The 144,179-nt window shown below is 40.0% G+C and overlaps 1 protein-coding gene across 1 annotated transcript; it reads left to right on the forward strand.

Annotated features, from left to right (window-relative positions):
• The first annotated feature begins 6,403 nt into the window (after nucleotides 1-6,403).
• On the forward strand, nucleotides 6,404-77,227 carry dtwd2 (DTW domain containing 2). The gene is made up of 6 exons (XM_052020652.1): nucleotides 6,404-6,411; nucleotides 7,202-7,292; nucleotides 10,841-10,935; nucleotides 40,302-40,494; nucleotides 73,189-73,317; nucleotides 75,104-77,227. The coding sequence occupies exons 1-6, from the start codon at nucleotides 6,404-6,406 to the stop codon at nucleotides 75,263-75,265; spliced, it is 678 nt and encodes a 225-aa protein (XP_051876612.1). The 3' UTR covers nucleotides 75,266-77,227.
• Nucleotides 77,228-144,179: the final 66,952 nt, after the last annotated feature.

The following is a 144,179-nucleotide window of genomic DNA, read 5'->3' on the forward strand; positions in this document are numbered from 1 at the left end:
GCCTGGGTTTCCTCCGGGTGCTCCGGTTTCCTCCCATATTCCAAAGACATACGGATTAGGAAGTTATGGGCATGCTATGTTGGCGCCGGAAGCGTGGCAACACTTGCGGGCTGCCCCCAGAACACTCTACGCAAAAAGAACTATTTCACTGTGTGTTTCGATGTACATGTGACTAATAAAGAAATCTTATCTTAACGATTTTAAAGAAAGCTGTGTCTGGTCAACGTATAGAAATGGATAAACCAAATTTTATTTCATTTAAAATTTGGAGGGAAGAAGAATTCCACAATGCACAACTTCTGTTGTAAGCAAGCAACACTCTTGGGTCGAGATGCTTCATCAAAATCAACAATAGATATGGGCGACTACTCTTAAGATGCTTGTGATTCTAAGTTTGCTACCTAGAGCCTTATTCTAGAATGTGTTATGAATAAACAATGTTAGTTTCTATTCTTTGACAACATGTAGAAACAGATCTGTGGAAAAGCTACTGCAGATTCCATATGGATTGAGATGTAAAATACTCAGATCAGTTGACAATTAGTGACGTTTTTGAAATAATAAACTGTGAACTCTGTAGTCACAGAAGTCAGATTTCCCTTGAACAGGTTTGGTTTAACGGTAATTGATTGTACATAGGTACAAGCCTCCTCCATTTGTAGTTCAGCCTGATCTGTTTAAGTGCTGTGTAGCAGCTCCTCTGATTACAGGGCTATGCTCACTGGGTCATTTCACATATGAAGTAAGCATATCGGTAGAAGGAAAAATACATTAAATAACTGACAACCTCACAGTGATCTGAAAATATGCCTACATCAAACCTATCCCTTCTGTCTTTGAATAAAATGTAATGTTTGCAGATTTTGCAATATATTTGGGAAATATTTATTATCAGTAAAGTTTTAGAGCATAATAGATTTAATTTGGCCTACATTTCTTGCATCTTATGAAGTACACAGTAATTTACAGCATACTGAGGTTTAGTATATGATTCAACCATGCAAGATGCTTCTAAGGTTGTAAAAGTGCTGTTAAACTGAATTCTAAATGGTTCTATGTGATGACCAGATGTACGCTTTGGTTAGGGAGCAAATTGTTCTTTTTTTTACATTTATACATTACTGGATTTCAATAAAGTATTAAAACTAGAAATTGCTTTTGGAACATTTAAATTTCTTGTTGTTTGGAAATAATGGCAAAAGATAATGAGATGGAAAAAGAACAAGAGTAGTAAAATTAGACCTGGTTTAACACCAGCTTGACCAAGAATAAATCTATTTAAGGTTTGTTTGTTGAACCCAAACAATTCACTTTCCCTGCAGTGTAGCACATAGTATGTCTACAGATGGTAACAATATTATTTTAGTCCTGATGTCACTGGGCTGTAGAGACCAGAATTGCCCGTAACTTTGAGTGGGCTTTGGTAGAAATGCTTTTTCATCTGCCTCAGCAGTCCCTCAGAATCAAGGAAGACTTGCTCCTGTACTGGTTCTGTGGGTTCTGAAGTGACTCTGAGGCCAGTGTGGGAACTGCAGACTCTTCTCCAGATGGGACAAGAGGTACCTGAGAGGGTGGGTGGTGGAAGATGGTTTGTGAGGTGGTGCACACTTTTTTCATGGAGTATGTCCTTGAATTGTTTCCTCTATGTACCTGATAATCTCTTCCCATGACAGAGCTTGGAACAGACTGTCTGTTTCTGGAATCTGGTGTCAGGCATGAGAACAACATGGGCTGCTTAGTTGAACGGACTGAGTGTATTTAGGACCAGTGCTAGGAATGTTGGTCTGGGATTGGATGCTGACTTTGGTTTGCTTATCCTTCCAGTGAATTTCCCTTCAAAATATGAAGTTTGAGATCTGGAAGGTCAGGACCCTCATGGACAGTCCCAGTAATAACATATCTGAGCACTGTTCTGCCATCATAGCATATGAAATCAAAGATGCTTTGACATCATCATGAGGCAGGGGATGGACTGTTTAAAGAACAAGACAGATATGCCTTCTTTTGGAGGGGCAAACTGACAGAGGAATGTCATCTTCACAGAGCTTCACGAATAAGAATGAGCTCGCCTGGCATATCAGCAGATCCCTTTATGGAATTAGTGCATGTCTCATAATCCTTTGGCTCACTTTAACATAGAACCAGCACGCAATGGTCATCAGTAGTTATGTCTCAACCCTGGAAGCTACAGATGAGGTAAAAGAAGGACTTCTACTCCAATCCTGAAAAACTCCTGATCTGCTTCCCAGAGGTAGGTAGACTGATCCTCCTGGGTGGGAAAAGATGCAACTCTTCTGCAAAGCATGATCAGTAAGGAAGGAGTAGGGAAGTAAAACTTCAGCAAGGTTGTTTTCCTGACAAAATGCTTGGAGCTCAGTCCTGTCATAACCAACATCATGTTATGAGACAGTCCCAAGACCTCATTGGCAACAACCCCAGTCCAGGCACTGGTGTTTGTTGGTCTGTTAGATGATGTTGTCATTCAAGTGATGGACCACCAAGTTGTCGGCATCATCTATGTTATGAGAGGCAGGGATGACAGCTGGAGTGATCACAGCAAATCTTCAATGTTATCTTCATCAAAACATTAGTGTCAACAGAAATGTTGTTGCAAGGAAGTCAGTGTAGAAGCTCTCAAGAACCCCAGAAAGATAGCTCTTCTCTGACAGTGCCTCACGGGCAATCTGTTGACTCCCAATTTACAGAAGCTGCATGGTTTATCCAGCATGTGGACTGCCCCAGTTCCACAATAATTGACATGCATGAATAACTTGGCTTCTCTACCAAGAAGAACCAGTACTGCTTTGATGAGAATGACATGAGATTGAGGTGTTCCTGAAATGGAACTTCCACCATTCCTCAAGGGAAAAGAAACAACTCCATGTTCACCTGAAGGCAGAGATTCATCAGAAAGACCATGATTAGAGAAGCAGATAGTGGGCGGAAAGAGTGCAGGAGTTGAAGTGCAGAGGTCAGATGAAGACTGACACATGGAATCCAATAACAGCTAATCTGAACCCATCTTTTATTTATTTTAATTTCATGTGATTCATTTCCCTTGTGTTCCATTCCTACCTCCCCTCCTCTTGCTTAAAGCCTGTTACCTTTGTAACTTTTTTCAGTTTTGATGAAAAGTTCTTTACCTGAGGACAACATAAGAAATAGCAGCAGGAGTGGGCCATATGACGCCTTGTGCTTGCTCTGTCATTAAAAAACATCAGCAAGACCAAGGAATGTGGACTTCAGGAAGGGGAAGTCAGGAGAATGCACACCAGCCCTCATTGAGGGGTCAGCGGTGGAAAGGGTGAGCAGCTTCAAGTTCCTGGGCGTCAACATCTCAGAGGATCTACCTTGGCCCAATACATTCATGCAATCACGAAGAAGGCACGCCAGCGGCTCTACTTCATTAGGAGTTTGAGGAGGTTTGGTATGTCACCAAAGACTCTTCAAATTTCTACAGATGTACGGTGGAGAGCATTCTGACAGGTTGCATCACCACTTGGTATGGAGGCTCCAATGTGCAGGATCGATAGAGGCTGCAGAGGTTTGTAGACTCAGCTAGCTCCATCACGGGCACAACCCTTCCCCCCATCACAGTGCCTCAAGAAGGCGGTATTCATCATTAAGGACCCTCACCATCCGGGACATGCCCTCTTCATGTTGCTACCATCAGGGAGGAGGTACAGGAGCCTGAAGATCCACACAAAACGATTCAAGAACAGCTTCTTCCCCTCCGCCATCAGATTTCTGAACAGTCCATGACCCCTGAACACTAACATGTTATTCCTCTTCTGCACTATTTATTTATTTTTGTAACTTACAGTAACTTTCATGTCTTGCATTGTGTACTGCTGCCGCAAAACAACAAATTTCACGACTTAAGTCAGTGATGATAAATCTGATTCAGAATTGAGATCAAAGCTAATCAGTTCTTGGCCTGTTCCCAATGACTCCCCAATGGGCCAAAATGCTGTGAATTGCAGCATTGAATATATTCAATGATTCTGCCTTCACAGCTGTCAGCAATTTTTAAAAATTCACAATCCATTGAGAGGAAATAAAAGTTCTCCTCATCTCTACCTTAAATGGCTGACCTCTTATTTGGAGACTGTGCCCCCCTAGTTCTATATTTCCCTACAATGGAAACGTCCTCTCAGTATCTTCTGTGTCCACTCAGAAACTTATCTGTTTTAATAAGATCCCCCCTCGTTCTTTTAAGCTCCACTGAGTATAAGTCCATCCTACTCAACTATATTTCATAAAACAACCCCTTTATCCCTGGAATAAATATGGTAAATCTGAAATGCTTACCTTAAATGCTTATCTGAAATTACATTGATGATGCTTAATGCAGTAGGTGGGAGAGGGGAAAGAAGCTGGGTGATAGGGAGCTCAGGGTGTGTGGTGGGCTTGGAAAGAAGATTGTGTGAAAAAGGACCTGGGTAGACCAGGGACAGAGGGGGAGCAGGATAACTGAAATTGGAGAATTCAATTTTGTGCTGTCAGGTCGTAGACTACCTGGATGGAATGTGAGGTGCTGTTCCTCTAGTTTGCATTTGGCCTCGCATTGGCAATGGAGGAGGCTGAGGGCAGACCAGTTGGTGTGGGATGGGGAGGGGAATTAAAATGGCTTGTAACTATTTTCCATCAACTGTTTTCATTCATCATCCGTTTGCTCAAACATGGCCCAGGAATATCCTGTAGTTGGTAAGAGGTTCCTTGAAGCATTTCCTCTGTCTTCTTAATAATCCCATACCATGGTAGAGTTTGGAATATAGTGTCTGTTTCCGAAGTCTAGCATTAGACACACAAATAAATATCAGAGTTGACTAAATATAATTAGAGCCTCGATGCTGGGCATGTTGGCCTAGGAAATGATGCTGACAGTGGTGTGCTAGTCTTTCCAGTGCATGTGAGGATTTTGCAGAGACAGCACTAACATTGGTGTGCTTATCCTGCCAATGAATAAACACCATTTGTATCAACACCAGTGTGGGCTGAACAGCCAAGTGGCCTCTCTCCATGTTATAATTTTTTGTCAAGCGATATCTACAATTCTGGATGCTGGTTTAAGAAGATGAGAAGGGAATTTTTTAAACAAGTTTAAAGTCTCAAGCAATTTATTTTAACAAGATAAGTTTAGAAAATATTGACTTCCCATGTTTTCAAATATTAATACGAATAATGAAACTTAGTGTCGTAATTCTATAAACAATAATTGTAGCTAGCATGCATTTTGATCTTGCATATATACACACTTCAACTTATTTTAATTAATTTGCCAAATCCTTACTACAAACTGACCTTTGCTGTTTATGCTGAAGCTAACTTGTTGATAATGTTTATTTGGAACAACTTTTCATTGTGTTCGTTTCCTCTTTTGTTTCATATTTCTGTTTAAAAATAAATTGAAATAATTTATTTGGTTGGAGAGAACTAGTTGAGATAACAGTTTTTAAATGAGCTTATGTTATGTGAAAATTATCAATAATGATGCTGCATTAAATGAAATTTTGCTTCTATGCTGATCACCAGTGTAAGTGGATAGTTTGTGTTATTTTATCTGAATCACACAACATATGATTTGTACTTGGCTATTATTCTTGAGGAATAAAATTGTTACACCCCCAGAGGGGGTTCTGGGAAAACAATTATATGGGCATTGTTCAGTAAAATCACCCCCTACCTGGAACTCCCAGAATGGGCTACTCAGTTGACCAGTTGCACTAAATATCTCAGTGGAGCTGGCATACTTGATAGTGGGGCAGTGTGTCAACACAAAAGCCAGGAGATTCAATTTTCCATTGGTGTGGCCAGGGACAGGCTTTGTCTGCGAGCAGGCAGTTAGAAGGTGCTCAGGTGGCCATCAGTAAGTTATTTTGCCAATCTGGCCACCTTCTGATGAGAAACAAAGGTAAGTTTCTCCATTTACTGCTTGACTGCAGCCCAGTGTTACAGAATGGTCCTTGCTTTTATGTGTTACTTTCCAACGGATTAACGGTATATCAATCAATGAGATGAGCCACTACTGAGAAAATTCTGTCACTCTTTTTCCTTGACTTTTCAAATAGCAAAATTCTCACTTGTCTATCTTAGATTAATAATAATATTCATGTCTCTGTTAAGCACATAATGTTTGCTGAAACTGCAGGGATGGGCTGTACTTTCAGGTGGGATATTAAAACCAAGATTCTGCTCATGTGTCGTGGAAGACAGCACAAAATTGATGAAGAAGAATATATGAACTCTCCAAGAATCCTAGTCAATATTATGCCTCACTCAGTGCCACCAAGATCAATGCGGCAGCAGAGTGATGAGGTAGTAGAGTCACTATCTCACAGCTCCAACGACCTGGGTTTGATCCTGATCTCAGGTGCTCTGTGTGTGGATTTTGGACGTTGGTATGGCTTGGTAGGTTAATTGCCTGTTGTAAACTGCTCCTGGTATAGGTGAGTGGTAGAATCGGGGAAGTTGACGGAAGTGTGGAAGAATAGGTTACAAGGAAAATTCGTGGAGAATGGGATTGCTCTGTGGTCTGGCATAGACTCCAATGTTTATGCCAAAATGTCCTCCTCCTCTGTCATATGTAATATGAAATCTATCTGCGTACCCCTTTGCTGTACCTTGCATCTTTAGAATTCCCAATTCACCTGGACCCCTCTCTAGATCTCTTCATTGCTAACTGCTGCTGGGATATTGACCACCTTGATTTTTCCATTACGCTCACTCACTCTCACCCTCTGAACTTGCAGTACTCCACTCGCTAAGAACTAGTCCTGTAATAAAAAAGGTTTTGACAAAGGTGTTCTGACTTGAAACATTAACTCTATTTCTCTTTCCACAGATGCTGCCTGACATGCAGAGTGTATCCAACATTTTCTGTTTCTGACTCAGATTTTTTGATCTTGATTGCCACATTTCCTGCATTCAATACCAGTTGCACTTCAAATATATTGTCATTTTCTTTGAAGTGCCCTGAGGCATCTTGAGTATGTGAAAGTCACGATATATTTCATTATAAGATTATATAAAATGCTAAGCCACAGTTCAACAAAGTGTGTAATCTGGATGTGATGAGTGCTTTGAAAATGTTATGTAAGTAAATAGCTGTAATGCTTCTGCGGCCTGGTGTTAAGGGTTACCTCTCTCGGTTGAGTGTTATTTTATACACTTTGACTAACATATGTCATCCTCATTACAGCCGTCCTCAGAAGGTTTGCCTTTGCCCATTCCTACCGGTTCATCCATTGAATGTCTCCACATGCCTGTACATAGTTCAGCATCCAGCAGAGGTGAGTAAAGTTGTGTGAAGAGACATAAGTCAGCAGAAATAGGACTATGGGAAAGGGCAAGAGGAAACCATGAATCAGTTCAGTCTCTCCAAGCTGTACATTGGGTGTAGTTACTACAAAATGTGTGCACATGTTAATAACTGGTTTCCCTATCCGTTGCCAGTTATGTTTGATCATACTCATAATAAAGTGTGGTTATCTCTGCTGCTAAGAAACCTGCTGCAATGATTTACAATATCATTAACCCCTTCCAGACATTTGACATTGTTTAACTATTTTGAGGCAAATTTTAGGGACTGAATGTGTTATCGGTGGCAAGGTGAAAAGTTTAGCAAGCCTTTAAAGGCAAAGCACAATTTAAATGAAAACAAATTAATCATGTGTTTTGGACATTTTGAAAAAAATCAGGGCAGTTATTGTTCAGGAATAACTATAGGATTTGCCAATACACCGGTATCCCCTTAATGAATTAAAAGAAAGTATTTGAGTGCAGATAAAAATCAACCTGAAATTATCCTGGGCTATGGTAGTAAGCTATTTATGTTTGACATTGCTCATATGTCATTGAAGAAAAATTATTTGGTCTTCAAGGAACAGGCAACACCTTTATTGAAGAATCATCAAACCTCATTCTCCTTTTTCTTGCATTAGCTAAATTTCTAGTCGAGAAATATCAGTCCAGTTTTTTTTTTCTTTTGAAATTTTTTTTTAGTTTGTTTCGTTTTATTACTTATAATTTTTTTTTGATTTGGGTTTTTTTATATAATAAATCTTTTTCTTTTTTTTTGTAATATATTTATTTACTAAGAAACTGTGGGGCCTAGGATATATTTTTTTATTCTTTATAACTATATATGTCATGATTGTCCTCCCGATCTCTTTGTACCGATGTTATATCAATGTTATTACTGATGTTATATGTATTCATCTGTATTAATTTGAAAATTAATAAAAAGATTGAAAAAGAAAGTGTAGTCAAGGAGAGAGAGCCGGGGGAGAGTCGTCAGCCAGATGACCTTGTAAGGTCTGTCACTACTCCTCTTCAAAAGGACAATATGTGTTCCTCCATGGTCAAATGTTGCTGAAGGGACAGCCAGGTCACCTGCAGGTGAACTTCTGCCAATAATGCTCTTTACAGAAAGTGAGCAAAAGCATTTTGAGGTGACCCAGCTTCTGACTTTTCTCCCTCTGCTCCTTTCTAAGGAACATGCGATGAATATTAATGCACTCGCTGCAACCTTCTGGCACGACACACAAGAGCACCAGCAAACTTTTCAGATTATCCTCCCATTATAATGCAAGCAACAATGGGCCTTTGTGCAATTTTTTTTTCCTCGCTCCTTCAACAACAAGGAATCAGAAATAACTGCAGAAGCTTGAAATCTGGCAACGATCATGCTGTTGAATATCAAGGAGATTCTCACTTTCTCAAGATAATCTTTCCTGACAATTGTTTGACAAGAACATTACTTGCCACTTAGTAACTTAGTCTTTAATACTGCCCTAGTCTTACTGTGTGCCGTACAGAATGTGGAAATTGTGAATGGAACTGAACACTGCATTTATCAGGAAACAACACCACATCTGACCTGGTGTAAGGTGTGACTCAGCTGGTAACTGTGCCACTTGAGAGAAGTAAACACAAAAATCTAGTCTGATGCTTCAGTGCTGCTCTGAGAGGATGCTGCACATTCAGCAATGCTGTCTTTCAAAAAAAATATTGTACTATCTCCTCTCCTTGCCCTCTCTCACCTTCTACTTCGACCAACTTGTTTTCTTTCTTTCTTTCTCATTTCTGATGAGGGATCTTTGACCTGAAATATTAACCGGGTTCTCTTCCCACAAATACTGCTTGATTGGCTGAGTTCTTCTAGAATTTCTGTTTCAGTTTCAGCCAAATGTTGATGTCGGGTTACTCTCAACTATTCTTTGGAATTCAGTTCTTTTATCTCAATTTGCAAGATGGTAGCAAATACGTCAGCCTTGTCTTTTGCACTGACATGCCATGCTCCACCGTCATTGTATATGGGACTATTCATGGAATAATCTCATCTTGATAGTGTTTTACTAGTTTGCTACAGTTCAAGAACAGTCACGTCAGGTCTGAAAATGTAATCTGTTGGTTGTGCGTCTGTTCAGCATACATATGGTCCAATATTGTAACCTCAACAGCTTAGCATCCCACTTTTAGGTGTATTTGGTGCTTCTCCTGAGATCCTTTTCTGCAGTCCTTTTGAGTCAATGTTAGTCTTCTGTCTTGATGGCAACAATAGAGGAATATAGAAAGCTGAGTAGAAATAAACTGATACCGTACAGATTGGTGCTTGGGCCCAGCCATTCACAATCTGTATCAACAATATGGACAATGGAACAAGATGTCACATTTCTAAGTTTGCTGACAGTGTCAAACTAAATGGGATTATGAGTACAGAGGGAGATGTAAAGAGAATGTGGACAAATTGAGTGAGTGGGTGAGAACATGACAAACGGAATATAATGTGGGAAAGAATGTCAGGTCGTTCATTTTGGTACACAACAGAAATTCAGAGGCATTGTAACTTGCTTAGAAATGGGGTAGTGTTGATGTCGAAAGGGACAAAAGTGTGTTTGTACACAAGTCCCTGAAAGTCAACATGCAGATACAGCAAGCAATTAGAAGGTCAAATGGTCTGTTAGCCTTTATGATCATAGGGTTTGATTACAGGAGTAATAAAATCTTATTGCAATTGTGTTGATCACACCTGGCGTATTGTGTACAGTTTTGGTCTTTTTCTCTAAGAAAGGAACTTCTTGCCAGAGAAGGAATGCAGTAAAGATTATCTAGACTAGTTCCAGGGATGGTGATTTTGTTGTATAGAGATTGAGTAGACAGGAACTGTATTCTCTGCTGTTTAGAAGAATGAAAGGAAATCTCATTGAAACTTGCAAAATTCATAAAGGCCTTGACAGGCTGGATGCAGGGAGGGTGAGTCTTGGATTAGATTGAGAATTAAGAGCAGATTATATAGGATCAAGATGAGGAGAAATTTATTCACGAAGGGGATGGTGAATCCTTTTAATTCTATGCCCCAGAGGACCATGAAAGCTCAATCACTATGTTCATACAAAACACAGGTCGAATAAAGGGATATTAGAAAAGTGTAGGGAAATGGTTGTGTTGAATGGCAGATCAGGTTTAAAGGACTCATGGATTATCAACTGAGTTGGTGGATCGATTCTGAATCTATCCAAATGGACAAGGTAGCAACAGGATGGAATGTGACCTCAATGTGATGATGGATCTTGCAGATAAGGCCAAATGGTGGTGTCTTCTACTGATATTCTTGTGAACAGTTGAATTTGCAACAAATTGATTGAGAAGAATGTCTTCCTCATCTTCACATTGAATAGGAAATACTTGATGTTCAAAGGCTCAAATATATTTCATATGAATATCAGAACATCATTCTCCAGTTTTGGGGAATGGGTTTGTGGATTGGAATTTCAGAATGAAGCTGTCAAATTTAAAGGCCCAAAGCTCCTAACGCAATTTTGTTTTCTTAACTCAGGAGAGTCGAGTGCTGCGGACTGTGCCTCTGCTGGCTGCCTGCCTTCCAGCTGACAAGTGTAAAGTCTTTATTGGACGGCGTTTTAATGAGGACAGGTAAAGATAGAATCTATTTTGTATTATGCATTCATAAATTGTAACATTTGCTGCACATTGAAGTACTATATTGACTGTAAAGTTCTTTTGGACATCTCAATTTTATGTAAAACTCTCTGTAAATTCATGGGTTTTCTTTTTTGGATACTGAAGAGATCAATAAAAGGATGAAGAGTGCAAGTAACATAAATATCAGGAAACTAGATAATCTGCACAACTTCAAAATGTGGATACCATTTGTGACTTTCTAGAATATTGGGAAATCTATTTATTTTTATTGAATGAATACTCACACAAGATAGCTGTTGAAATAGTATAGACATAGAGTACTTTTTTTGAATAAAGGAAATCTTGTCACACAAATTACTCACACATTGCGAGCAGCTGGAACCTGTTGAATGTGCTAACTAGAAATCCTTAATGATTGTAACTGTATTAATGCTAAATCATCTATTAGTTCATATACCTATAGATGTCACGGATATCCAAAAGGAATCATAAGGATGAAACAAGATTCTTGTGTAGGGAGTTTTTCTACTTTACTGATAGCTGCAACTTGGATCAGCAGAAACATAGTGATAGCCTATACCTCCTGCAGGTCTCTCTGGTGTAGCTGAATGGTTTCATCAACTTTCAGTTTGTTAGACAAGAATGATTTTCTCTTTGTTATATTTGTTCCACATGAACATTTTACAGTTGTACTGAAAAGAACTCCATTCTCCACTTTTTGTAACAGGAAATTATGTCAGAAAAAGAAAAAATGTTTACAGATAACATACTTCTTTGTAAATAGCCAGGCCCATTTGAATCCAGTTTATTTTCCTGAATCACTCCAAAAAAAGACTTAATTTATAATTATTCATTCTAATTTTTAATATTTCTTGTAGTATTGCCAAAGGGAGCTAGCATAATCAAAGACCCCACCCACCCGGGACATTCTGTCTTCTCTACTCTTCCATCGGGTAGAAGATACAGGTGCCTGAGGGCACGTACCACCAGACTTAAGGACAGCTTCTACCCCACTGTGATAAGACTATTGAACAGTTCCCTTATACAATGAGATGGACTATGACCTATGACCTCATGACCTCACGATCTACCTTGTTGTGACCTTGCACCTTATTGCACTGCACTTTTTCTGTAGCTGTGACACTTTACTCTGTACTGTTATTTTTTTTTACCTGTACTACATCAATGCACTCTGTACTAACTTGAAGTAACTGCACTGTGTAATGAATTGACCTGTACGATCAGTTTGTAAGACAAGTTTTTCACTGTACCTCAGTACAAGTGGCAATAATAAACCAATACCAATACCAATACTGGTGAAGTGATCAACAATTATATATCAGCAATAAAAGTCTTTAGAAACGGCAGTGTGAGATCTCTTCTGAGAGACAATGCACCAGATTTTTTGCTTTCAAACTAAATTAACTAATTCCCATACAAAAACTTTTACTGTGTGCATTAATAATTAGTTTTACATTCTCAGTATAAACAAATTAAAGCATAGCTACTCAAAATAAATTCAACGCCTTTCTTAGCTCTTTCAGCCAACACATTTCTCAAGTAAAAGAATGAAGACATGGAAATGGTTTTCCTTTGATTGTGTACTTCAAAAAGATTTCCAAACTTCAATTTTGTGTTCAAATTTTTGTAAAACAGAATTCAGGTAAAATTACAATCTGAGAAAGACAAGGTTGAGCTTTGCAATGAGATGTATAAATAAATCTTTACATAAGCATATTCTGCCAATGTTGGAATTCTCATTATAAATAATAAGGCACATCTGCTGTAATCAATCTCTCAATAGCTTCTCTCTTTGAAGTAAAAAAAAATGAAATGTAATTTTAACAAGCTTCTAAATTTAACACCCAAGTCATTTTCAAATCATTTGGAAATGCAGACAGCTCCTTAATAGTGTCCTGAGGAAAAAGACACTTCCAGTTTCACTCAACATACTGATTCATTTTTTGAAATTACCCATATTTTATATGATAATAAACAGGCATGAACACACTGGAGTGCTTGTTAGTTTACTGATCTCCCACTCCCAGCAACACTACCTTCCCTGCCCCCACCCCCACCCACCACCACCACCATTCCTGTCTGGTTTTCGCATGCGAAAGTAAGCTAGGGGTTAATGGGAATGAGATGGTTTAAATGTGGAAATGGCTGCAGTTATGCACTACGACAATGAATGGTAGTGGTTATACTCCTTGACCAATGGTCCAAAAACCAGTGAGCTGGAAATTTGATCAGAGCCACTGGGCAATTTAAATTTGATTAAATAAGTATGAAATAGAAAGCTAAAATCAGTAATGGTGACCTTGAAACTACTGGATTGTTGTATAACACACCTGATTCGTTACTATACCCTGTGGATGTAATCTGCCATTATTGTCTTGTAGCTTGTTTGTGACCCCAGATCCAGAGCTAAGTCATTGACTTTTAACTGTCCTCTGGAATGTCTTAATGGACCACTACTAGGAATAGGCGGGTTGGAGAGGGGAAGCTTGTATCAAAGGGAGTTAATTGAAGCACGTAATATTCTAAGAGATATTAACAGGGTGGATGTGGAGATGTTTCCTTTCGTTGGAGAATGAACTAGAGGCCACCGTTTAAAAATAAGGGTCACCCATTTCAGAAAGGAATGAGATGTTATTTTTCCTTTCAGAAAGCCACGAGTCCTTCCAACTCTCTTCCTCAAAGGGCAGTGGAAGCAGAGTCCTTAAATATTTTGATGGCAGAGACAGTTAGACATTTGATAAGTAAGGGGGTGAAAGCTTACTGCAGATAGATAGGAATGTGTAGAGTTGAGGGTACATTAAGATTAACCGCAATCATATTAAGTGGCGGAGCAGACTAGAGGGGCCGAATGGATGACTCCTAGTTCTAATTCACGTGTGCATACATTAGCAAGCAACTTGATTCAAGAACAGTTAAGGATGGGTAATAAATGCTAATCCTGCCTTGATACCAATATCCTGTAAATGCATAAAGTTGCATTGTACGGTAGCATGAAGAAGTGTTTCTCTTTAAATGGGGAAGATGAATTTATTAGAGTATTCCATCATCTCTTGATAGTGTGTAGCTCTACTGTGCTACCATAATGTATATGCTTTTAAAACTCATATTCCCATGACTAGAACTTCCAAAAATAAAGCTCAGATGGATTAAAGAAAACAAAATGCTTAATACTGAAGATCTGAAAAAAAAACAAAATGATGGAAACTTGCATGAAAATCAAAAAAAACTGTGGATGTTTTAAGGAAAGACATTTTAAGAAACCAAATGTAGATTGACCATTTATCCACAGGGGTGACTCAGAGCTCCCTGTTGCCTGCCACTTTAATTCTCTACTTTGGCCTATCTGCCCGTGGTCCCCTGCTTAAAGAAAACTTGAGGAACAACACCTCATCTGAAATCTGGGGATATTCTGTATTTAATATCAAATTGTACAACTCACTTCCTCTGTATCAGGACTGGTCATTTCTGCTGTTAGCCATCCGTCTGTGATATTGACTCACTTTTTCTTCCTTCAGTCGCACAGCTGATCTGCTGGACATGTCCTACAGACCCACATTTCGCAACTTTATGTGCTCATTTGTATTCTTATTGTGATTGGCCTCATCTCATCGCTTTTATTCATTTTGCCTCTCTCTTCAACTGCCCCTATTACCAATGCCCAAATGATCTCCACAATTTATCCCTACAACAATCCTGGTCTCACCCTATCAGAGATATTCCCTATGCCCTATCCATCCCAACTTCTCTTCAACTTCGAACTAATCTATTTTCACATTTTCCCAGTTTTGATAAGGGGTCCTTGACCTGAAATGTTAACTCTGTTTCACTTTCCATGGATGCTGCCTGATCTGCTGAGCATTTCCAGTGTCTTCTGCCTTTATTTCAGATTTCCACCATCTGCTGTTTTTTTTCACCTTTGTCCCTTCCTCGCCCTTTCTGTACTTCACTGCTCAGGAGTTGTGAAAGCCACCCTGGGACTGTAGCTAGCCATGTACTTGGAGAGACTAAGATAAGCCCCTCCAATCACTGCAAGGAGCCTCTCTGAGGCAGCATCTTGGGCCATGCTTGAAGAAGCAGCACGGTCAAAGGACAGATGAGGGGCTTGGATGGGCACATGAATGAGAGGAAAATAGAGGGATACAGACATTCTGTAGGTAGAAGGGATTAGCTATGTCAGCACAACATTGTGGGCCGAAGGGCCTGTTCTGTGCTGTACTGTTCTGTGTTCTGTGACTGGGGGGCTCAGACTACTTGCCAGTCATGAAAAGATCTAGTCCTTTATATTTCTGTAAGGACAAGAACAGAACCACAATGGAACTTAATCCAGACAAGGGCGAGGTAGTGTACTTTGGGAAGTCAAATTCTGGTAGGACATATAGAATAGATGGAAGGGCCCTGAGGAGCATTGATGTACAGAGACACCTTAGGGTACAAGTCCATAGCTCCCTAAAAATGGAGACAGATGGATAGGGTAGTGAAGAAGGTATTTGGTGTGCTTGCCTTCATAGGCCGAGGCATTGAATATGAGTTGGGCATGTTGCAGTTGTACATAATATTGGTGAGATCACACTTGGAGTGTTGTATACAGTTCTGGTCACTGCACTGCAGGAAGGATATGATAGCAATAGAAAGAGTGCAGAAGAGATTCGCCTAGCTGTTGCCTGCAATGGAGGGCTTCAGTTATAAGGAGAAATTGGATAGGTTAGGTTTATTCTCACTGGAATGTAGGAAGCTAAGGGATGACCTTATGGAAGTTTATAAAATTATAAGAGGCTTAGATAGGATAGATAGCATCTTTTTCTAGGATGGGGGAATCTAGAACTGAAGGACACCCAAGTTAAGGTGAGAGGAGTTTAAAGGAAATCTAAGGAGTAAGTTTTTCACACGGAGACTGGTGGTTATCAGGAAGGAGCTGCCAGAGCATGTGGTAGAGGCAGAACAATTACAATGTCTAAATGACATTTGGATAGGTATTTGGATAGGAAAGGCTTAGAGGGATATAGGATTAGTGTAGATGGGCATCATGGTCAGCATGGACGAGATGGGTCAAAAGGGCCTGTTTCTGTGTTGTGAGATTCCATTATACCCTTTTGTTGAAAAAAGTTAGGCATCATTATTATCAAAACATGAAAGGGTGTTACAATCTGGATGAAACAGAAATCTGGAAATCAAACAAAACCCCAAATTGTTGGAAATACAGCAGTTCAGGCAGCATCTCTGGAAAAACAGTTAACATTTCAGATCTTAGGCTCTGAACTCTGTTTCACTTCCACAGATACCGCTGACTTGCTGAATTTTCTGTTTTTGTTTCTGCAGTTTTATTTTTATTTTCACTTTTTGTGAAGAAAGCCGTGGAAAGGAGTTTTGCATGTTATTTCAGACTCTCAAGACTGAAATTTATGGATTGGATTTATGTGTGTTTCCTATTCATGCAACAATGATTTAGTGTGTATTTTCACTCTGACCAAATTAACCTAAGCACATTTGACATTCAACATTTCTTTTCTTAGAGGGCAGTGAATCTCTGGAATTTTCTGCCCCAGAGAATGGTGGGGACCAGATCACTAGAAATATTTAAGGTGGAGATAGATAAGTATTTGAAAGATTGAGGAATTCAGGGCTATGGGGAACTGCTACAGAAGAGGAGGGACAGATGAGCCATGATGATTTGAACGGCAGGGACAGGCTTGAGGAGCCTGGTGACTGGATTGTATCTCTATTTGTGTTCTGTGAGGGAATTTAACCATAAATCTTACTGTTCCTTTCTTGTAGCATGCTAAACTGGTTGCACATCCTCAATGCACTTGGAATATTATGGATGGAGTCATCTGAACATGTGTTTTGGTGTCAAATTGCACCTAAAAATCATTCGTACATGAGAATGGGCCCCAGCAACCAATCATGGCCCTGAACCTTTTGTCCTGCTGATCACTATTAATTTGCCACCACACACAAAGCTCTGCCTCACCTTTGAGATTCTGATGTTCTTTTCCTTTCTCTTCCTTACCTCTTGACCCCAAATGAATCTCAGGGCTGCCTTTTCCTTCCCAGTCCTCTCTCAACCCATGACTCATGACCTCCCTAAACTTTTCCTCCCTGAGGCTGTGCCAGGGAGGAAAAGCTTTTGTTTACATTTAGTCTTATGAGACCCACCCAACTCAATATTGCTGCACACAGCCTGGACCACCCTCCTTCACTGGTTGACTGTGTAGAATAATTGCTAGACCATGAAAACAGCAAATCTGAAGTCTTTCCAAATGGATCTATTCAAAGTTTATTAGCTTTATATTATTTTGTTGAATTATAATTGTAATTATTTTGGCAGATTCTTAGAAAGTTGAGGTTAGTTTTCTTCAAAGTGTTAAAGATAGTTATCACCACTGTTGCATGTTCCTGGTACTTGATATTCAGTGCTTAGTGTATAATCAGTTTTATGCCAGTATTCTTGTCATACAACTAATGAGTGTGGCTTGCTGTTAATGATCAGATAGAAAAAAAGTCACTTAGTACATCTTAATAGAGAAAAACTGTTCACAGACAGGGTGTATTTTCATCAGAAAATTAAATAATTTTTTTTGCTGTGACATTGAGAAAAAATGTACCCGAGTTTCTTTAGCCTACAAATAAAAAGCCAGGGAAAAGACAAGTTTTCCCCATGTTAAAATGATGTAACATACGGGCACTTTCAACTGCCATTCCTTCATTGCCCTCTTTGTCTTCGGAGGAGGGAGTTTGGAGATAAGTACTATAGATTATAATTCTAAGGAATTTTTATTTCATGGATAATCAAACACTCACCAGGAGACTAATGAGTGATATCACTCACCATCTATAAGCATAAGAGGTCTTACATACGATGGAACTTGTCCCACTTCTTAAAGGCTTGCAGAAAGCCACCCTTACTGCACATTTTGGCAACCTGTCACACAGGCAGATGGCTCTGCCAAAGTACTTTCCAGCACATAATTCAACTGTTTTTTGCAACTTTATGAAAGCCTTCAATCCGTCCATACCTACCTTCGTCCACTTGAACAGAATTTATTGATTGTTTAAAAGATCTCAATCATATCTCTTTAATGTAACTTTTCACTGGGAGTATGGGATCACAATATTGCCATTCACATTGTCTGAATAAAAGGAAATCCACCAAGATAAGGGTTCTCAATGGCTTTATCGTACAGCTCAAAAATATATTTTGCATGATAATTTTTTTGTCTTCAGATGACCTTAGAAGATCTGTATGAGCAGTAAAAGAAACAAGGAATTGTGTAATGTTCAGATTCTGGCGAAGAATGACTTGGAACTGACCAGAACACAACAATATGATAAGAGTAGTGGTGAGATGGGGATGATGATGAATATGCAGGATTTGGAGTGTATTTGGAGCTTAGAGAGAATGAAGAAAAGATTTGATGATCGCTGACCATCAATAAAATAGGGAAAGGCAGGAATAATTGAAAAACCGAGTTTGAAGGCTTAAAAAAGGACATTAATGTACTGAAATGTATGAGCTTTAGGGCCAATTACATACTTTTGAATTGTAGAAAATCCAGCTGTCAGTTTGCACACAGCAATGTGACAATGATCGGATCAGATACTTGAGTGAAGTTGGTTGAAGCAAGAAACTGACGAAAACTTCTTGGAATAGGAATATAGATTCTGAGAGGGTTAATGGAATCTTGGTTTAACGTATCATCTGAAAAGGTCACATTTCTGCTTGTGGATCACTCCTTCAGTGCTGTACTAAGGTGGTGGCCTAGATTTTGTCTTCAAATCCTGGGATTCAGATTTGAACTCAGGACCTTCTGAACCAGAGGCCAGAAAGCCATTCTCTGAACTACTGTCTGCAGTCATTAGAAGATAGAATGAGAAATCACCTGTCACGTAACAGTTTTCAACCTTTATCTTATAGTCATTTTCCACAAATTTGGAGGCAGCATGTGAATATTGGTCATGGTTGATAATGGAATAATAAGTGTTAGCCTTCCAGGAACAAAATTTCTCCTCCATTACCTTTCTGATTTTATCCATGTCTAACTTTACTTCCTCCATTATAAGTTTTGTCTATTTACTTAATATATATATTGGTAGTGGAACATGCAGAGTTAGATCAATTCCACACAATATTATCCATGGAGAGCTTTTAGCAAAACATTAAGTGATACACTTTTTGGTTGTTTTTTTCATTTTTCTTTGCAGCCCCCAACCACCACACGGGCTGCAAAGATGTCTCTGAGTCACTTCATCCGTCACCCTCCATGACTATCTCAGCACATCCCCAGCAGCTCCCCCTCTTTTCCTCACCCCTATTCCTCCCTCAGTCATCACAGTGCAGAGTTTTACACTGGGGATTATGTAAGCAACACAAGGATGACTCATGCCTGGTTGCGCTGGGTCGAATTTCCAGAAGAATGCAAAATGATTTAGAATTGCTTTTCACTGCAAAAAAAAGTTTGAAGTTCACTTTTACAAAAACAGTCCAAAAAATTTTTTATTAAAACTTTCCAGTAACAATCTGATATTTCTTGTAGAGGCACCCAGGAGACACAGTTGAATGCAAGTTAATTGGCTGAGTGTTGCTGTGCATGAGATCCTGATTTGTAACTCCCAGTAATCAAACACTCCTCCAGACTCACAGATTGAAAGACTTGTTTTTTTTTAAGTTGTTTATTAAAGGCTTTTGTATTCTCCTTTGTACTCAAATTCAAATATCAGATTTATTTTTGTAAAGTTGTCCAACAGATAGAGATAACAATAACAATTCTAAAATTACCCCAAGTCATATTCCAAGCTCAGCCAGCAGTCCTTTTAAACTGCAAATCTAAATGTAATATTCCGGAACATCTTGCAGTAAAACATCATGGTTACTCAAAATTAATAAAGAGAAAGTAAAAAATTAAAAACACTGTCATATGGTGTACTACTAATTTGCATTTCTCTATTACACTTCTTATTGAAATTTTAAACTTGTTTATGCAGTGATAGAAAATACAGAATGGGTAAGAAAAGCAGAGAGAGATGCATGAGGCAAGGGTTTAGCACAGGTTGTTGTTTTTGGTCCAGTGTCAACATAGGTACATTTTGGTACAGCTATCTAATCACAATCCTCTGCTCTTTTCCAGGAACTCTGTAGTTTTTTTTTCCAATTCTGTTTTGAATTTATTTTCATCTCCTTTTCAATCACCACAATCCAAAGTACCCTGATTTTTTAGAAAAAAAGTTTCCCCAAGTCGCTGTTGATTCTTTTGCAACACATCTTGCAAATTAAGTCCGCAGGTTAATACCTCTTCTACTATTAAAAACAGTGTCTTCTTACATACGGTATTAAAACATTTACTATTTTTAACTTCATCATTTTTCTGTTCAAGGAGAGCAACCCTAGTCCCTCCACATAACAGAAATCCCTCAACCTTAACACTATTCTGGTAAATGTCTCCTGTGTACTCAACAAGAAAAGGACCTATTTCCTGAACCTGGGGACCAGAAATAATTACAATACACCAGCAGAGTGTTAACCACTGTTTAATAAAGGTTTAGTACGACTTGTTTTTGATAATAAAGCCAAAGATTCCATATGCTTTTTCTTTCTTTTTCAATCTTTTTATTAGTTTTCAAATTAATACAGATTAATATTTCAATGTTTATACATGTAATACAAAGAGATCAAGAGAACAATCATGACATGGATAATCATAAAGAACAATAGAGTATAAAAAACATCTGTAGATCTAATGATCCGTTAGTGAATGAATATAATATAAAAGAAGATTTATTATAAAATATAAAAAAAGAAAAAAAAACAAAACAATAAGAAAAATTATAAACAATATATCAAACCAAACTAAGCTAAAGAAAAAAAAATCGGAAAAAAAAACTGGACTAAAATTTCTCAATAGAAACAGAGTAATATTATGTCATCAACTCCGTTCCTCTAAATTGAAAGGTTATTATAAGGGGATCTGTATCATGTGAAAATATTGAATAAATGGACTCCAAACTTCCTCAAATTTAAGCGAAGGATCAACAGTACCACCCGGAATTTTTTCCAAGTTTAAACATGATATAGTTTGAGAGAACCATTGAAAAGTAGTAGGGGGTATTGGATCCTTCCATTTAAGCAAAATGGATCGTTTGGCCATTAATGTAACAAAGGCAATCATACAGTTAGCAGAGGCAAATAAATGGCCAGAATCTATCCTTGGTAAACCAAAAATTGCAGTAATAGGATGAGGTTGTAAATCAATCTTAAATACATTTGAAATAATGTTAAAGATATCTTTCCAATATTTTTCCAAAAGAGGACAGGACCAAAACATATGTGTCAAAGAAGCCACATTTGATTTACATCTGTCACACCATATGCTTTCTGGCAGTCTTCTCACTTTGTCCCATCATCATGAAAGGTTTGTGTACATGCAGCTCCGATCTCACTGCTTTTGCACTCTTCAAACCATTTAATTTGCATTTCCTCATTTCAGAGTGTCACATGGCGATTCATACCTGCAGCTCTTCAGTCTTACTTACCACTCTCCATGTAAGGTGCAGTTTTCAGTCTTATGTTGGACCTCATAACTGTGCAGGAGGTCACAGACAGATGGACCAGAGTGGGAGACAGATAGAGAATTAACCTGGTAGGCAACTTGAAGTGTCTGTGGACTGAATGTAGGCACTCCACAAAGTGGTCTCCCAGTCTGTGTGTTGGTTTCTCTGATGTCGAGGAGACCACATTGTCAGCATCAAATGTAGTACACTAGTGTATTGTAATTATTTCTGGTCCCACACTGGATTAAATGAAATGCAAATGAATCTCTGCTTCATCTGGAAGGGATGTTTGGGCCCTGAGAAGGGAAGAGGTAAAAGGACAAGTGTTTCTTTTCCTGAAATTGCATAGGGAAATGCCATAAGAAAAGTAGTGGTTGTTGGGCACAGAAGGGCTGCCAGACCAGGGAGTCAAAAAGGGAATAGTCCCTTCAGTATACTGAAAGAGGAGGGAAGGGGAAGATGTGAATAATGGTGGAATCTTATTGAAAGTGGTAGGATTTGCAAAGGATGATCCATTGGAAGTGGTGACTGGTGGGGTGAAATGTAAAGACTAGTGGAACTCTGTGCAGGAGGTGAAGGGGGAGGAACAGAGATGTGGTAAATAGATGTGGTCAGGGGCTCTGTCTATTATGATAGAGGACATTATTGTTTAGGGACCAGGAACCTTTGTGGAATGTCTTTTTATTGGCGCAGGTACAAAAGAGGCGAGGGAGAAAGGAATCTCATGCAGGATGTAAGGTGAGAGAAAGTAAAATTGAGATAGCTATGAAATTCTGTGGTGTTGTAATGGATGACAAGGAAAAATGGAAGGAAAGGGAAGAGTCAGAAATAGGCCATGTGAAAGGGAGAGTTGGGAGGAAATTGTCAACAAAAGTAATGAATTTTTTCAGTTGTATTCGAGGCAGTACCAATACAGTCATCAATGCATCAGAAAAAGAGTTGAAGGAGGGGATCAGGATAGGACTGAAATAAGGACTTCCAAATATCCCGCAAAAAGATAGGACCATGCAAGTTTCCTTTGATCTGGAGAAAGTGAGTGGAGTTGAAATAGAAATTGTTCAATGTGAAAATGATTTTAGCCAAGTGAATGAGTGTGATGGTGGGGTGGAACTGGGGCCATTAATTAGACAGCTTTATATTTTCCATCTGGCTGACTTCTCCTTGGTTGAAGAAAAGTATCTTTTAAAGACTATTGAACATGGGAAGAAAACTGACCATAATAAGGTTGGGAGTGAGTTCCAGAGTTGAGCTGTCCCTGTGTTTTTTTTATATAAATGGGAATGAGGATTTAGGGTTATATAACTACAGCTAATAAAAAACAAAGTACATAATTTTTCCGGTCTTGTTCATTCTGGCTGGAGTATTGTGTATAAATGAAGCATTGGTGACTGTTTTCAATATCACTTTCCATTAAGTCTCGATAAATCTGTTGTGTATACCACAGAAGCACTTTTGCACTGAGCCTAATGAGCTGAGCTGAGCTGAGTCTTTCTTTCATTAACTACAGGCACTATTACTGTTGTCTGACAAACAGCATTTTCTGAAATGCAGCAAGTTCTTTTGCACATAGCAGAGCTGCACGTGAGTGCTGCATCAGCTGCAAGTAATATAATCGCTTTTAGTAGTGTCAAATCCCAGATGTTGTTTGATGATGAAATATTAAATTTCTGCATACTAATATGAGTTTGAAACATATTTGATATTCTTTCACTCATCATGCAAATTTCCATCAACCATTTATCCCATGATGTTTACAGACTGCATGAAGCCGGACCCACTCATAAGCAAAGCATTATGTAGTGAATGAGAAGCAGCAATAATCTGCATGCTCCCTATTTGTGAGGTTGCAAAAGGGGGCACAGAATTACCTGATCACATCAGCACTACTCTGTACCAGTCTCTGCCGGTCACGCAAGGGTAGCAGAGCAGAGTAAGGCAAGCAATCTTCTGGCTTACATTTTAATTGTGGTTACTTTAAAATTATTTAATGTCAAACCATAGTTTGAAATAATGAATAACAATAAATGTATTTATTTTAGATGCCTCTTCCTAAATGTGTAGGTTTGTTTAATTACAAATTGTTTTCCCTTCTTGTTATAAAAATAGAAAATTCTGGAAATATTCAGCAAATCAGGTAGTATCTGTGGAGAGAAACAGAGTTCATGCTTCATGTCGATGTAAAGTCAGTTTCAGTCTCCACAGATGTTGCCTGATCTGTTGAGTACTTCCAGCATTCTCTGGTTATATTTCAGATTTCCAGCAACTGCAGTTTTTTTGCTTTTTATTGCCCCCTTGTTATAAAGGCCTGTAGGTCACACTTTGTCAGAACTTGTGCTTCATCAGTTGTCTATACCAAAGTTTGGTATCCATTGATGTGTTCCACAATGAAGAGAAAAGAAATAAATTTAGTCTTCAGAATTCTTTAGTTATTGATACTTCAGCAGATTTTAAGAAACTTGGAGAATTTTTGTCTCCTTTACAAAATTTCATTGACTGGAAGGAGATTTATCTGCTGCATATTGTACACAGTACATAAGTTGTGGCAGGGACACACATTTGTTGTGGTTTTTTCTGGTCCAGTAGCTGACATGCAGCAACCCTGCTGTTTGAACTCATTTCTTCCGGTTGAAGAGCACCAGCTGTTGACATGGCATTGCATTCAAGTCCAGACCTGTTCACAATTAGTGTGTCAGAATGAGCTTTCACAGACATGTGTGCCAGCTTTGTTAGCTGGGATTAAAATCAAGTGCTGGAAAAACCCTGCTGGTGATTCACTTTCACTGGTGGCTCCTGCACATTGCATTTTTTCATTTGAAACTTATTTATTGCTTGTTATTAGAGAATTTCCAATTTTTTAATCAATGTATGTTTGAAATAGTTTAATTAAAAACATAGACTTTGCTTTGTTCAGTTATCCATAGATAGAAGACCAATTTCTGTCAGTCACAGAAAAGATTTTTAAGTGGGAATTATCCAGCAGTATAAACTGTCCTCTATCTATACAAAAAAATGATTCTTTAATATAAAGACTGATGAAAAATGTCATCTTTATTTTGTTGGGTGAATTTATAGCACCAGAGTCATAAAGTACTTTAGTATTGTGCAAAACCTGTGCTTGTTTTGCCAGATTCTCCATGAAAGTCTCACACAGCTCACTCTAGGCCAGATGTAAACCTAACGTTGTTTGTTAACCAGGCTGTTCATTTTTTTGTGTGGTAATGCCTCTTCTAACAAAACAGTGCTGGTGCTAAAGTGAGAGCTGTTTTTGACAGCAATGCTGATGATTAGCATAGCACAACATTGCAGATGGCCCTAAACTGCTAGTGAAGATTTCAGGCTGTTGTACTTGTTGGGTTTCTCATGCACCTGCTTTATTTAAGGTACTTTTTGATTCATGGTGGATTAAAAACTCAGGAAAATCAAAATGGAAAACAAGTTTGAGAATTTTCTGATACTACTATTTCTACTATGTATCTTTTTAAAAACTGGTAATTTGAAATGGTGGAAAATTATTTCATTGAGCATTAACTCTCTGTAACCAATATCAGTGTTATAATATAAATTCTTAAATTAATGAAGTGACTTAGAATGCAGGGAAATTCAATTTAACTGATAAAATTAAATGCATTATTTAATATACTATTTAATTAAATGACTTGCAAATCTTCTTAGATATTCCATGCTACTCTGCAAAGTAATGGCAAAGTACAGCAACAAGTAAGCCTAATCTTCACTTTTCTCTTTATCCTGTTCCGCCTAATTTTCTGTCAGTTTCTGCCTGGGAGAGTCACAAGCAAGGGGACATAAAGGGGCCAGTCATTTAAAACTGAGATGCATAGAAATGTCTTCTCTCAGAGGCTAGTGAATTTCTTGAATTCTCTGCCTCATAGGGTGGTGGAGGCCAGCTCATTAGATTTACTTCAGGTGGAGATAGATAAATATTTGAAAGATCAAGGAATTGAGGGTTATGGGGAACTGACATAGAAGAGGAGTTGAGGACAGCATAGGTCAGCCTTGATTATATTGAATGGCAGGGCAGGCTTGAGGGTCCTGGTGGCCTACTCTGGTTCCTATTTTCTTGTGTTCTTTTGTGTACAGACCATCGAACAACCTTGCAATCAAAACCCGGTGCAGAGCTTCTTTTCATGAACCCGGGCAAGTCTGTGACTTTTTCCTACAGAAAAATTGGGCATTTTGCAATTACTTAAAATGTTATGTCATAAATACAATTCTGCTTTTCCCTTTTTGATACATTACTTTGATTCATTGGCCTCTGTGTGTGTTCTGCTGTGATAGATTACAGCATTGAGTAGCATTCTATTTAGCTCGTAAGACCATTTCAGAATAATTTTGATTCTTCCATCTTGTTTGTTTTCCTCTAAGAATATCTAAATCATGGAGACTTCTACAAAATTGTTCACCAAGAGCAAACTGAAGTTCTGTACTCATTCTTTTGCATGCTCTGCTGACCCACTCATGAAAATCTCTAGATCATATTGCTTAACCAAGAATTTTGCAAACTCTTATTTATGTTTTTTTTTATCTCCAGCAAAATAAAGTCACTTAAGAGCATTGTGTAGTTACATATGATGGAAAAAATGTAAATACTCGATATAGATCTGAATTTTTTCTTGCACTTGGAAATAGCGATATTGGGAACAGTGCTATAACTGGAAAAAAAGTAAATAACACATAGTCAGAGGTTTCTTTGTAAGTAATCAAAGCACTACCCCTAACTGAGCTAGCCAAGTCCTGAAGGACATAGCTGCCAGACTAGGTCTGTCAACAAACGCAAGGGATAAACCTATTTGACCCCATTCCCATCAATCTATTTGTAGCAAGTGCATCCATCTATCATAGGACTGGTAGACATTGCCACTGCACAGACCATATGAAGAAAAAGTCTTCAGACCAAGAACAATGTCTATCATATGGTCATTTAGTTGTACAGTACAGAAATGGGCCCTTCGGCCCAACTCATCCATGCTGACCTTTATGCCAATCTATGCTAATTCCATTTGCCCGCATTAAGCCCATATCCCTGTACACCTTTCCTATGCAAGTATCTATCCAAAATGCCTTTTGAATGCTGTACTTGTATCTGCTTTACCACTTCCTCTGGCAGTTCATTCCATATAACCACCACCCTCTGTGTGGAAAAGCTAGACCCTCAGATCTTCTTTAAATTTCTCCTCTCTCACCTTAAACATATGCCTTTTAGTTTTAGCCTCCCCCATACTAAGGAAAAGATTCTGACTATCTACCCTGAGTCCTTTGTAATTTTATAAACCTCTATAAGGTCACCCCACAGCTTTCTACATCCTAGTGAGGATAAACCCAGCCTACCAATCTCTCCGTATAAGTAAAGCCCCCCCCCCCCCATCCCGTTCCAGACAACAACCTGGTGAATATCTCCTGCACGCTTTCTAATGCAACCACGTCCTTCCTGTAGTGCAGCGACCAGAACTGTACACAACACCAAGTGCAGTCTGACCAATGTTTTGCAACATCACATCCCAACTCATACTCAAGGCCTCGGCCTATGAAGGCAAGTATACCAAGTGCCTTCTTCACTACCCCATCCACCTGTGTCACCATTTTCAGGGAGCTATGAACTTGCACCCAAAGGTCCGTCCATATATCAACACTCCTGAGGTCCCTGCCATTTACAGTATGTCTCCTGTCAGTATTCGACATTCCGCAGTGCATTACCTTGTACTCACCTGGATTAAGTTCCATCTGCCACTGCTCTGCCCAACTTTCCATCTGATTTATGTTCCTTTGTATCCTGTCACAACCTTCTTTGCTATCTACTACTCCACCAATTTTTGTATCATCAGCAAACTTACTAATCAGACCACCTACATTCTCATTCAAGTCATTTATATGTGTGACAAACAACAACAGTCCTGGCAGTACACCACTGGTTACATATTTCCAGTCAGAAAAACATTCCTCGACCACTACCCTCCGCCTTCCAGGAAGTGGGACCAGACAACATTCCACTTGCAGTATAGAAGACCTGTGCTCCAGAACTAACAGCACCTTCAGTGGAGCTGTTCCAGTAAATTGTAAATTGTTTTATTATTGTCACATGTACCGAGGTACAGTGAAAAACTTGTCTTGCATACCATCCATTCAGATTAGTTTTTAAGAACAGTACATTGAGGTAGTACAAGGTAAAACAATAACAGAATGCAGAATAAAGTCTAATAGCTACAGAGAAAGTGCAGTGCAGGTAGACATTAAGGTGCAAGGTCACAAAGAAGTAGATTGTACCCAACAATCTGGAAAATTGCCCAGGTATGTCTACTTCACAAAAAAGCTGGATGAATCTAATTTAACTGATTACTATCCAAGTAGGTTACTATCAATCATCAACAAAGTGATGGAAGACACCCATTGACTGTGCTGTCAAGCAGCAATACCCTACTCACTGATACCTATTTTGGATTTTGCTGGGACCACTCAGCTCCAGACCTCTTCATAGCCTGAGTCCAAACCTGGACCAAAAATCTGAATTCCAGAAGTGAAATGAGAAGGCATAAGAAAGCATTGGACATCAAGGTGCCCTGATATAACTAAAGCTAGTTGGCATTCTATTAAGCATTTAGGACCATTTCAGAGTAGGTTTGATTTTCCTTTGAGTATAAAATGTTAAAACTGAGCTTGTCTTTTTATTATACTTTTTTGTTTTGAATGTGAGATTCCAGTTCTATGGACGTTTGAGATCAAGGCTGACTTGCTTCCACTTTGTTTTGTGAGCTCTCAGGTAGCTAATGAAGCTAATGTAGGAACTGCAGACTCTTCCAAGTGTGGGGAGGAGGGTGGTGAATGGGTAGCTTGCCAGATGCTGCACTGCTTCCTCCATTTACATTGGGCTGCTATGTGCTCCTGATCCATGAACTCAAGTATCTCAATACCATTCTGAATGCTCCTTTTGCATATTGAGTGGTCATCGGCAGGGATTCTCAGCAGTCAGTAGGGATGTTAGAATTTTTCAAGAAAGCCTTCAGCACATTCTTGAATCTTTTTTCAGTGCCCCCCTTGTGGTGATCATTTCCCTTGATCGAGCTTGGAATACAGTGTGTGTTTTGGAAATCCTGTGTCAGGCACATGAAAAAAAATGGTTACCCTAAGGGAGCAGACAGTGCAATTTGGACCTCAATGCTGGGGATGTCGGTCTGGGAATGGATACTGCTGTTGGTTGGCCTGCTGAAGGCAGCCCAGAGCTTAGAAGCATATAGGAAAGCAGGGATTCCTGCTACCCCATTGACTATGAGTTTTGCGCCAAGTTTGAAATCTTCAAACATCCTTGTACTCAGTTGATCAAAGGCTGTGTCGCCACATTGAAGGTAATGGTGAATTACATCAACATTTTTCCTTCACAGAGAGGTGGCTTCTGAGATATGAGAAGGGGAAGGGGTCAATGTTTCCCAGAATCTTGCCATGAACATTTACTTTCAGAGGGTGGTGTCATACAGTAGGGGCAGGTTATCTCTCTTTCCCAGCCTGTTTCTCTTTTGGTTGACACTGCCTGTCTTTCTTAGTGTTTGAACAACTTTCTATTCTAATTTCAGATTTCCAGCATCTGGAATTGTTAAACATTTTTATTTAACTGGTGGGAATTGTCTGGAGGCTCAAATGGTTTCTGCACTTTCGCTGTTTCATAGCTGCATGCAAACTGATTCTGCTTGATTTTCCAGGCGAAGGTCTTCTATCTCTACTGCCTGTATCCCATGCTTTGTTTTCAGGGCCACCCCTTCTCTATTCCATTTTGCCTATATCTTCTAAACATTAAGTATCCTGGAATATTTAATTCACAACCTTGATTATTTTGCAACTACATTTCTGTCGTGGCTTTTGCCCCTGTATTTTGATTTGTGCTATTAATTTATCTATCTCGTTGCAAGTGCTGCATAGATTTAGAGAAAGAATGTTACAACTTTTCTTATCATTTTTTCCCTTTCTGTAACCCTAATTGGAAATACATTTGTAAGTTTGCCTGCTCTAATCCTTCCTGACAGTCTCTGGTTATTGTATGCATTTCATCACCCTGCCTTGTTCATTCTCTACGGCCTTAGTTATTTGATTCACTAGGCCATCGGTCCAAGTCTGATTCAGTGAGCCCGTTCCAACAGAATAACTCCCTTTTTCCACAGTATTGGAGCCATTGCCCCTCAAGCTGAAACCCATTTCTCCCCACATCAATCCTTGAGCCTTATAGTCAACTGGTACCAGGAATGTGCAGATTCTCTTATGAGGGAAGATTAGACAGTCTAAGCTTGCATCTACTAGAGTTTAGTAGAGTGAAAGGCGACTTGATTGAACCATATAAGATCCTGAGAGGTATTGACAGAGTATACTTTGGAGAGGATGTTTCATCATGGAAGAATCCTGAACTGTTTAAAAATGAGGGGTTGCCCAATTTAGACAGAAATGAGGTATTTTTTTTTCTCTCAGAGAGTCATGAGTCTTTGGAACCTGCTTCTTCAAAAGGCACTGGGGACACAGTCTTTGAATATATTTAAGTGAAAGATTGTCCTTCCATTGGCCTTTCAGGTTAGATTTTTTGATAAGCGTGGGGCAGGGTGGGAAGGAAACTGGGGACTTGCAGGTGTGTGGAGTTGAGCTTACAGTCACATCAACCATGATCATGTTCAATGGTAGAAACAGGCTCAAGGGGCTGCAGCCTACTCCTGCTCCTGATTTATATGGTTGCATCTGCTTAACCTATGAACCTCATTGCCAATTTGCATGTGGCGATGTAATTAGAGGTTATCCCCTTTGTGGTTCTGCTTTGAATTTGGATCCCAGCTGGTTATATCCTTTCAGAAGACCCTCCCCCTCCATCCTCTCTATGCTGTTCGTTCCCACAAGATTACAGTTGGGTCTTTCCCCTCCCACTCCAAGTTCCTGTCAGCCTCAGGCAGGTTACACAGCCTTCAAAACTGGATTACAATGGTTTCCACCAGCTCCCACACACAGCATATGTCACCCATTAACAGCCCTGCCACACCTGCCTTAATTAAATGTATTTATTTACTTACTTTATAATATTCTTTATATATATATAAAGCCACAATGTTGCCCAAGTCTGCACTCTAAACATTAAACTCAATGGGCTCTGCATGCTGTGCTGAATCACACCGTGTTTCAGCTGAACCCACAGATATATCCCCAGTTTCCATAAAATTTGATTCTATTCCATTTCTGAGATTTGTTTCCATCAAAGACAATGGAATGCAGGAGAATGGATATTTGCTGTGATAAAGCAAGTTCTGTTTTGCCAACCAGGAATGAATTTCTAGGAGAAGCATAGTCTTATTAAGGATAGTAGGTATGGCTTTGTGAAGGGCAGGGCGTGCCTCATGAGCCTAATTGAGTTCTTCGAGGAGGTGATAAAACAAATAGATGAAGGTAGAGCGGTGGATGTGGTGTATATGAACTTAGGTAAAACGTTTGACGAGGTTCCCCATGGTAAGTGTGAAATTCAACCCATGCTGTAATAAAGTAGACAATAACAGAACCAAGGAGCATATAATTAACACTTTATTATTTTAACACTAGCAGGAGTGAGGGATACAGAGAAAGAGTAAACAGTGTAACCCGAGCTCTGTACTGATCCCCACTCAGAGATTTACATGTTAGTGTCCCTTCTTTTATACTTAATCTAAAGAAGCCTACATGGGAAACTGCACATTCTAGGGCAGTTGCTTACAGCAAACTTTTAGCAAAACAAGATATGCCTTAAACACTTCTTCGTTTCTCACCAGCACCTGCACAACTTGCAGTCATAACTATAGTCACACCATGGTTGAAGCACTATCACGCCATGGTTGAAGAAATAGCTGCACACCATTAACCCTTACATTTCCAGTTACCTTTTACAGTAAGCATATCCAGAAAGTCATGAGGTATGGGATCCGTAGAGACTTGGTTGTGTGGATTCGGAATTGGCTTGCCCACAGAAGGCAGAGGGTGATAGTAGATGGAGAATATTCTGCCTGGAGGTTGGTGACTAGTGGTATTCCGCAGGGATCTGTTCTGGGACCCCTGCTCTTTGTGATTTTTATAAATGACTTGGATGAGGAAGTGGAGGGATGGGTTAGTAAGTTTGCGGATGACACGAAGGTTGGAGGGGTTGTGGATAATGTAGAAGGTTGTCGTAGGTTACAACAGGATATAGCCAGGATGCAGAGTTGGATGGAGAAGTGGTAGACGGAGCTCAATCTGGAAAAGTGTGAAGTGATACACTTTGGAAGAACGAACATGAAGGCGGAGTACAAGGTTAATGGCAGGATTCTGAGCAGTGTGCAGGAACAGAGAGATCTTGGGGGCCAAGTCCATAGATCCCTCAAAGGGTGGTTAAGAAGGCATTTGGGGTGCTTGCATTCATTAGTCAGGGGATTGAGTTCGCGAGCTAATGTTGCAGCTGTATAAAACTCTATTGTGTTCAATTCTGGTCACTTCATTATAGAAAGGATGTGGGAGCTTTAGAGAGGGTGCAGAGGAGATTTACCAGGATGCTGCCTGGATTAGAGAACATGTCTTATGAGGAAAGGTTGAGCGAGCTAGGGCTTTTCTCTTTGGAGCGACGCAGGATGAGAGGCAACTTGACAGAGGTATAGAAGATTATGAGGGACATAGATGGAGTGGACAGCCAGTATCTTTTCCCTAGGGCGATAATAACAAATACAGAGGACATCAGTTTAAGGTCAGAGGAAGAGTGTTCAGGGGAGATATCAGAGGTAGGTTCTTTACACAAAGAGTGGTGGGTGTCTGGAATGCACTGCTGGGGGTGGTTGTAGAGGCTGATATAATAGGGACATTTAAAAGGCTCTTACATAGGCACATGGAAGTAAGAAAATGGAGGGATATGGGCTGTGCAGGAGGGAAGGGTTACACTGACTATGGAGGAAGTATTCATATAGTTTGGCACAACATTGTGGCCCGAAGGGCCTGTACTGTACTGTAGTGTTCTGTGTTCTATGAAAATATTTTTACAGTAACAGTGTACTGCAAGATTACATTACTTTCCTTCCCAATTATAGACAGATTATACTCTATGATCAAGGTAGATTCGGTTAAAAACCACAGAACAATCTTAAGAAGAATTAAAATGAACGGAAGAAGCAACATTTAGTTGCACTTTGAGTGAGAAGGATTCTGGGTTCAAGTCCCAGAGATTTGAACCAAGGTTGACATAGTGCAGTACAATGGGATGTTGTCTTGTAGATCAGATATCTGACTGAAGCCATTTTTGATTTCTCATGTGGACTTAAAAAGATCTCATTTTGATATTTCCAAAATGAATAGGGGGATATCTCCAATTTCCTGGACAATATTCATTCTTCAAACTTCTAAAAGAGGCATTTATCAAATCATTGTCACATTGTTCTTTGTAGGAGCTGGCATCTGCAGTTGGAGCGCATTTCCTGTATTATTCTGGTGACTGCAATTCAGCATTGCTTCATTGGTTGTGAAGTGCTTTGGGACATTTTGAAACAGAATATAATTGCAAGTCTTTCTTTCACTCCAGTGCTCTGCTACTCGGGTGATGGAACTGGTGTACCTTATAGAACTAAATAAAACACAAAATCAGAAAATTCTTTTGATCGTGGAACTGCTTAATCTTTCAGCCAATTGCTATTGCCTACCCTGGAGTATTTTCTTCCCAGGAGAGGTTTGGATTAACAGTCAGTGAGGACATTTAAAGCTAAGGTTGATAGATCAAGTCAAGTGATGGGATAATGGATGGAATGCAAGATAAGCCATGAATTTGTTGAATGGAGAAGCAGGCCTGAGGGGCTGTTTGGCCCATGTCTACTCCTGTTTTTAAATTTTGAGATTATAAACTGAGAACTGCTGTAAGCACTGCACCAAATTGTTTGTATTCATTAAGTATATTAACTGCATAAACATTTTTGAAGGTCAGCCACATTGCGGACATTGCAATTTGTATAACAAAGCAACAAATTACAGCTAAGCATTTATATAAAAACCCACTTTTTGCTGCTTCTGTTACATTAAGATAACTAGGACATATTATTAAGGAAATAGCACCGAAGCAGCTGCCAATCCAGTGAAACTTCAAACCACAGCAATAATTAGCTTTGAATTGACCTCAGGAAATATTTTGATCATTTGCCCGGAAGTGAGTGTTGAATTTCAAGGAACTAATGATGTCAGCAACTAATCTCTGCTCTTGGCTACACATAATCAAAGCCACTGGGAATCAGTACATATCGTAAAAATAAATATAAAGATTTAATTTTAAAGGTCTAATTTTTGGAAATCGTGCCTATATGTTTTGAATAAGGTGGAAGCACTTTAACTGTCTTCAGATAAAAAGGAAAAAAAAGTAATTTTCATTAAACATACATTCAAATAGCACTTATACTGTGTAAATCCTGTGATATAGACAATAGTGATAGTTTACGTACAAGATTCATGACTGAGATGAATCAGTTAAATTGATTTTGGTGATGTTATTTGAGTGCAAGTTTTAGGGCACTGGAAGAATTTCTTGCTCTTTAAATGTAATCTTCATATCCTTCTGATAGGTAAATCAGCTTAACATAACATGTGAAAGACGGCATCACCAACAATGCAACCCTCTTTCAACAGATGAATAGATTGTCAGTCAGGTCTGGTACTAAATTCAAACCATCCAACTCACAGACCAGACTGCAATCAGTTAAACCAAGCTGACATATAGCAGCAATAACAATTGTCTGCATTTGCAAAACAGCCCACAGCAATTTACAGGATTACTATTCAAATAAACAAAGGTAGTCACCAGGTCTGCTGCCCTAAAACCCGGTTAAGGAGAGACGGAGGGTTTTTGGAAAAGAATGCTGAGTTTGGGAGTAAAGTAGAGGATTAAAATCATGACTGTAGCAGTGATCCTAGTGAGTGTAGTAGTGAGTGTGGTTGGAGTGCATTAGTAATGTGTGAATGAGACTTGCACCAAGTTAAGGTACAGGCAACGCGGTTTTGGATGAGCACCAACATAAGTAGGGTTGAAGATGGAGGATGATCAGGAGAATGTTAGAATGGTTGCCTAGAGATAACAAATAGGGGGAGGAGGATTTCAGCTGAGGTGAGGGCAGAGCCAAGTTATGTGACACCAGAACAGAAAAAGACTCAGCTCTAAGTTAAACTCAACATCAAAGTTACAAACTATCTTTTTCAGCTTCACATTCCTTGAATGATCACGGTGAACTGGGAGCTAGGTTTGTGACAGGGGCCAACAACAATGACTTCAATCTTCCTTAGTGCAATTGCTGTAAGAAGTAATGGCTGTGAAATTGGTTCTTATAATATGAGTTTAATTGGTGCAGTTCATGGGAATTTTCTTGTAATTTTGTTTGTGAATTGAGAGCAAATATTTTTAGTTCAACCGATGTTTCTCAGGAAAATAAACAGCACAGTAACATGTAACACGGTGCACAGAGTAGGCAACTGGTGATATCAATCTTTGTTGAACACTAATTTGATGTTAGCTTTGCAAAATTGGGCAATGCCAATCCAACTGTGTGAACAGTGATGCTGGCTTTAGTAGCAAGAAGACTTTCCTTCCACTTCACCACCACCATTTAAGTCAACCTTCAATGACTTACATGTTTGTTATAGATTATCAAGAAGCACAATAGGTTTGACTGAACAGCAGTGTGGGAGAATGCTGTACACAAAGGATGCTGAAATACAACAGAGATACAACTGTGGAATTACCAGGTGCTTTGTTCAACCAGGGCTACAGCAAGACAGGAGGAAGAGGAGACAGTTAATGATCAGGCCATATTGGCAGGATAAGCAGGAGGAGGAGATGGAGAAGAACTCGAGGAGGAGATCAAAGAATATTCAACAAGTACAGCTACGACATGTAGCTGACTGAAGAGGAATGTATTCGGCGGCTAAGGCTTTCCCGTGAGGGTCTTACTGAAATCTTCCATCAGGCTTGTAGTGTTGGAACAGACCCACATTAGGACTACTTCTGTTTCTCTCTCCTCTGATGGTGCCTGACATGCTGAGAGTTACTAGCATTTTCTGTTTATTCTGAAAAGCACTGCTGACTTGGGATAACAGCTGCCATTCAGGAGCCAGATGACCATCTAACTGCTTATGGGCAAATTAGTAGCAATGGAGTATTGGATTCACTCAGCCTAGCTCTGTCGTTGCCGGCCCGTTGCCTTAAGGTTTGGAACATTTAGAGGATATTATTTTTGTGGTAAGACACTGGCAATGATTTCTTTTGATAACAGGAAATTGGTGTGTCTATGTATTCCAGAATCAGTCGCCATCCCAGAAGAGCAGTGTGTTTCACACTTAACATTCAGATAGTTTGTACAATATGGAGAAGATCATGATGGTGGCACAATGCACATAGGCAGCTTGCATGCTTTCTTCTTTCCTGAGGTAGTCACTTATGCTTGCTGTCCTCGTAGATCAATGAGTATCTTCAAAGGAGGCAATGATCACCCCCACTTCCACCTCCACAGTCCCCTGGCTCTGCCCCTGATAAAGGTTTCACAAGCAGAGCAGATTGCTGTCATGGTGGGAACTGCGCAGCCACCCATAACATAGGTGAGACCATCATTGGATTTCTGAAACAAAGGTTTTGAAGGCAGGACCAGATTTGGAAGAATACCCTGGTATCCTTCAGAGAGGGTTTCCCACTTCATTGTCATCAGTTGTGTTCTTAAACAGATACATTTCTCAAGTATGCCTTTTACCTGCAGCTGCAGGTAAAGAGGAGGAGGACGATCAAGGCAGGAAGTAATGGTGAGAGACCTTCTGTGGACCTGCTGTAAGGGTCTGTTTAATTAGTCTTCAATTCTACTAAGTAACCTGCGCCCTTGAATGTGGGAAACTCATTTGCAACAAGACCAGGACAGCAGTCAGGCTTGGCCTGATAAGTGGCAACTAACACTTGTGCCATGTAAGTCTTGGGGAATGGCCATTGCCGACAATAGGATGATTAATCACTTCTTCTTGACATTCAATGGCGTCATTATCGCTGAATCCCCCACTGTGACATTCCATGGAGTCTGGATGGGGGTCACCATTGACCAGAAATTAACTGGATTGGTTGCAATAGCTGTAAGAGCACATCATGGGCTGGTTATTTTGTGCTGCAGGATTCAATGTCTGATTCTCTTGAACCCTCAGCTTGCAGGTCCAACCGCTTTGTGTACTGTAGAGGGTGATTAAGATGCAGGATCTGCACATGGTGAGTCACCAGGCACAAGCAGCATGAAGACAAGGCAGGGAGTAATCTTTCTGGAAGGCCAGGTCACAAACCATTTATGCTGCATAGAAGTCATTTAATGTCTTTGAAAGGGCATTCTGTGAACAAAGGCAGATGGACTTGCACAACAAAGGATTTGGGGTGTTAGCATGCCTGCTTGAAGGCTCATGTGACACTTGGAGAAGCATGGAAGAGTCCAGCTCCTATTTTGCCCAGGGCTTTGTGGAGCAATAGGAGCTTGCCCTTTCAGTATCCAAGTGGTGGCCAACTCCACTAAAGACTTGCGGACCCAACCATGATGCAACACTTAGTGGCTGAAGTCTACGTTGCAATCCAGACAGAAGCTAACTCATGTCTGAGCACTGTTGTGAAATGTAAGACATCTTGGAATGAAAACTCATCTTGCTGCCTTCATCATAAGTAATACCAAAACTGCTCGGAAGATTTCACAGCACTCTGGTGATGAGATGGGAGCATGAATTTAATGTACAACCTGCACTAGCTTAAACTGGGATGGGTTAGTTGAAAACTATGACCATAGTGCACTTTTTCCTGCTCTGTCCAATTTCTCCTCTAGTGTGCACACATTGGCATGAAGCTAAATTGTACTGAACCTTGACATGATTTCTTTGGCTTCAGACAGTTTGACATTGACAAGGCTTATTACAGTGATTGATTAATGCTGTCTGTATTGTCTTACAAATAATTATAATCTTGCAAAATTTATTGAAGTACCTTGCTTGCCACTAAATCCAGTCAACTTTCAAAGAGTATAAATTGTTTCTTGCTAAAATAATTGGCATCTTTCAGGAGCAGACCTGGGAAATGATTTGTTGCTTTTGAATCCATGTGTTACTTTGTTGCTGTGCAAGCTTTTGATTTGAGCTACAAGAGCTAGAAATCTAAAATGAAAGCCAAGGGTGCTGGAAATAAAAAGCAAGACGAGCACTTTCATAACCTCAGGATGTCCCCGAGTGTTTTAACCCTATTTGTTACATTTGAAGTATATTCACTGCTGTAATGTAAGTAAGTCAATAACTCAATACACATAGTCACTTGGTCAGAAACTGCATGTGAAAGAAATGTTGGGATTCGACATGTGACTGATAAATTAATTTGGCCTTACTGAAGATGACCTCAAATCCTATTTTCCTTTGCTGCCACTCAGCAGAATATCACTATCCACTTGTCAGAAAGGAAAGAAAAAGTTTCTTGCTCCTTTACACATGTTATACTTCTGACTCTTGCTTCTATGACCCATATCAACCAAAAGAGTTCTACTGATTTGGAAACTGTTGTCTTGCCTTTACTTTCAGTGTCCTTATTCCAGTGTATAGCCATCCAACTGACTGCTGCTGACCTTTCTTCTCCGCCCCAAGTTTTAGCCTTCCCAGGTGTTATTCTAGGCCAAATGCATTTTCATCTTTCTGTTTTTTTTTTGCCCATCACTCGCTGGAATCTGTCTCTTGTCACTTCGATTCCTTCCTCTTTCAACTTTGATTCCTGGGCGCCATTGCTAGTGTACATTATTAATGGCTCAGCTGTCTGTTCTTCCTCCCAGAAACACATCATCAGCTTCCTTTCAAAAAGCTCAACATTTCAACTTTCATCCTCTCTAAATATTGTCCCATCTTTAACCTACCTCTCCTCTCTCTCATGCTGCAGTGCTCTGTGAACTGATAGTTGCTTATCATACTCAAGTATTATTCAAAGCTTCCAATCTCATTTAGGTCTTGTTCCCACTGCTGACAGCTAAATCACTAGCAGCTCTCTCTTTCTGAGGCTGGATACCACTAATTCTATCCCCACTTTGCAATCACTATCTACCACTCAGCCTTCACTGATTCCCCTTGCTATCTCAGGAATTAGAGGACATCAATATAAATTCAAATTGTTGTTGCTGAAAAACATCAGTTTTTGACTTTCTGCTTCTGACCTGCCTTCTATTCTTTCCCAGTGCTTTATATTTTTATTTCTGTGAAAAGTTGTGACAATCTACTTTGCAGGATAATAAAGGATTAAAATTTAATAGGTTCATGTCTTCTTTGCATCTGTTTTTCCTTCTACTTGTAGTTACCTTTAAAATGATTAAAATATTTATTAATGGTTTATTATTTTGTCAGTTAACTGGTACAAAAGTTGAATGGTCATTGCAGTTGACTATCTTTAGTGCAACAGCTTTTGTATTCATAATTTATTTTTCTTATGATCTTAGAGTCCTGATTATTTTGTTCATTTTCCTGCATTTCTTTTCGTGGTTAAATCCAAATTAGTAGGAACACTACTGCTGGATATTCTGTCCAATAAGCTTCTGGTATCAGATACTAAACTACCTAGCAGAAAAGAAGATAATTACCACTAAATGCAAAACACATCTGTTTTGTCCAGCTCGTGTTTGTAAAAATCCTTCATGCTTTGACAGTAATGATGTCTGTTTTTGTTTAACAAAAACAGGTACACTGGTTCTGTTCAGCTTTGTCCGTTGTAGAGATATATAGGACAGTCTGAACTCCCCAGTCATTGACCTTTGGACCACTCTGTTTCTTCAGTCGCGGTCACAGATGCTTCCTCGGAGGCCTCTTACAGCTCTGTAATTGCCACAACATTGTAGTTCCATGTACTGACCCATGGTCTAAGTTCATCACCTTTGTTCCCGATGCCTCTTGCGTTACAATAGACACACTTCAACCCATTCAACTGACTGCGTTTATGAGCTATCCATTGCCTATCCTTCCTCACAGACTCTCTACATGCTGCATCAACCTTATTCTAGTCTCTCTAAGCATGTGGCTAGCTGCATTCACAGGATGGCTTAGACACCTGCTGAGCACGGAAGTGCAGGAGTGCCAAAGGAGGGATGAAGGTGAAAAGCAAAAACAAATGACTGCAGATGAAATAAAGGAAACGTACAGGAAACACTCAGCAGGTCAGGCAGCATCTGTAGGAAAACAAACAGACTTAACATTTCAGGTCAAAGACTTTGTCAGAACCAGGAAAGTGAAAAAAATTAGTTTTATTTTGCAGAGAATGTGGAAGGGGAATTGGTTAGGCAGCAGGACTACCTCTCTCTTGGAAGCATTTCCAATTGTCATTCATTGTCTACTACTTCATTTGGTGCCATATTGCTGCTCAGTGTCCCAGTATCTTCCCATTCAGATCGTGCAGTTTATGGAGCGGACAGAGGACATCAGAGAAGAGTATCTTGCTGTTACAGTTGGGATCTGATCAACTGTCTGCCTGAGTGACATAGTGGCACAGCCAGTAGAGCTGTTCCTTACTGCTTTAGTAACCGGGTTTAAGACTGACTTCCAGTGCCATCTGTGTGGAGATTGCCTGTTCTCTCTGTGCCAATACAGGTTCCCTCCAGAGTTTTCTCCCACATCCCGGTGGCTGGTTAAGTGGCAGCTGTAAGCTGCCCCACATTTGTAGGTTATTTAATGAGATCCATGTCACAGGAGTTATAATTGTTTGTAATAGTAATTTAGAAAGAAAGTCGAGGGAAGTGTAACATAATGACTGAAAAGTTTATTTTATTTTAAAGGCATCCTGAACTTGCAGCTGTTTGCCAGAGTGTTAGTACATTAGTCTTGTATCCTGGACCTGAGGCAAATAACCTGGAAGAACTTGAACTTGATCCATCGCTGTCTCCATACAATATTATTATCATCGATGGGACATGGAGCCAGGCCAAAGGCATGTTTTATGGAAATTCCCTCTTCCGTTTGCCAAAGCAAGTAAGTATTGAATCATAATATTGAAGCAAGAAGACTGTCCTGCACCTTTTCAAAACTTGATTCATTCTATGGTGAGCTGCAGTGATAATTTCATGCTTTTGCTTTGCTTACTAAGCTAATCTTGGCTGGGTTGGTGGTGGGACATTGGCCTTGGTTTCTCTAAACTTGGGAAAAGAACATTAAGCTACAAGTCCATTCATGCTGAACAATAAACATAAATATTTATCAAGGTTTCAGTACAAACTAATCAAATTCATAAGAGATATCACACAGGGACATGCAATCCAACAAATATACACATTGGTAGACTATGAAATATAGTGTTTAGGAAAAATAAGTGAGTGACATATGCTGTTCACGTGCAACAAATTAATTAATGATTGAGTTGAGAGAAATCCAGGGATCATAAGCACTTTTTTCATATTATCCTTAACACTTATATTGGATTAGATTTTCATCATACAAATCTAAGCATGCAATAGCACAATCAGGGCATATAGCAACACTGCACCATTGTCATTTAAATGGGATGCTTGCATTATTTCTATGTGGCCCCATATGTTCTTCAATTGTTTTAAAAATCTGCAAAACATTTGTTGAACTAGATTCCCTGTTTGTCTCTCTCCCTCTTCTTTTCAGAGCTAAACTGAAAGACCTTTGCCACCCAAGCACCTGGGATGCAGGGGCCTTCAAACACAAATGGTGTGAGATGTTTATTACTTACTGAGTCAAACTAATCCTGTCTCAGTAAACGATGAAGGCTTTGTCCTGAAATGTAAACTCTGTTTCTCTTTCCACAGATGCTGCCTGACCTGCTGAATGTTTCCAGCATTTTCTGTTTTTATTTCAGATTCCCAACATCTGCTGCTTTTTGATTTTGAATTTTTAGTGAAGTTACATATTGGTTGCATGCACTTTTAACAAGCATTTATTTCTTGACTTTGGAGGAAGCTCACATCATTTTGTTTATTATCCCTTTCATTGTGTATAAAGTTAAACAGCTATGTAGTGCAGCTTTCTTATACTTTAAGGGAGATACTGCCAACTGGGTCAGTTTCAGATGGTATGTTGCCTCCCAGGTGCCAGGGTCAGGGACGTCTCAGATCGGGTCCACAGCGTTCTAAAGGGGGAGGGTGAGCAGCCAGAAGTCATGGTACACATTGGTACCAACGACATAGTTAGGAAAAAAGATGAGGTCCTCAAAAGTGAACACAGGGAACTAGGTAGGAAGCTGAAAAGCAGGACCTCAAGGATAGTAATCGCTGGATTGCTGCCTGTGCCACGTGCCAGTGAGGGTAAGAATAGCTTGATTTGGCAGATTAGTGTGTGGCTGAAAAATTGGTGCAGGGACAGGGTTTCAGATTTGTGTATCATTGGGATCTCTTCTGAGGAAGGTATGACCTGTACAAAAGGGACGGGTTACACCTGAACTGGAGGGGGACCAATATCCTTGCGGAGGGGTTTGCTAGAGCTGTTGCGGAGGGTTTAAACTAGTTTGGCAGTGGGATGGGAACCCGAGTGATAGGTCAGAGGATAGGGCAGTTGGTGTACAGGTTGATGCAGCATTTAGAAAGACTGTGGGGAAGGATAAGCAGTGGATAGCTCATAAACGCAGTCAGTTGAATGGGTTGAAGTGTGTCTATTTTAATGCAAGAAGTGTCAGGAACAAGGGTGATGAACTTAGAGCATGGGTCAGTACATGGAACTACGATGCTGTGGCCATTACAGAGACTTGGCTATCACAAGGGCAGGAATGGCTGCTGGATGTTCCGGGGTTTAGATGTTTCAAAAGGGACAGGGAGGGAGGTAAAAGAGGTGGGGGAGTGGCATTGCTAATCACGGATAGTATCACAGCTGCAGAAAGGGAAAATGTCCTGGAGGGATCATCTACTGAGCCAGTGTGGATGGAGGTCAGAAACAGGAAGGGAGCAATCACTCTATTGGGAGTATTCTATAGACCCCCCCCAGTAGCAACAGAGACACTGAGGAACAGACTAGGAGGCAGATTTTGGAAAGGTGCAAAAATAACAGGGTTGTTGTCATGGGTGATTTCAACTTCCTAATATTGATTGGCACCTCCTGAGTGCAAAAGGTTTGGATGGGGCAAAATTTGTTTGGTGTGACCAGGAAGAATTCCTGACACAGGCCGAGAGGAGAGGCCATTCTGGATCTGGTACTAGGCAATGAACCTGGTCAGGTGTCAGATCTCTTGGTGGGTGAGCATTTCGGAGACAGTGACCACAATTCCCTGACCTTTACCCTTGCCTTGGAGAGGGACAGGAGCAGATGGTATGGGAAAGTAATAATTGGGGGAGGGGGAATTATGATGCTATTAGGCAGGAACTTGGGAGCGTAAATTGGGAGCAGATGTACTCAGGGACATGCACAATTGAAATGTGGAGGTTGTTTAGAGATCACTTACATGGGGTTCTGGATAGGTTTGTCCCATTGAGGCAGGAAAAGGATGGTAGGGTGAAGGAACTATGGTCAACAAGAGATGTGGAATATCTAGTGAAGAGGAAGAAAGAAGCTTACTTAAGGTTTAGGAAGCAAGGATCAGACAGGGCTCAAGAGAGTTACAAGGTAGCCAGGAGGGAGCTTAAGAATGGACTTAGGAGAGCTAGAAGGGAGCATGAGAAGGCCTTAGTGAGCAGGGTTAAGGAAAACCCCAAGGCGTTCCACTCATATGTGAAGAACAGGAGGATGACTAGAGTGAAGGTAGGTCCGATTAAGGATAGAGGAGGAAATGTGCCAGGAGTCGGAGGAGGTAGGGGTGGTCCTTAATGAATACTTTGCTTCAGTATTCACCTGTGAGAGAGACCTTGATGTTTGTGAGGACAGCGTAAAACAGGCTGATAAGCCAGAACATGTAGATGTTAAGGAGGATGTGCTGAAAAACATTAGGATAGATAAGTATCCGGGGTTGGTTGGGATATATCCCAGGATACTATGGGAAGCGAGGGAAGAGATTTCTGAGCCCTTGGCGATGATATTTGTGTCCTCACTGACCACAACAGTAGTGCCAGATGATTGGAGGGCGGCAAATGTTATTCCTTTGTTCAAGAAAGGAGTAGGGATAACACTGGGAATTACAGGCCAGTGAGTCTTACTTCTGTGGTGAGCAAATTATTGGAAAAAATTCTTAGGGACAGGATTTAAGAGCATTTGGAGAAGCATAGTCTGATTAGGGATAGTCAGCATGGCTTTGTGAGGGCAGTTCATGCCTCATGAGCCTGATTGAATTCTTTGAGGATGTTACAATACACATTGACAAGGTAGAGCAATGGATGTGGTGTATATGGACTTTAGTAAGGCATTTGATAAGGTTCCCCATGATAGGCTCATTCTGAAGGTTGGGAGGCATGGGATCCAGGGCAACTTGGCTGCGTGGATTCAGAATTGGCTTGCCCATAGAAGGCAGAGTGTGGTTGCAGATGGAACATATTCTGCCTAGAGGTCGGTGACCAGTGGTGTTCCTCAGGGATCTATTCTGGGACCCCTGCTCTTTGTGATTTTTATAGATGACTTGGATGAGGAAGCACACCACAGAGAGTGGTGGGTCTGTGGAACACACTGCCCGGGGTGCTGGTAGAGGCAGATACATCAGGGACATTTAAGAGACTCTTAGATAAGCACATGGATGATAGCAAAATGGAGGGGTATGTGGGAGGGAATGTTTAGATTGATCTTAGAATAGGTTAAAAGACCGGCGCAACATCGTGGGCCAAAGGGCCTGTACTGTGCTGTAATGTTCCTTGCTTTATGTTTCACCAGGTGTTTCCTTAAATCTAATTTGATGAAAAGTAGAATTACAGTGAAATTAGGGATTAGAATTTTGTCCTTGGTTACATGCTCTAAATGCACAAAATAATAGCAAATGCATGTTGATCTCCACTTCTGAATTTTGTTCTGTTTAATTAATGAAATGAAATTTTGGAAGCTGTGTACAGTGTGCAGCTGCCACCAAAGCGCAATGTTTAGCCCAAGCAATTGAGAGCAAATTTTTACCCTTGGTTTCGTTTGCTGCTTTTTTCCCCCTATTTGGCATCTTTCTCCCATTTTATTAATGTTTTATTTACGATGACTCTTCAAACATTGCGGAAAGGATTCTTCATGCATTTTTAAAAATATAGCTGGGGAGATTGAAATGGAACTTGTAATATGCCACAATATCAGAACTACACAAATTGTCCTGATTTATGAATTGGATGACTTCAGCATTTCAATATGCCAGCAAGAAAAGGCATTTCTGAAATATGGCTGAGTGGAGTCTGACGGAATTTAAATTATTCTATTAATGGTGAAAGATCTTGCACAGCAGTATTAAATTGTATTTGATAATGTAGCACCTGAACTGGAATAGGACTCATGTACAAGCTAAAAGGGTAAATAGGGCTATGGATCAAGCTTTCAACTCGTAAGACTTGGGGGTGGGGCTGGGGGAGGAATATCATGAAGAAATACTCAGAAAGCTCAGGACATGCAAAGGAAATAAGGTAACCTGAAAGGTCAGCAAACAAACAGCAGTTAAAGGACATAACTATAAAATAACCATTATTAATAAAAATAGAATAATTAATAAGAACTGATTAAATTACCTATACTGTAATGTGCACAAAATTAAAAAAGCAAAGGAACAGGAGGCAATCATTTATATTGGGGTAGTAGATGTCCTAAAGATAATTGTAAACATCGGGGAAAAGAGTTTTAGCATGAGCAGAGAATTTTGTTTTTAGTTTTCATAATATTCAGCTTATTTAGGTTCATTAGCAACTTAAATCAAACAAGCAATCTGTCAATATGGAGATAGTTGTAAGGCTAGGCGAAATGGAAGAGTGGAAGGTTTCAGGATTGCCAGCATATAGAAACTGATCTCAAGCCTGTGAGTAATGTCACCAGCAAATCAAAAAGAAGCAAATTTAGACACAACCACCAACAGTGGATGTTATTTGCAAAAATATTGGCTCTGTTAAAGCAAGAAAAAATGGCAGTACCATTGTGCAAGTCTAGAAGACAGCCGATGATGGAAAAAAAAACATCTTTTACTCATGAAGAGTTTGATCATGGCAGATGTTGTTGATAATTTTTGATTTGGTGCAAAACTTGGTGATGTAAGCGGAAAACTGACTAATGGATCTGAAGAAGAAAGGTGAACGCAGTCAGCACAAATAGCATTGGCATCTTGGCAGAATGCAGGACCTTAAGGCTTCCTCCCTCTGCAGTTCTACAATTTAAGTTTAAGCCTTGATCTTTTAGACATTCCCTCTGGCTGCCTTTGTTGATGCTTCTCAAGATAATGCAAGTATGATAATTAGTAACTGTTACCAATGTTAAATAAGGTTTGGTGTTTTTGAAATTGCAATCTTGTTTACAGCAATACAAAAAAAGTGAATTATTGAATTGTTAATTCAGTAAAATTATTGGTGTCCAACAACATTCTGGAACAGATTGTGCTTATACAGTATATTTATTGAAGCACTTTAAACATGAGGAACCATCCAAAGGTTTTTCACAGAGTGCAGGATAGAAACAGCAATAATGAGGAACAGATATAGGAGTAAAAGGAACAGCTGAAGAAGATAAACTGATTTTTTGTTTGATTTGGTTGTGGCTGATACCGTATCTGATCAAATTCTCAGACCACAGATTAAGAAATGGCCAATTGTACCAAGAATGAAGTCATAATCATTTATCTTATTTACTTGCATTCATTGAGCTGGCAGCAGTGCTCCATGAAGTGCAGCATAGCAACAGTAGTGATCACTGATGGTAACTGCACTGACTTCATGGTGCATTCCTGCCAGTATTTCATTCCGGGCAAAGATAAGAGACAGAAATGGTTGCAGAGCTAATATCTTCTGTGGCTTAGAAGTAGGAACCACAAAAAAACGATCCTAAACAGATGATTAAGTATTTAACTCTACAATATATCAGTAGTAATAATTGAGCATTTTCTATTCTTTAGAGTACAAAATCAATGAAATAAATGAAAGTCTTAACAGGGGAATAGTTCTGAACATTTGTTCATTGGCATCAGCTTCAGATTTTTTTTACTACCTAGTGCATCTTCACTCTGCAGTATTGCATGATGTGTTGACAGAATGAGGTTTGCTGCTGGGTCTATTACTACAGCCTCCGGTCTTGTAGCTACAAAATCAGAATAATATTATTTCAATTTTTTTCATAAGTATTTAATTGTATATGTATATTTAAATAGCTGTATCTAGTGCAAACAAAAGTATTCTTAATGCTTTGCCATAGTGTTAAGATTGCCTCTTCTGTCATAATGAAACATTAAATTACATAGTACAGAAATCCCCCACAGAGGTTGTTGAATAAATTCAAATATTATGAATGAAAGTACATGAGCAATGTATTCTGAACTGCTCAGCCCAGAAAACAGATTAAACAGTAGTGGTTGATCTATCTAGAGCTCTTAAGCAGGAGGTATTCAAAGTAATCACAACAAAATATGTCTTATGTCAAACTAAAAATAAAAATAGTAAAAATAATTCCTTTTAGCTCAAAAGAAATATGAAACAATGCTATTATTATCTAATGTTAGAAGTATAGCATAAATTGTTAATATTGTTAGCTGGGTTCAACCTTACTTTGCAGTATTGTAGCTGGAGAAGTGGGGGCTTTTACACAATACTGTCAGATTGTGTTGCTTTATCACTTTATCAATATAATGAGTAACATCTTGTTCAACGTCACGTGACAATGTGAACTTTACATTTGAGCCAAAATGGATTCTAAAGCCTTGTCCCACTTTCATATTGTTATAAATATTTAACACATGGCTCAAAGGGCTTATCATAATGCATAGGCTACGATGCAGGTGACAGCTCTATAACTGTTATCTTCAGCAGCCCCTATAAGCAAATCTACCGTGTATTATGTTAAAAATGGCTTTCCCACTGTAAGTAATTTGGTAGTGAGGAACATTCATTAATCCTTAAAGGGGGATACATTTGGTCATCTTTGAAAATGGGTGCAGGGATGACAATGATTGAGTAATGCACAGCCAATATTTCTGATGCAGACATCATCAAACATTAAACTGTTTGCTCAGTTGAATGACGATTGCATGCAGACAGCATATCCCATGGTGTTCAATAGGTGCATAATTCAGCATGTACCAATATCGCGAGTGGCTTGTACCACTTAAATCTAGCCTCTATTTCTTAACGTGTCGTGCACTGTGGCTGCAAGAAGCAATGGGAGCTTTTGAAATAGTCAGTCTACACAATGGTTATTTGAGCAATGTCGTTTAATGGAAACTGGTTTCCAGAATATTCCAATCCTGCATTGGAAGCCTTTGTGCAGGAAGTAGAAAGAAGAGATGTGATAGATCAGCAAAGGCCCTCCATGCAAACTCTGCTGGAGGAACAAGCTGTGGTTAATACCAGGAGTTACATTAAGACAAACTGGATGCACTGTTGCAAGATGTTCAAAAACCTCATGTGGAATCAAGGCATGTCCCATCATATAATGAAAGGGATAACAAAACAAAATGATGAATGCACCAGATACCCATCACTCACCTGACAACAATCTCTATCAATCAAGAGTCCACCTCTCATTCATAGGTTCACATTAGTCTTACCAACTGCTGCAAGTGTCACACCCACATTTCTGAGCTTGAAACACCCCCAATTCAATCATGACACCTAACTACATTGCACAGTGCTCACTGACCAGTACTCTCCTTATTGGACAATCAATTGGAGGCAGCAGGATCTGATCGACAGGTGAATGGCAAACCAGAATAGTCCTGGCAGTCTTTGGACTCTGGTGAGGCCCCAACCGCCTCGATCAGATCTGCAGGCAGTGTATTCCAGATTCCAGCCACATGCTGTCTATGTCAGTTCTTAATTTTCCTGCTTTCTTTTCTACCTGTGACCTCCAGTCCTTGACCCCTCCACCAAAGGGAGCAGCCTCCCACTATCCAGTCTGTCCAGGCACCTCATCATTTTATATACTTCTTTTAAATTTTCCCTCCGCCTTCTCCAAATATCAAAGTCTTTTCAATCAATCCTTGTAATCGGAGTCCCTCATCCCAGGGATCATTCATATAATTTTTTTCTGGATCTTCTCCAATACCTTCATCTCCTTCCCATAATGTGGTGACTGGAGTTGAGCACAATAATCTAGTTGAGGCCAGACCAGTGCTTTATAAAGGTTCAGTGTAGCTTCCCTACTTTTATACTTTATGCCTTTGTTGCTAAAGCCCAGAATTGTGTGAGTCTTATTAACCAGTTTCTTGACATATCCTGCCGTTTTCAATGATTTCTACACACATACCACAGCTCCCTCTATTCCTGCACTTCCACTTGAGCAGTATCCTTTATGTTTTAGGTCAAGACCCTGCATCACATCTGCTGCAGGGTCTCGACCCTGAACATTAACTTTCCCTCTGCCTCCACAGATGCTGCCTGAACCACTGAGTTCCTCCAGCAGTTTGTTTTTTGCTTCAGATTCCAGCATCTGCAGTCTTTGTGTATTCATCCTTATTCTATATTTCCTCTTACTCTTTGCTACCAAAATGCATCACATCATATTTTCTGCATTAATCTTCATCTGCCTTACATCTGCCCTTTTCAGCTGCAATTTATCTCTATCTTCTTCACAGTATGCAATACTGCCAGGATTTTTTATTAGCCACAAATTTAGAAATTGTGGCTTGCACTTTCAAGTCTAGGTCATTAATATAGATCAATGATAGCAATAGCTTCTACAGCAGGGAACACCGCTGTTCACCTATCTCCAGTCAGAAAACAGCCATTCACTGCAAACCTCTTCATCTGTTACTTAAGCAACTCCATATCCATGCTCCCAATGTCCCTTTCAGGCCTCCTGTTTCAACCTTTGCTGACGATCCTGTTACATGGCACCTTATCAAAAGCATTCCATTGTTCTGTTACCATTTTGCCCGCCAACATTGGCTCTAGTTTACCTGGGCCAGATCCAATCTCATCCCATTGAATTGGGATAGCCAAGAACTCCAACCAAGCCATCAATAGTAGAAGAGCAAGAAAATAGTAAAGACAAAGACATTAAGTTTGATGTGACACAGACTAATTTTAGTGGCAAGGTTAGAGTTAGAATGTATATGTGATGGGATCTCGATGTCACTGGCAAGGCCCACATTTATCATTAATCCCGATCTGCCCTTAGACGAGTGTCTTGCTATGCTATTTCAGAAGGCATTGAAGCCTCAACTACATTTCCAGGCGTCTTGAATGGCAAATAAGCTCGATTTGCAAATAGGCTTGCAAGTTTCTGTCTCTGAAGGAAATTAGTAAACCAAATGGATTTTGACTACAATTCAGTAGCTTTGTGGCTTAGTTTGTGTTTAAATTCCAAATTATTAACTAAATTAACTTCCATAGCTGCCCTGCTAGGATTTGAACTTGTGACTCTGGATCGTTAGTCTGGGTCTCTGGATTGTTAATCTAGGTTTTTGGATTACTGGTCCTATAATTTAACTACTATGCCACCATCATACCATGATCTAGGTTGTCAATGAATGGTATATGTTGCCCAATAGCCATTTGTTGTGATGGTTCAAAAACAGATACCATAGTGGACTGCTGCAGAATGAAGACACATTGACAGCTGCCAGCACACCTGCATGGTGCAGTGCATCTGATCAGGAACCAACTGGACAATGAGGGAGAAGGATGTGTTTCAGTTGCAGTACATCTCCCAAGCTTACACATGACATTTAGGAAGCAATATGCAAGCGGTTAATGGAATCCTCCATCATGAAGAAATCTCTATTTGTCACAAAACTCCCATGCTTCCTTCATTTATCTTACGGCCAAAAAAAGAGAGTTTTAGTATATTCCAATTTACATCAGTGGGTGATAATCTGTAAGATATTGCAGTTTCTCCCTGGAAGGATCCCAGTGCATAAAAGTCAATGGCAATGTGGTCCTTACTTTAAGTTTCCCATTCTGTCTAAAGTAGTTGGAAGATTTCATTGAGGATATTTTTACTAAAGCACAAACATCTCTTCCATCTCTTAGTCAGGCCAACACTGGTAGCCGAATCTTCAATAAACAGTTACAGACAAGCCCAATGCCATCGAATTTCCACGCAGTAATATAGGGTCATATCGTGTTGACAATTAGTGGGCAGACGCAGAGAGAAGTGCCAGCTTGCTGCAGTGCATGTATCAGCATATTCTGGCTTTCTGGCCCTGCACATTAGCAGCATGGAAGCACAAAACATGCTGGAGGTCAGATAGTAGCACATCTGGTCTCCATCTCCACCACTGACCTCATCACTGACCTGTCTCGTCTGAGCTGAGGAGCAGAATACACTTTGTATCTGGGCCGCAGCCTCATTGTCAGACATCAGAATGGGATTGCTGATCTTAATTAAAAAAGGTAAGTGGTTAATATTTCATTTTAATTATGAATGTTTTAAATTAATTTGCTAACATTGAATTTATTTTATTATTTTTTATAATTAATGTTTTGAAACACTTTCTGAATGTATCTGATCATCATGGCAAAAGCCTTCTAGTGGCAAGAGCAAAACTTAAATCCTCCCATCAGTCCATGAGTGGGGCCCTAACTTCCCCTGCCTGCAGTGTAAACGCCTCACTGGTGCGGCTATTTTGGGAGCTGTGCAGCCGCAAATGCAAGTGTGATCGTGGATAACCTGCAAAAGGCAAAAGCAAGACACAGACTGGCTCCACTGTAACCCAGCCCATTGTTCCGACAACAGGCAAGCTGTGTGTGCAGTAGTGGAATTCAAAATAACCAAAAATATAACTCTGCTGAGATTTTTTTTATTTGCAGTGAGATTTAATCATTTTGGTTTTAAACTGACCCACTTTCATCTAACTTGATTTAAAAAGTGAAAATATCTGCATGTGTTTAAATGGTTTGTGGCCTGAACCATACTCTTTAATCTATTTGAACTCATTCGTGACATTTTCCTAATATTGAAACCAAGCTCTTTACCACACCAATTGCAGGGCTAAATCCTTAGCATGCTTGAATCAAAGACATTGAGCTTAGCATGAAAACCATCCTACAGGTCTTTAATTGAAACAGTTGGAGCTAAACTGATAGTAGCAATAACAACTTCAGTTGGTACTGTATCTAGTTTGTAATAACAGAGTCGACATTCCAAGATATTTTTATGTCGTCTGTATTGAAATGAAACCATATAGTATTTCATACTATAGCATCTTACATTAAATTTGTATTTTCCTAATGATACCCAATGCTGATTTAGGATAAATTGTTTTTATGTTAAGTCACAACCACACCCTGGTTAGGACTATTATTGTTAATGTTAAATTTGCAAAACTTCTTTGAGAAATATTAAATTAAATATTAAGAACTGTTTTATTCCAAACATTTGTCACAGTTTCATTAATTTGTCAAGCAATACAGTAGAGGCTAAATTATTAGGGAAATTACAATTCAAGATGCTACTATAAAGTGAGGCTCAGTAATTGAAGGAATAATGTTTAATGAGTGGAATAGCCTTTTTTCCCTCCTTGTCACATGCCAGTGTTATGCTGCTGCTTGGAGTCAGAAATTGCATGGAAGCAGGTTAGATTTTACAGTATGAAACTGGTATCCTTTATCTTGCATTTATTTGATACCATTCTTGTTTTGGGATATTCCAAAATATTTCACATGCAACGGCTATTGCAATCTTGGAATCATGACAGCACAGTGGTGCAGCCAGTAAAGTTGCTGCCTTGCAGCTCCAGCAACCCAGGTTAGATCTTAACCTCCAGTGCTGTCTGTATGGAGTTTGCATGTTCTACCCGTGAGCGCATGAGTTTCTTCTGGGTGCTCTGTTCTCCCACGCCCCAGAGACATGTGGTTTGATATGCCAATTGGCTGCTGTAAATTGTTCCTAGTGTGTAGGTTAATGGTAGAATCTAGAGGGATAAATGGTGATGTAAGGAGAATAAAATGGGATTAGTGCAGTATTCGTGTAAATGGGTGTGTGGTAGTCAGCATGGTCTTGTTGGACTGAAGGGCCTGTTTCCACACTTTATCACTCTGTGATTAAATTGTTCACAGCAGGTTCCTAGAGGCATCGATGAGATCAATGATCAGATTTTTCTTTCAGTGTTGAGAAAACATTACCACCCAGACAGGAGAAGAGTTCTTGAGCTCTTCTTCGGATGGTACTGTAGGATCTTTTGTGTTCACCTGTAAAGTACCTTGGTTCAATGTCTCATCCAACAGAAGGCAGTACTGTTTGGTCTTTCACTTTAGGTTATGGTAAGAACATAAGAAATATAAGCTGGAGTGGATCATGTGTCCCTTCAAAGCTTTCACTGCCATTTATCATGATCATAGGCGATCTTCTATCTAAGCTCCATTTTCTTGCATTGTCCCCATATCCCTTAATATCCAGAAACCAATCAATTTCTATTTTGATTGGAGTCAATGACAGCTTCCACAGCAGCCTGCAGTGGAGAATTCCAAAGATTCATCAACCTCTGAATGAAACTATTTCTCCTCATCTTAGTAAAATGGCCTATCCCTTATTCTGAGAATGTAACCCTTAGCTCTAGACTTCCCAGAGGAAACATTATCTCTGTATCCACCCTGTCGAATCCTATAAAAAAAATTTAGTTAACTTACATGCTTGAATCTCAGGAGTAGAGTTTGAATCTACAATGTTCTGACGCAGAAGCAAGAGTACTCGAACTTAGACAAGGCCAACAACAACAGTGTTCTTCATGCCAAACATTATACCAGTAATATAGTTCATAACTTCAGTAATTCAGTGATTAGACTTTGCTTGATGGGATGTGAAAAACATCTCACAGTAGTGATGAATCAACTACATTGTAGTGAAACAGTCTGACGTACTCCCAATAGAGAACTCCTTCTAGCTTTCAGATCAACTTTGATCTGCATGGGATGTGAAAACTACATCGGTGGCTGAAAAATATGATGGCCTACCCCAATGATAGAAGTTTTGATGTATCTGTCATGACCACCCCAGGAGGTAAAATCGTCTCTTTGCTTGGGGCTTAGGACTCATTGGGGGAAAAAGACTAATTTGTGAGTAGAAGCAAAAAGCAGTGAAATTAATAAGATGTCTCTTTCAAAGAGCTGGCACAGGCACAATGGAGCAGACAACCTCCTGTGCTGTACAAATCTATGATTGACAATGTTTGTATATATAGGCTAACAAAAATGTTATTTCAGAAATTAATAGTTCTTGAATTTTAGTGTAAAAACTGTAAATTAATAACATTGTGTGTACCATCTGATGTAAAGAGTAACAATTGCTTGTGCTTAGACATTTTGGAAAATTTATATTTATTTTGGAGTTGTAGAAAATCCATTTGACCACAACTTCTCATTGCAGGGAGACCTTATTAGCAATCTTCACTGGTAAACATCAGAAAGTTATAATACCAACTGAAAGTAGGAACCGATATCATATTTTGGCAGCCTTGATTCCATTCCTTGTTAACACTTCATTTTTTTTACGAAAACATTTACCATTATTTATGTTCACTTGGACTGGGGGAATAGATTATTTTCTAGCTACAATTCCAGCAGCTGTACTTAACCAGATCATGTATGAGATGGGCTTTATCCCCTGAAAAATTATTTTTTAACTCACAGTTTTTAAAACTTGAGAAGTGTAAGCACATAGAGATCTATCATGGAGCATTGGGATCATGAAGTATAGAACCCTAATACTGATACTTATAGTTACTAAATACAAGAGAGTTTGATCCTGAACTCAGAAGAAAAGTATTTTAGTTTTTATTATTTAATATAAGCATGGTGAAACTTTAAGATGGATTGCCTGTGGGTACAATAGAGACAGTTCATATTGATAAATTTATGAGGGATTGTCAATGATCATTTCTATCCTTTGGGATTAGTTTATTGGACAGTGTTAATCCTTCTGTTTATACATGTTCCAATGTACCCAAACCAAATTAAGGCATTTTTCAACATTATAATATAACATAAGGAGAGAATTTTAGTCATTATTAACACCAGTGCTTTTAATGAAAATGATCTCTCTGTGACATTCCTCAGGGTTATAAGCTGTGAAGTGTCCTGAGGCCACAAAAATTGGAATTGGTTTATTATTGTCACATGTACTGAAATGCAGTGTCTTGCATACCATTGATACGGATCAATTTGTTATATGGTGCATCGAGGTAGTACAAGGTGAAACAATAACAGAATGCAGAATTAGAGAAAGTGCAGTGCAGGTAAATAATAAGGTGTAAGGTCATAACGAGGTAGATTGTGAGGTCAAGGGTCCATCTTATCGTACCGGAGGACCATTCAATAGTCTTATAACAACAGACTTGAAGCTGTCCTTGAGCCTGGTGGTACATACTTTCAGGTTTCTGTATCTTCTCCCTGATGGGAGAGGGGAGAAGAGAGAATGTCCAGGGCAGGTGGGCTCTTTGATTATGCTGGCTGCTTTACAGAGGTAATGAGAAGTATAGACAGAGTCCATGGAGGGGAGACTGGTTTCCATGATGTGCTAAGCTGTGCCCACAACTCTCTGCAGTTTCTTGTGGTCATGGGAAGTGCAGTTGATATACCAAACCGTGGTGCATTCAGATAGGATGCTTTCTATGGAGCATCAATCGAAGTTGGTGAGGGTCAACGGGGACATGCCTAACTTCCTTAGCCTCCTGTGGAAAGCACTACAGACACTACGTAAGTGTTTGAGGTCTGGCTGTCCTTCTAACTATCACATTCTTCATGAGGCTTTAGTTCTCTGTTCTGGTTGTTGAGGCTGCAACAACCTGCAAAAACTATTTATACCAAAGCCTTTGGTCCTCTCAGCCTGAATATAAACAGAGCTACTCTATGCTACATTTGCAGGATACTATGTTATTTATACAACTTGAGTGGTCATAAAAACCAATGTAATGAAACTTTGGAACAAAGAGTGAAGCTAAACAAGGATTAGTGTGGAATAAAGTCCGGAGCTGATCTCTTGCAGGGCATCCATTTCTATGATAGATCTGTGGATGGTAATCAGAATTTCAAAGCACCATTTCTGACTTGATTATCTTCATCTCAAGTGCATTGGCACGATTTTCTTCCTAGTAACTGCCTGCCCAACAAGTCAAGTATGGGATAAAATAGTTGCATTCTTCTGGCAATATCTATGGATGTTTAATTACAACCAAAGAGAATCAGTTTTCCTGCGGTAAGCTCCCTGATGACTCAATGAGTGGATGCAGCTCATGTCATGTAGTATTAGAATTGGTTTATTATTGTCACTTGTACTGAGGTACAGTGAAAACCTTGTCTTGCATACCATCCATACAGATCAATTCATTACAATAGTGCATTGAGGTAGTACAGGGTAAAACAATACAGAATGCAGAGTAAAGTGTCACAGCTGCAGAGTAAAGTGCAACAGCTAGAGAAAGTGCAGTGCATCTAGATAATAAGGTGCAAGGTCGTAATGAGGTAGATTGTGAGGTCAACAGTCCACCTTATCGTACTAGGGAGCCCAGTGGTATGTGCTTTCAGGCTTTTGTATCTTCTGCCTGATGGGAGAGGGTAGAGGAGAGAATGTCTGGGTGGGTGGGGTCTTTGATCATGTTGGCTGCTTTACCCAGGCAGTGAGAAGTATAGACAGGGTCCATGGAGGGGAGGCTGGTTTCCGTGATGTGCTGAGCTGTGTCCACAACTCTCTGCAGCTTCTTGTGGTCCTGGGCAGGACAGTTGCCATACCAAGCCGTGATGCATCTGGACAGGATGCTCTCTATGGTGCATTGATCAAAGTTGGTGAGTGTCAAGGGGGACATGCCAAATTTCTTTAGCCTCCTGAGGAAGTAGAGGTGCTGGTGAGTTTTCTTGGCCATAGTGTCTACGTGGTTGGACCAGGACAGGCTATTGGTGATAAGCTCCTATGCTCTTTAAGCTCCTTGGAACTTGAAGCTCTCAACCCTCGTGACATCAGCACCGTTGATGTAGATGGGAACATGTGCACTGCCCCCCTTCCTGAAGTCAATGACCAGCTCTTTTGTTTTGCTGACATTGAGGGAAAGATTGTTGTCATGACACCATGTCACTAAGCTCTCTATCTCCTTCCTGTACTCCGACGCATCGTTATTTGAGATACAGCCCACTGCGGTGGTATTAATTGCAAACTTGTAGATGGTGTTAGAGCAGAATCTGGCCACACAGTCATGAGTGTATAGGGAGTAGAGTAGAGGGTTAAGGACGCAGCCTTGTGGGGCACCAGTGTTAAGAATAATTGTGCTGGACATGTTGCTGCCTATCCTTACTAATTACAGTCTGTTGGTGGGAAGTCAAAGATCCAGTTGCAGAAGGAGGTGTTGAGTCCCAGGTCTCGGAGTTTGGTGATGAGTTTGCTTAGAGTTATAGTATTGAAGGTGGAGCTGTAGTCAATAAACAGTAGTCTAATGTAGGTGTCTTTACTGTCTAGATGCTCCAGAGCTGAGTCGAGGGCCAGGGATATAGCATTCGCTATAGACCTGTTTCGACGGTAGGCGAATTGGGTCGAGGTTGTCTGGGAGGCTGGAGTTAATGCATGCCATAATTAGTCTCTCAAAGCACTTCATGATGGTGGATGTCAGAGCCATCGGGCGGTAGTCATTTAGGCACATGACTTTATTTTTCTTAGATACTAGGATGATAATGGTCTTTAAGAAGGAAACCTCAGATTGAAGCAGGGAGAGTTTAAAAATGCCTGCAAATACCCCTGCCAGCTGATGTGCACAGGACCTGAGGATACAGCCTGGAATGCCCTCTGAGCCGGATGCTTTCTGTGGGTTCACTTTCCGGAAGACTGATCTTACGTCCTCAACGATGACCATGGGTTCAGGTTCACAGGAGGTTGTCGGAATGGGTGGCGACATACCAATCTCATTCTGTTCAGAATGTGCATAGAATGCATTAAGTTCATCGGGAAGGGATATGCTGTTGTCGATGATGCTGCCCGACTTTGTTTTGTAGACTGTTATAGCATGTAAAGCCTGCCACAACTCATGGCTGGTCTGGGACTTGATTTTGGACTGATATTGTTTCTTGGCATCTTTGATAGTTTTACAGAGGTCGTATCTTGATTTCTTGTAAAGCTCAGGGTCACCTGATTTGAATGCTGCAGTCCTAGACTTCAGTAGGGAGTGGATTTCCCAGTTCATGCATGGTTTCTGGTTTGTGAACACCCTGATTGTCCTCTTTGGTACACAGTCCTCAACGCACTTGCTGATAAAGTCCATGATGGTGGTGACCTATCCTCTGGGCCGGCAGCTGAGTCTTTGAACATGGACCAGTCCACTGACTCAAATCAGTCACGTAGAAGCTCATCTATTTCCTCAGACCAGCACTGTACGACTTTCAGTACCAGATCCTCCTGTTTCAGCTTCTGTTTGTATACAGGGAGAAGGAGCACAGCCTGGTGGTCTGACTTACCAAAGTGAGGGTGCGGTTGGCTTGGTAGGCACCTTTTATGGTTGTACAGCAATGGTCGAAGGTGTTTGGGCCCCTGGTGGGACAGGAGACATGCTGGTAGTATTTTGGTAAAACTCTTGAAGTTGGCCTGGTTGAAGTCATCTAGAACTGAGTCATCCATGGAAAGCTTGATTCCATATTCATGAATTGACCTTAGCCAGTATTAGCTAGGTGGAGAAAGTCAGGCCCTGACTGTGTTCCTGGCTGGGTACTGAAAATCTGTGCCGACCAACTGGCTGGAATGTTCAAGGACATCTTCAACCTGTCACTGCTGCAGTCAGAGGTTCCCACCTGCTTCAAAAGGGCATCAATCATACTGGTGCCCAAGAAGAGGAGGGTGAGCTGCCTCAATGACTATCGCCTGGTAGCCCTCACATCTACTGTGATGAAGTGCATTGAGAGGTTGGTCATGGCTTGAATTAACTCCTGCCTGAGCAAGGACCTGGACCCGCTGCAATTTACCTACTGCCACAGGTCTACAGCAGATGCAATCTCTCTGGCTGTCCACTCGGCTTTGGAGCACCTAGACAACAGCAAAACATACATCAGGCTGCTGTTTATTGATTACAGCTTGGCGCTTAACACCATCATCTACTTAGTGCTGATCAACAAACTTCAAAACCGGGGCTTCTGTACCTCCCTCTGCATTGGATCCTCAACTTCCTTATCGGGAGACCACAGTCAGTGCGGATCGGCAATAACATCTCCTCCTCACTGGCAATCAACACAGGTGCACTTCAGGGATGCGTGCTTAGCTCACTGCTCTGTTCTCTCTACACTCATGACTGTGTGGCTAGGCACAGCTCGAACGCCATCTATAAATTCGCTGATGATACCACTGTTGTTGGCAGAATCTCAGATGGCAATGAGCAGGCATACAGGAGTGAGATGGATCAGCTTGTTGAGTGGTGTTACAACAACAACCTCACACTCAATGGCAGCAAGACCAATTGATTGTGGACTTCAGGAAGGGGAAGTCAGGAGAACATTGAGGGGTCAGAGGTGAAAAGAACAGGCAGCTTCAAGTTCCTGGGCGTCAACATCTCAGGGGATCTGTCTTGGGCCCAACTCATTGATGCAATCACGAAGAAGGCACACCAGTGGCTCTACTTCATTAGGAGTTTGAGAAGATTTGCTATGTCATCAAAGACTGTTTCAAATGTCTACAGATGTACAGTGGGAGCATCCTGACTGGTTGCATCACCGCCTGGTATGGAGGCTCCAATGTGCAGGATCGAAAGAGGCTGCAGAGAGTTGTAGACTCAGCCAGCTCCATCAAGGGCACAACCCTCTCCACTATCGAGGACATCTTCAAGAGGCATCTTTCATTAAGGACCCTCACCACCCAGAACATGCCCTCTTCACGTTGCTACCATCAGGGAGGAGGTACCGGAGCCTGAAGGCCAACACTCAATGTTTCAGGAACAGCCTCCTCCCCTCTGCCATCAGATTTCTGAACGGTCCATGAACCCATGAACACTACCTCGTTAGAGTTCTCAAACTTCCGGTAACCCCACCCCTTCTTTTTCTTCTGCCCCACTACTTTGTCTTCCCTTACTCCTGTGGCTCTCTTCCCCCGCCTTGATGACCTGCCATCTCCTCTCCTCCCCTCCTCCGTCCTTTATTCCATGGTCCACCGCCCTCTCCTGCCAGATTCCTTCTTCTTCAGCCCTTTGCCTCTTCTACCTATCACCTCTCAGCTTATTACATCTTCTCCCCTCCCCCACCCACCTATCATCCCCCTCTCACCTGAACTCACCTATCCCCTGCCTGCGTTTGCTCCTCCCCCTCCCCCCCCCCCCACCTTCTTATTCTGGCTTCTGCCCTCTTCCTTTCCAGTCCTAATGAAGGGTCTCAGCCTGAAACGTCAACTATTTATTTCCCTCCATGGATGCTGCCTGACCTGCTGAGTTCCTCCAGCACTTTTTGTGTATTGCTCCAGATTCCAGCATCTGCAGAATTTCTTGTGTGACCTCGTTATTCCTCTTTTGCACTATTTATTTATTTCTGTAACTCATAGTAACTTTTATGTCTTTATGTCTTGCACTGTACTGCTGCCACAGAACAACAAATTTCGTGACATGTATCAGTGGTAAGAAACCTGATTCTGATACTATCTGCCAACCCTTTAATTTCCACCCATTTGGAAAAAAGTGAGTATGTAGATACTAGGAAGAAATCATTGTTGGTTGTGAGTTTTACTGCAATTAATTAAGTTACTGATATTTGCTTTCTGTAGACACTCGTGAAAAATGGCCAGTGGGTGACATGGAGAAAATTGTTCCACAGGACTATACCCAACATGAGGTGCAGCTATCAGGAAGGTCACTTATTTACATTCAGCAAGCAACTCAAATGTTATTTTTATTGTATAGCATCAAGGTGCTTTGGAGGGATGAAATATTGTAACTTTGTCACTGCCACATGAAAACCAGAAATAAATGTCCCTTATGTTTAGTCTCTGCATTTGATTTCATTGATTACTGATTTTGTATTTGAGAATACATAAGTATGTAAAGCTTGCTGGCTGAAGGTGGTAGATTTTGGTGGCACAGTGGTGCAGCTAGTAGAGCTGCTGCCTCAAAGCTCCAGTGAAATGAGTTCAATCCTGATCTCTGGTGCTGTCAGTGTGGAGTTTGCACTTTCTCTCTGTGATTTTGTGAGTTTCCTTTGGGTGCTCCAGTTTCCTCCCATACCCCAAATACATGCTGGTTGGTAGGTTAATTGGCCACTGTAAATTTACCCTAATGTAGGTGAGTGGTAGAATGTGGAGGAGTTGATGGGAATGTGGGGAGAATGGTTTACGCGAAAATTAGGGGGGAATGGAATTGATCTGAGAGCCAGTATGGACTTCTGTCTATATCTTAAGAAAATATAAATCTGTGGGCCTGTGCTTCTATCCACTTGCTTTATTTTATTTATTGCAATTTGCTCTAAATTGGTTCAAACTGGTGCAATCATTTGTGGTAGTCAGAGCACAGATAAATCAAGCATTTTGCCAGGAATTTGGCTACACCTCAAAATAGAATTAATCACCAGTGATATTCTCTACTCATTTCACATGCTTATGGGATTCACAGAGTCTCTTAAAATTAAACATTTTTTCTTGGATTAAGAAGACAAAAAAATTATGCATTTTAATTTAGTAAGAAACTGATTTCTATATATTGATGTAACATTATTGTAGGGCACTAGACCAGACACTGAGTAAAAATGTTCTTTATCATGATAAACCTATTTACAGCTGTGACAGTTACCACTCTTACGAGAGATGTCTCATAATGCCTGGTTGAGACATCTAATATTGAGGAAAAAGACATGACTTAGTTGCTCTATACATAGTCCTGGACTTTGGTAGACGTCTTATGATTTAACTGCAATGGGTCTTTTGAGATTGTGGTAGCACAAGTATGGGGAATTTGGTTTGCAGTGTTTAGATGTGTGCTTTATGTGGCATTGCCTCGAATTGCCAGAGCTATTAAGAGGTTGCCGCAGTGGTGATTTTCTGATACCTGTCAGCAGTGAGGATAGGGAATGGTAGGAACAGGCCAGATAATATTGTGGGGTTGGGGGTAGGTGAACCCAGGATCCTTAGTTTAGCAGCATTCCTTTGGAAATTTCTAAGTAATCTGTGCAATCATTAAATTTACAGTTTTGTGACTTTAGCTGCCTCCAAGCTGGATACACAGCTGCTCAAATTTATCTTCCAGTTTGCTTTACAAAAGTATTCAAAAGTACACAAGAAAAAAATGACAACTTGCAGTTGGTGCCTCTTTTGGGCATAACTTGGACCGGAAATGCCCTGAAAACATTTGGCTGCAGTAACATATTGTCATTGAGGACCCCAATCTGAAATGGGGTTTGGACACCTTAAATACGGAAGTTTTGTTCTTAAGCCAGTTGTAAAACCCATATTTGAAATTTGTATCAAAATGGATGAGCCTTGCACCATACACATATCACATTGCACTGGGTTTTGAATGGTCAGGTTGGCAGTCCTTAAAGAGATTGCAGGAGGTCATTCAAACAAAAGGTCTAAGAAATTTTCACTTTTACTTTTTGGGAGCTCAGAGGAAATCTACCTCTCAGACCTAGAAAAATATCCCAGTCTGCTGTTAGCATGCTTGATGCTCTGCCTTGAATAACATTGTTTCCCTCTGAAGCACGACTGATTGGCCCACTGATTCTGCATGGGAGTTGGCCACTATCCAGCCTTCCCTGACTGGTGAGACCCCCACTGTTTACTGGCAACAATCAAATGAAGCTGAATTTGACTTCAACCAGCAAAGGAAGCCATCACTCTTTGCACCCATCTTGCCCAAATTTCTCCCACACACTCCCTCATGGACAGAAACTAAATTCTATTCAGAAACTGAATAGAATGCTTTCAGTTCAATCATAATCAAAACCAACTCTGCAGTCACTTCAGGGAAATGGGACGTCTCTCTTTCTTGATATCAAACATGTGCACACAAAGCCTCTTTGTATAACATGAACTTAACTTGACTATGATGTTTGTCCTCTTAACATTTTCGCAAATGATTTTACAAAACATTCAGATCAATATTGTTAGAAAATGAAGAGAAACATTCAGTATGAGAGCTAAGTGCTGGTAATAAATTTTTGGGAAGTTTCCAGATTGAACATGTTTAGACTTCAGGATCAGTATTAACGAATGTGTTCACAGCTCTGGGAAAAATCCTGCCACTCTTTTTGTACTCGCCACTGTTATCCCTCAACCAACATCATGGAACAGATTGTACAGTCAATTATTCCATTGCCATGCGTTCGATCCTGTGCTGTGCAGTTTCTTACAGTATAACAGTGTCTGACTTCTGAAGTATTTCAATGGCTGAGAAACATTTTTGTATTTTCTGACGTTTTGAAAAACAGTAGATGTATACAGATACCTTTTCCCCAATGGGGGAGAGCATGGAGATGGGTTAGGAGGGAATCACAGGGAGTGGGGCATAGCTGGCTAAAGGCATGTTTCTCAGGGATGAGGCAAAGGAGCGCATGAGGAGCAAAATGCCGGGCTATAGGGAGCTGCAAACTTGAAGGGGTTTGATTGTTGGAAGAGGTCATAGAAAGACTTGCATTTCTCATGATCTGAGAACATCCAAGGCTTTTTAAAGCCAATTATGTTCTCTTTAAAGTCTGGTATAAAAGTTGGCAAGTCATGTTACAGCTGCACAAAACTTTGGTTTGGCTTCATTTGGAGTATTATGTGCAGTTCTGGTCACCACACTATCAGAATGATGTGGAGGCTTTGGAGAAGGTGTGGAAGAGGTTCACCAGGATGTTGCATGGATTGGAGAGTGCTCCGGGTGCTCCGGTTTCCTCCCACATTCCAAAGGTGTACAGGTTAGGAGTTGTGGGCATGCTATGTTAGCGCCAGAAGAGTGGCGACACTTGCGGGCTGCCACCAGCACGTTCTCAGTAATGCAAAAAGAAGCATTTTGCTGTGTGTTTCGATGTACATGTGACTAATAAATAAATATCTATCTATTAGGAGAGACTGGACAAACATCAATTGTTTACTCTGGAGCATCAGAGACTGAGGGAGCGACCTGATAGAAGTATATAAAATTATGAGAGGCATAGATAGGGTAGATTGTCAGAATCCTTTTCCCAAGGTGGAAATGTCAAATACTGGAGGGCATAGGTTTAGGGTGAGAAAGGGGAAGTTTATGAGGAGATGTACAAGGCAAGTTTTTTCACACAGAATGTGGTAGGTACCTGGAATGCGCTGCCAGGGGTAGTGGTAGAAGTAGATATGATAGCAACGTTTAAGAGACTATGAGATAGGCACATGAACAGTCAGGGAATAGAGGGATACAGACAATGTGCGGGCAGATGGGATTAATTAATTACTTTAGCATGGTCGGCACAGACTAGATGGGCTGAAGGGCCTGTTCCTGTGCTGTACTGTGCTATGTTCTGTGTTCTAATCACCAACAAATATACAGGTCATTTTGGAAAGGAATTCTAGTAAATGACCCCACTCCACCAAACCCACTTCTATCCAATTATGACTCAGGGGGCATGGATACAATCCCAAAATGGATCACTTCATCACATGGGAGCTGGATTTTTTGACCAAATTATTTAAATTAAAACACTTGGCTCTTGTTAATTCTGCTTATTTTTCATTTTATCTATTTCTCACTTGATCCAAAGGATATTAAAACATATTTTGATATTTTTCACTTTGTCATTACCTTTTTCTTATGTCTTATTCTTGTTGCTCGGAGACAAGTCTGCTGTAAATTGAATATTAGGACAGGTAAGTACATCAACAAAATGTTTTTGTGTGGTTTCAAGAGCATATAGTAGATGTAGTTAAGTATTCTTCAGGGACAAAGGTTAAATGATTTGTAACATCTTCCACCAATTTCCTTTTATTTAACAGTAACAATGCTTTGATGTTCAACAGTTTATATGATCTGGAAACCAAAATAAGAATTAACATCTTCTTTAATGTTGCTTCATGCTGGATTTTTTAAATTTCTTTTCTAACACATTCTTGAAAAACTATTTGAAAGAACAGTCTTAAAACATAATTGGAATGTGTAAATAAAGTTTTAAATTTTGCGCTGCTTTGACTTTTCTCTAATTAACTTGGAATGAGATCTCAAAATTATTCAAGTTTGACACCAAGGAATTAAGCTGTTTGAATTAAAAAATTGGATATAATTTAAAGTAATGCCATTTGTCTTTTCCTGAATAAGCATTTTCTGCTTCATGTGCCTTAACAAGTAGATAGGTCAGAACTGGGACTACTGCTCAACTTATGCTTGATTTTTTTTCTGATCTGGTAGCTTAAGTAAAGCTTCCTGAAAGAAGCAGACATATAGGTCTTTGTATTTCCCTTGAGAATTCCAGCCTTACTTTGAAGATCAGGCATCAAGCTGGGTTCATCTCTAACCCTTTTCCCAGTGGTGCAAATCAGAGACCTATTTACAATGCGGTTATTTTTGGGAGCACCATGGGGCTCCGATTTAAACAGTTCTAAAACCCATTAATAAAGCATCAAGCTGTCAGTAATGTTTAAAAAAAAACAATTCTCTCACGTATTAAACTTTGTGGAATTGGAAAAAAAAGTTATTTCAGAATCAACTTTATAACTTAAACAGTGTTAATGTTAATGTTCAGCATCAGCTGTGAATCCTTTTGAGATGCTTCACAGTGACTACTTGTTTATTTTCTTCTTTCATCAGTGCCTCTCAGTCTAAAAGAAATTAGTGACTTTTACATCCAAAAACTAAATAATTTAGAAAATACAGGCAATTAATTTCTCTCTTCTCCTCCTTGACCCATATCCTCATCCCATATTCCACTCTTTAACTAAATATTCTAGCAGTCCTTTTACTCTTACTGTTAATAATTTAAGGACTACTGAAACATCAAAAATACATGAGTTTTTTTTTATTTTTTTTAAATGTATGTATTTGGAGAATATGAACAACTTTAGGATTCTCTGAAGAACTTAGATTGCCGTGCATTCTGCAGCAAAAATATTCCCTCAGCATTGACCTTGGTGTCCAGATATTTTTTAAAGGCCCTTATTTGTTCCCGGTTTTATTTCACAGAAGTATGAAATGTTAAATGCTACCAGATCTATGTTGCCTCAACCCAGAAAATAAATAAAAGTCATCGAGTAACATTGTTCTCCATTATTGCTGGGGACATTTCATTGGTTGCATTTAGATTTATTCAAGTGTCTGCAGATGTCAACACTTCATTTCTCATTGAAAAAAGCAAAATAAATTTGCTATTGGTTATGTGGAAAGTGTAGTGTCTGGAAGGAAGAGGGGCTACTTGGAATGAATTAGTTGTTTAATATTCTGCAGCATTTACCCATTTATTATGCCAGCTGTCAGCCCAGATTTTTAAACTGCAGTGTTTTTGCATCCACAACAAGTAAATATGTTTAAAAATAATAAAAACCATGAGAATGAAATGTTGTTCCTAGGGTCTTAAAAGTTAACCTTTGGTTCATTACTTGGTTGTTAGAGGACTATATTCTTCGATTTGGGTTGCAATAAAATGCTGTAAAATGCAACAATTACTATCAAACTAATAAGTCATGTAAATCCTTTCACGTTTAAAGCCTCCAAGAACTGTATCTCTGGATAGAGTAATGAAGTACAGGATCTTTGTATTCTCCTTTCAGAAGCATGGCTATGTGACAAGTCAGCCTACATATTGTCCATATGATCTCTGAGCTAACCATTCTGTTATGATTGCTTTGAGGACTCCTTTCAAGGATCTGGCTGACCTCTTTGTCAAGCACATTGAAATTATACTATAAGGATTTGCTTTGTCTTGATGTGGCCATTAAGCAGAAACAATTCCTGTGTATTATATACTGGGCAAAGCTTTTAAGCTTAATATGCCATGTTGCTTCATGGCTCAGATCCAGGCATTGATGGAACTTACTTGATCTATTAAATCTGATCAAGAATGTATAATGAATTTATGAAAATCAAAGTGGCAGTTACTCCCCTGCCTACTGCTTCACTGCAGTAACCCTAGTTATTACATATTGACAGTAGTTATCTGGACACTTGCAAGGAATTGAGCTTTAAAATGTACAATAAATGGAATGATTGAACTTGATAATACAGGCACCATCTCCAAGCTTCAGATGAAGATTTCTATCCATCGTAGAGGCGTTATACAAATCCACATGTTCCATTCATAGTTAACAGTAATAATTCCCCACAAATAGTTGCAAGATTGTCCTGGAATGAAAATCGGTTGACAGATAGGAAACAGAGAGTAGCAATGTGTGGATATTTTCCCAGTGGCAGACAGTAACTAGTAGTGTGCTGTAGAGATTAACGCTTGAGCTCTAGCTGTTCATAATATGTATAAATGATTTGGATGAGAGAATCAGGTGTAATATTTTTAAATTTGCCAACAACATGAAACTGGGTGGGATTGTGAGTTGTGAAAAGAAGGCAAAGAGGCTTCAAGGCAAATTAGACAAGTTGAGTGAATTGGCAAATACATGGTATATCCAGCATAATGTGAATAACTGAAGTTATCCACTTTGATAGGAAGAACAAAGGCAGAGTGTTAGTCAATGGTGACATATTGGGAAATGTTGACGCACAAAGGGTTTTTTGTGTCTTTGTACACTAGTCACTGAAAGCAAACATGCAGGTACAGCAAGCGGTTAGGAAAGCAAATGGTATGTCAGCCTTCATTGTAAGAACTTTTGAGTACAGGTTCACATATAATCTTCTTATACCTAATTTTACAGGGCCTTGATGTGACCACATCTGGAGTATCATGTGTCAGTTTGGTCTCTTTGCTAAAGAAAAGATATACTTGCCATAAGAGGAGTGCAACAGAAGGTCACAGATTGATTCTTGGATTTTGGGATTTTGTGTGAGGAGAGATTGGATCAACCAGGGCCCTGTACACTAAAATTTAGAAACCTGAAACCAGATCTTATTGCAGTGTACAAAATTCTGAAAGGGATCAAAGGCTGATACAGGGAGGATGGTTCCTCTGACTGAAGGTTTTAAGACTAGGAGTAACAGTGTCAGGGTTAAGATATTTAGGACTGAATTGAGGAGGAATTTCTTCACTCAGAGGGTAACAAACTTGTAGAAGCCACGTCACTGAAAGTATTTAAGAATGAGAGAGATTTCTAGGCACCAAAATGCATCAAAGGGTATAGGGAGAAATGGGATTATGGTATTGAGATTGAGAATCAGCCATGATCATATAAAATGGCAGAGCAGGCTTCTGTTTCCCTGCTTATAAAAAATACTGAGTTCACTGATCTTGCTAACATTGGAGCATTAGAAATAGAAACATGAGTCAGATTATGTTGTGAACTCTGATTTGACACAAATTGCTGGCCATTAGCCTTAATACCAAAAGAGTTACCGTCCTACTCAAAGCATTCTCATTATCTGTTATTGCAATTGCTGGATTTACACAGCTAATGTGAATGAATTTCCCTGCACCATGAAGGGCTGTTAATTCATGGTAAGATGACTCTGACAGTGATGTGATTTGTGGTCCTGATGTGCCACCCAATCTTGGGAGCCAGAAAAGGGAACAATGAAGCTCTGAAATCTCACTCTCCTGGGTAATAATTATTTCCTGGAGATACTTTAATTTTGTAATTTTATTTTCTTCTGTTTTCATTCTGAATTTTCTCTTTTCCTTATTGCACTGTCTTACTATTTCTCCTTTTTAATTTAATTTAATTCACCCCATTTCTTTCCCCTTTATTCATTCTTCTTCTCTCTTTAAATTTAATAAATTAAGGAGATAGACCAATGGATCTGACTTTCACATGAGGGCCCAGATGTCTGTTGATGTCATTGCACTATCATCAATTTGCATTTTTAATAAATTGTGGCTCAAAAATAATATGATCTGAGGGATGTTAATTATTCAAAAAATTCAGTTCCTGGTACTCTTCAGAAGATGCATCAATCCAGTGAATTCTGCACCAGTGTTGTACATAATTAATGGCTTGTGTTGATGGAACCTGTGCAGCTCTTTGTTATTCTGTTGACAGGGATTTATATTGGCTGAGCTTAGTTTTCTAATTACCTATCCATTTTACCATTTTTAAATTCAAAAACACGATAACAAGTTATACCGATGACTTCAATTTTGATATTTATTGTCAGTCATTTAAATTATGACATTAAATTTTACAGAAATCTAAGTGTTACCTAGTGTGCTGGTGTAGCTTCTTAAAATGCAACCCACCCTTATGAATTCGAAATTGATTAATTGTAATTGGATTGTTTGAGCATTACCATAGCCTTCTCCAGGATCCCACTTCCTGAGGTTTATGGAAACAAATGCATAAATTAGGGAAGTAAAGAAAAATGGGAGATTTTAAAATATTTTGTATTGGCATTTATATACTTTCTGATAACAAAAGCATTTTAATAAACAGATTGAATTTGTTCCCATGTGCATCGGGCCAAAACCAGGCATCAGTCGCTATCAAAGATTTCTGAAATTCTTTGAGTAAGGATTTGCATTTCTCCAATAGGGATTCAGACTATTAATTACTTTTTTGTTATTCAGTGATCTCTGATTAACATAATTGATTCAAGTGTAGAACTGAGACTGATTGCCTTCCTCACTTAGTCTTCAGAACTGAAATGAAATCATATAAATTAATGATTTGCTGCAGGAATAGTCAAAACTTGTATATCTGTGACTTATTGCTGCTGTAAATATAAATATATTTTTAAATTGGCAATTTGGAAGATAACTGATGTGAAAAATTTGACTATAACTGTTGGTTACAGTAAAGCTGCATGTCAGTTCTGATAATATTTTTTTGTACGTTGTTGCAATCTCATTGCCAAAAATTGATGAAACCAGAAATTTCAACTAACTATGAATTTTATTGAAACATAAGATAATCCTACCTTAGTTATTCAGTTTAATATCCACTGCTAGGGTTAACTTGTTGAAACATTAATTCTTTTGGATAGAAATGAAAATCTGTAGGGATGGTTGGTATAAAATGACCTTTTACATTGCTGGTCTGTCTTTCAATACATACTAAATTCCAAGACTGGTCTGGAGACCAATACACCTAATTTACTTTGGCCTTCCTGCATCGTACATGATATCAGAGCTGAACTAAGGAAGTGACAGATCCTGACAAGGGGAGCCCCTGTTCTTGGTTCCCTCCCAGAATAATTTTTTGGAAACATTAGCCTTGTGAGTAAGGGGCAGAAATTCCATTCCTTATACAACTGACCAGAAAATCCTGGTGCTACTGATGTCCAGAGAATCATATGTTCAGGTCCCATCTCTGACAAGATTGTTTGCAGTTTACTGGAAATCAGTTTCCCCTGTGTGAAAGTCTGCCAGATTTTAAGCTCAAATTACTTTCAGAGTATATTGACTTTTTGCAATCTTTTGTGCCAGTTTAGAAAGCACCACTCTGGAGGGAATTAATAAGAGTTTCCACAAATTGTGTTTGTTTTGCAGAGCTTGAAGGAGGCACAGCCACTAATAGGCATCATTTAAAAGATTTTGTTTTTAATTTCTTTATAATTTACTAAGGATTGATTACTATACCCAAATGGCTGTACAATTTTTAACAAGTAATTCAGTAATTTAGAATCAGGTTACTCAGAGGTGGTAGAATAAGAATAGTGATAAAAATGCTTATTATTAACAATGGCCCATTTTCTGTAACAGGTCACCACTTAAATAAATAGAGTATCTTTATTTTATTAAAGTGATTATTTCAAAAAAATTACATTTTAAAATGTTGCTCTGTTGCATTAATTCATTGCAGATTTTGCATCTGACTGTCAACTCTTCCCAAAATGGGTGCACTTTTGAGTGCAGTTGCGTATTCAAAGTGGAAACTCAAGCCCGATGTTTTAACACATTAAGTTAGATGTGCCTGTGAGAGAGAAGGGTTCAATTTAACAAACATGGACAATTTGATGTAGACTGAGGAAGGCAGAAGATCCAGTTAATAAGCATGACTTGGCAGAAAGCCAGAGTGTTTTGTGACATACATTTACAACAGTTCCATGACTGGAAATCCCCATGGAATCTACAAGTAGACAGCTCTTAAACTGTCACTTTGAATTACTGCCACTTTATACATTCTTTCCAAAAAAGTATTATTTATTTATGTCTTGATGACAGTATGTTTGTAGTGTATAGGTGTTTTTATGGTGGTGTGAGTATATCTAAAAGGCTAAGCCTATGTGACACATTAACTTTTGTGGGGATTGAATTTTAATTCTGTTGTGAAAATAACACAACAAGAACCTAAAATGTTTATATGATAAAAGGTATCACTGATACTTCTTGGACTCTTCCCATGGGATATCTTATTTAGTAGATGAAATGAGAGCAGAGCCCCAGACACAGGTTCAAGAGATAAGGCCAAAGCATTTGCAACCACCATCACCTTCCCTACTGGATGATCCATTTCAGCCTCCCACTTAGGCCATGACCATCACAGGTGCCAGTTTTCTGCAACTTGTTTCACTCCATGCGATATCAAGAGATGCCTGAGAGATTTTGTTTCAGCAAAGGTTATGGGACCAGGCAACATCCTGCCTGTAGTACAAGATTGGGATCTTGTTTCTATCCAAGCTGTTTTAGTACCGCTACAATACTGGCATCCATCCAACAAAGTGAAAAATTAAAAATCAAAAAGCTGCAGATGCTGGAAATCTGAAATAAAACAGAAATTCTTAGCAGATTGGGCAACATCTGTGGAAAGAGAAATGGAGTTAATTCTTTATGTCAAAGACCTTTCATCAGAACTGGGAAAGTGGAAAATTATCCAGTATTGTTCTATCCACAAAAAGCAGTTCAAATGCAAGGGCAGCACAATGACACAGCTAATAGAGCTGCTGCGTCACAATTCCAGCAATCCAGGTTCAATCCTGATCTCTGGTGTTGTCTGTGTGGAGTCTACACATTCGTCGTGTGACTGCATGCATTTCCCCTGAGTGCTCCAGTTTCATCCCCATGGGTTGATGGGTTAATTGTAAATTTCCCCCAGTTTGAGGGTTGGTGGAGAGTTGACAGGAAGGAGGGCAGAATAAAAGTGTTGGATTAATGTAAATGGATGGTTGATGAATGTTGCAGACTTGGTTGGCTGAATGGTCTGTTTCTATGTTGTGTGACTCAATGGTAATCTGGCCCATTACCATCCCATCAGCTCATTCACAAAGATCAGCAGTATGATGGAAGATGTCTTTAACAGTGGTACTTACTGAAAAACTCACTGATATAGAATCATCAAATGGTTACAGTACAGAAGAAGGCCATTTGGCCCATCCTGTCTGCTTCACTCTACCAGAGCAACTTCATAGCCTTACTAATTTTTTTCTCACCATATACTTTTTCAATTTTCTTTTGAACACCACAATAAAACCTGCCTCCACCACATCTACAGCCAGTGCATTCCCACCACAAGCTGTATATTTTTTCACATTACTCTTAATTCTCTTCTGCTTTATTTTATACCGTAATCTCTAGTCCTCGAGTCCTCCACCAACAGAAACAACCTCCTGCTAACTACTCTGTCCAGATCACTCATTATTTTATATACTTGCATCAAATCTCGCCTCAGCTTTTTCTCTTCTAAAGAAAACAGTCATAGCCTCTTTAATCTATCTTCGTGACTGTAGTCCCTCATCGAAGGAACTATACTCATAAATCTTTTCTGGACTCTCTCTAATGTCTCATATGCTTCCTATAATGAGGAACACAATGCTCCACTTGAGACCAGACCTGTGCTCAGCATGACTTTTCTGCTTTTATATTCTATGCCTCTGTTGATAAAGTCCAGAATTGTGTCTGCCTTATTAACCACTTTCTCAACCAGGCCTGCCACTTTCAATGATTTGTGCACATACACCACCAGGTCCCTCTGCTCCAGCACCTCTTTTAGAACAGTGTCCTTTATTCTATATTGCCTCTCCTCATTCTTCCTTCCAAAATACATTAATTCACATTTCTTCACATTAACCTCATCTGCCATGGTCTGCCCATTCCACCAGGCAGTTTATATCCTGTCTGCAATTTATCACTGTTCTCTGTGCAGTTCACAATCCTGCCAAGTTTTGTGTCACTGGCAAGTTTAGAAATTGTGGCATATACCCCAAGTCTAGGTCATTAATATAGGTCAAATAAAGCAATAGCTATAACACTGATATCTGGGGAATGCCACTATATAACTCACTCCAGTCCAAAAAACCATTCACCAAGGCCCTCTGTTGTCTGTTACTTACAAATTTGTTCCAAATCTGTGCAGTGAGAATGATTCTTTCCACTGACACAAGTATGAGGCCGGCTTCAAAGATAAGTATAATTTCCTCTCTCTGATTTTCATTCATACTTGCTTTATCAAATTCCTCAACTATAATCATCCAGGGGTGAAGATTGAGGAAGAGGTCACAATTGACCAGAAACTTAACTAAAACAGCCACAAAAATACCATGGTAACAAGAGGTCAAAGACTGGGTGTTCTGTGGCAAGTGATTTCACCTTTGCCTTGTACTTGGCTTGCTTTCTGTGGATCGATGTCAAATTTGTAAAATATTTCTTTGATAATGCCCTTGTCAAGTGTCCTGCAATGTTTTATTATGCCAAATGGAATACATTCAGGGGATTGGTGTTATTAAGAAATTATTGGCTTTGAAATAATAATTAGCTTATTTATTCTATTTGTTTTTAGGTTCAACTCAAAACCAGTTTATCAAGCCAGTACATCATTCGAACTCAGCCAAACAATACATGTCTCTCTACACTGGAGTGTGCAGCCTTTGCACTCTCCATTGTGGAAAAGGACCATTGCATTCATGAGGTAAGTAGCTTCAAGAGTCACAATTTCACACAAGTTGTTTACAGTAGAATTATACTGACAGGAATGTAGAGCTATTGACAAGGCTCTCATTATATCAGAAGTCTAAGTAAATTAAGATTGTTTGAGTTTACAAAACAGCAATCTTGAGTGCAAACTATGTGCTTAAGTTTGTGAAAAGTATTACGTTTTATTATCCACAGATTATGATCTAAATTCTAGCGTCTCCAGCTAGATGAAGCAGCTTTTTAGAACAACTCAGTCAATCCATCTCTAACAATGTTTCAGTGAGATTGCCTCTCATTCACTAAACACCAACATGAACAGATCCATCTGACTGAATCTCTTTTTATAAGACAACCCAAGGAAGACAAAGACTAAAACTAAATGTGGTATTCCAGGTGTCGTCTCAACAAAGCCTTGTAGCAATCCTTTCTTATTTTTAATGCTCTAATCATTTTGAAATAAATGCCAATTTCTCATTTGTCGTCCTAACCACCTGCTGCATTAACTTTTATACACGAGCATTAACTTTTATATTTTAAGTGCAAGTTGCATCATTTTGTATTAGATTCTCACTTCTGAGAAATATTCTGTTTTTTATTGTCCCTAACAAAATTAATAATCATTGTCATCATTTTGCCCTCATTTCACCTATCTTTGGTCCTTTGAATAATCTTTGAATCCTCTTCAAATTACTTTCCCAACTGCTTTTGATTCATCAGTGAACTTGCAGATATTACTCTTTGTCCTTTCATCTAAGTCGTGAAGATAAATTGTAAATAGCTGAGGCTATAGTATTGATCCATGTGGTTCCCTATTGGTAAAAGCCTGTCAACCTGAAAATGATCCATTTATTTTCTGTTCCTTCTGTTTCATCCATTAACCAATCCTGTATCCATGGTAATAAATTACTCCAACCACATTTATTTTGTGTAATACATTTCTGTATAGCATCTTACCAAATGCCTTTTGGAAAATCAGGTCCTTTATACTGATATTGATACTGCTGTTTACATCTTCAAATAACTTTTAGATTTGTCAAACTTTCCCTTTCATAGACCATGTTATGATTTTCTCAATTCCTTATTGCCAATTCCTTAATAATGGATTTGAATATAAGTTCAGCACAACATCATGGGCCAAAGGACCTGTTCCTGTGCTGTACAGTTCTAGGTTCTATTTATCTGACAATTAATCAGATTAACTATTCTTTAGTTCCCACTTTTTCTCTGACTTCTTTTCATTTTCCTGACTCTAATCCTGCAGGTAGGTGGATGGGGGCGGTGATGCAGGTGTGCACAAGTAAGGGGTGGAATGAAGTTCCTTTATTGTAGCTCCATTGCCACTTTCACTTTGACCAATACCACAAAAGAAGGACTGATATGAATAATGATGCATTTGTTATGAATAACATTACAGTTTGTAATTTTATGCCATGCAGTTACAATTGCCACACTTGCAATTTCGATAATTCTTTAGCTCAAATGCTGCCATCATTATACTCTCAGAATCATTCAAACAGGTGAATTAGTTGTTCATCTTGTGGTCATGCTCCATGCCAAGTGACTGCCATGTTTATCAGTTTATCAGTGACTACACTTGAATATTCCTTGTATGTCAAGAGCTTTAAGACTAGCAAGACTTACTTCTTGTTTTCCTGGCCAATTAATCAAGGGAAACATGTTTTCTACCTTAACTGTTACTATCTTAAAAATATTAATGTTAGAATGTTAATATTAAATTATTAACAGGAATTTCAGGTGCTTTTGTTGTTTCAAATTATCAGGTTATACTACGTCCTCTTCAGGCATTGTGCTCATTCCAGCTTCAACATGGAGCTCAAGTCCATCACAGTAAGGAACATCTGATTAAGAATGGATTGTATGCAAAACCAATGCCAAAGAATAAACGTAAACTTAATAGAATGGAACGTTTAGTAAAAGAATAGGAGATGAGTATAATTTTAGTATGATATTATTTTTCGGAGCGGAGATTCTCTGACTCCTCATGGTCTTCTATCTCTGAATCTCTGGATTTTCATTTCAACTGGACATCAGTTTCCTAAAGTTTAATTCCTAGCTGGCTTCTATTTCTATTATCAGTCCTAACAAATTCACTAGGAACAAATTTCCTCAGAGCTTTTTCTGTTGTACTTCTATAATTTAGGTGCAAAAGTTCATCAGAAATCTTATTTACATATTTAGTGGGTTTTCTTCTGAAACTGGGTCATTGTTATGGTGCTGCAGTTGGAAGAAATTCCAGCTCCTCAATTTTTAGGAAATTATTTTGTCTTTTAACAGTGTTCTGCAATCTTCAGGAACTTAATGACAGATCAATGTATTAATGCGGCATTTTTCTTTAGCCTTGCTGGAAGTTTCCATGGAAATAGATGATCTTACTCAGGTTTCATCACAGTCACTGATTTTAGTCTGGACTACCAAGCCTATCCTGAAGTTGCCAGATGGGGCAGTATCAGCATCTTCAGAATTTTCTCCATTGTTGGAGCTAGTTCTAGGAATGTATTTCAACTTTTTCCACTGCCTCTCCCCACCACACCACTCCAATTCGCTCCCGGCAGGTGCCCTCTACATAATTAGATACTTTAGGAAGGTGAAGAGTGGAAATCTTGGATGTACTCCAGAGCACACATGCTCTTGAAATGGTTCCATGCACTTCCAGAGTATATAATGTTGTATTAGTTACATTTGCCTTCCTAATGCATTGCTCTGTAATTGAGTTCATTATGTAGTTGTGACGTTAGGTGTTTAAAATGATCTCCTGATTCAGAACTCAGTTGTATTAATTACAATTAAAAGTAAAGGTATATGGCATGAACATTCAAAAGGGTAGTTCTGAGGGTGTTACTTCACTCAATCCTGCGGAGGTCTAGGGTACCATGTCTGATTGAAACTGCAATAGCTCAATATTTAGAACAAAGTCGGAAAGGAAAATGAAGAAGAGCCTTATGTGGGAAACCTGTAGCTGGAGAAGACACTTTTTTGCCTGATCTGATGTAAGTGGGAAAATGTGAGATGACAATTTATATTAGATGGAGAACTTGAATCCGCTCCTGCAATTCTTAATGAGACTTTGATGTAAGTTTTGAGACTTGTTTGAACAGAGAGTTGAGGTAAAAAAGAATCCAGTAAAACAAAACATATGTACATCTACACCACTGCCTTTTGTTGAATTCCTTAAGTTTTAACTGTGTGTGGCAACGTCCTGTATTAAGTTGACAATCATTTTCAATGCACTGGAGCAGAAAAAAACTGCTAGAGAAACTCAGTGGAACAAGCAGCATCTATGGAGGCAAAGGGATGGTCCCAATGCACTGTTAAGTTAGTGCAGTGTTTAAAAGGTCTGCAGTGAAAATGGACACTGGCAGAGCCTTCAGCATCCAGAAACAAACTCAAGTAATTATTTGACCACAAATAAAATAATTGTGGGATTATGTGTAATGCAAGCTGAGTTTGCAGCTTCAGTTACCATGTGTTTCGTCGCTGATACCAAGCGTGCTGTGAGATATTTCAAAACCAGTCCAGCACAAGGAAAAGTATGATATTTAGTCGCCCAAGCTGGTCACTTAGCAACTGCCCAGAGAGCTAATGTGGGGAGCAGTCTGAGATGAGAAGCTCATACTGTGAATCAAGCAAACTGCAAAACATGGGGACTCTTGCAGAGAATAAATTACAAATGCCTGGTTACCATTTGTTCATTTAACCATCACACCTGTATATGATTGTTTTTCTTTAAATATCATCTCTACTTATAGGTTGGTTTACTTTAAAAGATATGTCTGATGAAAATGGAATTTCCAGATTTCTTTACATTAATCTTTTATCTAGTAACGAATGCAGAGACAAATTTACTATGAAGTACCACTTTTGTATTTGTTTTGAATAAAATGTTGTTGAAGAAAAGCTTTTCTAGATGACTTTTGACTGTTCATTTATAAATAATATGTAATGCCTATTACTTCTCCTGTGATTATTTCTTGATCCTAAACCTTACTATTTCCTGGAGATTAACATTGGTAGAAGAGAAATTTCAAGACCCTACTGCCAACCAAGGAAAGCACATAGAATGAGCTACATATGAAGAACAAAAATGTCAGTGTTGTGCTTGTTTTTGTGTTAATTTTACAGCCAGGGCAGCAGCATGAGTTAATAGTGTCAATCACTTTTAGCTGCTCATTTGAAAACTATCAGCTTCACCCAATAAAAGTATGATCTAAACCAGAATGCAATCTCCTGCAATCCAAAATTGCATAACGAAAGTATTATAAAAGCGTAAGTAATAGAAGTGGGAGTAGGCCTTTTGGCCTGTCCTGCCACCTTTCAATAAATTCATGACTGATTATTTTACCTCAATGCCTGCATTAATCCCATATCCCTTCATTATCTTAGTATCTGGAAATCTAATAATCTGTGTCCTGAATATACTCAGTGACCGAACTTCCACAGCCCAATTAGAAAGCTGAATTAAAAAAATTCACTACGTGTTGGTGGTGGTGGTGGTGGTGGCGGCGGCGGCGGTGGCGGTGGTGGTGGGCGCAGAAATCTCTTCTCAGTTCTGAATGGGTAATTCAGAACCTTGGTTCTAGTCCCTGCCATCAACTCTACATCTCTCTGCCAGCTCCCTGAAGAATTTTGTATGTTTCATTGAGAAATACTCTCAGTCTTCTAAACTCCAGAGGGTATAGGCCCAGTCACACAAACCTTCCATCCTAAGGATCAATCCAGTGAACTTCTTGGATATTCTGGAAGTAGTTAGTGGAACTGTAGTTTTAACAGGTTTCAGATGATGTTTGTAAAACATTCAAAAGATTGTGTGATATGAATCATTAAAGAGTTCAGTATCAAATAGTCATTATTCTCAATATCATTACAGAAATTTGGCATTCTGACACATGAGCCTACAGGGACATAATTTTCAAAAAATATAGTGCATTTTCAACAGTATCAATGTGAATTTTAATCTCAGTAACATACTAGTGCCAGTCATACTATTTGTAGGCAAATCATTTTCAATTTCGTATTTTATGTTGACATCCATTTCTTTTGTTGCATATACTGTACATTCATTCCAAACTGATTATGACCATCAAAGCAATACAATGATCAGCTTGTTGGTAAGCTGCCCCAAGGAGGACCAGGAGTCTAAGTTACATATAACCTGGCAAGCTGAGGTTCCAAAGCCAACTTGTGCAAAGAAAGTGAATTGACTGCAACAAGAATCAAAAGGAAGCTGAATGAAATCCTATCTGACAAATATTACCCTGCATAAAAAGTAAGTGGGATATTGGGACCGTGTTTCCTTGTCATCGAGGTCTCACAGAACTTGTTAGATCTCTTTCAGGGATGAGAGGGAATTGCAAGGGTTTTTCCTCCCCCAACTCAAACTGCCATTAGTTCAACCCTCCATCCCTATTCTGGTTATCTGTGCTGTGAGCCTTCCAATTAACTAGAGGTCTTCTATGAGTACCTCGCATTTTGAATATTCGAATTCACTTTTATAGACTTGGGTAATTTATAGTAGTGTTAACTTGTTCTGGATCAGTAACAATGCTTTTTCTTACAAGAGGATTGTCCTTGCTTAAAGCAAGATCCTATATCTAGGTGGAAAGATGTACAACTCAGATTGAGACATTGACAGCACTGGGCTGTGACTGAGAAATGTGGCAGATACCACAGTATGACAATGAGGCTTTCTCATACCTTTGGCAATGTTAAGGTGACAATACAGAAGAGGCAGAAGTTGTGGTTTTGACATGGCCCACATTTCAAATTGCACTGGGTAACATTTGCATTGCCCTCATAAACCATGATTTTAGTCCACCTTGAAGCAAGTGTGTGCTAGCCTGGCACAGTCATGGGGGCACAACAACCATTTTGGTCCTCGTTCCACACTGTCAATATCCAGTGCACCTGAGGCTCAGTTGGAATCAAGTGAGTACAGCATATCTTTGGATTTGAAATATGCCAACTGGTCCTCCAATCTGAAGGATAGGTTCAGGAGATCAGACCTTGGCTCAGAGTGCCTCAGAGAGGCCATTAGAGGCAGATAAATGGGTTGGTGGCTAGAGATCAAGGAGGTCAGCCATAATGTTTGGAACAGAAATCAGGCTGGATCATTTTTGGAGAAATCAGGCAGGCAAGATCCTGATTTAGATCAGGATCTAAGTCAGGATCTTGCCTTCCCAAGAGGGGGATTGGGAAGGCAGTGATCATATTTTGGAGAGAAGATTGGAGGGAAGATTTGGGGAAGTGCAGATCATGCTTTGGAGAGTTGAAAGGGGAGGCAAGGACCATGTTTTTGGGAGTGGGATGGGGAGTCTGAGGATCATGTTTGGGAAGGGAGAAAGGGGGGGCAGGAATCATGTTTTTCGGGGAGTTGGTGAAGTGGGGATAGTGCTTTGGAGGGTAGAAAGAGGAGCAGAGGTCAGACTTTGAAGAATGATCCAAGGACTCCTGCATGATGTTGTGGGTTGCCCACGGCAGTAAAAAGTAATGCAGTGCTTTTAGGTGTGAGGAAGGGGATTGCTGGGGGTGGGTAGATAGAGGATTGGAGGTGTTAGGCAGTTGTCAAAAGATGTAGGTGAGTACTTTAGTTACCTGCAGCTCTCCCTGTTTGACCTGGGTGAGTAAGACCATGTTGCAGAAGTGCCCAATGACCAGGCCTCCCAGGACAATGTGGCCATGTCCCCCTGCAATAATACAAAAGGAGTGCCGCATAGGGAGTAACATTTTCTTTGCCACTCTGATGTAGAAATCATGCTGGGGTCATAAGTCTCTCATAATAGGAATTGTCCAGTCAAGTTTCTCACTTGACATAATTTAACCTGGAAATGGGTATGTATGATTTAATCATGTTAAATAAACCAATCATGGTACTGATATGTATGATAAGCAATTCCTGTTATTTCTACTGTTGATCTTAAATCCAGTCTACCTTCCCTGTCGCTTGCTGGAGATCTAAGTCTAAGACCAAACTTCAGACTCAGCACAATGTGATCCAATTTCTAGTTAATGTAATTCTTGACTATTATCTCACATATACCTGCTCAGGGAATTTTGGTTCTACCCCGACAGGTTTAGCTATAATCCTGTCCCCGCTCATTCCGATTGGTGAGGTCAAGATGGATTTGCCACTCTTCACAAATATAGGTAATTAGTTGGCTGCGCAGACTGGAATAGAAATCAAAAGGATTTCAAAACCTTCGTGATGGTACAATTTTATGATTTGAATGAACTTCTCTGAAATGTATTTTAACAAAAGTTACCTGAATCTAAATGCCTCAAAGTGCTTGAAGATTTTTTTCAACAGATGTTCAAACCAATACAGATAAACCAAGTCAAAAGAAATAACGTACAGTTAGAAAGGCTTAAAATCTGTCAAAGCTGAAATGCTTTAATCATTACAGTAAATGTTATCCTTTATCGAACAGTTGCCAGGTTTCAGTTTGTTTAAGTGGATGAATTATTCGAAAGATTTTTGTGCTGAACCTTTTGTGGTTTGATTGTTAAAATGAGGGTTCTGAGCCTGTGTCTTAATCTTTCATTTTCCTATCAACAAATTATTGAATGCATTCTGTTGTTGTGTCCTCAAGACTGATTTTTCACTTTCCTTCCCTGCCAATACTTACATGTATATGGGTTCAACTGTCAGACATTTTGTGGTCCCCACCCAGCTGTGGTGTCTGATGCTACCTGTTGAGGTTGACGTGATTTGAGGAGAGTGTGGGATTCATAGCAAAAGAGTGCAATGTCCTTGCAGAAACAATCATGACTGCAAAGTTAAATAAAATTAATAGGGTATGGCGAGGGCAGGGATTTGGAGAGTGGGTAGCTCTTTCATGGAGTTAACACAGACACAGTGTGGCAAGTGGCCGCCCTTTGTGCTGCAAGATTCTAATATGGTTCTGATCTAGTTCAACATGGGCTGGTAATTGAACTGGGACCTTGTAATCTCTGCAGACATATGTGCCCTTATCAACATAGCCATTTTTATTCCTTTTAAATATTAAGTATTGTTACCATCCTTGAAATTAATTTGTAACCAGCAGTTTCTAAAAAGCTGTTTGTTTCCAAGACAAAAGATTAATTCTGAAAACAAATCCTGAGAAACATTAACCAGCAATTTATTTGTACGTGATATAACTGTAGCATCTTGTAGCATTTAACTCTAATGCTGGAGAAAGTATTTTAACAATGTGTCAGGCACTAATCCACAATGCTTCAATTAATCCTGTTTTAAGAAATCATCTGCAGCACAAATTGCATTTAATTATGGTGCGGCTTAAGACTGCAATTATGTTTCCACTCAAGCATGCCTGATAAGTTAGTCAGTGGCAGTAGCATGCTTACAATATATTAAAGATATATCTGGAGACATCATATTAGATTACATCACTTTTTCTTCCAGATGGAATGCAGTGACACGTAAATTGTTAATTACCACAATGTATCATCTTGACACCTGCATTTTTAAAGTAACAAACTAATATTAACAGTTATTATTTAGAATCAAGATAATACTGTATACTATCTAACCTGGAAACAAGAAGCTTCTTGAAAACTTTCCCTAATAATAGTGGTTAAAAGCTACTGGGATTTTAGAGCAAGGTCAACGATATATATTGAGTAGATTCTCATGCTGGTTTTGACTTCCAGGGGAAATGAGCTTTCAACTACATGTCAAGAATCAGTAGAAGCTTTTGTTGAACCTGGAGTGGGTTACTGGCAATAGCTTTCATAATAAAATAGGAAGTCAAGAAGCACAAGACCAGGAATGTGTAAGAATTCTTGCAACTCTAGAACTAGTGTTAATGGAACCAACATTACCGAACTATGAGCAACATCACTGTCAACTAAAGAAAAGAGTAACACCATATGGTCTTTGTTCACAAGGCCAAATCATGTTAAAGACGTAAATGACATTTCCTGCATGGTGGGTGCATGACTGAACCTCTGGCAACTGACTGCTAACAGAACTGAAACGAGAAGAAGTTGAGAAATAAAGAGGGAATTTTCTACCCAAGAGGGCTGTGGAGGTTCAATTCGTGAACGTAACCAAAAGAGAAATTGATCTGTTTTTGGATGTTTAGGGAATCAAAGGATACGGGTTTAGTAACACTTCCTTTCATGATGAGCTAAAAGATCAATCAGGATATTATTGAATAGTGGAGCAACTATGAGGGGCTTCTATTTCTTCTTAGAGTAACGAGAGCCTATTCAGGATATAAGGAAATGCCAGCTAGTCTGAGTGGTTTTCCTCAAAGGCTGGCTTTCCAAAAGGAGCTGCCCTGACTTTACAGTAAATTAAGTTTGCTCACTTCCTGCTGCCCTGTTGACAAAAACTGTTCCTCACCCATAACACAGATTATCTGTCACTGTGAGTATGCTATAAAAAAAATCACTTTTTTTTAAATTTTCCACTATTGGGATTTATTTAAGACAAGTATTTTGGATTTAATTGTAAATATTTTCTTTCTGTGGAAGAAGCTTAGGATGAACATCCTTTCTACGTTTAATAGGATGCTTCTCATAAGTGTTAGACTCCATGAGGTGCAGCATTCTGTTGGAGTGCTTGCCAGATCTTTTCCACGATCCCTCTCTCCCTTCTTCATCCCTACCTGCAATCTCACCTCCCCCCTCCCACCCCCTCCCCACCCCCTCCCCACCCTTTTGGTTCCTCACCTTCGGCTTCTTCCCTTCCATGCTACGGCACAGGGGGAATCTTTTAGTTCATTTTTCTCTCCATTTTTCCAACTCTGTATCTGAAGGTACCAAGACATAATGGAGAACCAAGAGGAAGTGCAGAAAAAAAGTGCCATTTCTAATGACTGGGGAGTCTGGTTCCAGGTGGAGTACTCTGCAAGTTAAGGTGAAGCTTTGCCAATGTAAAGTTAGGAAATGCTACTAATTGCAAAGATTGCCAGAAGTTTAGAACTTCCTCTGGAAACTGTAATCAAAATTAGGTCAATCACTAATATTACATGTTGATAGCGATAGACTTTGGTAGCCAAATTTTTTATGGAATAGGCAGGGGTCTGTGAAGTTAGGTAATAGATCACCTATGAATGACAGAACAAGCTCTATGCCTTACCTAGCCTGAACCCATTCCTGTGCTCTAATGCAATCTGCTTTAATCCCATTTCTCCAGCTTCTTTCCTTGTCAAATAGCTTGTGCATACTGTTATTTGTAAATTGTCTCATGTACCCAATGATCTACTGTAAGCAAAAATCATTTCTCCTTTACTATCTTCTGGTGATATTCCTCAGTTGCTGCTTATTGCTTTTGCTGAGTTTAGATTTTTGTAATCACCTGATTTTGATATATGTCTAAAGGTATCTTTCCAAAGCATCACCAAATTCATCTATCATCTTAACATCATTTTGTCATTTTTGTGTTTGTGAGAACCGTTGATTCTACTGGTTCAAATATAATATCATAATCCTTGAGACATATAAACTCTATTTATGCTGAGTTAGCTTATTTCAGCAAGGCTGCATTAATTATATTATTGCTTAGCCTGTTTAGGAAACTTCAGTCAAAGTTTCAGGAGCTGATGAGAATGTTAGAAATCGATTTTACAGGATACGAGCAGAGTTTAACTTGATTGCTAAATATATGAATGGGACAGAATGGAAAAGGCAAACTGGTCACCTAACCTAAACCACAACATGATAGCTTGACCATCATGGCTAAACACTACTTTCCTCTTTTGTGTTATTCCCCAACTCCCCTCAGAACCACTCCTGAAACTGTTAAATCCCAGGACAGATAAATAATCAGAAAAAATCCAGTGCCAATAACAGAAAAAATACTCTATAAAATTGCTCTCCAAAACTAATGAGCTATCAAGAACATTCCAGGAGATCACATGGACCAGGTGATACCTGTTACACTGATCTTTTACACAATTTATTCTATGGTCTTGGTGTCTTTTGAAGGTGCACAACATATTTGCATCCAGCACATTAGTCAATGGAAATAGCCCAAAAAGAAGTCTGTCTTTGTGGTAGGACTGGAGGGATAATTTTGGAGCGGTAACTGTTACTTTGTTCTTTTTTTCACCTGTACGCCAGATTATATTTCAATTATCATTTCACTTTTCCAGAAAAATCTTATGTGCAAGTGCCTGGCTTTGTTCTAAACATCGTCACTTACATCAGCAAAAGATGGCAATGGCATTTAATTTGTTTATCCTTGGAGTATTTTGTCAGCAGGTCATCGTTGTAAATGAACAATATACATTGGAAAATAAACCAAAAGTAACTGAAATTAGATCCAAGTAACCGAATATATTAGACATGTTTTTGGACTGATTATCCATGGCAGTCGTCTGCATTGACATTAGTGGAAGCTTTTATAGGTTGATGTTTCAATTGAGTAATGTCTCCTTTCACACGGGGTTCATGTGGTGTAAGATTCGGATATTAAAGCATCTGCAAGTGCTTCTTGATTTCTAAAACTAGTAAATGGTATTAGTAGGTGACCTAATATTCATAAGGTCAAGAGATAGGAGAATAATATCCTCCAATAAATAATCAAATTCACACTTCTATTTTTCTTAGATAAAATTTAAGGAATAATCAGTAGTAAATATATATTTAGTATTTTCCTTTTATTAGATTAGAGAGAAGCTGTTAATTATCTAGTCACAACATGAACTGCATCTGGTTCATTGCAACATAGCTTTATCAAAGATTTATTCTTATAGTGGTTCATTGGCAAACAGCACAATATGGTTTTGAGCCATACAGTTAAAACCAATGTCTCTTAAGTTAACTGAACTTGGCTGGGAACGTGATGGAGGTGCTGTAACTGAGCTCAGTATCTCTGGTTTAGCAAAGAAAAAGATTATCAAGGTTCTTACTTCTAATTACTATGCAATGATCAGAGAAACTTTGTAAAGGTTCAGTCCTCCATATTGAAATAGTCTGCTCAGATATAAAGAACTGCTAGTTTTGCTGGCATCTGCAAGATGGATTGCAACAGAAATTACTGTCTTCAGGGGGAGATGAGCGAATGATTGTCTCATATAGTCTAAGAATGCTCCCAATCACTTATTAAAGTAATTTAAAATTGTTGAGATTAGGAAAAGAAACTAGAGGTAAACTGAAGAGATTCAAGGAATAATTTTAATCTTACCTGCCTATCAGGAACCCGATGGAGTCACATCTGCTGCTTCTTTCATATCATGTTTCATGTTATATTTTACTGAATTTAATGTAATGTCAAGCAATGTAAAATGTGTAATATAGCAAGCTGTTCTGATCCATTAGACAGACTAGTTTACTGCCAGTGTTTAACTATACATTACTGTTTTACCAATGGAGCAAAGACAGTAAGTGGCCTCATATTTTGGAATTTCTGCAGTATCCAGGCATGTAGAACATAGAACAATACAGTACTGGACAGGCTATTTGGCCCACGATGTTGTGCCAATCTTGATGCCGATTTATACTAAATATCCTTCTCCTGTTTATCATCCACATCCCTCCATTCCCTTCATATTCATGTGTCTATCTAAAAGTCTCTTAAACTTCACCAAAATGCCTGATGCCACAACTACCCCTGGTAACCCATTCTAGACACCTACCACTCTCTGTGTAAAAAAACTTGCCCCTCACATCACCTTTAAACTTTTCCCCTCTAACCTTAAAAACATGTCCTCTGGTGTTTGACATTTCTACCCTGGGGAACAGATTCTAACTTTCTACCCTAGCTAAGCCTCTCATAATTTTAAAAACCTCGATCAGGTCTCCCCTCAGCCTCCGCTACTCCAAAGAGAACAACCCAAGTTTATCCAACCTCTCCTTTTCGCTCATACCCTCTAATCCAGGCAGCATCCTGGTAAACCTCTTCTGCACTCTTTCCACAACCTCCACGTCCTTCCTATAATGGGGCGACCAGAACTGCACGCAATACTCCAAGTGTGGTCTGACTAAAGTTTTATACAGCTGCGGCATGACTACCTAACTCTTATACTCAACACCCCTACCAATGAAGGCAAGCATGCCATACGCCTTCTTTACCACCTTATCCACTTGTGCAGTCATTTTCAGTGAACTATGGACCTGGACCCCAAGATCCCTCTGTACCTCAATGCTGGTAAGGAGCCTACCATTAACTGTATAGTTTCTCCTTTCATTTGACCTCCCAAAGTGCAACATCTCACATTTGCCCAGATTAAACCCCATCTTCCACTTCTCGGCCATATCTGTAACTGATCTATATCCCGCTGTATTCTTTGATAGTCCTTTGCACTGTACACAACTCCACCAATCTCGGCGTCATCTGCAAACTTTCTAATCCACCCATCTACATTTTCATCCAAATCACTGATATACAGTACATCACAGACAACAGAGGTCCCGGCACCGATCCTTGCAGAACATCACTGGTCACGGACCTCCAGCCAGAATAACAGCCTCCCACCCCTACTCTCTGTCTTCTATGGGCGAGCCAGTTCCAAATCCAAACCCGCAATTCACCCAGTATCCCATGCATCTTTATCTTCTGAATCAACCTACCATGAGGGACATTATCAAATGCCTTACTAAAGTCCATGCAGATAATGTCCACTGCCTTACCCTCATCAAGCACCTTTGTCACCTCCTCAAAAAACTCAGTCAAGTTTGTAAGACATGACCTGTCCTGCACAAAGCCATGCTGACTGTGCCTAAACAGGCCATGCCTTTCCAAATGCGCATAAATCCTATCCTTCAGTATCCTCTCCAACAACTTCCCTTCCACTGACATGAGGCTCACTGGCCTATAATTACCTGGATTATCCCTATTTCCTTTCTTGAACAAAGGCACAACATTTGCTGTTCTCCAGTCCTCCGGGACCTCGCCTATTGCTAGTGAGGACACAAAGATCCTTATCAAAGCCCTAGCAATCTCCTCACTTGCTTCTTTCAATATTCTGGGATATATGCCATCAGGCCCTGGGGTCGTATCTACCTTAGTACTTTTCAGAAGACCCAGCAGTATCTCCGGCACATTAGCATGCCCACTCTGTTTTCACTATCTTCCAATTTCTTCTCCTTGGTAAATACCGATGCAAGGTATTCATTTAGTACCTCAGCCACTTGCTCTGACTCCAAGCACAAATTCCCTCCTTGATCCTTGAGTGAAACTACTCTCTCCTTAGTTATCCTCTTTTTCTTAGTATAAGTATAAAATGCCTTGGGATTATCCTTGACCCTGCTCGCCAAGGACAATTCATGGCCTCTTTTGGCCTTCCTAATTGCCTGCTTGAGCACTTTCCTGCTACCTTTATATTCCAGGAGGGCCTAGTCTTATCTTAGCTTCCTAAACCTTACGTATGCTTTCTTTTTCTTACTGACTAAATTTAGGACCTCTCAGGTCATCCAAGGTTCCCTTACCCCACCATCCTTGTCCTTGCTCCTTACCGGAACATGCCGATCCTGAACTCTGATCAGGTGGTCTTTAAACAACTCCCACATGTCACACAAGCACATGTCCAACAACAGCTGCTCCCAGTCACCGGCCCTTAGCTCCTGTCCTCTAACATATATTTTAGTTATTCTATTACACTATTGCATATTCCTTGAAAAATTTTATTTCAGTTCCAAGATGCCACAGGTCAATATGCTGATTGGACATTGCCCAACGTTTTTACATTTTTCAATTTCTCCATCTTCCATGTAAATGGTGTAGATAGTATTCTAAATCAAAATGGAAATGGAGCGCCCTACTGTACTAATGTCTAAGTGTGGCAGATGGATCACTGTTCTGCTATTTCATTATTATGCACTTACTCCAAGTGCTTTTAAATTGTCAGAGTCTATAAAGGGATGTGATTATTCTATGCAGACCCTGCATAAGTTAACCATTCTGGTAGAATGAAACACATCACATAAAATGCTGAAAATACTTAATCTGTAGGTTTGAGTCATTCACTATTAGTATTCTGTTGGAGTGGAGGTTAGTGATACTACATCCATTGTAGAAAATGAATGGATTAAAATATTTTCTGAAATTTAAAGTAATTGTTACTTGTGCTTAAGTTTCCACTTGTTCATCAGAAAACATTAATTCTTAGTCCGGTGACCGACTAATCCTCCAACAGCCAAGATATCCTGGACAATACCTTGTGGCAGGCTTTTCAATGGTGATTTACCATTTCAAAGACGTGTTGATTATCAGTCATGAACAGTCAACCACTTGAGCTCTTAAAATGAACAATTAAAAGTGGGGATGGTAGTATGTAGTTCTTTGAGAGGCAAAGTAATCTTCTCTCAGTTTGTATAGGAGTCCTGTAGATCTTTAAGGGATGTAGGCTTCACAGCAATGTAAGAAGCTATTAACTACACGTTTATCCATTTGAGGCCACAAGCATGAATATCTACAGGTGTACACCTCCAAATGTCCAGTTAATTGGCAACAATTCCCACAAAATCATGCTGGTCAGTCCAGTGTCCAGAATTCTGACTTGTTCATCTGTGACAGTCCACTTTATCCCCCAGTGCACCACATCAAAGAATAAATAAAAGGGTTCTTATCTGAATACATAGATCCTGATACAGAAGACAGAATGCTCCCACAATAATCATCTCAAGTATCACAGAACAAATCATTAGTGTTTTCATGCAATGCTTCCATGACCCAGACTCTGAAGGCTGGAGTCTGTATGCTACAGACTGGGTCTCCAAATTCTTCTTGTTTGGTGAACTGATCAATGCTTTGCTGAACGGCAGCACTTGTGCCTCCCTCTGGACCACAACCCCACCGCTGAACTTGCCTCCAACATTCATTGGAAATTTTCCCTCCATAGCCTCCAACCTCATAGCCCTTGTGCCATTCACACATAGTTTCTACCTCCTCCCCAAGATCCACAAGCAGAACTTTTCTAGTGGACCAATAGTTTTTGCCTATTCTTGTTCCATAGAACTTATTTCTTCCTGGCTTGACTCTATCCTTAACCTGCTTGTCCCAAATCTTTCTACCTACATATGTGAATTCTGATGCCACCTGTCACTTAGACAAGAATAGATCATTCAACCCCTCGAGCCTGCTCCATCATTCAGCAAGTTCAATGCTGATCTTCTGCTTTGAACACCAATGTCCTTCCCTATTCTCGTATGCTTTACTCCCTTTAATATCCAGAAATGTGTCACTTTGTTTTCAATGCATTTATTGACCAAGCTCTACAGTTGTTGAGGGTGGAGAATTCTTTAGGTTCATCACTCTTCCAGTGAAGAACTCTCTTCTCATCTCAGTCCTAAATAGCCTACCTTTTAGTTTGAGACTGTGAACCCCAGTTGTAGACTCCCCAGTTAGAAGAAACACCCCCCCCCTGCATCTACCCTGTCAAGCCTATGAAAAATTTTGTATCTTATATGCGATAGATGTAATTCGGAGGTGGCTTCCCTAACACATGTTTTGGTCCTGTCCTCTTTTGGAAAAATATTGGAAGGACATTTTTAACATTATTTCAACTGTATTGAATATTGACTTACAACCTCACCCAATCACTGCAATTTTTGTGTTACCAATGATGGAATCTGACCACCTATCTGCTGCTGCTTGTCGTATGATTGCCTTTGTTACTATTAATGGCCAAGTGATCCATTTTGTTTAAATGGAAGGATCCAATACCTCCCACCACTTTTCAATGGTTTTCTCAATCTATGTCATGTTTAAACTTAGAAAAAATTAGTAGTGGCACTGTTGATTCATCGCTTAAATTTGAGGAAGTTTGGAGTCCATTTATTCAATATTTTCAAATGATATAGATCCCTTTTCAATAATCTTTGAACTTAGAGGAGCAGAGTTGACGACATAATAATGCTCTATGTTCATCGAGAAATATCAGTCCAGTTTTTTTTCTCTTGAAATTTTTTTTTAGTTTGTTCGTTTTATTACTTACAATTTTTTTTCGATTTGGGTTTTTTTTATATAATAAGTCTTTTTCTTTCTCCTTTTGATTTTTTTTTGTAATATATTTGTTTACCAAGAAACCGTGGGGCCAAGAATATATTTTTTATGACTATATATGTCATGATTGTCCTCCCGATCTCTTTGTATTACGTGTATAATTATCGACGTTATATGTATTAATCTGTATTAATTTGAAAATTAATTAATAAAAAGATTGAAAAAGAAAGAAAAATCTTGTATGTTTCAATAGAGTCCTCTTGACCTCACAATCTACTTCGTTGTGACCTTGCACCTTATTGTCTACCTGCACTGCATTCCCTCTGTAGCTGTGACACTTTACTCTGTATTGTTATTGTTTTTACCTGTACTACCTCAAGGCACTCTGTACTAACTCAATGTAACGGCACTGTGTAATGAATTGACCTGTACGATCGGTATGCAAGACAAGTTTTTCACTGTACCTCGGTACAAGTGACAATAATAAACCTATACTAATACCAATAGTCACTTCCTGTTCTAAATTCTACGGCTTGCCTACTCAACCTCACCTCGTGACACACCCGCAACCCCAGAAACCTGTCTATTAAATCTTTGCTGCATTCACATTTTGGCAAATGTATCCTTTTTAAGAAATGAGATTGATATTGTCCCCAGTACACCAGGTATAGTCTCACCAGGGCCCATGATGATTGTAGTAGAGCATCTCTACTCTTGTTCTCAAATCCTCCTGTGGTAAAGTCCAATGAAATACCTTCCTAATTGTTTGCTGCCTCGTTGCCTTTCAGTGACTTGTATATATGGACACCCAGGTCCCTTTGAACATCAACATTTGCCAATCTCTTACCATTTCAAAAAAATATTCAGGATTTCTGTTTATTTTGCTGAAGTGGATGATTCCACATTTTTCCTTCCCTTATATTGTTGCCCATTCAACAAGCTTATCTGTATCCCTCTAAGCCTCTCTGCATCTGCATTATTATTTGCATTCCCACTTGTTTTATGTTGTCAGAAACTGGGAAATATTACCAGTTCCCACAGCCAAATTATTGATGTGGATTCCAAATAGTTGGGGTAGCACTGAAACCTGTGGTTCCCCATTAATCACAACCCTCCAATCCAAGAAAACTGCTTATTCCCATTTTTTCTTTTCTGTTAACCTAAACTCAATCAATGTCAGTATACCCCCTCCCCCACCCACCATATGCCCTAAACTTGTAAACTTGTTCATTGTGCTCCTGTGTGGCACCTCACTGTAAACCTTCTGAAAATCAATATGTGCTACAGCCACTGATTCCCCCTCATCTGCTCAATGCATCCTCAAAGAACTCCAATGGATTAATCAAACACGATTTCCTTTTCATAAATCCACATTGGCTTCGCTCATTCATATTATTACTTTCTAAGTGTGTAGGTTTTGTATCTCTTATTATAGATTTCAGCCAACTGACTCTGCTATTCAACCTGACGGCTTCTTGGTGTAGCAGCCAGCATAATCAAAGACCCCACCCACCCGGGACATTCTCCCTTTTCTCCCCTTCCATCGGGTAGAAGATACAGGAGCCTGAGGGCACGTACCACCAGACATAAGGACAGCTTCTACCCCACTGTGATAAGACTATTGAACGGTTCCCTTATACAATGAGATGGACTATGACCTCACGATCTACCTTGTTGTGACCTTGCACCTTATTGCATTGCACTTTCTCTGTAGCTGTGACTCTTTACTCTGTACTGTTACTGTTTTTACCTGTACTATTTCAATGGACTCTGTACTAACTCAATGTAACTGCACTGTGTAATGAATTGACCTGTACAATCGGTTTGTAAGACAAGTTTTTCACTGTATCTCGGTACAAGTGACAATAATAAACCAATACCAATACCAACTACCAACGTCAGGCTAACAGGTCGGTAGTTATGTATTTTCTCATTCCTTCTTAAATAGTGCAATTCCATTGTTACCCTCCAATTTACAGCAACCATTCCAGAACCTGTAGAATATTGAAAGATGATAACCAGAGCATCCCCTTTCTCCATTACCACCTCTTTCTAGGATGTAGATGATCAGGTCCTTGGGATTTGCCACTTTTCAGGCTTGGTAACTTCTCTCAGTAATATTTCTTCACTAATACTTATTTCTTCATTTGCGCAGGTCTCTTGGTCTTCCAATATTTCTTGGAGGTTTTTTACGTCTTCTTCCATCAAGACAGGCATAAATTATTTTGTTTAATTTCTCCGCCATTTCCTACTCCCTATTATAACCTCGCCATCTCTGTCAATCGTTTTCTTTTTACATATCTATGAAAGCTCTCAGAATATGTTTTCATTTCTGTCATTAGTTTACTCACAGATTCTATTTTCCCCTACTTTATCAATTTCTTGTTCGTCCTTTGTTGATTTCTAAAACATCGTTCACTGCTTTTTCTGGTGACTTTATAAGTCTTTTTCCTTACCTTTAACTATCTACAATTTGATTTATAATCCAAATGCTTTTGTGCCTCACAAGAACGCACATTTGTTGCAAATCATATATTGTTTCTTTAAATGCTCACCTCTTCCAAACCCTTTCATGTAGTTTATCAATCTATCCACCCAACCTGCCCCTCATACCCTCATAGTATCCTTCGTGGAATCAGACTGAACTAAAAAACTTTCAAACAATGTAAAGTTCTACAATATTATTATCACATTTTCCCAGGGGCCACTTCACAAAAAAGTTTTTATTTATCCTTTCTCATTACACGGTGCTAGTTCTAAAATATTTTTTTCCCTAGTTAGTTCTTCAACATACTCATCTAGAAATCCACTTCATCCAGGAATTCATTCCTTACATTCTTTCTACAATTTGATATGCATGGTCAATATTTAGATTAAAATCCCCCATGATTATCGTATTACCTCTGTTGCATGGACCTCTTATTTCCTCATTATTACTGTTCCCGAATCACAAAAACTGTTTGGAGGCCTAAAACAACTCCCACCAACGCTTCCTGGAGCCTTCTGTTTCTTAGCTCGACCCAAACTGATTCTATCACAATCTGTCAAGTGAATATACTTTTTAACTACAGCTGTCACCGACAACTACAACTATCTTCCTTTGTGTGATAATAATATCGGAATGCTTTCCTTTTGATGTCTATTGCCTTTCTTTCTATCAGGACACCTTGATGCCACACTTAGTTAAGTGCTACTTTGATGTCAGTGACAATCAGTCTCTCCTCACCTCTGGATTTCAGCTCTATGGTCTATGTTTGGACTAAGGTGTGATGAGGTCTGAAGCTGAGTGGTCCTGGCATAATCTAAACTGACTATTGATGAGTAGGTCATTGGTAAGTAGATGCCCCTTGATACGGCATTGTCGATGACATCTTCCATCATTTTACTGATGATTGAGAGTAGATTGACTGGACAGTAATTAGACAATTAGAGTTGATCTGCCTGTTGTGAAAAGGACCTAACTGGGGAATTTCACATTATTGTGTAAGTGCCAGTATCATGGAAAATCTTGGCTGGAAGCACAGCTGGTTTTGGAGTGCAGGTGTTCTGTACTACAGCCAAGATGTTATCTGGTCCCATAGCCTTGTCCATATCCAGTGCTCTCAGATGTTCCTTGATATTATGGAATGAATTATATGTTCTGGTATGAATTATAAGTAGACAGGTTTCTGTGAAAGTGGGAATTTCAGATCAAAACCAAGATGAATCATCTATTCAGCATTTCTGTCTTAACAATGGTAGTGAATGCTTCAGCCTTTTCTTGATTTTCTTAAGATTATTAGTTAATCTTTTAACATTGCATAATTCTTGGTCTAAAATAGCCTGTTCCCTTGTTGGTTTCTCAACAAAGTGATCTGGAAAAAACATTTTGTATGCCCAGAATATGTTTTGTGTCCTTATGACTCTCAATGCTTCTTTGGTATTGGTATTGGTATCGGTTTATTATTGTCACTTGTACCGAGGTACAGTGAAAAGCTCGTCTTACAAACTGATCGTACAGGTCAATTCATTACACAGTGCAGTTACATTGAGTCTGTATAGAGTGCATTGATATAGTACAGGTAAAAACAATAACAGTACAGAGTAAAGTGTCACAGCTACAGAGAAAGTGCAGTGCAATAAGGTGTGAGGTCACAACAAGGTAGATCATGAGGTCATAGTCCAACTCATTGTATAAGCAATCTGTTCAATAGTCTTATCACAGTGGGGTAGAAGCTGTCCTTAAGTCTGGTGGTACTCGCCTTCAGGCTCCTGTATCTTCTACCCGATGGAACAGGAGAGAAGAGAGAATGTCCCTGGTGGGTGGGGTCTTTGATTATGCTGGCTGCTTTACCAAGACAGCGAGAGGTAAAGACAGAGTCCAAGGAGGGGAGGCTGGTGTCCGTAATGCGTAAAACTTCTTCCAAATTTCATTCAGCATGGAGGAGCACTGATCCATTAGCTGAGGGAGAATGGTGGTGGTAATCATGAGGAGGTTGTTTAACCCGATACCACAAGACTTCATGGGGTCTGGAGTCAATGCTGAGGACTTCAAGGACTACTATTTCCCACCCCTATACCGCTGTGCCGTTACCTCTGGTGGGTCATTCATGTTGCTGGGACAGAATGATCCAGGGATTGTGCTGGAGGAGGCTGTAAGGTATGATTCTGAGTGTATGAGTATGTCCGGCAGTGGCTTGACTGGACGGTGGGACAGATCTCCCAATTTTGACACCCAGATGTTTGTGAGGATGGCTTTGCAAGGTCAACTGGACTGGGAGTGAATCAGTGCCACAGTCAATGCCAGGTGTTCCATCCAAGTTTATTCTTTTCCATGGTTTATTTAAACATGGTGGTATTGGTACAACTGAGTGCCTTGCAAGGCTATTTCAGTGAGGGTTTTAACAACTTGCACTGGGTCTGGGATTACATGTAGACCAGACTGGATAAGAATGGTAGATTTTCTGCCCTGAAAGATATAAGTGAATTAGAAGAGTTTTTTTTACTGCAATCTGGTAGTTAATATTGGTCACCACTACCTAGACTGGTTTGTGATTATTTTTTTTACCCCCAACAGATTCCAGATTATTAACTGAATTTAAATTCTACAGCTGCTATGGTGGGATTTGAATTTAGGATTCTGGCTTTATATGTCCAGGACTCCTTATTACTAACCTGGTGATTTAACTGCTGCACCACTACCGTAGCCAGTTTATTCAGAATGAAGCATGAAAAATGCAGCAGGAAACTATACTTGTTCAAAAGAAGCCAATAAGGCACTTAGTATACCTGCATGAGCCACCAAAGATTGCTTGATTTCATCAATCCCAAAGTGTGGGTTGTATGGGAATAGAGGTCTTCTGTGTTAAGAATAAGTAGAATGGAGTAGGTTCAGTTATGTAACTCCTCATGAACATATTAATTCAATACAAAGCATCACACTTTTGTAAGAAATATACATTTTCAGGATGTCTTTGCGTGAGCCTCATGGTGACTACAGTAAAGGTATTCAGTAGCAGAAAATTGCAGTGAGAATCCCTGTAGTTTTAATATTCTTGTTGGCTGTGTGGCAGCCTTCACTGCCAGTAACAACTCTCCCAAAATTTAACCCTCACTGACCAGCCTCAGACTTCAAGACTGAGTTCTGGATGGTGCATAAGTACAAAGCTCCAGGGAGGAGATGGTAGAAGCTTGGGAAAAAAGTAACTTTTAAAATCTTCCTCCTCAATGTGAAGCAAATGTATAACTTTGGAACTTATTGGCAAATGAAAGTAGTTCTTTGCAGGAATGCTGGAATTTACCACACCGCCATCTGCCGTTACCCCATGAATGTCAGGGATTTGGGAGTCCAATGCAAATATGGAAATTCTAAACTTGCTCACCGAGCTGTGCCAGTGATTTCGGGCTGTGTTCTGATGTTGAACATAGGATCCCACTGTAGATGCACTGGGGATTCTGTCGCTGAATCCACACCAGATCAGATACCCTAGGAAAAGTGAGCTCATTCTTCTGAATGGATTGGAATGGCTGTGAGTAAGCAGGGAAAGTAGAGGGTAAATTATTTTGAATTAATTATTTTTAAATTGTGAAATTAATTTTATAAAATATAATTTTTGAATGAATCATTTGAAATACAGAAACAAAGTTCTAAACAGCATGGACAGGTGGCAAAACATGGTGTGACTGTCAAAATGTTTTTTTATCAGCCATTGAGGGTGCAACTTTACAAAGAACTCCTCAGACCATGATAACAATGGTGTTTTCTTTAACTTTTTTCTTAATTTTGTTCAACTTTTATCCTTTGAGGATCCACAAGTCAATTTAGAGCTTTGGAAGAGGTTTGGATTTGTATGGATCACAGATGCTATTACTTGACTACCCCTCTTTACCATGGCATTGATCTTTTCTCAATCTCTGTTTCAGCAGTGCTGTTTCTATCCAATTAGCAGCTTTTGTCAAATAGATTTTCATCTCAGCAAGCACCTCTGGCTCACTCATAAGACTGAGAGACAGGATTGTAAGTCTGTACAATTAGTGTGCTTTATCTGTTTTCAAGATCTGAAGGGTAAAGTATGTTTAAATCTCTCCAACTTTTTAGATGAAGATTCTTACTGAGAAGTGCAAGCCTCACAGAATCCTTCAATACATACATTACCCACCACCCCCCCACCCCCACCAAGCCCCATGAAAGGCTGTCACCTGGGGTGGTGAATGCCAGCAAATTCATTTATTTTGTTTCTACCTGCGTGAGTAGTTGATTTCGATAGGAAAATCGTTATTTCTCTGCAAAATTTTATTTCTTCACAGAGAGCAGCCCTTTCCGTATGATTAAAAACTGAAGGGCGGTGGCTGCTTACTTTCCCCATATTTTAGTCCATTATATTGGTGAACAATGACAAACTCTTTTTGTTTGTAAACCACACTTTTTGTCAGACCTTACAGATCATGATGGGCTTGGCTGTACTTGATCCGGACAGCTCCTCGTGCTCACTACTCACATTCATTCCCTATGCTATTCCTGTGGCTGCACCAATCGTTTGCAGCCCTGTGGGTCAAATTGAGCTCCGTACCTTTACTGCTGCGATCCCCCGAGTGGTAACTGTGCCTCAGGCAGGAGAACCTAATGCCACTTGATGATGTCTTTTTGCTTCTAAATATCTCTGACAATCAAAGGCATACAAAAAATATATTAAAGTAGATTCAAATAGTTAAAAAGCATTAAAATAATAAAACATTATTAATATACTTAAAAACATTTCTCAGGTATAGAAATTAATTTAAAGCTTTTGTATTCAGGAAATGAAAATAAAATGAACTACTTATCTTCACTTATCTGCCACATGACTGATAGAGAAATGGAGCACTATGTGAGAGGGAAAGGTTAGATAGATATTAGAGCAGGATAAAATGTCAGCACAACATTGTGGGCCGAAGGGCCTGTACCGTGCTGTAATGTTCTATGTTCACCTACATATTGAATGCAAGTCAGCTCTGCTATGTACACCCGCCATGGCTGGTAGAAAGCTGAGAGGCCAGATATAAAATGAATTCAGTACCTCAGCTCAGCATGACTAAGTTCTGTCTGTGAATTCAGTGCTGAGTCCAGCATTAGAATGGGAGGTCAGGGACAAAACTGTGAATGAGCTGACCTGCATTGCAGCTAAGCAGCAGTTCTCTTCAAAACTGCCAGGTAGCATTCAGCACAACTCAAGCCATTGATTTTCCATATATGTTACAGTGCTTTATTTTCTGTTTTATAACTTGAAACATCTTTTTCAGTTTGTTTTCCCCCACATTCTTCCTATAATTTGCCCCCTGTATACATCATGTTGTATTTGCAGACCAACACCCTTATCAATTGAAAGCCTCTTTCTCAGTTCCACAACTTATCAACTGATCAATATCATTCTGTAACTGAAGACTATCCTCCTCATTATCAAAAACCAAACCAGTTTTTATATCATATGTAAACTTAGTAATCATACTTCCTACATTCATATCTAAATCATTAATATATATAATAAACAAAAAGGGACCCAGCACTGATTTCTGTGGTACATCACTGGTTATAGGCTTCCTATCACAGAAACAGCCCTCCACCATTCCTCTATTCTTCCTATTACCAAGCCAATTTTGGATCTAATTTACCAACTTACCCGACCTCTCATGGGCTTCAACTTTTTAGATGAGTCTCCCATGTGGGACCTTGTCAAAAGCTTCACTAAAGTCCTTGTAGACTACATCAACTGCACTGCCCTCACCAAAACATTTTGTTACCGCTTTAAACATCCAATCAAGTTAGGAATACAGGACCTCCCTTTAACAAAGCCTTGCTAACAATCTTTGACTAATACCTCCCTTTCCAGATGTAGATTAATCCAGTCCCTTAGAATATTTTCCAATAATTTCCCCACTACTGATATTAGACACGCAGGATGTAATTACCTGAATTTTCCCTGTTGCCCTTCTGCTTGCTTTACTGGAATTTTGAACCCATATCTTTTATTCATTACTAACTTGTCCAGATTTTACAATTATCCTTTCATCATGGCAAACTTATTGAAAGCAGACATGGAATGTTGCCTTGTTCTTGCTTTACCTAATAAGACAGTTGTTATTATTATTGCCCAACAAATAGGTACAGGCTGAGAATTCTTGGTCAGATTTATTTGCTTAATAAGTAATAATATAGTAGCAAGAGACCATTATATTCATAGAAGGAGATAGTCAAATTCACATAGTTGACTTGCTGGATAGAAGAACAATAAACTCTTTTTAGGATATTCTTGATATCGACTTCAAGCAAATTATTAGCAACAGATTCCCCCTAGAAATCTATTAACATATTTCAGTGAAATTACCAAATTTGGCTCATAGTGTTGAAGCTAATATATGTCAGTGTGCTTCATATTTTTTTTGTTTCTCAGGGACATTCAGTGCTGTAGGGAGTGGGACCAGGGACAGGGGAATTTTTCCTATCCCAAGGCCTAATGGAGGACGAGCAACTCATCAAACATTGTTATATCTGGTGAAGGTTGCCACTGATTACTGAATGGTACATGTAGGGACCACTTCCGACTGATTATGGGCTTGGATCCTTAGCCAGAGCCCCAAATAGCCACTTTCCTTTTCTTGGTGACGTTTTGGCTTCCTTATCAACAAAATCAAGGTCTCAAATGACTTCAGATAAGAAAATGCCAAGCTGCTCTCTCCTGTCCTTCAGATTGGCAACTGTACCACGATATGGAACCTTTGGGTGAATATACACCCTAGATGCGCTCTGATAGATTTGCTATTCATTTAAATTATAATGGGTCCTTTTCATCTTGTAAAATTTGGCAATATTAGTTCCAGAGATTCTGGGGACAAGTTAGCACATAATCTGGGATCACTCCTTATAGAGTTGCAGACCCTTTTATTTTCAATGTGCTACATACTTTCTCCCATTTCTTTCCTCCACTTCTGAAACCACAGCTTATATTGTCATGTGGTTTTATTGACCACCCATCACAGATGTTCCAGATAGTTCCCTTTAGTAGATTGTTTGCAGCATTGCTTTATATCCTTGCATGGACTTTCCAAAATTGGTCACTAATTTGGATCCAGAATTTGAGTTAATTCTCCCTTCCTGAACTTGGGGAATTAGTAGATGGAAATGGAGCTAATATGAAGAACTAATGGGATGCTATTTAACCTATGGTGGCTACATTCCAAAAACTCATTAGTTGAGCTGTAGCGTACAGATGGTGCTTGTGTTTGTGCAGACTTGGAGGCGGAGCTCGAGACTGTTGTCAACTCATTCACTGAAGCTGGGCCATACACTCAATTTATGCAAGACAAAGGCCCTCTACCAAACTGCCCTTGTTGTAGCACACTGCCCTTTGACAACAAATGTTCATGCCAAGGCTTTGGACAACATGAACTGTTTCCCATAGCTTAGGAGCCACCTCTTGATGAAGGCTGGTGTCAGTGATGAAATTCACCATTGCCTTCAATGTGCCAGTGCAAGCCTTTGGTAGTTGAGGAAAAGGGTACTGATTGAGATCTCGACCAAACTATTGGGCAACAGTGATCCCTGCCCTCTTTTATGCTTCTGACTACCTGCAGTGGGCATCTCAAGGCACATCTCAAGAGTACCACCTATCCTGTCTCGGTAAAACCTTCCAGATTCACTGGAACGATAAGTGAACCGACATCAGGATCCTTTTGGAGACCAACATCCCCGGCTTTGAGTCCTTAGTTGCATTCAGCTGGATATGTTGTGCAGGCCATGTGATTCAAGTGCTTGACACCAGACTCCAAAAACACACACACTATTCTGAGCATTATAGTTAGAGGTAACCAGGTGGACAGAGGGAAAAAAATCAAGTGCATGAAGAAATGCAGTATCCCCACTGACACCTGAGGGTTCCGCCTGTGACCACTCAAAGTGGAGAAGGACCATTTGGAATGGTATTAGGAACCTAGGGGACATGCATCACATAAGAACATAGAACAGCACAGCACAGTACGGGCCCTTCGGCCCACAATGTTGTGCCAACCTATATAAACACCTACTCCATGATCAATCTAACCCTTCCCTCCTACACAGCCCATAACCCTCCATTTTTCTTACATTCGTATACCTATTTAAGATTCGTTTAAATTTCCTGATTGTATCAGCCTCTACCACCACCCCCAGCAGTGTGTTCCAGGCACCCACCACTCTCTGGTTAGAAATCTACCTTTGACATCTCCCCTAAACTTTCCTTCTCTGACCTTAAACTGGTGTCCTCTGGTATTGGCCATTGCCACCCTGGGGTAAAGGTCCTGGCTGTCCACTCTTTCTACGCCTCATAATCTTATACACCTCTACCAAGTCGCCTCTCATCCTGCGTTGCTCCAAAGAGAAAAGCTCTAGTTTGCTCAAAAGAGCTGGAAGAAGAGGACCCCTTTACAAATTACCCGCTCACCACATCAGCCACTATCTTCCCCCATCTGTGCAAGACTCTGTGGTTCCCAGGATAGTCTCATTTGGCACTTCAGAACCCACAAAATCAGAGTGGAAATCAGTAGTGTAGCGGTTAGCGTAACACTTTTACAGCGCCAGCAACCCTGGTTCAATTCCGGCCACCGTCTGTAAGGATGTGTTCTCCCCGTGTCTGTGTGGGTTTCCTCCAGGTGCTCCGGTTTCCTCCCACATTCCAAAGACATACGGGTTAGGAAGTCGGGTTGCATAGCTAACAACAGCACATCCCTTCCTGATGAACTTAACACATTCTATGTGCATTTTGAACAAAAGGGAAGTGGATTGTCACCATCCACCCTGACAGCCACCAACGCAGCTGAACCTGTGATCTCAGTGAAGGACGTAAGATCAGTCTTCCGGAAAGTGAACACGAGGAAAGCACCTGGCCCAGATGGTGTCCCGGCCGCATGCTCAGATCTTGTGCTGATCAGCTGGCAGAAGTATTTGCTGACATATTCAACCTCTCCCTGCTTCAAGCTCAGGTTCCCTCCTGTTTTAAGAAGACCACTATCATCCCGGTACCGAAGAAAAGCAAGGTAACATGCCTCAATGACTACTGACCAGGGGCTCTGAATTCCACCATCATGAAGTGCTTTGAGAGGTTGGTCATGGCACACATCAACTCCAGCCTCCCAGACAACCTGGACCCATTGCAATTCGCCTATCGGTGAAATAGGTCTACAGCGGATGTCATCTCCCTGGTCCTACGGTCAGCTCTGGAGCATCTGGACAGTAAAGGCACCTACATTAGACTATTGTTTATTGACTACAGCTCTGCCTTCAATACAATAATTCCAAGAAAGCTTGTCACCAAACTCCGAGACCTAGGACTCAACACCTCCCTCTGTAACTGGATCCTTGACTTTCTAACAAACAGACCATAATCAGTAAGGATAGGCAGCAATATCTCCGGCATGATTATTCTCAACACTGGTGCCCCACAAGGCTGCATCCTCAGCCCTCTACTCTACTCCCTATACACTCACGACTGTGTGGCCAGATTCTGCTCTAACTCCATCTACAAGTTTGCAGATGATACCACCATTGTAGGCTGTATCTCAAACAGCAATGAGTCGGAGTACAGGAAGGAGATAGAGAGCTTAGTGGAATGGTGTCATGACAACAACCTTGCCCTCAATGTCAACAAAACTAAAGAGCTGGTCATTGACTTCAGGAAAGGGGGCGGTGTACATACACCTGTCTACATCAATGGTGCTGAGTTCGAGAGGGTTGACAGCTTCAAGTTCCTGGGAGTGAACATCACCGACAACCTGTCCTGGTCAAATCACGTAGATGCCAAGGCCAAGAAAGCTCAACAACACCTCTACTGCCTCAGGAGGCTAAATAAATTTGGTTTGTCCCCTTTGACTCTCACCAACTTTTACCGATGCACCATAGAAAGCATCCTATCTGGATGTATCACGGCTTGATACGGCAACTGCTCTGCCCAAGACTGCAAGAAGCTGCAGAGAGCTGTGGACACAGCCCAGTGCATCACGGACACCAACCTCCCCTCCTTGGACTCTGTCTTTACCTCTCATTGTCTTGGTGTAGCAGCCAGCATAATCAAAGACCCCACCAACCCGGGACATTCTCTCTTCTCTCCTCTTCCATTGGGTAGAAGATACAGGAGCCTAAGGACACGTACCACCAGACATAAGGACAGCTTCTACCCCACTGTGATAAGACTATTGAACGGTTCCCTTATACAATGAGATGGACTATGACCTCACGATCTATCTTGTTGTGACCTTGCACCTTATTGCACTGCACTTTCTCTGTAGCTGTGACACTTTACTCTGTACTGTTATTGTTTTTACCTGTGCTACTTCAATGCACTCTGTACTGACTCAATGTAACTGCACTGTGTAATGAATTGACCTGTATGATTGGTTTGTAAGACAAGCTTTTCACTGTACCTCGGTACAAATGACAATAATAAACCAATGCCAATATCAAGCTGTGGGCATGCTATGTTGGTGCCGGGAGCATAGCGACACTTGCGGGCTGACCCCAGAAGACTCTACGCAAAAATACATTTCACTGTGTGTTTTGATGTACATGTGACTAATAACGATATCTTATCTTTTTTTATCTTATATTCTCAATCTCAAGGAACTGCCTGAGAAGTAAAAAAAAAGATTAAGATAAGTTATGGTATCCTGACCCCTCCCATGACTGAGGTAGATTGATAAATATTGCTTTGCTGTTGGGACCTTTTAAATAAGTGTGGCACATGAAGAAGTGACTTAGCAATCACCAGACTTTCCCTATGATTTTCCATCTGTCAAAATGAATGGGGGAAATAAAAATTAGCTGAGATTTTGTTTCAGATTGAGCTCTCACCAGGCACAAAAGGTGGAAGATCGAAAGTCAAGCCGCAATGCAGTTTACTAAACTATTTTCTTTTTAATTTTCTCTCCACTTTTGAGGCAAACTAGTACATAGCTGAAGGGGACAGAATCAACCTTCATGGCTGGCTCATTATTCTTCATATCTGAGGTTAGATAATCAATGTTGGTGACTGCAAGTAATTAACTGAGGGGAACATTACTTCCTATCTCGCTTTCAGTGTTCATCATCTTCCTACCAGCAGCCAGCAAGTATTTAATTCTTCTAATTGCACATTGGAAAGACTCACTCATTATCTTCCATCTTGTGACAAACTCCATTCCATAGCCACCAGTTCCATCTTTCACCCTGGCACCTGTCTGAAAATGAAGCAGTCTGTTTGCAATGTTGGTGTCATATCGGACCATGTAGTAGCACATTTATTAACACTGTCCATTTTCATCTCTGTAATATCAGCTGATTTTGATACTGCCTCAGATCGTCTGCTGCTAAAGAATTCCTCCATGCTTTGTTAGCTCTAGATGTAACCATGGCAATGTCCTCCAGCCATTGTCCTCTGTTTTATCCTCAGTAAAACTGAGGTCATTAAACATTGTGGTCTCATGTCCCAACTCACGTTGTTCCATTCAGTTCTCATCCCCATTGTTACAGACCTTCGTTGGCTTCTGGTCAAGCATTACCTTGATTTTAAAACTCCTTAAACTCTCCCCTCTGTCTCTCTCCCTCTTCCTCATTGCAGGGGATCGTTTTGACTTACCTCCTTGCCCAGGCTTTATGCAAATCTTTTCTAATGTTTCCTTATGGCTTAGAGTTTGCTTCTTTGGTTAAAAAAAAAATTTGCGTAGGGAAATGGAAATATTTTGTGATTTTTAAAGTGCTATTTAAGTAAAACGGGCAAGGAGTTTATTGACACAACTTGAGAAAAGGACACCATGCTGCTAAAAACAGGCAATTCAGAGCAATTTTCTGCACTGTTATGTTTCATCTCTCCAGTTCACAGTGGGATTTCTGTTTACCCTTGCACTTTTTTTCAGTGTAAACTTCCCTTAAAGTGATATCAGCAGTCGTACAACATCTGCCGTTAAAATTTTCAATGTCACTAGTCTGTTAAACGACATTCCCCACCTCCATTTTGTTCCATGGGGACCTGCAGATTCCTCATAATGTGATGTGTTTGATAGGAAGAATGAGAAAGGGCAATGTAAACGAGAGGGTGAAAATCTACAAGAACAGAGAGATCTACGGGAATATGTAGAGTTTGTTGAAAGTATCAGGAAGGTTGAGGAAGTGGCCAAAAGATGGCATAAAGGCAAACGGGGTACTGGGCTTTATAAATAGAGGCACAGAGTAAAGAGTAAGTATGTCATGGTGAACCTGTATAAAGTATTACTTTGACCACAATCTATTTATCCTTCCTTCCTTCCTTCCTTCCTTCCTTCCTTCCTTCCCTCCTTCCTTCCTTCCTTCCTTCCTTCCTTCCTTCCTTTTTGGCAGGGCCAGCAAGTATCGCTCATTCCTAAATTCCCTTGGGGAGGTAGTGGTGACCTGCCTTCTTGAACCACTACAGTCTCTCTGTGAAGGTACCGTTCTGATGTTAGGAAAGTTGTTCCAGGATTTAGACAAAGCAAAGATGAAGGACTGGCAATATTTTTCTAAATCATGACTTTATCCACCTTGGAGGGGTTCATACAAGAGGCAGTGTGCTCATGAATCTCCTTCCCATGTCCTTCTGGATAGTAAAGAATGTGAGTTTGTAAGATGAAGTGAGAACAAGTTACGAGGATGTTGCCAGGACTAGAGGGCCTGAGTTATAGGGAGACGTTGGCTAGGCTAGATCTTTATTCCTTGGAGCGCAGGAAAATGAAGTTTATAAAATCAAGAGGGGCATAGATAAGGTGGATAGTAGCGGTCTTTTCCCCGGGGTAGGGGAGTCCAAAACTGGGGGGCATAGATTCAGGGTGACAGGGGAAAGATTTAAAAGGGGCCTGAGGGGCAACTTTTTCACACAGAGGGTGGTAGGTATATGGAAGAAGCTGCCAGAGGAAGTGGTTCAGGCAGGTACAATGGTATCATTTAAGAAGCACTTGGACAGGTACATGGAGGGGTGGGGCTTAGGGGAACATGGGCCGAACACAGGAATTTGGGACTAGCTGAGTGGGCACTGTGGTTGGTATGGACTCATTGGGTTGAAGGTTCTGTACCTGTGCTGTTTTTCCCTATGACTCTATGATTCTTAGTGCATTTTGTAAACACTGCAGCCACAGAAGGGAATGAATAATTAAGGAAAGGATGGGGGTACCAATTAAGTGGGCTGCCTTGTTCTGGAAAGTGTCGAGTCTCTTGAGTGTTTTGGAGGTTATTTCATCATACTCCTGTGCCATGTAGATGCTGGAAAGATCTCCAAGTGGATTACTCACAGCAGGATACCTAACCTCTTCTGTGGCTGGTCCAGTTGATGGTGGGGGACTCGGTGATAGCAATACCATTAAATGACAAGGGTGGGTGGTGAGGTTCTCTCCTGACGGAAATGGTCATTTTCTGGTGCTCTTGAGGCATGAATGTTACTTGGCGCTTACCAACCCATGCTTGAATGTTGTCTCGGTTTTCCTGTATGCAGGTATGGACTGCCTCATTTGCTGAGTAGTGGGGAATGGAACTGAACATTTTGCAGTTATCAGCATCAATCCCATTCTGCCCTCTTGATGGAAAGAATGTTATTGATGAAGTAGTCGAATAAGATTGGGAATAGCCTCTGCAGTCTTCCCTGGGGCTTGGATAATTGCCCTCCAACAACCACAGCCACATTCCTTTGTGTGAAAAAAAATGCAGATGCTGGAAATCTGAAATAAAACAGAAAATGCTGGAAAGACTCAGTAGAGCAGGCAGCATCTATGGAGAGAGAAAGACTTTATGTTTCAGGTCTGGAATTCTTGATCTGAACCGAGAAAGTGAAAAAAACCTGGGATTGATCTCATCAGCTCTGGGGATTTATCAACCCTTTTGCATCCCATGACCTCTAAAGCCTCCTCCTTCTTACATAGACCTGCTCCAGACTACCCAGGTACCCCTCCCTGAACTCACTGTCTTCCACATCCTTCTCCTTGGTGAATACAGATCAGAAGTATTCATTTAGGAACCCATCCACATGGCCTGGCTTCACACATAGATTACCCCTTTGGGCCCTAGGGAGACCCACTCTTTCCCTAGCTACCCTCCTGTTCCTGATATACTTAAAATGCATGTTGTGTTTCTTCTTAATCTTAAGGATATTCCCTTTTTGCCCTTTCAATTTCTTTCTTAAGTTCTCATTTACATTCTCTACACTCATCAAAAGACTCACTTGCTTCAAGTTGCCTATACGTGCCATATGCTTCCTTTTTCTCTTGATTAAACCTTTAATATCCTTCGTCATCCAAAGTTCCCTAATCTTGCCATCTGTGCCTTTCACCCGTACTGTAATATGTTGGCCTTGAAATCTTACTAACTCTTTTCAGAAAGGCTCCCACTTACTAGCTGCGATTTTACTTGCAAACATCTTCTCCCAAATTACCTTCACCGGGTCTTCTCTTATGCCATTGAAATCAACCTTCCCCCAATTCAAGACCTTAATTTGAGGACCAAACTTATCCCTTTCCGTAACTACCTTGAAACTTACAGAATTATAGTCACTATTCCCAAAGTGTTCCCCCAACAACACTTCCACCATTCAGCAAGTTTCATTTTCTCAGATAAGGAAGAAAACTACCCCATCTCTGGTAGGACTATCTACATCGTATCAAAAAACTTCATTGAATGTACTTAAATTCTGACCTATCTAAGCCCCTTGCACAATGGCGAATCCAGTGAATATTGGGAAAATTAAAATCTACTATAACCTACTATAACCCTATTGCTCTTACACCTTTCTGCAATTTGTTTATTATCTTTTCAGTTCTTTCTCTCTGCTTCTTCACATCTCCACTTCTCTCTCTCCCTCTCTCTGTCTCTTCACCTCTCTCTCTCTCTTCATCTCTCTCTCATTCTCACTCTCTCTCTGTCCTTCCACCCTTTTCTCTCTCTTTCTCTCTCTCTCCCTCTCTCTCTCTCTCTCTCTCTCTCTCTCCCTCTCTCTCTCTCCTCTATTCCAAGGGGAGAGCAGAGATGCAGAAAACAGCTGAGATGCAATCAAAGGCTCTGCTCACTATGGTAGAGGGGAAACCATGGTTCAGCAAGGAGGAAGACATTTCTGAGGTACCTGTACACAATCATCAGTACAGTTCCTGTCTCGTCATCAGAGCACATGCAACAGAGACAGGGGAAGAAGAGGGGAGGTGTTACCGGAAGTTGGAGAAATCATTGTTGAGGCTGTCGGGTTGGTGACTACCAAGGCAAAATATGAGGTGTTGTTTCCTTTGTCTTCCCTCATTTCTGTGGTCCCCTTCCATCTTCTCTTCTCAGGGCCCAGAATAACCCACATGCCATCAATATTATCAAGCCAGGGCCCTCTCTTAGCAGATTCCTTCTTCTTCAGCCCTTTGCCTCCTCTACCTATCACCTCTCAGCTTCTTACTCCTACCCCCCTTCCCCCGCCCCTACCCTACTACCTTCCCCCTCTCACCTGAACTCACCTATCGCCTGCCTGCGTGTACTCCTCCCCCTCCCTCGACATTCTGGCTTCTTCCCTCTTCCTTTCCAGTCCTGATGAAGGGTCTTGACCTGAAACATCGACTGTTTATTTCTCTCCATAGATACTGCCTGACCTGCTGAGTTCCTCCAGCATTTTGTGTGTGTTGCTATTATAAACAAGTATGTTTGTGAGATTGGTGAGTATGAGGTCACATCTGGTCCACTCGCTCACTACCACAGACCCAGTCTGGCAGCCATGTCTTACAGGACTTGAGTTTTGTATCCAGTTTTGAAAGCCACATACTAGGAAAAAAATTAAAGAGTTTGGAGATGTTGCAGAAGAGATTTACCAAAATCATTCCAGAGATGAGAGACATGTGGATAGACGGGACAAGATAGAGTTATTCTGCATGAAATAGGGAGGTCGTGATGAGGTTGTATGCACAAGGAGAACTGTTCCCATCAGCGGACAGGTCCAGGACTAGGGAGAAATAGCTTACAGGTGGCTGGCAGAAGATCCAAAGAAGATCCAAGGGTGGTAATGGAAGCAGATTCAACTGTAGAACTCAGAAGGAAGCTGGGTTAGTATTTGAAAGAAAAATTCCTTTTCAGTGCTATGAGGATTGTTCTTGCACTGAGCCAGTACAGATTCAATGGGCTGAAAGGCCCCTTTCTGAGTTGCTGCCATTCTCTGAGTCTTACTTACTCACAAAGTAATGAGATTTTACGAATCCTATTGTCTCTAAAATTGTGCTGTTTAAAGGGCTAGCACTCAAGCTACATTCGTTGCCCTCACTGAGGTCTCTGACAACCAATGATCTCAAATACAACCTCATGTGTTCCTTGACTATTTCACCAGCATTCTAGGCACTGTTGCCACTGCTAATCTCTGTCACATCTTACAATTTGCTGCTCAGTTCTGCCCTGGAAGGACACCCAGACTCCATGAAAAAATACTATGATGTTGGAGGAGCTCAGCAGGCCAGGCAACATCTGTGGGGAAAAGCAGACGGTCAACACTGAAGAAGGGTCCTGACCCAAAATGTTGACTGCCTGCTTTTCTCCATGGGTGCTGCCTGGCCTGCTGAGTTCCTCCAGCATCATCGTGTTTTTCATGTAGATTCCAGCATTTGCAGTCCTTTTTTTCTCTCACCCAAACCCCATACTTCAAGGAGAGGAGACTTCGTCTATTTCTTCTTCATTCGACATGAGTGGGTAATACAGGCTTGGACAATTACTTATACTATCTTCTTTCCTCAACTGCTGACATTCATAGACTCTGCTCATTTTCTTACAGAGATCTTCCTGGCAATTTGCTGTCAGGAGCACTTGGCTGTAGCCCTAGGCAGCCTCTGTGGCTCCCATGTACAAAAAACATGTGGGCATTGCTTCTCTAGTACCCTCTGCCCTCCTGAGAAAACTATTTTCCACCCTTCCTCCCATCAATGCGGCATCTCTCCATTCAGTAGCATCACTCCCCTGTTGCTGGAAGAGTGTTGTATTTAAGACCCAGCAGAAAAGATCAAACCTGATCTGATTTATGCTGAGAACAGCAAACACTTGCAATGCATCAATAAGGAATGTTGTGCTGAAGCAAACAGAGTCAGTTTGATGTGGCTCTAACTAGAGAAACCCAGGAGTGTTGTACCTGTATCTGATCTTCTCTTTATATGACTTTCACATTCAGCTTTAGAGTGACATTGTTTGAATGCCAAAAGAATGGCGCAAAGCTGTCTCTCGGCCAAGTGGTCCTTGTTAATTAGAACTGGGTATTTTTGCAGATTATTTGCCCTTCAACTGTAGATTTTGAGATCCAGTTTAGCATCGTCCTTCTGAGATCAGCTAACATGACATCGTGTGCTGTACCTGAGACCTGCCTAGCCTGCCTGGTTCAGATGGAAATGAAATAACCTTTTCCAAACATTTGTCAAAAATTACTTTGTGTCTTTCTGGTATCTTCTACTACAATAACATGGCAATCTGGACTATAAATATATTACCCAATCGAGCATATGATTTTTTGAAGACTGTTCCACAAATTTTGAACAGTTTATTTAATTTTTAGTTTTAGGAGCATTGTATTGGGAGAGGAGGTACTAACTAATGGAAATAAATACAGCAAAGCAGAAATGGGACATTCAAGTTCATTGATAACTTTCTAAAACCATCTTGTTGTTATGATTTATTTCCATTCTTTAAAGGTTTATTCAAAGAAACTTTTTGAAATACATGTCTCTTTGATTTGGCTCAGATTAAAATGCATTTTCTATCTTGTTTACATAATGCATATTCAATAACTGTTTTAGCAATGTCTCATGTGTACTTTTGTAACAAATCAAATATCAGAGTTACTAATTTTCCTTTGAAATGTCCCAATTAAGGAACACAGAATGTGACAAGAAAACAGCATTGGTCTTGAAGGTATTCTAAATTCAACCACTGATTGCCAGACAACAAAAGAAAGCAGTATCAATGTTACTGTTAATTGGTTACCTCCTAGGGAAATGTGGAAAATGAACAGTCCAGCCACTTTATAAATGCAACAGTTGGAATGTAATGAATGGCCGCGAAAGTGAAAACCTAGAAAGTGTTAGTCACAGTGAGGATATATCAGAAAAAGTCTGCAATCAAAATCTATTGGTTCTTTTGATTGTGGTGGCTACTGAAATTTTAGGTTATGTGAAATTTAACACTGCTTTTCGTAAACAGAATATTTGTTAGCAAAAGGTCCACTACCCACGCCCATAACTACTAATGGCTTCCCCAAATTGTAGATCCGTGTATTGCTTTAATGATCAAATGTTGGTGAATGGAAGTGGTAGGATAGGTGTCGAGCTGCAATCGGAAATCAAACACTGAGGAGGAATCAGGCAAGATTCCACAGACAAGGAAGTCTATTATGGCTCAAGAGTCAAGTACTACTCAAAAGATGCAGCAAAAACAAATAAAGAGAGAAGAGAGCTTGAGAAATAAATTATATTCTTACAGCTGTACCGGGTCTGTGATCAAGACTATGGTCTACAAAGATTAGAAGCTGGATCTGAATTGGATGATTTAGAACACTCCATCTCTCCCTTCCTCCTGTTGGATTAGGGCCTCATTCCTGCCTCAGGAACTTCATGTTCAGGGCAGTGATAAAAGAGGTGAGGATGACAGTCTATAATTTGAAGAAGATTGGAGTTAAGTACAATCCAAATTATGGCAATTTATTTTGAGTGCTAATACTTACCAGTAACCAGTTTCTTGCACTCATAGGTGTCAGAGAAATGATTTGCTTAGCCATTTGCCTGAGCCGGATTAAAACCAGTTCCAGGAGATAAAAACATTTATTTCGTTGCAATGATGGTCATACAATCCTCCTTCAAGGAAAATTACTGAGAGGAAGAAGCACACAGACAACATTACTGTCTGTACATTGCTGTGTAACAGAAGACAGCAGGAAAGTCAGGCTATTTACATTGAGCAATTTCATGCTAGAGTACATCTGGAGAAGTTCACTCAAAGGTGCAGTTAAGGCAAACAACCAGATTACTTCATTTACACTGAAGGTGCAATGGGATATCTATAAATCACTGATTGTGGTGTGGTGATGGATAAATGAATAGCTTGTTAACATCCAGAGCAGCTGACATCACCTTTCTGGTGATTATGTTGCCAGGCAACGAGAATACCTGGCAGGATATTGATTCTAGTTTGAGACACTAAGAGCACTTCTAATGTCAATCTCCTGGCAGCCATCTTCAGAGGGATGCCGTATGCAACCAGTGAATCCAGCATACATGTCATTGTGATATTTGTACTGCTGTTTAATTAAATTTGTATCAGAGTTATCTGGAGATCCAGTGAAGTGGAAATAAGGCCTTGCACTTTAGTCATTACTCTGAAATAGTTTGCAATTTTATTCTGAGAATGCATTAACTTAGTTTTTAAACTGATCAATAGGAGAAAATGTGAAATCTGCTAAGTCCAGGCATTTATTGGCATTGTAGCGGCCCGTACACATGGGACTTGAACTGCCATCGGCGGCTGCAGGCGGATGCATGGGAGCGCGTCGTGAACGAACCGTGGGATGGGCCTTCCAGCGGGACCCTTACGTCACGTCCGCCCCACGTGGGCCCGGAGAGGCTCTCAGGTACTTGGGCGCGTGTGCGTTTTGTCTGTGTGAGTAAAGTGTGTCTTGAATTCAACCTCCTCGTCTCCGAGTTTTTCTTTGGAAACGTGCCGCGCCTGACTACAGCATTAGGATTTCAAACTTAGTAGAGGATACAGGCGAGGTTTAAGATGATAGCATTGTGGAGGGGCTTTAGTAGTGAAGAGAGGCTCGAAAAGTTGAGCAAAAAACAAACTGCTGCAGGACCTCAGCATGTCAAGCAGCACCAGTGGAGGCAAAGGGGTTTTCAGCATTTCAGGTTGAGACCCTGTATCAGATGGAGAAGGTCCAGTTCCCTCTGGCAGACATAAAAGATCCCATAGTTCTATGACAAAGATTGGGGGTGTTCTGGACAATACATGCCCATGAATTAACATAATAAAAGCAGACCATCTGGTTATTCTCACATTACTATCCATTAGCGCTTTCTCTCTGCAAATTAGCTTTTGTGTTTCGTACAATGAAAACAGTCACCACACTCTAGAAGAGCTTTATTTGCTTCAAGTACTTTGGGGTGACTGAAAGCTGTGTATGACTCTGTATAATTAACATTGTTCCTCTTTTTTTACCAAAGCCCCAGAGGGAGATGCTTATAAACTAAACCTTTTGCAAGCCTGTCCTGTACCTTGGAGTCATATGCCATGGTGTTAATTTCATTCAAGGAGATTGTGAGGGGATGTCACTTCTTTAAGTTTATGATTTGGACTGAGATCCTGTTTTCCTGGTACCTTCTAGCTCCTCCCTCATCTAGCTACCGCTCCAACACATTGACCCAACGTGGAACTGCCATAGACCAGTAAGGTAGAACTTCATCCTTGGTGGCATTCAATAGATGTCCAATGAGCCAATGGATCAGAATTTTGGAAGCGGGGTTCCACATACTACATTGTGCATTTAATGGATGTCACTGAGGATATGTTAGTTCTGCAATGAATCCTTGGTCTAATAGCGTTCACAGGCATGATTACAAGCTGATCAAGTTTGGGAACTAAATACTCTTGGATATACATGGATGGGAAAAAGAGAGGGTTGGACAAGTTGGGGCAGCCCTGGTAAAAGATGACAAAAGATGGTAAGGAAGAATGGTTAGGATTTGAGGATCTGGATATGGAATTTTAATGGGTGGAGATAAGAGGTAACAAAGGACAAAAAAAATGGTGGGTAAAGTTTATAGACCACCTAATATCAGCTGTGCACATTGGACAGAGTCTTAAATAAGTTATGTGAGAAGCTTGTATCTAAGGTAATGTTAAAATTGTGGGGGACTGTAATCCATATTTCTAGTCATCGAGTCATACAGAACAGAAACAGGCCCTTCAGCCCATCTTATCCATGCCAACCATCACGTACCATCTCTACTGATCTCATTTGCCTGCACTGGCCTTCTGGATAAATCAAATTTCTAAAAGTAGTTTGGAAGATGAGTGCGAGGAATGCGTTATGGGGATAACTTGTATGTTGCATCAAACTTCCTAAACTTTACATAGGGAAATATTGGTGGTTCCAGGTAGAAATGCCAGTTCATCTTAAGAAAATCTGGATGATGAGTAAAGAAAGAGAGAAATTAATGGGACTAACAACTGACATTGATATAATCTGCTGGTTTTTGGTACTACAAGAGGTGATCTTGATATATTGAATGCATAGATTGTAACCCGCAAAATTCCCTTGATTCTGGAATGGTCCTTGTAGATTCGAAGATGGCAATGTAGTGCTATTATTCAGGAAAGAGAGAGAGAGAAAAAAGGCTATCTATACATCAGATTATTTGTCATTTGTAATGCCGGAAAATATTATTACAAATGTGGCAAAGGATCAGATCATCATTTGTCCAATAATGGGAAACTGTATTTGAGAAGTTTTTTGGCAGTGTAACTGTCAGCACCTCCTTTCTGAATATGCCAGTTGCTGCTCCCAACATGCCTGCTATGTCCTTCATTAAACCTGGGTTGGTGCCTTGGCTTGACTACCATGGCAAAGTAAATAGTCTTGCTACTGTTGATGACCAACGAGACCTCATCAATGCAATGCTCTGAGCTTCATATCTGTTCTGAATTTTGCATGATGGGAGTGCCATAAATCATAGTGGACGGTGTCCTCGATATGAAGGTGGGATTTGAAATCCAAAAGCACTTATGTTATAAATTTATATGGTTATAATTAAGAATTAAGTGGTATTGCATTGACATTCTTTCTCCACCTGACTTACTGAATATTTCAAGCATTTTCTGTTTATGTCAGTTCCGTCAAGCTATCAGAGATGTCAAAAGACAATACCAGTTCAAAATCGAGTCCCAGACCAGCCGTCAGTTGTGGCAGGGCTTAAATGCTATAACAGGCTACATAACAAAGTCAGGCAGCATCGGCAACAGCAGTGCATCCCTTCCTGATGAGCTTAACGCATTCTATGCACGTTTAGAACAGAAGGGGTTTGGAATGTCACTACCCGCTCCAACAGCCTCCAATGCACCTGAACCCATGGTCACTGTTGCAGATGTAAGATCAGTCTTCCAGAGAGTGAACCCACGGAAAGCATCTGGCCCAGATGGTGTTACTGGCTGCGTCCTTATATCCTGCGCAGATCAGCTGGCAGGGATATTTGCAGACATGTTTAACCTCTTCCTGCTTCAATCTGAGGTTCCCACCTGCTTTAAGAAGACCACTATCATCCCAGTACCTAAGAGAAACAAGGTAATATGCCTTAATGACTACCGCTCGGTGGCTCTGACATCCACCATCATGAAGTGCTTTCAGAGGCTGGTCATGGCACACATTAACTCCAGCATCCCAAATGACCTCAACCCACTGCAATTTGCCTATCACTGAAACAGGTCTAGGGTGGATGCCATCTCCCTGGCCCTACACTTATCTCTGGAGCATCTGGACAGTAAAGATAGCCAAGTTAGACTACTGTTTATTGACTACAGCTCCTCCTTCAATGCTATAATTCCAAGCATATTCATCACCAAACTCCGAGACCTGGAACTCAACACTTCCCTTTGCAACTGGATCCTTGACTTCCTGACCAACAGACCACAATCAGTAAGGATAGGCAGCAACACCTCCAGCACAATTATTCTTAATACTGGTGGCCTACAGGGCTGTGTCCCCAGCCCTCTACCCTACTCTCTATGCATCCATGACTGCGTGGCCAGATTCTGCTCTAACTCAATCTACAAGTTTGCAGATGATACCACTGTAGTGGGCCATATCTCAAATAACGATGAGTCAGAGTACAGGAAGGATATAGAGAGCTTAGTAACATGGTGCCATGACAACAACCTTTCCCTCAACGTCAGCCAAGCAAAAGAGCTGGTCATTGGCTTCAGGAAGAGGGTTGTGCACATGCTCCTGTCTATATCAATGGTGCGTAGGTCAAAGGGTTGAGAGCATCAAGTTCCTAGGAATGAACATCACCAGTAGCCTGTCCTAGTCCAACCACATAGACACCATGTCCAAGAAAGTTCACCAGCACCTCTACTTCCTCAGGAGGCTAAGGAAATCTGGCATGTTGACTCTTACCAATTTTTATCGATGTACCATAGAAAGCATCCTATCTGGATGCATCACGGCTTGGTATGGCAACTGCTGTGCTCGTGACAGCAAGAAACTGCAGAGAGTTGTGGACACAGCTCAGCACATTAAGGAAAGCAGCCTCCCTTCCCTGGATTTTGTCTATACTTCTCGCTGCTTTGATAAAGCAGCCAGCATAATCAAAGACCCCACCCACCCCTGACATTCTCGCTTCTCCTCTCTCCCATCAGGCAGAAGATACAAAAGCCTGAAAGCCTGTACCACCAGGCTCAAGGACAGCTTCTATCCCACTGTCATAACACTATTGAATGGTTCCCTCATACGATAAAATGGACTCTTGACCTCACAATCTACCTCGTTATGCCCTCGCTCCTTATTGTCTGCCTGCACTTTCTCTGTAGCTGTTACACGTCATTCTGCATTCTGTTGTTATTTTACCTTGTGCTACCTTAATGCACTGTGTAATGAATTGACCTGTATGAACTGTATGCAAGACAAGTGTTTCACTGTACCTTAGTACACATGACAATAATAAACCAATTCCAATTCAAGTGGGAAAAGGAAAGATATAACGAGCAGAGCAGTCTCTCCAGCTTCCATTACACTCCAAAGAAACCAATTTCTAACTTTGCACATGAGTGAGAGATGACAATTTATAGCTTAGTTTCTTTTATTTTAGCATCTTGGCCAGTTTTACAGTGTGGCAAAGACAAGTTCAGAAACCCCTCTCTTCCATTACACTTTGCATTGATCTCCAGTAAGTGACATCATGACAGCTTCCCAAAATAATATCATGAAATAAGAGGATGGATTTCATTCCTACTTTCCTAGTGTTACAGAATTTCTTTTGTTCCCATTACATTCTGCATTAAGATTTATAATTAAAATAAATGTAAACAAGAGCTTCCGCAGTTTATAAAGTATTAATTTTTAAGGGTTGTGCAAATTACTTATAAAGAGTAGCTCAAGCAGTGTTGGTCTATTTGAATGAGTAAGCACAAATTAATACTTTGTAATAAATGATCAGTAACATCCAAAGGCTTAATTAATGTACATCATCCTGTGAATTAGTGGTACATCATTGAAATGAAACTTGGATTGTTCATTATTTCACATAGTATAGCACACATCTGCTGAAACATTTAGTCATTGCGATAGAGCTGCTTTTATCTCTACTTTTTACATGTTTTTGCTTAGATTATATTTTGGCTGATTGTTTACGCTGGTGTTAATTCTAAAAATTAATGAGAAAGCTTAATATTTAAAGTAAGAAGGGAAATCTTGTATCTCTCCCTAAGTCTTTTCCCTAAGATTTTTACTACGTTTTAACAGCTCTATTAACGGTGATCTTATTGGCACCCTGGTGTGCCAATGCAGCGTTTGCAAACACTTTCATCAAAGCTTGTGCTTGCCTTGCAGCTTTTAGTACTCTGTTCAATACACTTATTTATCAGATCAAGAGACAGACTAATTAGATGTCGGACTTTTAGCAACATGATATCAGAGGTCTTTAAACATCAGGCCACCTAAGGTGCTGCTTTTCTATGTTTCAGTCAATAGTAGATAAAAAGAACACAATAAGGTAATTATATTAAAATGCAGGATACAGAAACTCAAGCCAGTGGGCACTCCATTAGCTGAAGAAACATAGAGGATTGAGCAAATCCAAAGCAATTCTTTAATCAGCAAGTAATTTCTCCTTCACATATTACTTCTAACTCTACCATTCTTTATCTCTGTGGGTAAATGATTAATTATCTTTTCTTAGACTTCTCACACAAAGCTGCATTGATTTTAACTCTGTTGGGCTGATGGTAACAGTGGAGCTGAGGGGTTAAAATGGAACTGAGTAGAACCTGCTACATTTCTGCTATGTTCTGCTACATTCTTGACACGCCGTGTGTTTTGCTCCCAGGTATTAGGGAGGATGCAGGCTGTCATCCTACCACATGAAGACCAAAGCCACAGAAGTACTGAAATGTTGGAATCCAATGAGTGTGGTGGAATCTTCACAATAAAAGGTGTATTTAGAATTGAGAAATTTTGGTTTGATTCCTTCCGGCCCCAAAAGAGCAGGAGAATTACTTCTCACTCAAAAAGGAAATGTTGCTTCTGTGCCCCAGGCTTCCTCCTTAGCCTCATTGAAATGCAACAGCTTTTCAGCCCCACTCCATCAATGTTTTCTCCCCTGGGTCCACTTCCTTTGGCCCCTCTTGTCTTCACCTCTTGCTTGATTCCTGTTGCTGAGCACCATTCACAGATTTACGTGTTGGTTATGGGTGGACGATGAAGCTAAACAAACTAGCAAAGTGAGACCCAGGAACTAAAAAGACTTGGACCTCATGCCAACATTATGCTGATAGATTTACATGAGTAAAGGTGAGAGGAGGATCAAATGTCCTGTACCTTATTTTCTTTTGTAATCCAATTGGGTTCATCTTTCAATTCAACATTTCCCTACTTTGTTTTTGAAAGGGTAAAAGAGTTGTCTGATTATATATTTCTTCCTTTTATAAAAATAAAAGGCTTAGAGGGAGGAATAAGGTTTGAATGTCAATTCTTGATGTTCAAGGTTAAATACTAAGTATAAGTATTTTAAATTAAAAATAACCTCGAGATATAACGACCTAATCAAAATTTAACTCTGTTATGTGGATTTGCTACTGCAATCCTCAAAGAATTAGAAATCAGTGTTGCTGCAGACTTAATTTATATCTGCTTTTGAGCGTACTTTGACCATTGGAAGAGCTGAACATTTAATTTCCTCCCCTATGTCATTTTGATTATAATCAACATGGTTTTTAAGTCAATTCAGAAAGGTTGAATTATGCTTTCTAAAATGTATTTCATTTCCGCTGATTCGACTATGTACATGTCCCAGGTTTATTGTTTGTTTTATGCATTTATTTTCTATCTCCTCATCCTCTTGCTCAAATGCTGAGTCATTTTGTCAAATGGTAGTTGATACCAGGTGTAAATAAACTGCATGTTATTCTTTGCGCTTGAGTTTAGGTAGTACATGTTGAGGGGCTACTCAATCCAGGAGAGTTACAGGATGATGTGATCACTATCTTCAAGTCAATGTATGCACATTGCTGGAGGCCTTATTAAATAGCAAATAAGAAAGCCACCCAGGATTATCCTCCTCCCTTCCTCTTCCTCCTAATTCAATAGTGCTGAGTCCGCTTGTGACATTCTTGTTCTTGAGAGAAGGCAACTGGTCATAAACAGGATATTAAGCTTGAAATAAAAACAGAAAATGCTGGACATACTCAACAAATTTTTTTGAAGATTCATTTTTGATATAAAGTGTTGCTGGCAATGCCAGCATTTATTGCCCATCCCCAATGCCCTTGAGAAAATGATGGTGAACCAACTTCATGAACCGTATCAATGCTTCTGGTGAAGGTACTCCCACAGTGCTGTAGTTCCAGGATTTAGCCCCAGTAATGATGAAGGACCAGTTGTACCTTCTTATGTCAGGATAGAGTGCAACTTGGAGGGGAATTTGCAAGTGATGGTGTCCCATTCCACCTGCCGCCCTTGTTCTTCTTGTTGGTAGAGGCCACAGGTTTCAGAGGTGCTTAGTGGAATAGCCTGGGTGAGTAACTACAGTGCATTTTGTAGATGGCGCACATAGCAGCTACTGTGCACCAAAGGTTGATGGAATGAATATTCAGAGTAGTTGATGGGCTGCCAGTCAGATGAGCTGCTTTGTCCTGAATGGTGACGAGGCTGAGATTTGATAGCACTGTGTTCATCCAGACAGGTGAAGAGTATTCCAAAAGGTCTGACAGTATCTGTGGAGAGAGAATCAGGATTAACATTTCAAATTCAACAAACAAACTGCTGGTGGATCGAGCAGATCTGTGAGAGGAAAGGAATTGGCAAAGTCTTGACCCAGAACATCAGTAATTCCTTTTACCCTACAGATGCTGCTCAACTGGAGAGGACGGCCAGCAGCCTTTCCCCAGGGTGGCAATGGCCAATACCAGAGGACATCCGTTTAAGGTCAGAGGAGGAACATTGAGGGGAGATGTCAGAAGTAGGTTCTTTACACAAAGAGTGGTGGGTGCCTGGAACACACTGCCAGGGGTGCTGGAAGAAGCTGATACAATAGGAACATTTAAAAGACTCTTAGGTAGGCACATGAATGTAAGAAAAATGGAGGGTTATGGGCTGTGTAGGAGGGAAGGGTTAGATTGATCAGGGAGTAGGTGTTCATATAGGTTGACACAACATTGTGGGCCGAAGGGCCCGTACTGTGTTGTATTCTTCTGTATTCTATGTTCTAACTCACTGAGTTCCTCCAGCAGATTGTTTATTGCTCCAGATTCCAGCATTTGCCGTCTCTTGGGTCTAACATTTCTAGTTGATGAGTTCTCATAAAAGGTCATCAAATTGAAATGTTGACTTTGCTTCTCCCTCCATAGATGCTGTCAGACCTGCTGAGTACCTTCAGCACTTTTTTGTTTTTATTTCAGATTTCCAGGATCTTCATTATTTTGTTCTTGGATATTGAACGTGCACCATTTAGAGTTTCTTAACTAGAGTTGTTCATGTGTGAGGGTCTCAGTGAGAGGGTCTCAGCCAGACTGAGCTCATCATCGAATCCAAGACTGAGTTCATTGAAATGCATGGAAGTAATTGTCAGTATGTGTACGTTACTAGTGACCAATACACTCAGCAAAAGGGACCAAAGACAAATTTGTCCCATTCTGTATGGTTCAAACATACATTTTTGTCAACTGATTCACTGGTGCAGTAGGTGTTCATATTCACTTTATATTTTCCATGACTTTAAATGCTAAAGATTCTTCAACACATGAATGTGGTGAAGAGTTTCTCTACATGTGACTGTGAATGTTTTAGCTGCAATGTATCTTACCATGAACAAAATTCAAGGCATCATTTTCAGTGAAATCTGCTGTACGCACAGAAACAGGGCCTTTTTTCTGTGATCTGGCCCAATGTCTTGGACTCTCTGACAGAGGCTCAGTTAGGTTGGGCCATTTAACTAATACCTGAATTGACCTGTATGATCAGTATGCAAGACAAGCTTTTCACTGTACCTCAGTACAAGTGACAATAATAAACCAACACCAATACTTCCAGGTATAACCTGGTTCAGTGTTCAAGTCCTATGTAGTTTGTGAGCTTCATATATGAAGTAAAGTTTGACGCATTTGATATATATTGGATTCTGTACACCGATTGACATAACAGGGCATTCCCAGCAGTTTTTGTGCATATGTGCTTCTTTCACAACATGGGATCAGATCTAATATTTGCTATATGTGGAAGTGTGCAGAAAGTATCCGATTGCATTTAGTAGTAAGCCTTCTAATAAAATTCATTTGTAGAGAGCATTAAAAAAAGCTGTGTTATGCAAAAGAATTTCTAGACCAAGATGTATAACCACTTGGTAAATCATGAAAAAAATACAAATTTATGTGTGAATTTAATTGCCAGATTTTGTTTAGATTTTAACATTAAGACATATCCCTGACACCAGATTTCTTTTCTCAATATTGTTTTCCATGAGGTTTTGGAACAAAGCCTTGATTACTCCATGTTGTTTTCAAAGGATTCAAGATTCCAGATGATCACAGATGGGATTTGAATTGCTGACTTTGTCAAGCTCCAATCCCATGTTTCTGACATTTGTATTGTATATTCCACAGGCAATGTTGTTTGGAAGATGGTGCAACCCCTTTGATTTTTTGTTAATTTAATTTCCCTGTTTATGTCAGGTGTAAAGTGCATTTTGTGAAGCCTTGGCCAAATTCAGGCAAGTGAAGATCCTTGGAATTATCCGTTTAGAGTATATATATCTTTTATGTAGGTTAGGCTCCTTGAGGCTCATTTGCTTTGCATGAGTGAGACATTATTGACCGAGTTTGCCCAACGATTAGTACCCATGGGTCATTCCAGCAAATTCAGTCATGTATTTGAACTCCTATATATACTTATTGAACAACTTGATTCAGGACATCTTAAATGGGCTGCTCCTTCTTACTTGAACATTGGTATAGTCCTATCAAAATTTCTTTCCTTATTCTTGTTTTTGTATTTCTCTCTCTGGTAACCTCGCAATACAAATTCAATTATTGAATTTGTATTGCGAGTTTACCAAAGAGAGAAAGGGAGAGAGGGAAAGATTCAATTATTCCAGCTTTTCAAAACTTGTTACAGAAGGAACAGCTATGAATGGAAAGGTTCACTTGTCTCATGTACAAACACAAATAGCTGCATTGCCCCTGTATTCTGCCCTTTGTTGTTGATACACTTGATAGGTCCTTTCAGTTACTGAAACAAAAATGACAGTAGCCTCATGTGTTTTGGAAATTCATCACATCAGCTGTCAGAATTTCTCTTCATTTTACAAAGATTCGCTGTTGCCTTGAGGTTTAATGTTATAGTTGCGTTTATACTGCAAATGATGCACATTGTTGTGAAACCATTCCTGTCAAGTTATTGCAGTCAGTACAATGACATTACTGTGTCCATTCTAAACTGCGCCTTTGGTATCAGGATACCTAACAGCTGGCTCAGTTCAGATTAAGAGTGTACTACAACAAGAAATTTGTTTTGAATTAAATTAAATTAGCTAGAAAGGAGGAGCTAAATTGGTTGGTATTCCTTAGATGTCTAAATGGTACACATCTGAGGTTGCTGAAAGAAGCTATAAGATAAGATAAGAGATCTCTTTATTAGTCACATGTACATCGAAACACACAGTGAAATAAATTTTTGCATAGTGATTTGGGGGGCAGCCTGCAAGTGTCACCACGCTTCCGGCGCCAACATAGCATGCCCATAACTTCCTAACCTGTACGTCTTTGGAATGTGGGAGGAAACCAGAGCACCTGGAGGAAACCCACACATACATGGGGAGAACGTACAAGCTCCTTACAGACAGTGGCCGGATTTGAACCCGGATCGCTGGCGCTGTAAAGCATTATGCTAACCACTATGCTACCGTGCAGAAAGCCTGACTTCAGTCTTTCAGTTTTCCTTGGATGTGGAATTGGTATTGGACTCAATGCAGTCTTTTTCAAAAAAAGACAGAAAGCTAAACACAGAGATCATTGTGAAGGACAAACTTAATTGTCACTTGGAGAAGCATTGGTGAGGATACAGCCAGTAAGAATGTATTAAAGGTACATTATGTCTGCTTCAAGTTATGTATGTTCCAAGTTAACCTTGCGACTGTAACATTCTTGGAGTGTTCAGGTTAACTTGGAAAACATAGTCCTGGGATCTCCCCTGCTCAATTCCCAAATGACAACCTCCTTGCCTCACCTCTCCATCCCGTCTCCACTCACAAACAGCAGCCTAATCTTACCCACCACGTGACTGCAAGAACTGCCTTCAAGCTATTCTCTTCCCTCAATCGCTTCCCAAAAAAATTATGGGCTCTTCCTTCCCCTTCCTCCAACACAAGAAGTGTCCCTGAGCCCTTCTGTCTCCTACATTTCATTCCTTCAAAATGTTTTAAGGTCCTTCCCTCACTTGCCCAAACTCCTCACAAGTGCTGGTGAGCACCTGATCCAAGGACCCTCACTGCCCTAGCCAGGAGTTAGATTGGCCTGTGGTTAGCAATCCAAGTCTGGGAAGGTAGGGTTGGTGGCACATTTTTGAGGTGGACATCGTGATGTAGTGGGGCAACACCCAAATTGACTGCTCTTCCAATGTTTCAAAGCCAGTGTAATGCTCTCTTTGGGAATTTTTTGGAAAATTAGCATTGGTTGTTTTCTGAAAACGTAAAAATGAGGAAGCAGCATAAATCTTGTATGTAACCTGCATTGTGTAAAATGGGGGCAGGTTAATCATACGTTGCAATCCCAGCACCTGTCTTCCAGCACAAGGCAATATAGCCCCTACTTTGTTTTACCAAAGCATGAAGGTGTGCCTAAAAGTGAGGTGCAAGCTGATTGAAATCACAACACTGGAACACGTGTAATAATCAGTAAAGCAATACACAATAGGCAGAGGTAAGTGCTTCCATATTCAGCAAAAAGCTCTGTGATCCTGCAGCTGCTTTATCCAGCAGCATCATTTTGAGGGGAAGGAATATAAGGCATTGTTGTTCCTTTCACAGGTCTATTTTTAAACTGTGGCTTGCAATTATACACATCCAGAATAAAAGAATCCATTTATCCCCAAATCAGTTAACAATTTAGTCCTCCACATTTCCAAAAATGGCATAAAGCAAAAAACAGATGAGATATGGAAATATGGATTGTGGGATTATTTACATATTTTCTGGCAAGCTGCTTAAGAAAAGCATTGAACCAAACTCTAAGAATGGACCACCCAGTTACATTCTAATTTAGGAAACACTGTGAGTCAGAGAAATTATAATCAAAGTTAATCAAAACATTTGAGAAGAATATAATTTGATTTTCTTTCTTACTAGAACATATAAATAACTGATAAATTTATTCAAAATGCCATAATTTAATCTTTCAGCAACAATAACTGAACCAGAGCGAATTAAACATCCTGCTGCACGCTTTAATGTCAGATAGGCTGCATGTCTCTCTGTTACTTAAATGTTAATCAAACAAACTGTAAACACTTAAAGAACAGGGTATCACAATAGAAAATGAATCTGAAAATATTTGGATTGCCAAAGAGTAAGTATAAAGATAAATGGCAACCTTGGAAGGTTCATTTCCTTGTTTTTAGTTCTTGAAGGAAGTTTGAATTACAACAATGTGTGCTCAGGAAGAATTATTTCCTTTCTCTGATTTGCTTTCCTCTAAACATTTTGTTTGAGGAGAGGTTGTAATCAGTGAAATTATATAATTACAAATTTGAATAACATTTGCACACAATCTTTATTTTTTCCCTTTTGGGAACATAACATATTTTGCTGCCTGATTTTAGAATATCATCTGTTATGCAGTTTGCATTCAGGGTTAAAATTACATTCTCTCATGAAGTAGCATATTCTATACGATAACAGAAAAACTATATGGCAACACCTTCATGCTTTGGTAAAACAAAGTAGGGGCTGCATTGCCTTGTGCTGGAAAACCAGTGCTGGGATTGAAATGCATGATTAACCTACCCCCATTTCACACAATGCAGGTTACATACAAGATTTATGCTGCCTCCCCATTCTTATGTTTTCAGAAAACAACCAGCGCTAATTTTCCAAAAAATTCCCAAAGAGTGCATTACACTGGCTTTGATACATCGGAAGAGCAGTCAGTTTGGTTGTTGCCCCACTACATCACAATGTCCATCTCAAACAGAAAGATCGGTCCATATCCTTTAGAGAGAGAGAGATGATTTCATTTGAAAAAATGTTGAAATTTAAATGTGTACATTCTGAGGGGTAAAGAATGAAGTGTGAAGTTGTGGCGAACATTTTCTGTCCAACCGTTATCTTTTGTATATTCTTCACGTATGTCTTGTCTAGTTCAGTTTTGTGGCATGTATTTTAGCAACTTCTTTTGTGTGCCTGCAATTTGTTGACTCTGTCTAGTTTACAGTGTATGTTAATGTGTCATTGGTCATCTTGACAAAACAGAGTAATGTAAGTTAGAGGATTTTAAACTAGTTATACCTCTCATTTAAATTGCTGTAGATTTTCCTGTAAAAGGATAGAATACTTGGATTCCTGACCATTATTCTCTTAGACTTTTATTCGCTTCAGATAATGAAATACAATTAATGCAACCTGGTGTAGGGGAAACTCAAATATGTATTTTTGTTATAACAGATGCACTTTTCATCAATGAGAAATCTATTATAATCAACATCACAACTCACCAATTGATAAGAATAATAAATTGCTTTTCCACTAAAAAATTTGAAAATAGAGAAATGAAAGCACAGAAGAAAAGCTTGAATTTACATAGCACTTTTCATGACCTGGGAATATCCAAAATATTTCACAACCAGTAATTGCGTACACCATGAAGGAATTATTAGATTAACCATTTTGTAGTTATCTCAGGCTTTTAACAAAAAAATATTTCAAGTTATTTTGAGCTTCAGATTGCAATATAGTACTGAGCAATTCAGCATAGCATTTCCAACTGGCTGTTTCCTAAATTTACTCATCCCAGCCAAGGAAAAGAATAGTTACCTCAATTATCTCTGCCACACTTGAATTAAAGGAAGGAAAAAGAACAATCAGTAATCCCTTTTGAAAAGATAATAGCTCTACTTTCTCTTATAGCATTATTCCCAAATGGGTCAAAATCCTGGGTCAATGAAGAAGAAAGATGCTCTGTTGAGTCTCCACTGAGTTTGTATTTCATATATTTTTCTAAATCACTGCAAGTGGGAGGATTTAAGTTGCTTAAATATTTTGAAAGTGATTTCAGCACTTTTCCCATAAAACTTTCCTGGTGTTTCATTGGCTGAAATTTAAAAACAGTCCTGTCGTGAAAGTGAGACTTGGTAGGTGCAGCAGCCCCAGCCATCCCCTGACACCACTGAGAAGGTAAGTCTTTCATTTCTTTGGAACCCAGCAAAGACCCACCGATGTTGCAAGGGAGGTATTAGAGGTGGCCAAATTTCCCTCCAATCTAGGCCATCTGCTAGACCAGGCAGGCAAATTAACTCAATACTGTACATCTGACCAGTTGAATGCATTGTGATAGTCCCTCAGATGACTCAAGTCTCAAACATATGTTGGCCCTTCTACTTATGCCAACTGATAAAACCACCAGAGGATGAGTGAACAGGCTTTAATAATCTAGCACAGCTCAGCGATGCAGGTAATGCAAAAACTGTAAAAGGTTTCTGTAAAGGGTTTCCTGATACTGGAAAACAAGTGATTACATAGTTTTACTTCCTCTTGCCTTCAGTGTTAGTGGAGGACGGATGAGTTTGCCTGCTTAAATTGTAGGGCAGGTGAGCAGGGAAACACAAGAGTTTCGGGCACAAACTTGACGCTATTCTAAAACTAAGTTTACTTTTTGACATCAAAATGCTCTCTGATTAATTACATGCATTCATTTACTTCAAAATTAATAAATGTTGATCTAAAATGTCAAAACACTAGTGGATCAGTCAGATCAACACTTACCCTTAAGTTGCCCAATAATGACATTACATTTGCCCATTATGGGTTAATGACTGCCTTTCACAGAGGCACTGCAGTCTCTTAATATCCTGTTTCTACAGGGCCACTCGTTCCTACCTTTCCCACCAACTTAAAGCACATTCTTCTTCCCATGTCAGCTTAGATAAATTAAAATTCTATTTTCTCAGTGGAGACTGCCTTGTTTTTACCTCTACAGTCTTCAACCTCTTTCCCCTTCCCTCTCCTTCTTTCCCTACCCTTTACAGTGTTGTTTCTCTATCATCTATTTCCCACTTCACTACCAAACACTCCCTCTAATTCCAAGAATATACATTAGGTTAGATAAAGTTAGAAAAGGGCCAACTGGGCTCCTCCTATAATTTTAAATCCTGCCAAATGTCCTTTGTCAGCCTTCTTTAGCCCAATCACAAATACTTGGTTACTTATTGCGGCATAGCAGCAGGCCATTCAGCTGATTGGGTTCACCTTCGCTCTCAGCTGAGCAATTTCTGCAGTCCCATTCCCCTTCTCCCTGCAGCCCTGCCACCTACTCTATCTCACATGCCCATTAATTCCCCCTTGCTGCTTATCTACACTAAGATGTAATTTATGGTAGCCACTTGACCTATTAGCATGTCTTTGGGACAGGGGGTGAAACTGGAGCACCTGGCAGAAACCCCAAGCTGTCATGGGGAGAACTTGCAAACTCTACACAGATTACACTCAAACCAGGAATCAAACCCAGATCCCTGGAGCTGAGAGGCAGTGGCTCTCTTGTTGTTGAATCTCAGTGCTGAATCTCTCATTACAGCAAGAGCAGCAATACTGAATTGGTGATACTCATAAGTTTTGTGAAAAATAACTGTTTATACATTTCCTTCCAATGAATTTGAGACTGTTTACCTTAGTTTTGCAGATATGGAATGGAATGATCCATCCTTTGCAAACTACCAATTTAAAGGTAGATTTTAATATTTACTTTTTTGGTCCATCGACTTGTACTGTTAGTTGGATCTGACATTATGTTTTGGCATTTATGTTTGACAGATAACATTGTCTTCTCCAAAACTAGTGTATGTAACAGTCCAATTTCTTTTGCTTTCTGACCTTCATATCTATTGTCATTGCTATGGAAACTGGAATAGAACCTTAATGTTGAGCACAATGTTTAGAATTAATGACATTGCAAGACTTTAAACAGGAAAGGGAAAAGTGTGTTTCCAGTGCAAGTTAGGAAAGGGCTACAGACTTTGGATTGCATTACACAATTAATCAGTGTAGCAATGAAGTTAGCTAATTTGGAGCCACAAATTGCCATAAGGTAACTCAAGTATTTAGTCAGATGACATTAATTGCCGCACGATTTAGTTCTGTTGTATCACCAGTGGCATAACATTTTTAAGACATGGTTCTCACTAATACCCAAAGTAGGGTTGACAGATGAATGTCTTGAAAGCAGTAATTGGGAGGTAGTTCCTTTCATATTTCTACTGTTTTATTGTACAATATAAACATATATGTGATCCAGTTATAGAATTCCAACCTAATTCACTTTTCATTTATTCCCAATACAACCAGATAAAATATTTATGAAAATCTTAAACTAAAGCATAGCATTTAACTAATTTGTGCTTTTTTTTAACATTATGGCCCCATTAACAATCTTGGGTTCAGCACTGTTTGCTTTCATCCTTGAACAGCCTTCCAGTAAAGGCCATCTCTTAAGTTAGCTTCAAAACTATTATTAGCTGAGATTCAAATGATGTGGCTGCAGACTTTGCTGCCATTTTGATTTACAGTAGAACTATTGGACATCAAGGTCTAGAAATTCATCCTCAGTGAATTGCTTCGAAGTTTACCACTTTACAACCAAAATTTATTCCACTAATTTTACTACTGGATGAGAATGTCTGTGAGTAATTAAGCCAAGGGCATCTTTAATGTTTTTTTTAGCAGCTTTCTGATTTGTTAGGCAGCAGAGGAGTGTTAACAGATAAGAAGGAGACTGCAGGGTCGGTTGGACTATGCAGGGGAGGGGGTGCTTTATGGAAAATATAGAGCAGGTCAACTTATTACGTTACAGTGGAGAAAACTCATGGTCTTGACCTACCAGCAAAGTGATAAATGCACTTAATTCACTGATGTCCCCCTTTCACCTGGATAAACAAGTGCCTCTGGAGAGTGGATTGTTCACCCACCCACTGCATCTGTCAAAACTGGAAGAATTATTTCTAGTTGGAATTTGCACCGTAATGTATCTTTAAACAGAGAACTGGTGTACTCCATGTACTTATGTGCATGCTCTTACCGTGATCGTGATTGGACAGGTGAGTCACATGTTTGTTTCACAGCAATGGAATGTTACTATCAAATAGACCATTATCTGCCAACCCAAAGTCTCAGTATGCAAGTTGTTTAAATGTGCTGCCTTGCAAATAAACTATTACCTCTTTGAGTGAATATATGTGATAATGTATTTGAGAAGAGATTGCCAATTGATGACCCATCTTTTGTTTGTGGTTAACATTACCCCAGTATTTCAAGTTGATGAGCTTTTAACAAAACTGGGGATTTTCAGTGAACTTTGGAAAAGCAGAAAGAAATAAAGTCCCAAAATGCTAATCTCATTGATCCATATTCCACCCCCAATCTGGCACAGAGAGAGGAAACTCATCCTGATATAGTTCTTTCACCAGTAACTAAGCAATATGGTCATCATAAACCAGAAAGGTGCTGTATTTTGGAAAAATAGTACTTGATTTTCATGAGAAAGAAGATAGTTCTTGGTGCTTAATTGGTTTTAAGGCTAAAAATAAGAGGAAGAATTAGTGTTGCCTAGGATTAGAAGTCATGAGCTTTGCAATGCATGTTTTTCTCTCTGTAGCTCAAGAATTCTCTCCCCAGAGGGGTTAGGAAGGTTTGATCATTGGAGCTATTTAAAAAATATGTAGATCAACTTTTGAAAGATCAGGCAATTGATTATGTATATGATGGTATGTGTTCATATTGTGACCCTGATTGGATAGGAGAGTTATGTGGGATGTCTGCTTTGCTGTAATGTAACACTGTCACAGAGAGACACCAACAGTTTAAAGATACGGTAAGTAAATAACATTCTGCCTTGCAAATAAACCATTATCCCTTTGGTTATATATAAACTGTGATGGCTTACCGGTGGAGAGGGGCCCTCCCAGTCAGATCCTTCCTGTATGGTTGGAACCTCACTCCCAGCGCGCGCTGCCCCCGGGAGGACTGCGCTGGGGATGAGACGGTCGCCCACCTCTTTGCGGGCTGTAGGTTTGCGAGGAGGGTGTGGCGAAGGATGCAAGGGTCCTTGTCATGGTTCATCCCCAGCAGCAGCGTAACAGAGGATTCTCTGATCTACGGGCTGTTCCCGGGGACACACACAGAGACGGACATCAACTGCTGCTGGAAGGTCATCAACTCGGTGAAAGACACTCTTTGGTCTGCCTGAGACTTGTTGGTCTCCCAGCACTGCAAGATGTCCGTAGGGGAATGCTGTCAGCTGGCACATTCCAGGCTGCAGGAGTATGTGCTGAAGGTTGCACTGAAGCTGGGTACAGCCAAAGCAAAGGCTTGATGGGGAAGGACGACAGTTTAGGGTTCTTTGCCAAATCCATCAGGAAGGACGAGAGCATCAGAGGGGTGACGTTGCCAGGCAGTGAGGTCACCCAGGTGAAAACCTCCCTGTACATGAATGATGTCGCCATCTTCTGCTTGGGACCCAAGGTCAGTTTGCAGATTGATCAGCATCTGCGACCATTTTGAATTGGCATCAGGCGCCAGAGTCAACCGCGCGAAGAGTGAGGCCATGCTCTTCGGCAACTGGCCCGACCGATCCAACGTCCCCTTCACCGTCAGACCTGACTATCTGAAGGTGCTGGGGATCTGGTTTGGAGGGGCTGGGGCATGCAACAAAAATTGGCGGGAGTGGATTGGGAAGGTGAAGCAGAAACTGGGACTGTGGGAATGGTGCTTCCTATTGATAACTGAAAGATGCCCTTTGGTCTGCCCGAAACTTGTTGGACAAAGGAGTGGGGGGAAAGAAAAAGAAGGGGTGGGGTTACTGGAAGTTAGAAAAATCGATGTTGAGGCCATTAGGTTGGAGACTCCCAAGGCAGAATATGAGGAACAGGAGAACAGATTACTGTTTAAATCAAGCAAATGTATGGAGTGATGCTGTGCAAAGGAATCAGGGCGTCCTCCTACACGAACCTCAAGTTTGCATGCTAGTACAAGTATTAAGAAGACAAAAGAAATGTTGGCATTTATTCAAGGGAGATGGAGTATAAAAGCAGGAATTCTTGCTATAATTATACAAAGCATTTGCTAAATTACTCCATATAATTCTGGTCTCTTTATTTAAAGGGTGATAGGTGTCCATTGCAGGCAATCCAAAGAAGATTCAGCTGGTTGATTCCTGAGGGTAATAGGGTTTTTTTGTGTGAGGAAAGCTGAGCAGCTTGGGCCAATACACATCAGAGTTTAAAAGAATGAGAAGTGATCATATTGAAACATGTGTAAGATTCTTGGAGACCTTGGCAAAATAGATGCTGAGAAGAAGTTTTTTCTCAGAGGGGGGGGGAATAGAACTTTGGAGCATAGTTTCAGATTAAGGGGACATGTGTTTAGGACAGAGGTGAGGATATACCCTATATCGTTAGAGTCTATATTGGATCCCTCTATCCTAGAGAGCTCTGAAGATTGAAAAAATTGAATATATTCAAAGTTGGGATAGATCTTTGTCCTTTAGGGGTGGCAAGGGGTTTTGGGAATAGGCAGAAAGTGGAGCTGAGGTCAGGATCAGATCACACATGATCATGTTGAATGGATCTTAGGATGATTACTGCTCCTAGTTCTTGTGTTCATGTGTAATTCATCCTCTGGTGCCATTGTGCCCTTTATAAGTAAGTTACATATTTTGCAAAAACTTTATACAATCCAAATATTAGAAAGAGTGAGGATTATTCTTTGGACCTTATGGTTTGTGTGGGGAGTCCTGTCTGCCACGTGGCAATGCTGAAAATTTGGAGGGTGCTGGCCATAGTATTCCAAACATTTATTTCCAGTTACACTTATCGGGTTGCAAGGTTTTGCAGTGAATTCTGAATGTCAATGTTCAGATATTGGATGTAATCTGAGAGATTTTTCCTTGTGTTCATTATTTAAAAGAACCTTTTGATTGAATTACCACCTTTTCGTCCACTGCCATCCTCCAAATGGATGATTAATACTTTACAGCATGATTAGAATGAACACCTTTAATAAGAAGTCCTTGGCTCCTCTTGTCAGCTATTACAATTCTCCTGCTTTTGCCATTCATCTCCCTTTGTCTAAAGATGCTGTGATTCAAATGTTGTTTCCTTGCTGCTTTCTAGAAGAGTGAATGGAATGTTTTTTCAATTGTTACTTCACAACTAATTGTATTCTTAAATGATTCCAATTATATTTCAGCCCCAGGGATTCATTTAACAGACTACAATATTGAAATCATTAAAATCATTACATTATGTTATGAAATGAATGTTTTTTTTAAGTAAACAGCTCTGTATTCTCTCATTTAAAATGCGATGAATAGGCTGAGTGGGGCCAAAGTTTGGGGAAGGGGACATTCGATAGCAATATTCATCCAGGCACTGTACCTAATAAATACCTGCCTGGCAACAATTAAAAGCACAGCAGCTTAACAAATTTCAGACAAGGGTAAAGTAGTTTGTTATAGGCAGCTCAATGAATTCAATACTAGATTGAATTCAACACTAAATTCAATACTGGAGTTCATAATATGATGAGGTGCCTGTTTTCTGAAATATATCATGCTGGTTTCCCATTTTCACAAGCACCGAAGCCAGAGGTCTTGAAAGAAAACATTCCAAACATTAAGGAGCTCCTGATGACATGACTGGAAGCCTTAACTGTTATCCAGTTATATGCCTCTTGATCTTGAACTCTGATTGGCAGGCCAAATCAACAAATATAGAAGAAAATTAAACTGCTCAGCCTTGTTTCATTTTGTCCTTCCCTTCCCCATTCCATTTCTCCAAGAAAACAACTGGTTATTCCATGGGCAGCCACCCTTTGGTTGCCAACACCTGAAGCTTTTTCACCTCTAGCATTTTTACACATTGTGAATAATTCTCCAAAAGCAACAGGGGGAAAAAATAACTGGGATGGGCTGATCTTGGAGTTTTGGGAGTTTTTTCAAAATTCATTTTCAGATCTGGGTGACACTGGCAAGGCCAGAATTCATTGCCCATCCCTAATTGTGCTTGAGAAGGTGTTGTTGACCCACTGCAGTGTGTGTTACGTTACTTGGGTGAACCAAAATTTGGTCTGGGGACTGGTGGTGAAATGGCAATTAGATTTTCAAATCATGCCGGTATGGTACTTGAAAGAAAATTTGCATCTGGTGATATTTCCAGCCATCTGTTTTCCTTGTCTTTGGTAGAAGAGGTTGCAAGGTGATGTTGAAGATGTTGGTGATTTGCTAGAGTGCATCATGCATATGGTCTGCACTGCAGTCATGGTCCACCAATGGTTGAGGGAATGAATGCTCAAGGTGCTACATGAGGTGATAACCAGGTGGTCTGCTTTGTGGATGGTGCTGATCTTCTTGAGTGTCGTTGGGGCTGCATTCATCCAGAGTGATAGAGATTGTTTTGCTACATGCATGACTTGTACCTTGTGGATAGTGGAAAAGCCTTGAGAAAGGAGGAGAAGGTGAATTATTCGGGAGGATATCCAACCTTTGACTTTCTCTTCTATCTACTGTATTTGTGTGGCTGGTTCAATTAAGTGTCTACTCTCAAGGATTGGACAACAGTAATACCTTTGATTATAAGGGGATGATGTTTGGAGTTCCTCTGGTGAGTGAAGGCACAAAAAGTACTTGCCATTTTTCAATCCAAGTGAACATGTTAGCCAGGTCTTGCTGCATGTGGATGTAGGCAGCTTCATTTTCTGAGAAGCTGCAGGTGGAACTGAACATTAGTTCATTAGCACTTTCGGTCTTATGATAAAGCGAAGATCCATGAAGTAGGTGAAGACGGTTGCACCTAGGATATGAGCCTGAGGAGCTCGTGCAACAGTATTCTGAAGCTGAGATCACTGGCTTCCCATAAACACATCCAATCTCCCTTCAACATAGGTGTGAGACCAATCAGCCATTCTCATTCACTTCAATTTTCCTAATCTCCTAAATTCCTTATTTGTTCCCCATTCGCCTCCAGGATATACATTTAATAATCATTTTTCATAACCATCCCCATGTAACATCAGCTTTTCTGTGTGTCCATTCACATACATTTTTTGACTTTAAACACCTCTTCTTATCCCATTTCTCCTCAAAGTTCAGTAATAAGTGCAAGGAGCCATTGAGATTGGGACCATCTGATCAGATCCTGAGAGAAAGTTTGGGTCATATATCCTGGCTGTCACCAAGATTACCTAGCTTTACCTTCATAACAATTGTTTGACTCTTTTCCCACTTCAGTTTATCTTCTGCTGAAATCCTCATCCATGCATTCGTCATTTCTACATCTGACTACTCCAATCTCGGGTGTACAGAGGACAAAACAAAACTCCTTTGTTTTGTCCTCTGTACACCCAAGATCATCCAAAAGTCTGATTGTCGAATTCTACCTTGTATTATCCTGTGCTCATCCCTCCTCTAAATCTATAATCTTCTCTTGCCCCCTTACCCTCCAAGATATCACCTCCATTTCTGTCATGTTGAATATTCATGAAGGCAATGGCTTTAAGAATGGCAATCGTGCCTTCAGCTGCTAAGTGCTTAAACTCTAAGAATACCAACCCTCAGTCTGTGCCTCACTTTACCCATTATAATGCTTTTTAAAACCCATCTTTTCAACAAGCTTTTGGTGATTTGTCTTGACTGCTTATCCACCTAATGTCAAATTTTCTTTGACTACACTCTGTGAACTGCCTTGGGATGTTTTGTTATGTTAAGGATGCTGCATAAACAGAGATTGTTATTGATGTTTCACTCAGTCAAATGCTGCTTTCAAGAAAAAGGCATTCATTTTCACCTTGACCATGAAACAGTAAGTTAGCATGCAAGTAAAGAAACTGATTAGGAATGCAGTCATTTTGTTTGGCGGCATCCTAACATTGAAAAGGGCTTGTAAAAGTAAAGACTGCATGTTTCAACTGTACAAGCTGTTGGGAGACTAGGAGTAATGTGCACAGTTTTAGTCTCCTTATTTAAGGAGTGCTATACAGGCATTGGAGGCAGTACAGAGAGGGATCAAAAGATTAATACCTGAGGTGAATGGGTTGTCTTGTGAGAAAAGTCTGAACAGGTTGGGTCTATACTCATTGGAGTTTAGAAGTGAGAGAGGCAATCTTCATGAAACATTAAGATTCTGTGAGGGCTTGACAAAGAATCCAGAACTTGCGGTCATTGTTTCTGAATATGAAATTGTCCATGTAAGCTGGAAGTGAGGAGGAATTTCTGCTCTGAGGGTTGTGAATGTTTTGAATTCTCTACCTCCAGAAGGATCTGGTAACTGTATCACTGAACACATTCAATGACAACAATTTGGTATATAGGGGAATTAAAGGTTCTGGACAACTGGCAGCAAAGTGAAGCTGAGATCAAGATCAGATCGGCCATGATCTTATTGACTGGTGGAGCAGGCTCATATGTCCTGCTCCAGCTCCCATTCTTATATTCTTTTGCTCACCTCACCAATAAAATTCAACTTTTTTTTCTATGTTTGGTCCAAGATGGTAATGAGATCTGGATCTAATTGTTTCTGGCAGAGCCAAAACTGAGCATCAGTGAACAGACTCTTGCCGATGATGACTTCCATCACTCTGCTAAATGATTTCAAGTAGACCAAGAAAGTAGTAATTGGATGAATTGGATCTGTCCTGCATTTTGTAGATTCAATTTTAATAAGAAAACTCAGAAAAAAGTGGGTACTTAATTGTGTAAAGTCCATCATTTTCCTCCCAGGTTCTCTGAAGATCTGATATCCTAAAATATTGAAAAGAAATTGGACACATAGCCGTGCCTGGAGTTAGAGAATTGTGACAGCATGGAAGGACAGAACTTGTTCCATCTAGTCCAAGGGGTTTCCTTGTAGAGCCTTCTGGTGAATCCCATTCCAGTCAGCCTCTTTTCCTGCAGATCTACAAACTAATTTCCTTCTATCCAAGTCCCTTTCAAGGCTCCTGTTTGATCCTATTTCCATCATACTTACAGATAGCAGAATGGGTTGTCCAGTGGATAAAATTGACGCCAAAGAGGCTTTGCAATATTTTCTTCAATTGTTTCAGGTTAAAAAGAATATTCTTTGTGCTTTTATTTATTTAAAGCATCCAAAGTTGGCGGCCCTTGTGGAGATGTTTGCTTCATAGTTAGTCACTGATGAAGTTCCCGAAGACTGGAAAGTGGAATGTTGTTCTGTTGTTTAAGAAGGGTAGCAGGGACAAGCCAGGGAACTACAGGCTGGTCAGCCTGACATCAGTAGTGGGGAAGTTACTGGAGGGAATTCTGAGGGACAGGATCTACCAGCATTTGGATAGACAAAGTCTGATTAGGAGTAGTCAGCATGGTTTTATGTGTGGAAAATTGTGCTTGACGAACCTGTTAGAGTTTCTTGAAGAAGTAACCAAAAAAGTAGCTGAGGGTAGGGCAATGGATGTTGTTTATTTGGACTTTAGCAAGGCCTTCGACAAGGTCCCACATGGTAGGCTGGTCTGGAAGGTTAGGTCCCATGGAATCCAGGGAGAGCTAGTTATGTGGATTCAAAATTGGCTCGGAGGTAGGAAGCAGAGGGTGGTGGTTGAAGGTTGTTTCTCAGAATGGAGGCCGGTGACTAGTGGTGTGCTGCAGGGGTTCGTGTTGGAACCCTTGTTGTTCATTATTTATATAAGTGATTTGGATGCAAGTGCACAAGGCTTGATCAGTAAATTTGTGGATGACCCAAAATTAGGTGTTATTTACAGTGAAGAAGGTTATTGTAGGTTACAGGGGGATCTTGATCAGTCAGGGAGGTCAGCTGAGGAGTGGCAAATGGATTTCAGTACAGATAAGTGTGAGGTAATGCATTTTGGAAAGTCAAACCAGCATAGGACTTATACTATGAATGGTAAGGCACTAGGGAGTGTAATGGAAAAGAGGGACCTAGGAGTACAAGTGCATCATTCATTGAAAGCTGTATCACAGGTATACAGGGTGGTGAAAAAGGCGTTTAGCTTGCTGGCCTTCATCAGTTAGGGCATTGAGTATAGGAACTGGGACATTATGTTGCAGTTGTATAATTTATTGGTGAGACTGCACTTGGAGTACTTGTACAGTTTTGGTCACCCCGTTGTAGGAAGGATGTGGTTAAACTGGAAAGAGTATAGAAAAAATTTATGAGGATGTTGCCAGGACTAGAAGGCCTGAGTTATAGGGAGAGGTTGGCCAGGCTAGGTCTTTATTGCTTGGAATGTAGGAGAATGTGGGGTGACCATACAGAAATGTTTAAAATTATGAGAGGTATAGATAAGGTGGATGGTAGCAGTCTTTTCCCCAGGGTAGGGGAGTCCAAAACTAGGGGAAAGATTTAAAAAGGACCTGAGGGGCAACTTTTTCACGCGAATGGTGGTGAGTATATGGATCGAGCTGCCAGAGGAAGTGGTTGAGACAGGTACAATTGTATCATTTAAGAAGCACTTGGATAGGTACATGGAGACGCAGAACTCAATCAACTAAGGTCATGCAAACACTGAAAATTATTTGAAAGGACAGTACTTTACTGGAATATGTCTGTAATTTTAATAGTTTAACTCAATAGTAACTTTGGAGCTATCAGCCCAATTAAAACTACATTGACTGTAAATTTATGCTTCTTGTAAGTTTACTGTAAATTACGGTAAAAGGAATTCTTTGGGGAGGGGACCAATATTCTTTCTATGATAAATGTCTGCTTTGAGTGAAGGCGAAAGCTGATTTCCAGGTTGATGTTCTTCTCATTTTCTTCAGTGAAAGGGCAGGGCAACATGATGATGAAGTTACTGGTTTCGTGTCCGGAGGTCTGGAGATATAAATTTAAATCTCACGACAGCATCTGGGGAGCTTAAGTCCAAATAATTAAACAAATCTGGAATTAGGGACAAAAGCTAGTCTCAGTAATGATGACCTTGAAACTACAGGTTTTCTCAAACATGCTCACATTTTTTTTTGTATAGCAATCAGTTAACTTCAAAGCAGGATTTTTATGCACATCTGTAATGTGCCTTTATGAGGTGGCAGTATCTGGTTCTTCCTAATGCCTGCTACTTCCATTTTGTGAATAGAAGTGCATATTTTATATTATGTGCTGAGATATTTATTACATGTGGTTCTCAATAAAAATAAAAAAAAAGACTAGATTGAATGGCTGCAGAGCAGAAATAAATCAAACGGCCCTTGGCTGATAATCACCAAATAGCCAATTAGACTAGCAACATAATGAAAATGGAAATCACCTGGAAGTCTTAATAATTGATATTTCCATGTCACAAATCACAATGAACATAATTGATTATTATTTCAGATATGATTCTTGTCCCATTTTAATATTGAAAAGTCTGGATGCACCAGTCTAGAATAGCATCCAAGTTGCACACACACTGCTCTCAGTATTTACTAATTTAATGGCATGCGCTGCTGATACTTTGATTTTTGCATACATTTCCAAAAACATGTCGCACAAAGGGAGACCATTCAGTCTATTATGCTTATGCCAGCTGTTTAACATTTGGCCAACTACTTCCCTCTCTGCTGTTATCACCCAATAACTGTAGAAGCCTACTGCCACAACAGGGCTACAGTGGACGCGATCTCACTGGCTCTCCACTCAGCATTGGAACACCTAGACAACAGCAAAACACAAGTCAGGCTGCTGTTTATCGATTACAGCTCAGCGTTCAACACCATCATCCCCTCAGTATTAATCAACAAGCTTCAAAACCTGGGCCTCTGTACCTCCCTCTGCAACTGGATCCTCGACTTCCTTATCGGGAGACCACAGTCAGTGCGGATCAGTAGTAACATCTCCCCTCTTCACACTACTACCATCGGTGGGTGGTTGGAGGGTGGGGCAGCGGAAGTAAAGGAACCTGAAGACCCCCACGCAACATTCCAGGAACAGTTTCTTTCCTTCCGCCATCAGATTTCTGAACAGTCCATGAACACTACCCCGTTATTCCTCTTTTGCAATATTCACTTATTTTTGTAACTTATAGTAATTTTTATGTCTTCATGTCTTGCACTGTGCTGCTGCTGCAAAATGACAGGGGTTGGGCAGCTGACTTGTTTGTGAGCCAAAAACAAGCTGCTGGGCCAGGCAGCATCTGTGGAGGCAAAGGGATAGTCAATGCTTTGGGTCGAGACCCTGCATCAGGACTGAGTTGTTTGTGAGAAGGCACACTCTTTATAAAAGGCTTCTGTGTGCTCTTGATGCATGGCCTCGAGGCCCTCAATACCATCCCCAATGCTCCTTCTTCACTTTGAATAGTCAGAGATTCTCAGGACTCAGTGGAGATGTTGCACTGTTTCAAGGATGCATCTTTCCATTGGGTAATTTCCTCCCATGACTGAGTTCAGAATAAAATGTCAGGACTCTGGTATGGGGTATGCAAATAATGTATCCTTCTCAGAGTAAAAGAAGAGTTGTGTCCTGCGTCAGTGTAGAGATACAAAGGACTTGATTTTCACTATGTGACAATCCCAAGAAAAATTCAGGGATCTGTACCAACACTATAAATGTCTTCTTCAATCTCACTAAAGCCTGTCACTTCTTTCTTCAGAAGGGACAGTGGAACATTCTCCTCACTTTCGGCTGTCCACTGAAATTTGTCTCCTTATGTTTGCTCCACGATATGCAAGCCATGATTCCAACCAGCTGGTCTACAACAGGACCAATCTCAGTGAAGACTGGAATTAGACAAAACTGCATCATTGATCTTTCTTGCCACAATATCATACCTCACCTCCAACAGATTTCCAGTGGACATGGAGCTAATCTTCAGAACGAATCAGAACTGTTTAACTTGCAGCGACTTCATTCCGGAGGTAAAGTCACCCAAACTTCATTTGGGGAGTGAAATTTACTGGAAAGATAAGCAAACCAAAATCAGTATCCTCTCACAAGCCAACATACTTTGCATTGAGGCCCTAGTTACGCTGGTGGTTATGCTAGGCTGGCCATTTCATTTGCAAACCCAACTCTTTAAATAGTGTGACTTTAAATAGCGTGATTTTACAGAAAATGGGCTAAGTGAGAGTTGGTGGTTCTGTTGATAAATAAGAACTTGATGTACTGATCAGTAAGATTAGGAATCTCACTGCAGATGAATTCTTGTTGAAAATTAAAGGAATAAAAAACTGCAGATGGTGGAATTCTGGAAAAAAACACAGAAAACACTCAACACATCAGACAGCATCTGTGGGAAAGAAAAAGTTGACATTTCAGGTGATCAGAATTCTACATGTTGACATCATTTGGGAGAGTTCTATGCTGGAGTCAAAAAAGGACTTGGGAGAATGAAAATCCTGCTGAGAAGTGAGGAGCCAAGTTTACTGTGGTGTACTAAGATGCTCAAAAATTGGTATCGGTATTGGTGTATTATTGTCACTTGTACCGAGGTACAGTGAAAAGCTTGTCTTACAAACCGATCGTACAGGTCAATTCATTACACAGTGCAGTTACATTGAGTTAGTACAGAGTGCAAAAATGAGTACAAAATTGCTCTGTTCCAGGCTAAGGTGATTTTCAACATTATTAATGTCATTTCCACCCCACCTCCTGGAGTTGTGTGAATGAATTTCTAGTCCTCTGTCGTCAATCATTACAAATACTTTGTGAGCTTTAAGTGCTTCATAGTATTCTCCATGTATGCTCTCAATTACAAAGATCATTGCAGAGCTCAAGTGCTATTTACCTTTGGGTCTTTTATTGTTCTTCTTTGGTTAAATAGTTGCCTTCCACATCTGCCTGAATGTCAACATACCCATTACTTGTGTTTGCAATACATTGTGACAAAGGGATATTAAAAAACAGACATTTAATGTGAGTCAGACCAGTGGAGAGAAATGGATAGGAGCTGTCATTGGTGAAGTTTCATTTAACAGAAGGATCTTAGAAAAGTTATCTACTCTCAAAATTGAGATGTGTTAGACATTAAGATGGTTCAATATCTAGTTGGAATCCAGACTACTTGAAATATCATGGATGAACTCAATGACTAGAACAGTATTCCTCTGAGCTGGGGACACAACAGACTGCAGATACTGGAATCTGGAGCAAAAAAACAAACTGCTGGAAGAACTTAGTGGGTCAAACAAAATTTGTGGTGGGGTGGAGGTATGAAGTTATTGACGTTTCAAGTCAAGACCCTGCATCAAGACTGAGTGAAGAGGCCAGTAGGTGATAGATGCTCTCTCTCCATTTTATGTACTTTATTTTAATAAATAATTCCATGGATTTGCTCTACTAGTATAGGAGATGGATTCAAAAGGGAGTATAGTTTTAAAATGGCATGCACATAATATAAAGGAATACAATTTTTTAACTTGCTGGAGCACCAATCTACAATCACACAAAGTTGTTTAGAATTCTATAATCTTCATCTCCATTTTGGCATAGTGGCTCTATTTTTGCCCCTTGTCAGAATGTTGAGCGTTCAATTCCCACTCCAGAGAATTGAACAAAGCTGACATTTTAGTGCTCTATTGTTGAAGCCATTGATGAAGAAATTAGTTATTATCTTTTGTAACAAACACACAATATAATAGCAGCTCTGCAATGTACACTGCTTCCAAAACTTGGTTCCATTGAACTCAAATGTGAATTTAATGTTACCAATCAAGGATGCATTTCCATCTCATTACTTTTTGATTGATATGCTAACTAAGTCCCTGTATGCATCTCAGTTGGATATAAGATCATGTGGTACCTTTTCCAAAGGAGAACATGGGCCATCATAGATGTGCCAGCCTCCGCTATAAGCATACACTTGTAAAATTCTCTCATTGTAATTATATTGTTGCTTGTGGAATGTTGCTTATTTCTTATATTATAACAGTGATCATACTTAAATACTACTTTGTGGGTCATATACTTCCTTTCACAATATAAAGAGTATTTGGTAATTGTTTTATTATTGTCACATGTACCGAGATACAGTGAAAAGCCTTGTTTTTCATGCCATCCAGACAGATCATTCCAAGCATAAATACATTGAGGTAATACAAAAGAAAAAAAAGCTTAGAATGCAGAATAAAGTGTAACAGTTACATAGAAAGTGCAGTGCAGGTAGATGAATGCAGTGCAAGGGCTACGAGGTAGACTGAGAGATCAAGAGTTCATATTTATTGTATAAGAGGTCCTTTCAAGAGTCTTATAACAGCGGGAGAACAATTATAATAAACATGGAACGTAGAACATTACAGCACAGTGCAGGCCCTTTGGCCCACGATGTTGTGCTGACATTTTATCCTGCTCAAAGAGCTATCTAACCCTTCCCTCCCATATAGCCCTCCATATAGCGGCATGGTAGCACGACGCTATTACAGCGCCAGCGATTGGGGTTCGATTCCTGTAGCTGTCTGTAAGGAGTTTGTATATTCTCCCGTGTCTGTGTGGGTTTCCTCCAGGAGTTCCGGTTTCCTCCCACATTCCAAAGATGTACGGATAGGTTAATTTGGGTTTAAAAAATAGGCGGCATGGACTTGTTGGGCTGGAAGGCCCTGTTACCACGCTGTAAATAAAACTTAAAAAATTTAAAATTTAAATTTTCTATCATTCATGTGCCTATCTAAGAGTCTCTTAAATGCCCCTAATGTATCTGCCCCCACAATCTCTGCCGACAGTGTGTTCTGTGCACTCACCACTCTGTGTAAAAAAAAACTTGCCTCTGATATCCCGCCTATACCTTAATCCGATCACCTTAACATTATGCCTCCTTGTGTGACCCATTCTCGTTCTGGGAGAAAGTCTCTGACTGTCCACTTGATCTATGCCTCTTATCACCTTGTACACCTCTATCAAGTCACGTCTCATCCTCCCTTGCTCCAAAGAGAAAAGCCCTAGCTCGCTCAACCTATCCTCATAAGACATGCTCTCCCATCAAGGCAGCATCCTTGTAAATCTCCTCTGCACCCTCTCTGAAGCTTTCACATACTTCCTATGATGAGATGACCAGAACTGAACACAATCCTCCAAGCGTGGTATAACCACAGTTCTATAGACCTGCATCATTACCTTGCGGCTCTTGAAATTAATACTGCGACAAATGAAGGCCAACACACCATATGCCTTCTTAACAACCCTATCGACCTACACAGCAACCTTGAGGGATCTGTGGACGTTGACACCAAGATCCCTCTGTTCCTCCACACTGCTAAGAATTCTGCAATTAACCTTGTATTCTGCCTTTAAATTCAATCTTCCAAAGTGTATCACTTCAGTTTTCCAGATTGAACCCCATCTGCCACTTCTCAGCGCAGCTCTGCATCCTATCAATGTCCTGTTCTAACCTACAGCAACCTTCTACACTATCCACAATACCACCAACCTTGGTGTCACCTGCAAACTTACAAGATGAGATTAGATGAGATGAGATATCCACATCCTCATCCAAGTCATTTATAAAAATCACAAAGAGCAGGGGTCCCAGAACAGATCCCTGCAGAACACCACTGGTCACTGACCTCCAGGGAGAATGCGCTCCATCTACCACCACCCCCTGCCTTCTATGGGCAAGCCAATTCTGAATCCACATGGCCAAATTTCCCTGGATCCCATGCCTCCTGACTTTCTGAATGAGCCTTCCATGAGGAACCTTATCAAACGCCTTACTGAAATCCATGTACACCACATCCACTGCTCTACCTTCATCAATGTGCTTTGTCACATCCTCAAAGAATTCAATCAGGCTCATGAGACACGACCTGCCCCTCACAAAGCCATGCTGACTGTCCCTAATCAGGCTATGCTTCTCTAAATGTCCATAAATCCTGTCTCTAAGAATCTTCTCCAGTAATTTACCCACTACTGAAGTAAGACTCACTGGTCTGTAATTCCCAGGGTTGTCCCTACACCCTTTCTTGAACAAAGGAACAACATTTGCCACCCTCCAATCGTCTGGCACTACTCCCGTGGCCAGTGAGGATGCAAAAATCATCGCCAAAGGCGCAGCAATCTCGTCTCTTATTTCCCTAATAATCTTGGATATATCCTGTCCGGCCCCAG

Source organism: Pristis pectinata, chromosome 7, assembly GCF_009764475.1.
Source record: "Pristis pectinata isolate sPriPec2 chromosome 7, sPriPec2.1.pri, whole genome shotgun sequence".
NCBI lineage: Eukaryota > Metazoa > Chordata > Chondrichthyes > Rhinopristiformes > Pristidae > Pristis > Pristis pectinata.

Coding starts and splice junctions, on each gene's coding strand:
- dtwd2 (XM_052020652.1), top strand. Junction 7,293..10,840: donor TAGTTCAGCATCCAGCAGAG/GTGAGTAAAGTT, acceptor TTCTTAACTCAG/GAGAGTCGAGTGCTGCGGAC. Junction 73,318..75,103: donor AGGACCATTGCATTCATGAG/GTAAGTAGCTTC, acceptor TCAAATTATCAG/GTTATACTACGTCCTCTTCA.